The 101,545-nt window shown below is 41.3% G+C and overlaps 3 protein-coding genes across 4 annotated transcripts; 2 read left to right on the top strand and 1 right to left on the bottom strand.

The window, feature by feature from the left end:
- Window positions 1–21,629: 21,629 nt before the first annotated feature.
- On the top strand, window positions 21,630–59,603 carry LOC134619988 (striated muscle preferentially expressed protein kinase-like). 2 transcript variants are annotated; one of them, XM_063465834.1, is made up of 42 exons: window positions 21,630–21,651; window positions 22,412–22,579; window positions 23,427–23,525; window positions 28,364–28,514; window positions 29,655–30,500; window positions 30,711–31,147; window positions 32,238–32,384; window positions 32,636–32,818; window positions 35,246–35,397; window positions 36,622–36,710; window positions 36,876–37,051; window positions 37,162–37,339; window positions 37,447–37,520; window positions 38,673–38,831; window positions 38,936–39,125; window positions 39,328–39,557; window positions 39,640–39,759; window positions 39,864–39,968; window positions 40,983–41,189; window positions 41,314–41,437; window positions 41,987–42,159; window positions 42,650–42,762; window positions 42,863–43,031; window positions 43,382–43,481; window positions 45,098–45,298; window positions 45,671–45,728; window positions 45,819–45,896; window positions 45,989–46,161; window positions 46,318–46,344; window positions 46,443–46,595; window positions 46,709–46,751; window positions 46,866–46,931; window positions 47,934–50,565; window positions 50,649–50,816; window positions 52,939–53,061; window positions 53,905–54,069; window positions 54,844–55,543; window positions 55,778–56,017; window positions 56,443–56,666; window positions 56,782–56,857; window positions 57,013–57,162; window positions 57,245–59,603. In XM_063465834.1, exons 2-42 carry the CDS (start codon window positions 22,447–22,449, stop codon window positions 57,480–57,482), a joined length of 9,870 nt encoding a protein of 3,289 aa, XP_063321904.1. In that variant the 5' UTR covers window positions 21,630–21,651; window positions 22,412–22,446; the 3' UTR covers window positions 57,483–59,603. The 2 variants fall into 2 exon arrangements, with proteins under 2 accessions (XP_063321904.1, XP_063321903.1); XM_063465833.1 differs by lacking the exons at window positions 21,630–21,651; window positions 22,412–22,579; window positions 23,427–23,525; window positions 28,364–28,514 and having other exon boundaries at window positions 28,738–30,500; window positions 30,789–31,147.
- A 1,647-nt stretch (window positions 59,604–61,250) lies between these two features.
- On the top strand, window positions 61,251–83,181 carry LOC134620802 (carboxy-terminal domain RNA polymerase II polypeptide A small phosphatase 1-like). The gene is made up of 7 exons (XM_063467103.1): window positions 61,251–61,600; window positions 75,366–75,514; window positions 75,604–75,705; window positions 76,201–76,257; window positions 76,871–76,963; window positions 79,822–80,007; window positions 80,325–83,181. Exons 1-7 carry the CDS (start codon window positions 61,528–61,530, stop codon window positions 80,451–80,453), a joined length of 789 nt encoding a protein of 262 aa, XP_063323173.1. The 5' UTR covers window positions 61,251–61,527; the 3' UTR covers window positions 80,454–83,181.
- An 828-nt stretch (window positions 83,182–84,009) lies between these two features.
- On the bottom strand, window positions 84,010–99,121 carry obsl1a (obscurin like cytoskeletal adaptor 1a). Its single transcript, XM_063467625.1, has 23 exons — window positions 98,707–99,121; window positions 97,933–98,634; window positions 96,788–97,057; window positions 96,228–96,488; window positions 95,464–95,769; window positions 94,209–94,475; window positions 93,846–94,121; window positions 93,334–93,448; window positions 92,954–93,114; window positions 92,487–92,759; window positions 92,108–92,380; window positions 91,723–91,998; window positions 91,365–91,640; window positions 89,221–89,496; window positions 88,161–88,430; window positions 87,776–88,042; window positions 85,981–86,247; window positions 85,757–85,869; window positions 85,475–85,628; window positions 85,160–85,321; window positions 84,723–84,827; window positions 84,362–84,628; window positions 84,010–84,284 (listed from the first exon to the last, which is right to left on the bottom strand). The coding sequence occupies exons 1-23, from the start codon at window positions 99,119–99,121 to the stop codon at window positions 84,010–84,012; spliced, it is 6,027 nt and encodes a 2,008-aa protein (XP_063323695.1).
- Between the last annotated feature and the right edge of the window lie 2,424 nt (window positions 99,122–101,545).

The following is a 101,545-nucleotide window of genomic DNA, read 5'->3' as shown; positions in this document are numbered from 1 at the left end:
CGCCTTTGACCTCTGTCATCAATAAGGCAATTTCTCCCACAAAATTGCTGCTCAATGGTTATTTTCAGGCCATTCTCTGTGGTCTGAAACCCTAGAGATGGCTATAAAATACAACCATGCCACATTCAAAGTCACTTAATTGAACTTTCTTCTTCGTTCTGATGCTCAGATTGAGCTTGAGCAGGTCATCTTGACCACATCTACATGCCTAAATGTATTGAGTTGCTGCCATGTGATTGGCTGATTACATATTTGGGTTAAGAGGAGTTAAACAGACGTGCCTAAAGTGGTACTGAATATGGTGCCGTCTAGGGACGCACCTTGCTCACTGCCACACTAACTTAGCTATCCAGGCTGTCATTCAAATGTGTCTGTAAAAACTGGTCAAGCACTGCTTTGAATTTAAAGCCCAAATTCTTATTGAAATATTGATCAGTGAATGGAAGTTTACCAAAATAAAAGAGAGATGGAGCAAGAGAAAAACAAGCTACAACACTCAGAATTTTTATAAAAGCTCTACAAAACCTACATCTGCTCACTATGCTTCAGTAAAACAAACATAGTAAATATTCCTCCCAGTTAGATTGTATCGTTATATCACTGCCCTACAGTTCTATGAATCACTCCTGTCTTTATTCTTAGACTTTCTTTTTATAGCAATTCCAACGGTCACACACACACACACACACACACACACACACACACACACACACACACACACACACACACACACACACACACACTCAGAGACGCACACACTTTGCTTGATAACATTATCTAAAGGGCTTGGAGTGTGAGTGCTTTGCGCATGCATGAGTGTGTGTGTGTGTGAGAATAGGTTATACATGGCAGGCTAGGAAATGTGACCTATCTGTGGTGGTGCAGCTGTCGTTCCCGACCTGCAGGAGTTGGGGGTGAAGCAGTGACAAGGGAGAGAAGGAGACAGATAACACGAACCGACTTGAGAACATTAAAGCCTAAAAAGGTTAAGGGTGTAGATTTTAAAAAGCACTTACATTTTTTTTAATGGTAAAAACACAAGACCGGAAGGCCTGAGTCGTTTGACATTTAGGAAAAAAGGGATCTGTCTCTGTCTCACCCTTCACCAGGGTTCAAGCTGTTGAAAGGGACCATGGCCGTGGCTGCTAATGCTACATGATCTAGGGTGGCCTTACACCTACAGCCCGTGCTCGCTGAGGACACTGAGAGACACGGGCTTTAGCAAATGATTTGAGATGAAACATTTTGCTCCATGGATCTTGTTACCTTAACATGGACTTTGCGGGGATGTCCAAAGGGATTCCTGTCGGCTTTGATGGCAAGAGAGAGGTAAGGTGCATTACTTTCTATTATATAGCCTATTTTAGGCGACTCCTTGGATCAGCATATGAAACATCATACATTAACACATGAAAGAAATACGCCAGCTATTCTTTAATTTTGCTTCTCCACTTGCTGTCATCTTATGAATTTCTGCCCTTTAAATGGCAAAAAATGTCATTTTATTGTCATAATCGTATTTCAAATTGAATGAATTTTTCCCTCATTTGATTAGTATCATTGTCATTTAGAAAAAGATTGCCAACATTAACTGCAGGTAGGTGAAGGAAACCAAATCACGACCTTTGGTGTCACAGTCCTTTGACAACTTGTGCCACTCTTCAAGCTACAGGCTGTTGTTTAGTCTAAGACCCACTAGTGGCATCCAAAAAGGTTCTAAAATTGGTTGAGCACACTATCTCCCTCCCGGCTACCACAGCTTGACTTCTCTGTGGTTCATCAGTTTTGTGGCACGAAATTGTTTCAGAATTTGTAGATGCAGTTTTTTTTTGCAGATGGGTGAACCTCTGCCTGTCTTTACTTAACTTACTTACATTAAACTCAGTCATGTTACTGACATGTTACTATCGTAATGTTCCTCCAGCAGTTGCTTCTTAGTTCCACTTATTTTTCCAGGCTTTTGTGTTGCTGCTGTCAGCTTCAAAATAAGCTAATATTTTGTATGAAATACTAAAATGTCCCAGTTTAAACATTTCATATGTTTTCTGTTCTCCACCGTGAATAAAATATGGGTTTTTGAGATTTGCAAATCATTGCACTCTGTTTTTATTTACATTTTTCACATCATCCAAATTGTTTTTGGAATTGGGGTTATAAGGAAAGGTCACAGTTTGGGTTAAAACACACTAACAAGCTCAGTTTTCCCACTAAAGCCCATAGTAAACCTGGGTTTCTCACAATTTCATAGGCTCTGCTGTAAAAATATTCAGGTTTGCACTGGGGACCAGCATGCTTTTTTGTCACTTATAATGACTTTACTTTCACTTGGTATATAGAGACATTACAAAGGGTACAATCAGCCTCTTTTAAGCCATTTTAATAACCAGTTTCAAAATAATACATTTTATACATATTACGGAGTAAAAATATCTCTCTTTTATCTGTTTATTTGGGTTTTTTTGGCATGTTGGGATCGGTTGATAACTTTGATGTCAGTGTGATAAATATACTCTGGTCTTTTTCAGTTCCTGGTGCAACATCCCAGCTCAAACCCCCTCTGCACTCCCAGTGAGCCCAGAGACATCTAAACTGATGGAGTCTTTCAGAGGAGGCATTCAATAAATGCAGTTCATCTTGATAACCCAGTCAATTACCAGATAAGAAGTACAGTTAATTAAAAAGTCTTTAAGAAGTCAAGATGGCAGAAAGCCACGGTTCAAGTTCCAGTTCCAGTTCAAACATCCCTTCCAAGAGGGCCAAAATCAGCAGTGACCACGTTCCAGAAAATGGGGCTAATATCCGAGAACCAGCAGCACCGGTTTTTGTGCGTAAGCTCCGTAAAGCAGCAGTGGGAACAGGTTGTGATATCCGACTGAGGGTGTCAGTGCTGGGGCATCCGAAACCTTCGCTGGCCTGGTACTGCAACGATGAGCTCTTATCTCCATCGGAAGCCCAGGACTCGGGTGGTCTCTGGATACGAGACTGCCACACAAGTGATGCTGGCTTGTACACCTGCGTGGCAACCAATGAGCTGGGAGAGGCAAGGTGCAGTGCCGTCTTGGCCGTCATGGACCTCGGTGAAGGTAATCACAAAGAGCTTAAACACATCATTCCTGTCAAAAGAAGCCATCATGATGAGGGATTTTAAAGCTTTAATGATATACAACTGATTCAGTAAGACCAACCGGTGATTTGCACAAATACACTAATCCTGTACTTGTACTTGTGTAGTCTTTGATTTGTGGCAAACACTGTGGCTCCAGTATATTTTTGGATAAACTAACCGCCTCTCATTGTCGATATTTTGGCTCATCTTGTTAATCTTTATTGTCTTGAAACCTTATCCTACTTATTAAAAGCGCATTTAGACAAAACAACTGTCGACTCAAGTTCCAAGAGCCGAGATTAGGTTTTAAGTTTCAGATAGTCAGCCCATCATCTATGTCTGCAGAGCCTCACTGGGAAACACTTAAAATTAGCTTGTTGCATTCTCTCTGCTGCACAGCTGAATGTTAGAGAAGATATATGCTATACAGTTCTTAACAAGTTTATTAGGGCGCCTGGCATGAAAGCACGAAAACACAAATATTTTAGGAATCTGTCAAAAGCCTGTTGAAAACGAAATATTCTTATTTTTTAGGGACGTTGTATATTACTCTTGTATTTTGCACCTGTAACTAAAATCAGAAAACCTCCTGGTAGACGGGGGAACGTATCCTTCAAGACTTTAAGTAGACTGTCTACATGAACTGCCAGCCACTTATCGGTTGTATCACTAGTTTGACAACTTGCTATCATGGCATATACAACCTGTGCAATGATATAATAATAATACAACAAAATTCAAGTAGATGTCAGCTTTAAACTTTCAGTCTCTGGTAGCAGACAAGCTCTTGGTGTTATGCTGATTTTATAATGCTGTACAAATAAGCACAATGATATTAAGGTCACTGTGTGGATTGTTCTGCAGATAAATAAGTGTGTAACATGGTTTTTGCTTCAGTACTGTAAATGATCACTTTTAGTAGAAATGTCTTTTGACTGAAAATAAAGACCTCATAGCTTGTTTACAAGATTTTTAAAATGCTGGTTTCAGTCATTCTGTATGGATTTTTGAATCTGCAGAAATGCTTGGGAAGGTAAATATTTCCAAGCCAATGCTTAACAGCTGATTGAACAGAAGACCGAGGCCGTGTCGGTGCTGTAAAAAGTCATTTAGCTGTAAAGATACTGCTGCTTTTGCAGCTCTGTATCACTTCCAAAATTAGAACACTTGGCTGAGACAGTTTCGCTCAGGATGACTGGTCTTGTCAGCATAAATTCACACAGCAAGGCATGCGAGGCATAAGTTATGTATCTGGGGGAAAAAAAGAAAAAGAAAAGATCAGTCCCATCTGTCACATCTTCAACATCAGTTTTTCCAACTCCCACATGCTGACATCTTGTCAGTGCAGTGTAATGCAGCTACTTTAAGTGCAGGCTATGAAGTGAAGTAGTCAGAATGAAAAAGGTAGCATGTAGCAGATACTGCTGCATGAAAGCACATACGATTTAGTGTCTTTGTCAAAGACATTTCACAATCATGGACTGTCTAACAGTCTGCTTGTCTAAATTTTTTTGTTTCTTCACACCAGTGTTGGTCAAGTTACTTGAAAAAAGTAATTAGTTACCAATTACTGATTACTTCTCCAAAAAAGTCATCCCGTTATTTTACTGATTACTTATTTTCAAAAGTAATTAGTTACTTAGTTAATTAGTTACTTTTTAAAAACATTATACACAACCTAAATACGTAGCAATAGAAGAAATAGAGCTTTCAGCCCAGTTCTCTTTATGCATAATCCATCATATACAATTGAATCAAATGGAAAGCCTCTTTTTAAAAAATGTTTTATTAGTTTTAATCTTTTATGCACATTGCATTAAGCAAAAATTATATATGCAACTGTCTTTGAGATGAAGAAATTGTTTAACATTTAAACCTATTTTCTGCATATTCCAGCATATAAAATAAAATAATGATTTGTGTTTACACTCACTCTTTCAAATAGATGCAAGTAAAACACAACAAAAAATAAATAAAATCAAAGCTCCAGCGGCACTGAGTCCTGTCGCAGCGGTCATGTCAGCGGGGAGGATCTGGGGGTTTCTCTGTGAATTTCACATTCCTGTGGCGGCTTGCTGGGTGCTTGCTCGGATTTGAAACGCTGAGGAAAGAAGTTTTCTTCCCCCACAGAGTGAACAGCGGACGCTAATGTTTTTGTCACTTTTTACGGAAAGTCAAAGTAATGTCATTACTTCCAAGCTTTAAACGCTGCATGGTCGTACTCTCTCCCACACTCCATATTATCCATTGTTGATCTACACACGTCTGTTGCTGCGACGGACATCGCACGAGCTTACGTCAGCATCATGAGACACTATCACAAACAAAATCACGACGGTTTACTAACGCAGTAACGCAGTGTGCTTAGAGGAAAGTAACAGTTATCTAATTACTTTTTTTTGCAATAGTAATCCCTTACATTACTCGTTACCAGAGATGGGCAGTAACGCGTTACTGTAATCCGATTACTTTTTTCAGGTAATGAGTAAAGTAAGGGATTACTATTGCAAAAACGGTAATTAGATTACCGTTACTTTCCTGTAGAAACGCTGCGTTACTGCGTTACTAAAACCGTGATTTTTTTTGCGAGCATGACAGTGACGTAAGCGAGTGCAACGTTCGTGACAACAGCTGTGTGCAGATCAACAATGGATAATATATCGAGTGAAGGAGAGAGTATGAGCATGCAGCGTTTAACGTGTGGAAGTACTGACATTACTTTGAGTTTGATTCCATAAAAAGTGACAAAACCATTAGCGTCTGTTGTGCGTGGGAAGAAAACTTCTTTTTACAGCGAAAAAAACCCCTAAACTTCCAGGCAAGAACCGAGTGCGCTACGACGTAATGGGAAATTCACACAGAAACTCGCGGATTCTTCCACTGACCGCTGCGGCACACCTGCACCAGGGTAAACCTCCGCCTACCCCACTCCTGCTTTACAGGTGAAAATAGAGCAACAGGACCGCTGAGTCTTTGATTTTATTTATTTTCTGCTGTGTTTTACTTGCATCTATTTGAAAGAGTGAGTGTAAATACAAAAAAATATTTTATTTTATGTGCTGGAATGTGCAGAAAATAGGTTTAAATGTTAAACAAATTTCTTCCAGTCAGAGAATGTTACATATAATTAAATTTTTGCTTGATGCATAAAGTTAAAAGATTAAAACTAATAAAACAAGTTTTAAAAATAGACTTTTTCATTTGATTACATTTTGTATGATGGATTATGCAGAAAAAGTAGAATTGGGCTGAAAGATCTATTGCTTTATTACCTATTCAGGTTGTAAATCGTGTTTTTAAAAGGTAACTAAGTAATTAATTACTTTTGAAAATAAGTAATCAGTAAAGTAACGGGATTACTTTTTGGGGGAAGTAATCAGTAATTAGTTACTGATTACTTTTTTCAAGTAACTTGACCAACACTGCTTGTTACTTGAAAAAAGTAGTCAGAAATACAATAACGCTGCCCATCTCGGCTCCACGGTGCTGTTACCTACTGGAGAAGGAACATACTACCAGATTGTACTCTAATTTAGAGTAAAATACAACAAAAATATGTAAAATCAAAGGTTTATTTATTCAAATATTCAATCATTAAAGAAAACATGCTTGGTATAAACTGAATGCATATCATGAAATTTACCATTTTATATTGTACTTACATAAAAAAAAAATTACATGAAAATCTTACATATTATCAAATTACATTGTTTCCTGTGGGGTTACTAAAGTATTCTGATTCTGACCACTTAAAACCAACATTTTGGGCACAAATGTCACATTAAACTTCACATGAATCCAAGTCTTTCAGCGCCTTTAGTAGAAAGTCAGAGCACTGGACCTAATTTTCCAAGCTTATCTCTGTGATGTTTAGTAGGTTTGAACACTCACAGCCAGTTTGCATCATCACTTTGAGTGCTTTGTGTGGCTTGCAGTGCGATCATTGTATTGCTGGGAACATTTCGTCACAGTCTCGGTGCCCTGTCCTGTCTACAAATTTGACTGCTGAGCTCACATGTCAGCAACTCTCACACTATGAGCTGGCACGTACGGTCCAGCTGGTGTACTGTATCACTCAGCTCCTCTGCATTCTCTGTCTCACTCTTCTGGTTTTGATCTATCACGGCTACCTACCTCTTTATTTATTTCTCCTCTAATATCTTTATCTTATTCTCCCTCTGCTCATTTTGGACTGATTGAAAATGATCCTCAACATTAAGCCGTGCATAGTTTCTCAGTTTGTTTGCTTTAGTTTTTTCTCCTTATGCACAGAGCAATAAACTTGACACCTTAAATCAGACTTAAATCACTGAAATAAAGAACTAAGTTGGATGTGACTGTCGTGGGACACAACAGTCACGTGGACCTCTCTTGCTTTTTCCTATTTTCTGAAACATACTTCATATACACTGCTGGCATGTTTAGATTATTAAACATGGCCAAAAATTTATATAATAAACTCATGTGCAAATAATCGCTATGAGCCAAAAGCTCAGGCTGCTCTAAATATTCAGTTTCAGGCTTCTTTTTTTAAACTCTGGTGTAGTGGTTAAAACATTTGCTTGGCAAACGAAAGGCTGCTGGTTCAATTCCAGCCAGAGATGGGGTTACATCACGAAGGGGGTAAAACTCAACCTGCCAAATCGAACCTGTGTAGCTACATGTTGCGACCTCTTGTGGCAAGGGAATCGCTGAAGGTAGCTTTCTGTCTATGTGATAACAAAGACAGCATAAATTCGATTTAGAGGACATAATAATATACTTGCACACGTCATACAGGGGCCTAAATTGGACAAAAGAGGCTTTGTTTCTCTTTTTTTCTTGCTGCTTACGTGAAAACCAGCCATTCACTGTTGCCTCTCTATTTTTATCCATCCTGTAGGTTTTATTTTCTTATCTTCCTGACCACTGCCTCCCTCTTACATCTCCACTCTTCTCACTCTCCTTGTGGTTATTTATGGCCCGGTATGTGCCGTGCCGGCCAGAGGGCTCGTGCTCTAGTGATGTGTGGATGCCGTCGGCCCCCTTCTCTGATTGCACCAGCAGACATCACAGATAATTATAGCTTCGCCACGGTCAAGACGCAGCACTGTCACACTCAATCACGCTCAGCTTGATGAATAAAGAGAAAAGGAGGGTGCGCTGGGATTGGAGGGGCTTAGTGTATACTTGCCCATGTGGGTGCAGTCACTGGGTGTTCTGGCTGCTTTTGAGCATCACTCAGTGACTCAGTGAGTCAGACACTCAGGTCTGTCACTTTAAGATATCATCCTGAGTGATCAGACCAACCAGAAACCAGAGCGGTCCAGTGTCACGAGCCCACACTGCTTTTTTAACGTCACCTTCTGTCGTACGGCATTAATGTGCCGTCACACATCATAAGTCTGGATTGATGAAACAGCAGGAAATGGCAAATTGACCATCATTTGTTTTTTTTTTATTAAGCTATTTTTACAGTAAATTATTGTAAAAACTGTGATACAGTGGTGTGAGTGAACGTGTCAGACACGACTTGCAGTTACTGATAAGGTAACATTTGAAAAGTTCTTTAGAAAAAGGCACCCAAGCTTAGGTAAGGACATAAAGGACATCCAGAGACATCTAAGGGTTCATAACACAAAACACAGTTACAACTTTGCTGTAATCTTTGCTTTTTTCCTGCTCTGGCTGCAATACTATTCTCAGACGTTCAGTTTACATTTAAGGTGGAACTTGATAAATCCTGTTGACAATGACGTCCAAGTTTTATTTGCAAAGCTGCCAAATACAAGCCAAAGATTGGAAAAGCAGGCAGTCAAATAATTTCTGCATTGAGGGTAGTATTTGCTTTGTTTTTACACAGGTGATGTCTGTTTTATACATATTCTTACTCTCTCAAGAGCTTCACAATTTAATCTGTCTCATAGAGAGTTTAAAAAGTTGAGGTATTTGAAAGACGTAATCAATAAATTTATCCACAGAATATTACTGACATCCAGCGACGATGGACGAAAGACTTGCTAACAACACAAAGTGGGCAAATCCCGAGATAGCTTTTTCTCCACTTTGAGACGAACAGTTGAAGTCGTTATCAATGAGGGCTAATGCTACTGTTGGCTGACATATGACAAGCTAGGAATACATTACAAGGTTATCTAGGTAACTAAAACCTGGAATGTCCTCTAGCAGTGTACACTAACATAAAGAAAGAATGTGTACTATCAACATGGGCTAATAAGTAAATCAGAAGAGCCCAAGATGCCATAGATGATGACCGAACAACAAAGACATGTTGTCTATACAGCCAATCAGGTGAAAAATCATCGGCTCAGTCACACCCCGGTGATTTAAACAATTTCCTTCTGGATGCAGATGATCAGTTAAAATGTTTGAAAGATGTACAAAGTGGAGCTCCAACCAATATAAAAGCCAGTCATGGTGGTATGGAAGGTATAGTCATAGAAGGTTCAGTCCTGCTGTACAAGACTAACAATAACACCGTGATCAGGTTTGTTATTCTTATTCAGGAAACAGCAATGGCACTGAATTCCACAGTCACTCATATACTTGTGTTAATCTATCCATCCGGCCACAGAGTTCAGTTTAAACTTCGTCTTTAAGTGGGACAAGGCTACAGTGTTATAAAAACCTCTAGCATCAAGGTTCATGAGCACATAGCTGTCTGAAATAGGGCCGCCACTCTTCGGCAATCCTCCCCGTAACTGTCTCATTGTCCCATAATGTATGAGGTGTTATACCATATCATTAATGGTGCATTACAACATATCTGCCATGCACTAGAGTTTCAAAACTGCCCGTGGTCCAAACAGAGCGACCCACAGAGGACAGGAAAGGTCGTTCTGTGTTGCCGTGTGTTTAATCTCCTGCTATAACCAGGGGTGGGCGAGCGCTGTGAAAGGGGGTGCAGAGGGAAAGTACAACTGTAGGGGGTGAACTATGCAGGACTTGAAATAGACCACTGAAGTTGGCAGTCAACGTTAGGACTTTGGGGGGTACAGGGAGAGGGGTATGGGCTGAACATGACAAAGTTTGGAGGTTTAGCAGCTATCTTAAGGTGGTGCATCGTTGCAGGACCACTTCCCCATTTCATGCTAGAGAAGAAGCCATTTTGAGGCATCTTTATAAGAAAAAGACGATTCTGAGAAATGAAGGCCTTTTGGAAAAATTTAGGAAGTTCCTATATTCTCAGCAAGGTTTTAATAGAAAAGAGCTTGTGCTGGAAGAAATTATTTTGGGCAGGAGTAGCCATCTGGTTGGGTTTTTAAAGGATTTTACAAGAGAAAAACACGAGCCATGTCCAGGAAGGAGCTACTCGATGCACGAAAAGCTTTGAGGAGCTTTAGGGAAGGTGTGAGTGGGCCGAGAAGCAAGAAACAAAGAGGTGAGTGGGAGATGGCATCAACAGAAACGATGTACTACGACCAAAAAAATCTTATTTTTCTGGCACTGAAGTAAGAGAATGATCATATTATTGCAGGGAGTTGTACTGTGCATACTCAACTAAGTGGAACAGCTGTAATGGAAATGAAAACAAGGCAATACACTTGAGGCCGCTATTGTTCCTGCTTAATTGGATTCAGTGTGTCTCTGTTGTATCCTCGTGGATAATGGTTTGTACTGCAGGCTTTACTTCAAGGTACACCAATCCTGTTTTGTGAAATTATTAATATAGCAGTTGCCTATAAACTGATTTCCTTTGACTTTTAACTGGTTTAGATTAGACGTCAAAAAAGCACAAATTAAAATTGGGCTCACAGAATGATCACCAGCTAAATCTGAGCATTTCCTGTTGCTTTTAAAGGTTTCTGTGCATATACAGTCTTATACAGGATTAACATGAACATGGAAATACCTGAAATGTATGTTTTAAGTCAGCACTTTTATGGAAATCTTACCTATGTGCTTTTAGTTGTTGTTGATGTTAAGTTTGTGGGCAAACATTAAACCTAATGTCTCCTAACTCAATGCCTCGGTAGCCATATACAGCATGGCATTCGACCCGCACCTCTTGTATGGATTAAACTGCCATACTGGAGCAGAAATAATCTGTCGCTCCTTGATGATTTCACATTCTCTAAACATTTTGTTCAAGTGGATTAAGGATGTGGGACAATTAATTAGGTTCTCTGGTCTCACGAGGCAGCTGAGGCAATATGTGAGGGTAAAGCTTGCACTGTTTAGCCTCTGGTCTGGCGAATGCTGTGTTCCAGCCTGCTGGTACACAGTCGTTCACAGTAACCCTCAGGGATTTGGTCAGGATTAGGTGGTAGGATCGGGTTTCACTGTGACTGTCAACGCTGGCCACTGTCATTTGGGATTTCCAAAGTACCTCACAAACTGAACTGAATCATCATGCTATAGCTCCTGAAGGTTTTTTGTTTGTTCATCTGGCAGCATATAAAGATCTCTTGTGAGAATTCTTCATAATTTTGCAGGCTTCACACATTACTTTCAACTTTTACCGTGAGACTTTAAGTCTGGTCTGCTGGCAGTTTCATATATCAAATCTTAAAAAAAAACAACAACCAGCAAATGTCAACAATCTTGGGCTCGGTGAATAAGACGCCCTTTGGAGAATTTTGAAATGCAATAAGTCTCTTCTTCATATATCATCTGTCCATAGCAAGATTAACCCCCCCCCCAAAAAAAAAAACCAAACAGAACTCACATTTTTACTTTACACTCGTAAAAACCTCTAAATTAAACAATAAATACCTGCCTTGTAACACCAAGCCTGCAAACAGGGGTGTTACTGAACCTCTACCAATATAGATGCAACATAAATAAAGCATAACAAATTCTACAGCTATTTCCGCTACGGCGGTACCACGCAACTTCTTTGGTGCTATGCTTGGCAACCTTTAAAAAATGATGCAGATTGCATTTTGCAATAGTATCCAACATTGGAAACTCCAGGATAGAAAGGATGAGTATTAGCACTGTTTGTAACAAGTTTGAGTCAGCATATGGAATAGAAAAAGGACCTTGTTATTTGTTTTGTTTTTTACACATATTTAATGATTGAACAATGGTGTACACTCAAAATGTCATGAGCTTTTTTCTTTTTGCTGATATCAGAAGAGATCAGCAAGTGGTTCATTGTTCGAAAAGCTTGAGAAAAAAACCACTATTTTTGTTGTCTATTGTCCATTGTTTTTTTTTCAATCTTACAACATTTTTCAAAGTAAAGTAGATGAGCATCTTATGGGATTAGGATAGCTAGACAAAATTTAAAAGTGGGCCTGTTATGCTTAACCTTATTGTATCAAGTCCTATGAAAATTAACGTTTCTGCAAGACCCCACGATCCAGTGGCTTGTAGAACCACTTTTAATGGCAATAAGTTGAAGTAATTGTGTACTGTATGACTTTATCAGTCTCTTGCATTTTAATTTGCAGGCATTCATTTATCCATCACTGTTTTAAGGTCTCATCACAGCATTTCAATCAGGTTGAGGTCTGGACTTTGACTTGGCCATCGCAACACCTTGATTTTTCTTTTTTTTAGTAATTCTATTGCAGATTTGCTGCTGTGCTTGGGCTCATTGTCCTGCTTCACGATCCAGTTTCAGCCAAAATTAAGCTGTAGGACAGATGTCCTCACATTTGACTCTAGAATACTTTGTTATACAGAGGAGTGCGTGGTCGGCTCAGTGACTGCAAGGTGTTCAAGTCCTGTGGCTGCAAAACAAGCCCAAATCATCACCCCTCCACCACCATGCTTCATAGTTGGTATGAGGTGTTTGTGCTGATCTGCTGGGTTTGGTTTTGTGCATTATGACCATTATAACATCTCTACTTAGGTCTTGCCTGTCCAAAGGACATCGTTCCATAAGTCTGGTGGTTTGTTCAGATGCAACTTTGCAAATTGAGGCTGTGCTTAGATGTTATTTGAAGAGAGAAAAGGCTTTCTCCTGGTAAACCTTCCAAACACGCCATCCCTGTTTAGTGTTTTTCTAATTGTGCTGTCATGAACGTTAACATTTAACATGATAACTGAGGCCTGTACAGTCTGAGATTGTTGCTGTTGCATTTTTTTTCTGAGGATTACACTGTTTTACCTGAGGGTGAATTTGCTAGGACATCGAATGAGGTAAAGATTTTGGCATTAGGCCTAGCAAACTCCCAAAACCTCTCACTTCATACAGTTTGGTAATCAGCTAATCAAGTGCATTTGATTAAATTACCCTCTGAATTCCTATGGAGCAGTAAGCGTGTACTTAATTATTCACTGGATTGCGCAGAGCTCTGTGAAAACGTTTTTTTCCCCCACATTCCCATATACAGTTTAAATAGAGGATGCTCATACTGAACATGGATGAAGTTTTTAAAAATGAGGTCAGTTACCCTTGCTTTGTGAGGGCCAACCAATCAGGAGCAAGGCTTCTTAAAGGGAGGGGGAAGGCAAGATTCTAAGAAATAAGAAATCTTTTTCGACTGTGAATTTCAAAAAGATTAAGCTGGAAAAAGCAGAGATTGGTTTATCAATACAATAAATAATGAACAGATCTTTTGCTGTTGGGTCAGCTGAATTTGCTTAACAAACCTGGTTAAAAATGAAGATGCGGTCTGCTGAGAAAAACATAAATGGTGTGATCACAGTGTAGTCTAACAGCAGCAGAATCTGTTTTCAGTTGCGGGGAGATTATGCCAGCCTTGCTGCTGATAAAGCTGTATGCCTGGAAGGCATCCATCAAGTCTTCTTCACAGAATGCAGCCTCTGTCACAAAATCAATGGGTTTCCGTGAAGTCTGCTTTCTCTCTTGTTGCTTTAAGCTAATTAAACTGTACCATGCTCCAAATTACACCTGTCCGAAGTCTTTTTAATGCTCATTCACGGTTTGCTATCCCTCCGTGCGTGTTGACATTGCAAGAAAACAAATTTTGCACTGAGTTTATTCAGCTGGGACGTTTAAATCTGATTTTCAGGAGAAAATATGAGCCCATTTGGTTTGCACAGATGTGTCTGAAACATATCAGAGGTCACTAATAAGGATTCTGTCTATGTATGCTGAAGGTCTGAGCAGTGCATCGAACAGTGATGTTGCCTGAAGCTTCAAAGAAACCAGATTCAAAGTAAGATAGATAGCATGCACCAATCAAATCTAATTATCCTTTCTTAATGGCTGACAGTGTATGATATCCCAGCCAGAGATTGGTTGCAGCTGCCTCGTTGTGGCTTTTAGTGAGTATAAAAAAAACACCTCATGAGTTTCTTCCTAGCAGCTCTGCCACCGTATCTGGATTTTCATTGGATGATGGTCATGGAAACTTGTGTTTTGATGGGCTTATTGATCTGGGGGGCGTTTGAACTGTTACTTGGGGGTGTATCCCATATCACGCATAAAGCATTGGTATTGATTGCTTCGCTTTCTCTGTTGGACTGAATGCCTCTGGCCACTGGTGATGGATGGAGGAGGAAGCGAGGCGAGCGAGGGTGAATAGAGGGAGGTTTGTTAAAATAACAATGGGAAACTGCAATCCGTTGCATCTGGGCTTGCATTTTAGTGAAAACCTAGTTTGGGATGTTTTGAGGAGAAGAATATATCTTTCACAGCTGGATGACAGTCATCGGATAAATGCATCAAGAGGGAAAAAGCTAATAACTAGAATTAAAACCCACGTTCAGAGAGCGGCCCAGCTGGAGTCAATCTCACATATTGATTGTGTGTTTGCACGGCCACAAACAGTAACATGCCTAACTTAACAACGCTAAAAAACATGTTATTTGGCAAAGCACGTCAGCAGGGATAGAAAAGGTGTGCTGATATGTGGATGCTGACTATGGGTGGTTAGAGGAAAAAAAAAGATCTGTGTCTGCCTGTTATTATTTTTAGATCCATGTGATGGAGGAGGGAGTACAGAAATGTCTGAAAGAACAATTAATTAAATCAAGAGAAAGAGGTTTAATGGAGGAGGCGGTTGGACGGTTGGTGCAATAGTCTTGTGACCTTTTCTTAAAAAAAAAAAAAGACATCCTGGAGGGGAGTGTTTCATAATATTCTCTTTGTCTGATTTGCAGAAGCCTCTAAGTAGAAATAGCATTTCATCAATAGTCATTTAGAGCGGTAATAAGAAGAGAAATGTCGAAGAAAGAGTAAATCTTTCAGCTTTAATACATTTAACTGTTCCAAATTTTAAAAGACAATTTGTCACTAAGCAACAGAGTTGTGTGGTGGTTAGCATTGTCACCTCAAAGCAAAACAGGCCAGGGCCTTTCTGTGTGTTTGGTGATTGTAATTTGGCCATAGCAGTAGTAGAGGCCCTAGTTGGATAAGCGAATGGACTAGTACTTACATAACACTTTTGGGTGACTACTTGCCTCATTCATCCAATCACACACACTCACAAGGATACTTTGACACACAGACTGGAGTAGCTGGGGATTGAACCACTGACTTTACAGTGAGTAGAGCAGCCCCCTACCTCCTGAGCCACGGCTGCCGCGAAGGGGTTAAGAAAATAGAAGAATCAGTGACTGAAATCTGAAAGATGTCAGCTGTCTTAATGTGAAATGTAAAGTCCTTGGAGAAAATTACCAACAGTTCCACAGTGTTTTGTATATTTATATGTTTTACAGCTTGCAACTCTAATGTCTCATCTCACCACTCTCAACAACTTAATTTCCAGGTGCACAAAGTTGGCTTTTTAACAGAAAAATCTATAATGGACTGACATGATGGCAGACAGATAAAGTTTGTGACCCTAACTCTAGTGGAAAATGCAGAGCACTTAGGAATGAAGCAACAGAAACAGATAGACTTTATTTAGGAGGTGATAAAGACCAGTGAACCTAAAAGGAAACCAACAATGTTTTAAATCTCTCTACGACGATATCTGCAAACAGTATGCAAAATATTTGCATCTCTGTCACAAGGGAGCTCCAGCGTAGGATCAAACTCAAAACATATTAAGAAAAATATGCAAATGCACACAATAAACATGACTAGTGGCCTGCCAAGAAAAACATCCACATTCCTTATGTTAGCTGAACAATTGAACAATACATGTGAGTGCGGTCATATGCAAAGTGAAAATGTTGTTTTTCCCCAAACCCTCAATAGATCAAAAAGCAACCATTTGGGGGAGCATGGATGGTAACTGTAATGGTGAGTCAGAGACTCTGCACTTGTAGCAAAATGCTGAGATGTGTGGCAAACTAAATAAGTATGTGGCTAAACTGAGGAGATGACGCGCATGTAAAGTAGACCCCCGTAATTAAGGTAGACAAGCAGCTTCCACAAGTTTTTTTTCTTGGAGTTAAAAAGTAAAGAAAGATTTAGTCTCAATGTAAAAATCGGTCTTCACTTTAATGTTCCTAACATTAAAGAAAACCTTGCTACTACTTTCAATGGACTTACAAGTGAGTGTAAAAATCTCCTATTAAACCCTAAAAACTCTGTGGGTGAGCCATGGACAAGATTTGTGGATGACTGGTAGTTGTTTGGTTTCCATCTGTAGGCTGTTTATAAAGGAATGAAATTTTGTTTCCATGGAGGTAATAATCGCAGTAAAGAGTCAAAGAGGGAGTGGCACTTGCTATGCAGTAATTTTTTGTTTGATTTTTAAATTCAGTTTTTAAAAAGCACATGGAACATGTAAAGTCATGGTACAATAAGCCCACAATACTGAAAAAAAAAGAATAGGAATAAGAATAAGAACAAGAATGGGGACAAGAACAAAAATAGCAATAAAAATAAGAAAAAGAATAAGAATGGGAATTAGCATACGAATAAGAATAGGAATGAGAATAAGAATGAGAATGGGAACAAAATAATAACAGGAATAAAAAATCTGAACACGAATAATAATAATAGGAATACAAATAAGAACAAGAATCAGAATGCGAACTAGCATAAGAATAAGAATGGGAACAATAACAATAATAAGAGAACTAGAATAGGAATAAGAACAAGAATGGGAACAAAATTAAAAAATAGGAACAAATATAAGAATAAGAACAGGAATAAGAATAAATATATGTATCAGCAATTAACAATTTATTTTGTTGCACATTTTAATTAGAGTATATATCTCTGGATTTTGGACAACAACCACATCACTATGGGAACTTGCAATCAACGCTCTGCAGTGTTTTTTTTTTTAATTTTTCAATTTCGGTTGTTTATTTGACTAAATTATTTATTCAATAATGGGGACACTTTTATGTTTCCCTCAAACTATGGCCGCTGTTTGTTGTGTACTGACCTCTAATGCATTTAGGGTAGTGCATTTGCTCTTCTACTCCATATTACCCTCAGTTGCTTGAGGTCTAGACCCTATCACTGGTTAAAGGTAACCGACATGAAATAGAGATAAATATTTGATGGCTTGTGGGTTTTTCTGAGAGGCTGCGACCTTCCTTGCAGAGGATAACAAAAAGGAGAATAAACTGGGAGAGGCTGTAAGGATGGTGGTTAAGATTTGGTTTCCCTCATGAATCTTTTCCCCCATCTGTCCCTCATTCTTCCACCCCCACGCCCGGTTTTCTCTTTATCTTTTTCCCCTCTCGTTCATCTCTAACTGACTCATTTGCATCAGCCTTGCTCTTTCTCATCTCCAAGTCCTCCGACTCAGAGAAAAGTCAACACGCTTTACCAAAGCTTCTCATTTTTCCACCTCCTCCTCCTGTTATTCTCCACTCTCATCACTGCAATCAAGCCCAACGCACCCCTTATGCTCATATTTACAACCCCCACCTCCTCTTGTTCTGAGTGTGCTTTCTCTCTCTCTCGATTGAGGGGCAGAGAGTGGGGGGAGTTTAGACAAACCAGCTGAGAATTGCCCCCTCTAAAGGCAGCCTCTACGTCAGACAGGGACGCTGTTCACATCAGCGGATACACACTCAGACACAAAGACACCTGGCTCTGGCTTATTTGCATCCTCCAGCTTTCTCTCTCGCTGCCTTTCTCCCCGTCTTGTTGCCAGACTGGAGAGTAAACACGCCCACGCACAAAAAGGCAGCTGAATCCCGCTCTGAATCCTGATTTTTATGTTGTTGTTGATGCCACACCCTGGGCTTTTTCGGGTGGCCGGGATGTTTTCGTGAGCTCATGCCACAGGTAATCTTGAACACTTGAAGATGAAGAAAATCTGGTCCAAGAAGAGATTTCAGGTGAGTTTGCTTCTTTATGGAAGAATGTCCACAGTGGTGCTTTTATGAAGCACTAGTCATGATGCTTTTCTTTTAGATTTGTAGGTTTTTAAACATATTAGGATGACATGCCACACCCTTTACCTGATAAGGATGCACATTTGTTGATTTGCCAAAGGCAAACGACTTTAAAATACACATCAGGAATTAGGATTAAGACGTTTTTAAGTTAATACAATGAGATCAACTTCAATACTGTAGGGAAAATGCTACAGGAACTAAATTATTAAATGTAATGCTTGCTGTTTTCTGCATTTGTGTTTGATATCTGTTGAAAAATTAGGGATGAATCCCGACAATCGAACAGAGAAAGTCAATCTAAAAAGGCAACATCCATTTTCACACCCTCAAGTCCAAATGCACTCCCTCTGTTACAGTGTGCACATTGTTTGTCATGAAATATTAATGTTGCTCGGGCGATCGAGACAGATTTGTTATACAATAAGAAATTCGTATGACAGGTTTCACAAATTCGGGGCAGATGAAAAGTGTGTCAGTAGGCTACACTCCATGGAGACATGAGAATCAGGGCAGCTACTCACAATGGCTACGAAGTGAGCGACGCACAATACAAAGCTGATTTCTGACAGTCCCTTTGCCTCTTTTGAATCCTACATCCACATCAAAAACTCTTGAGACGTGTTCTTTCGCTTGCCACCAGCAGATTTGTTGGAATAATGCTGGAAGGATTTAGATTATACCCACAGAATATGTTTTTGAAGTCTTTGCCAAATCCAAATTTTCCAAAGGACGCCGTTTGTGGCTGGGTTTTGCTGATATGAACGCCTTGGGGGCATAACAATGGAGATCATGACAACGATGGAAGCTTCTAGGGCAATCTGTCAAACAGCGGTTACCACCAGGCAACTGTTAATCAATTTGCCTGACACAAAAACATCAACCAATAGGAAGTGAGCGGGGAATGTGGCGGGCAGGGGTGGGGGATAAGTGTGAAATGAGTCACTTCACTTTGCACTTTTCCTATTTCTGCTTTCAAGCCGCTGCAGAGCCGTGAGTCATTCTGAGGAGTGCTCCTCTGTGATGATTGACAGACTGTCCAGGAAGCAGGTTCACCAGCTGCTTTAACAGCACCGACACTCAAAATTTGTCACATATTCTCATTTTAAGAAGATCTCTTGATTTTACAGTTGTACCTGGATGATGATTATCAGTTTATTTATCAATTTAAAATTTTCACGTTTCCTTGTGATAGTGACCTGTTGCGGCCTTTAAGAAGTTGTAAAGCATGTAGCAAGTCAGATGTAAAGCTTACCTAGCCACTGAAGTGATGATGTAATGAAGAGAGGAAGAATAAAACAAATAAAATGAGCACAATAATCTACCAGGCCTAGTTTGCGTAGAAAATATTTCTTTTCAACCATATGCAGATTATCCCTTTTTTTTACTTTATTCTGTACCTCTATACAGAATTTCAACTTTGAGCTTCATTCCCTTTATTAATGGCTTTCAATCACCTCTCACCATCTTTATCAGCATATCTGGACAACTGAACTTCAAGAGAACAAGAGGCTAGCAAAACTGACTGACTTATGGCCCCATTCATTAAAAATGTCCTAAATCTATAGCTGAACGTAGTCTTTAAGAAATGTTTTGTTTATTAAGGACCTAAAAATACTATTTGTTATTCACCATTTGCTTGACTTAAGAGATCTCTATGTCTGCCTACTGTAGATCACAATATTCTCTTAGTCAGGAATTGCCATGTTGTTTACAAGTTGTTTAGCAACAGCTTCTCCTCAAACATGAGTGCAAGACTGGAGAGGGTTGACTATTATTTCAGCTACATAGAAGGCCCTGTGAAATCACTGTATCTAGGCAGGATTCTCACTTACAGGTTTTGAGTCATATTCTAGTAGATTGGGAGTGGGCCATTGTTTTTCCCAGTGGGCCATAAGAAACTGGGACTTTTGTGGAGGGCCGTGCCAATAAACTGAACTCAATTCTGCTCAATAACAATTTTATCTCCTTATAAGCTTTTGGTGCGGCCCTCCACAACAGTCCCAGTTTCTTATGTTTGCCCCCGGAAAGATTAATTGCCCACCCCTACTGCAGGTGACGTTCATGTCCTTTGAAACAATACACATCCCACACATCACTTAATTAATCTAGACTTTGCACAGAAATTATTTCAGTAGTGAAGAAACAACTTCACTGCTCAAGAAATGTACCTATAATTTATAATGACAGTTTCTTACAGTGCAGTTATCCCACTGTATCTTTTATAAAGTGTTTTTTTTCCATATTTACAGGCAATGTCATAATGAAGCAAGGGCAAAGAGATCATGTTAAGGAATGCCACAATATCAGATTTTCACCCCACAATTATCATGTCCAAAACATACAGGCACTACGTTTACTCTTCTTGGGTGCGAGAGGCTTCAAGTGTTTTTCTCCACCATAATGGTAGCCACAAAGTGTAGCAACTAGCTAGCTAGTTAGCTACTACCCTAGCTATTGCAGTAGTAGCTAGCTAGCATGATGTAATTTTCTTTTTTGCTTCCTTTTATAGCAATTAAAGTGCCATACGTGTATAATTCAGTGATATCACTACTTCATTTTTCAAACATCAAGGTTATCGTGAGTGCTGGTATATTGTGATATCGTCAGCTAGAATATTTTCCACAGCAGATATTTTGGCTCGCCACTGTAGGAAAAGAGTAATGAATAACCTTAGTTCCTGGAACCTGAAGTCCATTAATTTTCAATTAGTCCATGTCAGTCGAGAAGCATGAAAAACACCCGGAAGCCAAGGGGAGGCTCAGAAGGATGCGTGTAAATAAAAGGCAGATGTAATTACCGGTATTAGTTACACTTGTGCTTTTCCTCAGACGACGAGGCAAAAGGTCTGCTGTGGAAAACGCCTATTTATAGTACATGCCCCATTTTTGAATGTCTGTGATGAAATTACAATTGGAAAGCGCTAAATACAACTGTAAACATCCACCATGACTAAACTCACTTAATTTGACCACAAAGCTTTCAAAGTATTTTTGTGTCCAGATGATTCCCCAACAAGGACCTGAGAGGAAGATCAATATGCTAAACAAATTAAGTTTCCGTAGGGCTTTTTGACCTTTTAGCGAAGCGCAATAGCAGTGAAGTATGAATGCAAATTGGCTTGACAGTACCGGAGATGCACGATAGACACAGGTGAAAACTGTGATCCGATGCCTGAAGTGCATGGTTTTATTAAGGATGAGCGGTTTCATTAAGGACCAAAGTATTTTTTCCGTAAATGGGAATCTATGCAGTTTGTTTTTCTGTGTTAAATAGTGTTTGGCTGCCTTCACTGTTGAATAATGCATTTTACTCTTGTATCTTATTTCAGAGAACTGGGCATTCCACACGGACATTTGGCAGATTTACCCATGGTGTGTTGTCAGTATGAGCTTTACACCAGTTCTATTCTACCGTAGTCTCTTCCGTTATTATATTTAATTCATTTATTTATTATTTTGGTTTTAAAAAATGTAAATTTGAGCCATTTCTCTCTTTTTTTGCCTGATCCTATTTCTTTTGTCACCATTTTAGCTTTCAATGGCATGCGCTTCAGTTGGAACAACTCTTTTATACATAAAAGCTGTTTTTTACGTATGGTTTTAAAAACACCTGTATTGCTTCTGTGTATGTTCTACTGCTCGACTCCAACAAGAAAGTGGGGCTCATTCTTGTACATCCACCCCCACAAAGCATCGCTGCAGCATAAAAATCCTTGAAATATGTGTAAATTTGACAGCTTGAGGTATAATATTTGGCAATATTTGTGTAATGTAAGCTGATCTAGTCACATTACTATTCAGGCTATACACTTCAAAAATATATTTCCTTGTAATTACATCACTGAGTTGATTTAACTCGCCTGGCGTGCGAGCTATTTAACTTCATTTGATACAGCTGGGTGGATCTACATACCCCCACCTGTAAAAAAAAAAAACACACATACACACACTAGCAGTGCAATAGGTTAATTGTGCTTCTTCATGTTACACTGGCTTTCTTATTGTTAGGCAGAGCTTCTGGAATTATCTAATAAGGATGTGACTTGATGTGAGGCGCAATGAGGTGCAACCTATTTTGTGGTTGTCGTCCTCCTCCTTCGCAGGCTCTCTAACCAGTAAACATATCTGTCAGCCACCCAGCAGTTTGGCTGGTGATTTTAGACTCTAATGGGTACGAAGAGGATTGGTCGTGTGGGTGAGAGAGATGCTGGTTTCCATAGTAACGGTGCTCTCCCGTCTGCCCTCTCTTGCTGCCACTATGGAAGCGAAGTTTTCCGCTCCTGCCGAAAGCAAAGCTATGGTAAACCCGCCTGTCATCCTCTCTCCTTTGTTTTTATTTATTTGATTTGTTTCTGTCGCTGACCTCATCTGATGTAATGTGATCTCAGCAACGGAGATGTGGTGTCAGGCTCCTTACTTTGACCCTGAGTGTCTGTGTGTGTGTGTCTGTTTGCCTCTGTACTGCATCTTTTGTCCTCAACATCTAGGCCGAGCTTTGTCAATCAGCGATCTGCACTCTGCGATCCTCTGTTTGCATCGTGTTTATCATCGTCGCACCCTGTTGTTTTGTGTCCTTTCCGTTTTTGAATGTTCCCCATAAAACTGAGAACCAAGTCAGATGTTTAATTTTGTAAATTATGCACTCAGAGTTCAGCTTTCACTTTATTATTTTTTGCAAACCATATTTATTTACTGATTGTAGTTGTCCTCTTTTGTGAAAACAGTCAAAATGCATGAGTTCAAGTCAAATAACAGCGTTGAGTAAAATTTAAGATTTTGCTCTTCTTCCTTATATTTAGATTCCTCTTGAGCTTCAAGCTGACTCAAAGCTGAGTGAAGAGCATCTTTACATACCCCTCCCCTGCATGCATTTTTATAAGCCACAGCTGGCTTCATGTCACGCTCCAGTTTCAACCCATTTATTTCACTCTGGGGGGGCGAGGAAGGGGAGGGGGGGCTCTCCGCAGCTCTTTTCAGTGACCCATCAAAACGTCTGCTGCTAAGCAAATGTGAAAAGTCATTTTCTACCTGCGCTCTCTTGTTGTTTCCAGCCTCCTCTTCCCGTCCTCCACCTCAGCTCCTCTTTGCTGGATTTCCACCTTCTCCTCCCGTCTCATCTCATAGTGTTTTCCTCCTCTTTGTTTCAGACTCTGAGACCACAGAGGATGAGACCACAGAACCTCAGATGGAAACCAAAGAAGGGCCCGGGAGGCACCATGACAAGGCTGGCCGGAAAGGACCTTCAGGTATTTTATTTGAACTCCTTTTTTTCTTTTTTTAAAGCTTATGTAAGTTTGTGGTTTCGAGGCTTCGTTTTTCTTTTTTGAAGTCATATTTTCTAGCTGCAAGCTTGCACTACTTAAAGAAAATATTCTGCAGCTCTTTGTCCAAAATGATATTTAGCCCGATTTACAGCTCCACCACCAACATCTCTGCCAAAAACACACTTGTATAAAATTATGATAGATAGATTTAATGGAGGCTGTTATCATGCCGGCCCAAGACGTGCGCTGGATGAAATCCGATATGGCAGAAGGCATTAATCCCTCATGGTGTGATGCAACGGTGTGACACACTGCCCTAGTTTCAAGCAGGGAACCTGTCTCAGGTCTGGAGCTCTCTGTGTGGCTCCACAGGGGAACGTGCTGTCCAACAAAAATTATAATATTTCTGCTGGATAAATGAGGCTGAAACGAATGCATCGAGTACACATGCTGTGCCAATTAAAATGTAAATGTACATCGTTAAGTTTAAATAGAGGTGCGTTAATGAACAGAGATCAGGTGGAACGGTCCAGTGGGTCGGTGAATGTTATGGTATACTCACCTAAAAATGAGGTGCTGCATGAGATTTCTTTCTTTTACAGTTTACCGTGCTGGTGTAGAGCTTCAACAGCTCAAATAATCAGTGAATTTACTGGCTGGCTGATCATCTTCCAGCTTCTCCAGTGGGAGGATTTGCTTTGCTTTTCTCTCTAAATTGAGGATTTTTGCAGTTTGGACTACTGGTTGGACAGAAAAAGACACAGGAAGCCATCTCTTGGATAACACAGATTTGGGAAATCATAAATTATTGATAGTCTAAGACCTACTATTGTTTATATTTTTCAAATGAATGTATCATATCTGTTATAATGCCACCCACAGGTTTGTGGTTTGTGAGCTCTCCCTTCTAGCATTATGGCCATTACCGTTTTGGTCTTTTGGAGGAGAAATGAACACATTTGGACAAGAACCAAAAGCTGCACAAGTGCATCACACAGACACAGATACGTGGTATTTAGATTTCAGATAGTACACCAACACACTAAGACTACTGCACAGACTTCTTAGAGGAGCTGTTAGTGGACTTAACTTTACAGCAAGTCAAAGCATAACTTTAAACTTTGATTAAATTTAAATGGTGGAGTTATCTAAAGATGTGTGGCCGTCATAGAAGGGGAAATTAGTCATAGAGACTGAGCTGGGCATTTTAACATGGGCGACTGACCTGCAGGGGGAGCCAGCCTCAAGTGGCTTTTTGAGTAGCATTGCACTGTGCAAAAGATTTGAGGCAACCCACACTGGTGGTACTTTCCTGTGCTCATAATTCCATCAATTTTGACAAAACCTCCAACACCACTGGCTTAACAAAACCCCAAATAATGACAGAGCCTCCACCGTGCTTTACACATGGCTGCAGACACCTACGCATTCGACGATTTGGACCAAAAATTTCAAATTTTGATTTGTCACTCCTGTTGCCAATGTACACTCTGGTTCTTCCCTTGAGCTAGGTACCTTTTTGTGCTTTAATAATTCATGGGTCAAGTGTGCCAACAAACAAAAAGCATTAATCTGAAAATGGTCAGGTACAAGGCCTGGACTGAAAATGAGTGAAAAAGCAGATTAAAACTTTGAAAGACCTTCAGAAAGCCTGGAGAACTATTGCTCGAAACCGCTAAAAAAAGGCAAGAAAGTCCGGCTCCTAGGAAGCAAAATAAAGAAACGAGTTGTGGCTCAAGACTTTTGCACAGTAATCCATATTGGCTTCATTCTTCACCCACAGATGTGTCTTTTCATCATCTTTAATTCAAACTCTCAGGATCTCAATAATTCGACTTTAAAATAAGTTTGACTTTAACAGAGGTCTCCATTCCCAAGCTCTCTATGTCACGGTCATGGGTTTGGGATTCTTTTTAGATTTCAGAAGTATGTTGTTTAGTCTAAGAGCTTCTCAGTTTTGTTATTTATGCTTTCAATGCTTGTCTCCTGTGTAAAGTCAACCTTTTCTTAATGTTTGTTTACATTTTGTCTTTGTGTCAGATTTGAATGTTTGAGTCTTGGTGTGTCAGCGTTCACTAGTTCCTGTTTTATTTTGATAGTTTCTTATTTTGTGTGCTTTGTATTGAGTTTTACTTTCCCGCTCTCATTATTCCGGATTTGTTGGTATTTCCTTGTGTATTTTTTATCCGAGTCTCCTCTTATCCATGTCCTTTCTCAATGCTGTGTGCTCCCTTATTCTGTGTTTTCCCTTTGACTCAAGCCCTTCCTTGTTTTTGTTTTTTTAGAAAAGGCTTCAGCAATAAAGTTGCTCTTTAATTTTGAGTCCTGTCTCCCAAGTCCTACATTCTGGGTCAAATGTTAAACTCCTCAACCCCCCAGCATTTGATTTCCTCTTTTCTACAATAACAGCCCAAATTAAAGCTACTGTAAAGAAAATCCTTCTTCCATCCAAGATTTTACAGTTTAGAAATCACTCTTATTGAACTAAAGCAATGAACTGATATATATATTTCATCCCTGCTGAAGATTTTTTTTTGTTGCTAAAATAAAATTGCTTATTGACTAATGGGTACTGTGTGAGGCAGTTTACTTGATCTAAAGCAAATCCGATTAAGCCTAAAGAGCATTAAATTTGATACAGGAGGAAAAAGAAATGCAAATCCTCTGGATCTTAATGCAAATGTCTAAAATTTAAAGGGGGGTAAAAAGCATTTTGTATAGCGGCAAGGTTACGCTTGAACCTGTTAGTGTTGCATTGACGAGAACAATTCCTGAAAGAGTCTTTACTAATTTGCTAAAGTGGTGCTGGTGCATTGGAGTCATAGAACCTTTACGTCCTCGCCATCCACTCCTAACCAAGCAACATGATGTCTGAATATAGACCTGAAATATTGACACCCTTCTCCTCTACCACAAAGAAATGTTACAGTATATTCTTTCCTCGCTCATACTCGGTGTTTGCACTTTCTAAGCTTTTGTGTTGGTGGGCTGACTACGCCCTCATCACGTCCCTCCAGAGACAAGCCACAGAAAAATAGAAAGAGAATATCAAATGAGGGAGGGATGAGGTGATACATCATTTGTTTTCTTCATGGAACAGAGTGGTTGCCTCTGCTGAATACTAAATAATGACTACAATACCTTGTAATACACAAACAAGATACATTTTCTCCTCAGGCAATGTATTCCAGAAAATATTTCCGGCCCTAAAGCCAGACACGGATGAGATACGTTTCAAAGCACAGCGTGTTCAAATAAAAATGAAAGCTGCTGCCCGGCCTCGGAGAGAAGTGAAAACAGAATTTTGAAGCTGGATATATCAAGGCCTAAAAGTGTGGCTGCTCTGAGAAGATTTCTCATTTTGTTCCATCTGTTTTTTTGTTTTATGAGAAACTGATATTGCACAGCTTCTGATGGTGACGCTGAGTCAGTATCATTCAATCAGTCAAGCGCTAAGATGTCTTTTTTTATCCCCGACCGTATCGCTGCTTCAAGGTTTCCTTCGTTAACAGAAGATGCTGACCGTTCTTTTTTTATGCTGCTAAAGCATTCTTGACTCCGTTGCTCATCGCTGGGCGAAGGATCACTTTAAGTGGTACACGTTTCAAACGTGGCCCCTTCACTTTCCGTTTCATTTCCTGTTTTCAAGCAATCAATAGGCTGTTTATCCATCATGCTTAACAACGCTGTCTTCATTAGACGTCATTTTCCCCCCACCACGGGTTTTTTGCTTGCTTCTTACTGCATTAACTTCCAGTTAAGACATTAAAAATATTTTAGATATAGGAATGCTTTATTAGAGAGTAAAGCAAAATCAGAGTCTTGGTGATACATCATTTCTTATTAGATTTATGCTAAAATATTTTTAAGAGGAGCACGGTATTAGGAAATTACCATGCTTCCATTAAAATGGTTTAATTCACACAGCCCATCCATCAACTTTCTCTTCAATCTGATGAAGTTTGACTTGCAGGAACTTCTATAACTTCTATAACACCAAAACCTAAAAATAAGTATATACCTGTGTATATACCATACAATAAAAACAATCATGCAATATGATATGAAATGACATGATATGATGATCCAATGATGGATGGTATGATATGAAATGATAATACAATACAAAGTGGTAGAAACAATGTGAAATGATACAATACAATATGAAATAAAGGGATCCAGACAATACAATTTAGTACAATATGACATTTTATGTTATGATATGATACAATAGACACAATATAAAAAGATACGTGTCATACAATAGACACGGTACAATATAATATAATACAATGTGATATCCTCCTGAGACCCAGCCTATTTATTTATGTCCACTGTAATGAACATTTGTTTTTGCTCTCTATCATCATCATATCATATCTATATCAAGTCCTCATGTGCTCAACAGAGGACATCGTGGCCTTTCCAATGATATCTCATGTGTTTGGCCTCTTTTTGCTCTGAAGAGGAAGAAATATCAAATACTTTCTTCATCCCATATATGGGAAATGCCTTTAGCCTACTAACTACTTACTTACTGCAAACAAATGGCTGCTTATTTAGCCATGCCTGTATATAATATTCTGTTATGCAATAAAGCTATATTGTTATTGTTAAAAACAAGTAACCACACTCTCACCAATGAATTAGCAGGCTCCACAGCTCAAGATCATTTTCAACACAGACACAGTTTAGTCTCTCTATTGATCGCCCACAGCAACCAATATATTGTTTAAATGCTAAAAGTCAGATATAAAATTATACAATTTTAATTTTTAAATTCAAACAGTCTCTCTCCCTTTCTCTCTTTCTCTGCACAGGTGAGGGAGGAAGGGTGATGGACTACAATCCCGATGCTTCAGATCGCAGGGCCACCCTCCCTGGCACCTATGACCCTGTAGTGGAGCGAGAGCTCCGCACTCTGGGTTCCCGACCTCCAGGGCCCCATTTGGATCCCACAAACCCAGCAAGGCAAGGCATCGGTGGGGGTCCTTCCGAGGGGGCCCCCCCTGTCCGTCACCTGGGTGTGGAACCACTCATCCGAGCGTCTCACGCTAACCTTGCCCGGCCCATTCAGGGGTCAGAGGAAAGTGTTTCCGTAGGCAGCGACTACTATGGGAGCATGTTCAGCCTGTACAGAGGGAGAACATTTTCTATGCCGTTATAGCACATGGCTTTTTAATTCCCAGGATTTCCCCCAAAAAGCAAAAAGACTGTCCAGAAACCCCAAATTGCAATGAAAACTGACTCATATGGCAAGACATTATATCCTCCATAGACCCAACTCGCAAAAACTTTATTCCATTTGCTATACAATTTGTTATTCATTTTTTACTCTTCTTTATATATTTCCATTTTTCCATATAGTGTACTTTTTTTATTTTGATGTCACACTTTCCTTCGACTCTGCGTGCCATCAGTGTGGATTGATTTGAATCTAACAACGATTACAAGCCAACAAAATAACAATGTTAATATTAATATTTCATATAGCCATTAGACAGGATGCACTTGTACAATCTTCTAATATAATATATTATTCAGCACTTCTGAAAACTGTGATTTTTACCCACTGCATGTTTTTACAGCCGCCCCTCACTTTTGGATTAACACCATATGTTTATAGGTTTGCAGTGGCATGCATGGGTTGCTTTGATCCGAGCTGATATTAGCATGAGTGTTCTCACCGAGTAATTATCATGTGATTCACAGGTTATTTTTAGGCATGGTGTTATTGTGTTAGAAGTTTAAGCAGGGGTGCTTTTTTTGATTTTCGTAGGAGTTTATGTTCTTATTTTGTAATATTGTTGGTGCAACATGCCAACGACTGGCGGTTATTGCAGTTTTAGGGTTAAGGTCTTAAGAATCTCAATCTCAAAATTTCATTACATTTGTTTCTCTGCCATTTGATTTCACACTGTCTGATGTGTTGCTCATTACCTGATACAACACAGAAAGCACATGCGAAACACAAAGAACTCAAACATGATGAGACAAAATGACACAAACGGACATTTATCTGCATCTTATTACTCCTCCAAAGCCTTCGCCACTGCACCAGAGCTCTAACTTCACCCCTCCATTATTTCCCCTCAATCCTTACCCCTCTAGGCTTCAAACTGCTGATGAATCACAGGGCCTGTCCTCCTATGTCCCCCTGTCTTCCCCCCAGCCACCTCTCACCACGCACAAAAACAGCATCAGCACACAAAAACAAGACTCGGGCAAAGTCAAACCTTCAGATCCTCAAACTTCTAATACGGGCCAGTCATCTGGCACCAACAGTGCAGTTATGACGCCCAAACTGGCTCGTGCAGGACCCAAGATCTTTGACAAGGTCCTTGCCTTTGAGGAGCGAAGGGCGAGTGTGGATCTGCCACGAGGGGCAGCTTCCTTTGACTCAGATGAGAGTGGAAAGAAGACAGGAGGCCCGAGCAAAGAGGAGAGTCGAATACTGCAGGGCGCAGCCCAGAAGAGAGCGGTATTCAAGCAGAGGGCCTCTTCATTAGAGGAGAAGACAAACTACTCCCAGAGGATCCAGAATTACCAGAGCAAGTTCACAGAAGAGCTCCAGCGGATCAAGAAGCTTGTGGGGAAACCAAGCTTGAAGAAGGCATATTCCACTGAGCAGCTGTCACAGAAAGACAGGCTGCACACAGGGAAACTAGAACCCATTCCTGCCCAAGTGGTTAAAAAGTTAGAGGCGAGGGAGCGAGCCCTGGAGGAAGGAAAAGTTGGGGAGAGGGAGGGGGGCAGCATATGGAAGAATTCTCCGCAGGCCCAAGGCAAAGACCCGGGGAATCAGAGCAGCAGCCCCGAAAAGGAAAAGATGACACAGTCAGATTTGCATGGGAAACCAGTAGAAGGAAGGAAAATCTCTGTTACCACGGCAACGCCACCAGTTCACCAGTTACCAGGACAACCATTGCCAATAGCTACAAAGACGAGCCTAATCAGGTTTGAAGAAGATTATCTTTACTTATGAAATTTTCTCTTAAAAAAAGATTCAAATATGATCACATTTGTGTATTTTTCTTTGAGGGATTTGAAATTTCTTTTAAACAACAACAACAAAGCACTTAATGGAAATTAAGAGTTTTAGACATGTAATATTTTTTTCCCTCACTTGTTATATTACATAACAGCTTTCTCATCTTTTGCATGCAGGGAAACCCTACAAAGCTCTCTGGCAGCTGACAAAGACACACTTGTTAACACATCCCACAAATCTTCATCCTCCTCCAGAGTTGATTCAAAGAGAGACACCAACATGGACAACAAGGCGGACCACCGATCACCAGGCCCAACAGGGAAGAGAGCATCCCCAGTAACTGTAAGGGAACCAGGACCCCAGTACCCACCTAAGCCTCCTCGGCTCACCCCATCACCCACTCCTTCCATCAGCCCGCTCCTAAAACGAAGGAAGGCGGAGGTGGGGCGGACATCTCCGGCCATGAAAGTGAACATCCCCACCATCCTGGTGGAGGATGAACCCATGGAGACAGAAAGTGTTCCACACAGGAGCAACGAGGGGAGCAAGAGGGAGGGCAGAGTACACAAGAGCAAAAAAGGCCGTTCTGCTCAACGGAAGTCTGCAGACGAAGGTAGGTGATGCTTTACGAGTGTTCTAGATAAACGTGTTTGTAAAAAATCCAAGCAGCATCCATCACAGATGAGAGTCTGGAACTGGATGAACACTTTAATTATTTTGGGAGCCATTAGGTTCCTTCCTGTGGCTTGAGTGACCCAACTGTTGTCCAGTTCGTTTCTTTACACAAATAACAAAACAAATACAACCACCTTTTGTTGTCCCTTTAGAAGTCTTTGAGGCTTTATCCATGGATTTCTGCTCAACTACCAAGTCTACCAAGTTGCCAGGCTTACAGTACTATTTTCATAAATGTTCCCATTTGGCAGGTCAAATAAAATAAAATATCTAGACAAAGTGGTAGAAGGGAACATAATGACAACCATAACCCTAACAAAAGAGCACTAGGAAGATGGTGGATCTTAAGAGATTAAATAACTCCCTTAGCCCTAAGCTAAAAAGTTTTGCTATCATATCTGATTAAAGGTTTTTGTTCTTTTTCACCTTTGACCACCACTGAGTGAGATTATTTAAAAAAACAAAAAAACAATTTAAACTGTAAAAAGATCAGGACCTACCTGAGTTCACTGACTTTTGTTTTGTGGTACTTAAGCACAACACTACCCCTAAGAAAAGTGATAAGTTTAACTACCGGGGGTCAGAGAACTAGACTTTTTAGGGTTGTGACTTCACTCTTAAAGAACGTCAAGTAATACTGGGTGTTTGTTTGCTTCTCGTTTTAACAACTTTTTGTGGCTTTAAGATCTGAAACACAAAAAGATCTTATTGGAGATTTATTACCTTTGCTAGGCTGTAAGTCCCTGAATAAGAAAAACATGCACATAGAAATAAAAAATACAGATTACAAACTAACAAGGAATGATCAAAAAGGTTGAACTTTTATATATTATGTTGTCCACCATGGAAAATTAATCAAACCCAGAATTGCTGCCGGGCCCAGACTCACTAATGAAACTCACCATGGGGATCCATAAAAGGAAACTAGCCCAATGCCTTAATTTGGAGTCTGACCCATTTTTCTAAAGCAGGTAATAGAGCACCGGCAGCTGCACAGAAAACACTCTGACCGTCCCTGTAATTCACAGGCGGTTCTTCCGATGACTCTTACCTGTCTGCCGATGATGAGCCAGCTGAGGCCCCGAGGTTTGAGAAGCCTCTTGAGGACACCACCGCACCCAGCGCCTCTGAGGTCACACTGCAATGCATCATCACTGGCAGCCCAACCCCTACTGGTACAGCTGAAGACAAGTCACCATTTTAACATCCCCATTTTCTATAATTTAGAATTTAGTAAGGAGACTGTTTTCTGTTAAGTGCTGTATAAAGCGATTTCTTGCACACATAGTCTTATGAAATCTGGCCAATTTTAAGTGAAACTCTCATAAACCAAATCAATGAGCCTTATCATTTCACATCTTTGCAACCTGACTTCTTTCATATCAGTTTTTCAGTGTTTGTGTTTTCTCTCTCTCTGCCTTCTCAGTGACATGGAGGAAGAATAATGTGGAGATCCGGTGTGACGCGTTCCATGTGGTTAAAGCTGAGGGCGAGAAGCACAGTCTGGTGATAAAGGAGATGAGGCTGAGCAATGCGGGGTCATATTGCGTCACGGCTGTCAACGCGGCGGGCAGAGCGTCATGCAGCGCGACGCTCTACATCCAGTCAGGTGAGGCTGGGCCAGAGCCTGCTTTCAAGCCCTGTGCAGTACTTGAAATATTGGTATCAATTCGATTACCAAGTAAATATACAGCCTGTATTGCCAATACCGATAATTTTAACCTATAATGGCAGCTTATATGGGGGAGAGCAGTGTGTCATGATTTATGAGATGAGTCATCTTCCAAAAATATTAAATTTATTTAATACTTTTCAGTAGGCTACATACTGAACTTAGAAGGATAGAAACAAAGTATCCATCCTATCGCACTAGTATCTATCCAGTACCAATACCAGCGTTGGTATTGCCATTATCGATGTTTGCATGTATCCGCCCGCCTCTACTGCTTTCTTGTTTTGCAGTTAGACATGGTGACACATTTTACCAGCACAAATTTTAAATGAGGAGAGCGACACTGGGGGGAACATAAAAACGATGCTGTTCTCAAACATGTTGACTCACACTTTAATCCGCTGCCAGCCCTCCTCCGCCTGACATTCTGTCTTAATGACTACAAAGGCCCGCTGGAGCTCAGCATCCCGACCGGGGCTCCTCGCAGCGATAGTTGCCATGGCAACCCATTAATTCTTGAAGGCACCGAGCTCCCCCTCGGCATGAATTCAAAACGCAGACCTGCCCCCGTCACACAAAGGTCTCCTGAGCCTCAAAGGCAGCCGTGGCATTCAAAATCAGGCGAAAAAAGAAAAAAAGCGCCTGCAGTGGACGGGTGTTTATACTACGCTGTGCATGAGAGAAGCTCCCAGCAGTGCCGGTTCGGCCTCATGCAAATGCAACTTTCCCCTCTTCACAGTTTTGTCAACAAATGCGAGCGCTCACCCTGGTGCTTTTCCGACAGCAGCACGCGGGCCTCTGTTGCCATATTAGGCCAGCGGAGTCTAACTTTGCAGGAGTATTTTTAGAAGGCCTCTTGTTCTCTCGGGTAATTGCCATCTGCTTTATGTCCCCGCTCGAGATTACAGCTGTAATCGTGGAGTTTTTCATCACTTCAGATTTCACGCTACAGGGCTTGGGGATGGAGCTGCCAGAAAGTGGCGGGAGATTATGTGAGTCATTTTAGCCGAGAAGTGTGTAGATTGTTGCCACGACAAGCCAAAATAGTGGGCGAGATTGATTTACTGGCTTCAAAGAAATATGCGAGAGCATAACACAGGCCTATTGTCATTTTTGCATTAAAAAAATCAAAGAATTTGAAGAGCCACAGCTTTGTGACTCAGTGGAGTCTGAAAATGATCTAAGCTTTAATGAACTTTTAAAATATTCACCTTTTTCATCAGTCCAGGATGTCAGGAGTGTAAGAGAATAAAGGCGTAACAGTGATGGGAAGCAGGAGGACAGGGTGGAGGAAAGTTGGTCGGCTCACACTGTTCGGGAGTTGTGTAAGAGTTGGCAGGTTTACATAAATACTCTGGGGAGTTATCCCTGGTGCACAGACGCCGCTCAGAGATGTGACTCTAGGTAGGTTATTTTGTTGTTTTTATCCCCCCCCCCTTTTTTTAATGCTGTAAGCTCAACAGAATATCCACCTACGTCGCTTAATAATTTGGCATAAACAGTGTTTTTTTATCGTGTTTCATTGCTATTAGTCAGCTTTTCCATATATGGCTTTCGGTGCATTTCTTTCCATCTGTACATGCGACCAAGCCTGCCTTTCACTTGCAGATGATGACCCACTTTCCCTTTATTTTGCACAGTTGAATGTCATGCAAAATACCTATCAGTCCACTGTGCTGCCATCTGAAAGGGGGGGACATGTCTTTATTCTACTTGGGTAATTGATTTTATTCATTTTCACTCTCAACGTTATCTAGTCGTGCCAGATATGTGAGGTCTCAGGCTTTGCAGAGATTGTGAAACGCTGACACGAAAACGAAGGCAACAAAAGAAGAAGGAGAGACAGAAAGAGAGAGGCAGCTCTTTATATTTCTTCCCGCAGCTGTGAGTTGAGTCTGACTGTAGTCGAGACTGCCAAGGGTCCAGACACAGTGTCTGATCTAGAACTCGTGGGAATGAGTGAATGATTGGGTCAGGGATTAAGAGATTAATTCGTTATCTGTTCGCTTATGGTCACTTCAGATGGTCCCTGTGCTCAGTGTGTGGGGGTGCACGTGGCCCACTTGTGTCTAACCCACTGCTTTGTGTTGCCAAGTGCTCATTTTGGCAAAGATCAACACCAGCAAAGCAAAAAAAAAGACCGTAAACATCAGAGCTCTGACAGATTGTTCCCATCGAAAGGCTTAACGAGCTACGCCGGTGCCATGTTAACCATATTTCAAAAGGCTTTGCACTCAATTACTTAAATTAAGACGTGTGTAAATCAGAATTGACTTTTTTGTGAACTCAAATAAAATGAATAAGACACGGTGGTAGTATGCTTGTAATTCTATTATATTTGTGCCCGATATCTTGTTCTTCCAGAGCCAACCCACACGCAATGTGGGAAATCTGCTGTATCTCTGGAAATCAGCAGTCCAATCCAGTCAGATGAGGAGTACCTGAGTCCTCAGGAGGAGGTGATGGAGGTCGGAGGCTCACTTCCTCACCATTTAAAAGAGCCTCCCTCATTTCAGGTAAAAGTATAAAAGCTCCTCGTGATTTTTTCTTTAAATAACAAGCGCAGCGTCATAGTCGATGTCTCTGATATCCCCATTTTGGTGTCTTTCCCTGATCATCATAATTAATGTTGGTCCAGGTTCAACACTGCAAGTGACCAATCACAATGTTGTGATGTCAAACACTGTATTGCCAAAAGTATTCGCTTGCGTACGAATTTGAATGACATCCTGTTCTTAATCCTTAGGGTTTATTTTGATAATTTGATAAACTCTTTGCAGCTATAACAGCTTCAATTCTTCTGGGAAGGATTTCCACAAGCTTTAGGAGTGTTTATGGGAATTTGTTACCATTCTTCCAGAAGCACATTTGTGAGGTCAGATACTGATGTTGGACCAGAAGTCCTGGCTCGCAGTCTCCACTTTAATTAATCTCAAAGGTGTTCTATCAGGTTGATGTCAGGACTCTGTGAAGGCCAGTCAAGTTCTTCTACACCAAACTCGCTTATTGGTGTCTTTATGGACCTTGCTTTGTGCAGGAAGGAAGGATCCAGCTGCAAACTGTTCCCACAAAGTTAGGAGGATAAAATTGTCAAAAATGTCTCGTTATGTTGAATTATTAAGAGTTCCTTTCACAGGAACTAACCCTGCTGGCCCAACTCCTGAAAAACAATCCCGAACCCTAATCCCCCCTCCAACAAACTTTTCACTTGGCACAATGCCGTCAGACAAGTACTGTTCCTCTGGCAACCCCCAAATCCAGAGCCATCCAATGGATTTTACTGCATTTAACTTAAAAAAAAAGAAAAAGAAAAAACAATTGTCTGTTGTCATTAATGGCTACTCTCTTACGTGTGAGGTGTTGCTGCTGCACGCTCTGTCTTACGTTTTCCAGGTATGCAGGTATTGGGGCCACAGACAGGTCCCAAAACAATCACACATAAATATGAGTTACTGCACATGGAAATATGAATCTTCTTTTGATTGTTCTCCGATCTTAAGATCCCACTGTCCTGCAATATTCATTTTCCTAGTAGCAAAATGGCAATCTCCATGGACATATCCTTTTGCATTTCATACCATGACTCCACTTGCTTGATCGCAGCATTGTTACTTGATAGCTTCAGTCATTCTGGGCACGGTCGTAATGTGATTTTACTTCCAATCTGATAAAACTGGAGCAAAGCTTAGAGATTAACCTTAAAAGCCTTTATAGGTAATCATGTTTTCATTCTTTAATAGGTGGCACCATGTGACCAGGCGGTAACCGAGGGTCAAGATGTTGTCATGTCAGTGAAAGCCAGAGGCCAGCCCAAACCCATGGTTTACTGGTAAGACTTTTTTTTTCTTTTTTTCCCTCAAGGTTTTATTGCAGATAGACATCTCAGGAGAAACCTGAAGCTTTTATCACAATCAAGGTCACTGTCTCACACAAACACCCCTCCATTACGCGCCTGAGCATAAATGATTCTGACAGCTGCTTTATACTGACCCAGGCTGAAGGACAGAGTCTCGGTGAAGACAGCGGGGCGCTTCACTGTGCGAGAGATGGAAGATGGCACCAGTGAAATGAGGATCGGCTCGGCTCAGAGGTCAGATGCAGGGCTGTATGCTTGCAGGATCATCAACGAGTATGGAAGCAAACAGGCAGAGTGCAGACTGGAGGTCAGAGGTAGGTGGTGAGAAACTGAACCGAATGTTTAGTCTTGCCCTATCTTATAATTCTTCCTTATATATGCTCTATTTGTGTTGTTTTCTTTTTCTTTTAATCAACCGCTGCAGCACAAACAGCGTTGACGATCACCAGGGAGGTAAAAGACGCAGCAGTGAGGGCTGGAGAATCAGCCGTGTTTGAGTGTCACATCACGGGACCTCCAGACGTGGATGTGGACTGGCTGTCCAGGGGGAAGCTGATCCAGCCTGCACTGCTCAACTGTAAGATGCACTTTGACGGAAAGAGGTAGGTCCACCTCATGTTGCTGTCACTGCAGCACATTTTATTATCTGACAGATTTTTGGTGTCATTAAAAAGAAAAATTCATTCATTTATTTTTCTTTATGCTATAGGTGCCGTCTCATGCTAAATTCAGTACATGAAGACGACAGTGAGATATATACTTGCAAGCTGAGCACTGCCAAAGGTGAATCACAAGCACTGTTGTCCCTGTTGCTGAACAGAAGATGAGGTGTGATCATAAATTTTCAGTCTGACTAAAAACCTGTGCAAATTTCCCCTTCAAAGCCATCATCTGGTGCTGCTGCTCTGTTTAAATCACTTACTGGAATTTTTTACCTGTGCAAATCTGGGATTTTGATTGTTTTCCCCAGATATTTTTAGACAGGCACAGTACAGAGTTCTTCTGTCACACTGGCCTCGTTTCACAAATGTGGCTCCTTGTGCCTTCTTCCTCTTCCCTAAAACAATATAATTCAGGGGTGTCAAACATAATTGGGCCTGCAAAGACCCACGGGACGTCTTACATTTTAGCTTACATTTTGGGGTTTTAACTGTATTTTCATAAATTTTACTTTTTTTCTCCTGATAAAGACCTCCCCCAAGCCCACTCATAATACAGGAATAAAGTAATAGATAAATCATCACATAATAGATCATCACCCACTACAGAATTTTTTAACAATTTATGCACAGGGATTTTAAATAGGTGCACCTATGGTTTCAATTTGAAAATCCAAGATCCTGAATATTCTCGAGTTACTGCATTCACAAGATTTTCAGAAAACTCTCAAGTTCAAAGCTCAGAAAACTCTGAACCGCTGGTATGAATTTGAAAATTCGAGGTGACTTCCTTCCTGAGTTATCTCATTCGCAAACTTAGGTGTCCATGCAGTCCGTCTACTTATCCGCCTGGCCAACGGGGTGACGATAATATGTAAGCCATCAGCCTTGTGCGGTTGAGGGGTAAAGACTGAGACATACTGTTGACATTACAGTTATACTTCTTGTACTAAGATATTTCAGAGATTAAATGTGCAGTTAAATATCTTTACAGTGACAGAAAGGGAAGATGTGTGTGGCCCATAATCTGTGCCCTGATCTAACTGGTTGGCTCCTTTTCTTCCCAAGGAGTCTAACCTGAAGGTGAAAACATGGCAAATTTAAATCACATAAGGTTTTTTTTTTTATGATCACACCTTATATTTATGCTGGGTTTTCCATTTCGTGTTTTTGTCTCCACCAGAGAGGTTTTGGTTGGTTGTTCTTCAACTTCTTTAGATGTGATTGAACATATTTCAGTGATACACTTACTAACAGGGTGCATGTGCATCTACAGAGGAGCTGACCTCGAGTGCGAAACTGATCGTCACGCCGTCCAAGGAGCCTCTGTTCACACGAAAGTTGGACATCCTGGAGGTCATCGAAGGACGTACGGCACGGTTTGACTGTAAGGTGAGCGGATCGCCTGCTCCAAGAGTCACATGGATGCATTTTGGTAAGAATCTCAAAGCGGCGGTGCGGTGTTCCTAAATGTTGTTGTTTTTTTAGGCTTGTCCAAAGAAATGGCTTTTTAATTTGTCTTTTATAACGTTCTTTCAGAGTCACGAGTTGAGGAGAGTGATAACATTCGCATCCTTCAAGAGGGGGGTCGTCACTCGCTTGTCATCACCCACGTTGGCAGTGACACAGAAGGATTTTACACAGCAGTTGCTCAAAACATTCACGGAAAGTCTGAATGCACTGCTGAGCTGTACGTGCAAGAACCCCGAGCTGCCATCTCCTCTCACATGTAAGAGAAGCCGTTTGTTTCTATTTGCATCTCATCCCTAATTGTGGAATTGCTAATTCTTTGAAGACTTTGAGAAGAAAACAAACTATTTTAAAAAAAATCAAAGGTTCCATTTTTGCTTTCTAGGGCAAAGAAAAATAGCTCAGATGGAGCGAATGCGTGTGATAAAATCAAGTCGACCTGTTTTTTTTTCTTCCTCCAGGTCCAAGTTGGAGAAGATGCCGTCCATCCCAGAGGAACCTGAAGTGTTCGACAACGAGGTGGAGAAGAGGACCATGCCGGACTTTGTCCAGCCTCTGGCTGATGTGGAAGTGATTGAAGGGAAGGAGGCGGTGCTGAAATGCAAGGTGGCGGGCCTGCCATACCCAACTATTGCCTGGTATCACAACAGCAGGCGCATTGAGAACAGCGAGGAGCGCAAAATGACTCAGTGTAAGCAGATAAACACACAAAAATAAGTCATTCAAAGTGGGGGAAAGATGGCGAATAAGAAACCTGTGTGTCTGTTCTCCAGACAGGGATGTCCACAGTCTGATCATTCGGAGCGCTTGTCATGCTCACGGAGGTGTTTACAAGGCTGTCATCTCCAACAAAGTGGGCAAAGCAGCCTGCTATGCTCATCTGTATGTTACAGGTAATCATAGATACACACTGTTTAATGGCATACATTACGGGATACACAATTTTCCTAATATTATTGTGAAATATATAAATATATATGTATGTTTTTGGAAACAGATATTGTTCCTGATCCTCCTGATGGGCCGCCGGTGATTGAGGCCATTACAGGAAAAACTATAACCCTCAGCTGGAAGACACCAAAGAGACTCGACCCTTCACTTGGTAGGTTCATAGCACACCTGCAGGCTGGTGCAACACAGGTGGATGCTTGGGATGGGGTGAGATGAAGGCAGATTTTCTGAGGCACTTAACACAGATTTAACAAGAGCGCTCAGAGAGCACATCTCCCCCCAAAGGGCAAGGCCTATGCTAATGCTTTGATGCTTTATGCTGTTGTCAGCATTATTAATGTGGAAATCTAGTGTTGTATAATCATGTTTTTGTGAAGCCATATAATGTGTTGAAAAAATCACGTTTAAAGATCTCCAACAAAGAAAGTCCTTAGGTCTCCCACTGACTTATATAAAGCGTTAAAGTTTGGAGATGATCCAATTGGAGCTAAAATTTTGTCCTAATTCATGTAACTCTAACCTTTGACCTATGACCTTAAGGTACATTTCGAAATCCATATGATTGGAGCAGAACTGGTTCAAAGCCTTGGCTTCTAGAAGCTTTAAAAGATTTTAAAATATAGTCATGCAGTGTGTCATTTTGCACGATTTTATGGCATCACTGTGACGCTGTAGCGTGTCAAATTGGAAAAAATGAAAAGTGTGTTGTACAGCTCTCTCCATGCGTTTTCACGTGAAATAATACTTGATATGGTTTCCTGAAAAGGTCAGTTTTGACCTTGGGCGCTAACAATCAAGGTCTAGGTCAAATATGTAGCCAGCCTTGGTCCCCGTGTGACCCAAGGCCTAGTATATTATTGTGAAGTTTGAAGATGATGCATAAAAAACTGTGGGCAATAATCAGTTTTTACTGATTTTAACATTGACCTTAATCTTGACCCAATTTTCCCCAATATGAAATCAGCTTGAGCTGTTATTGATATCTCCCATCACACACAATTTAAAAACGATGTTTTGAAAACTGTGGATGATAGACTGCTAACAAACAAACGAAGTGAACTGATTACATACTCTCTCCCTTCGAGGAGAGAAAAAATACTGCATTTTTAGCACCGCTTAATTGTGTCTTTGCCACCAAGTAATTAAGGAGCATGTGTGTTTACAGATGCCAGCTCCTTGGTGTATGTGGTCCAGCAGCAGCCTCTGGGCTCCATCCAGTGGTCTGTTGTGGCGTCAAACCTGAGGGAGACAAACTACACCGTCACCTCGCTGTCAAAGGGAGTCCGCTATGCTTTCAGAGTCCTAGCATCCACTGGGAAGACACTTAGCAAGCCATCGCCTGCCACTGATCTAGTCCAGCTGCTGGACAGAGGTATCAAGTGTGTTTAAGAGGCTTATGCTACCACTAATCTGATAATCGACCTTAAAGGACATCATATCTACTTTTAGGACCAGTTTTGATTTGTTTTCTTGTAACATACCTTTGACTTCTCTAGGACCGTACTTGAGGAAAGCACCGGTAATTTTGGACAAACCAGAAGTTGTGTACGTGGTTGAGAACCAGCCTGCCAACATCACCATCACGCTGAACCATGTGCATGTAGCTGTCACCTGGAAAAAGTTAGTTTATTAAGCTTCCAGTAACAAGTTCAGCGCTTGTGATGTCATTAAAAAGTTTTCATCCGATTTCTTCATCACATTCATCAGGGTCTATTTCATAAACTGGATCATATTAACCCCAAGCTTCTTGGGGTTTATTTGGCAGCCCTTATACTAAAGACTAAAAACTTATACAAATATACAGTTCAAAAGCTTTCATGATGGCTTTAGGGGGCCATTAGTGTACCTAATGCTGATCGAGACATACAGCTTGTCAGAGTAAGCCTTTCTTAGTTAAGAAAGACTATATATGTCGACACACATTCTGCATGTTTTACAAGAGTCTGGGTGCTAAACTGGCCAGCCTGCAGTCCAGACTCATCACCCACTGCCAACATTTGGAGCACAGAAAATTAAATAATGCAAAGCCCACAACGCTGTGCAACCATCAAAACAAAAAAATTGGCTTTCAAAACTACAACAGTTGGTCTCCTCAACTAAGGAAGACTCAGTGCAGCACACTGGTAAACATGGCCTTCTCCCAACTTTTCTGAAACCCGCTTACCTCAGGAGGGGCGTGGCGCTGGTCAGCAAGCCGGGGATGTGCGAGATGAGCATGCCGGACGATGATCAACACACCCTGAAGCTGCAGAGGGTCAGGAGCGCAGATATCGGTCAGCTGGTGGTCACGGCCAGCAACCAGTTTGGCAGCGACCTGTGCACACTTCAGCTGGCCATGGCAGGTCAGTCCAGACAGACGCACCACGTGACAAATTTAGCATTTTAGTGAGAATCCAAACAACTTTCTACTTATGTCAACAAGACAAAGTGTGTCTTTATTATTTGATCTGTTGCATAAAAACATCAGCTTTTATATTCATTTAGCGCCCAAAGGAAGATTGAACAACACTGAGACCTGTCTGTCACGGTCTTAAGTTCCCCCCCAAAAAAACATACTCCAAAAAAAGGCCACGGGGGGCAACAGGTGGTTTGTTTCAGAAAGCACTTCCGACTTTTCCAAAAGTAAAATTAATTACAGATTTAAAAAGCAAAACTAGCTTAAGTATATTTTACTGTTTTAAAGAAAAAACAATAATGGGTACAAATTATGATTCATAAGAATTCAACAAAAATGGCCACAACACCTGTCACAAAATTTACTCTGTATGTGCGGTCCATAGTGCTTCTCCACCTTAGAGATGAGCTTCTTTTTTCCTCCTGATTTTCCTGCAGTGCCTCCCAAATTTGAGACCATAATGGAGGACGTAGATGTGCATGTCGGGGAAACATGTCATCTGGCTGTTGTGGTCGAAGGAAAGCCAGATCCGGATATCCTGTGGTTTAAGGTAGTACATCCAACATTAGACTAGAACTCAACTCAACTCAACTGAATACTCAGATGATATTTTTTTAGCTGAATGCTAATAGCTGATTGATCTGCTGCAGGATGATGCGCTCCTCTCGGAGAGCAGCCACTTCACATTTGTTTATGACGACCCAGAGTATTCCCTTGTCATCCTCAACGCTCAGCCCGATCACTCCGGCGTGTACACCTGCACTGCCAAGAACCTGGCCGGGTCCAACTCCTGCAAGGCCGAGCTCACAGTTCATACAGGTCTGCAGTCCAGCGATATTCTTACAGTAGTTGAAAAGATTAGGAATGTGTAAAGTTGAAAAGTTTCATATTCAAAAGTATTGTGCTAACAGATATTTACACCATTTGCTGATGATATTTACTGCTTAGAATTGCTAGTAAAGGCTAGCTGTTGTTGAAAATTGCTCCTCTGAATCCTCACCATATGGGCGGGACCGCAAGGTGTTTTGAAATTACAATGTGAAGCCATCTGTCTCTGAGCTGGCACATAAATACACCCACATATCAGTGCACCCACACACACACACACTCACACACACATCCATACACACAAAGCCAATAAAGATGCCTATGTTGATGCTTTTCTCCAGAGCGAAAAGAAGCAGAAGAGCCAATGGAGGATGAGGGAACCATTCTGAGGAAGATGAGGCGTTTGACAGATTACTATGACATCCACAAAGAGATAGGGAGGTGAGTGCGCACACTCTTCCTGCCTCATATCCCGACGAGGACGAGGACACTGACGTTAATAGCTACTTGAGCGCTCAGGGTCGGCCTGGTGGGCGGGAGGTAGGGGTAGGAGCTGGTGCTGAGGGGTTGTGTGTGTGATGGGAGGGTGGGGGTGGGGTTAGTTGCACCTGCTTAACAACAGCAGACAGAAACGACAGATGAGTCACCAGCCATGAGAGTGGAGTGAACGCATTAGCCGACGACAGATGATTTGTTTTGGTCTAGAGACAGGCATTTACTGTGAATTGCACAGCCACTGGGATGGCAAAACAGGCAGATGAAGAAATCTGTTTTCCACCCAGTGAACAGCACGAGTACCCCAGTAATGGAGTTCAGATTATGAGTCCTTCTCCCAAATATCACAGAAGAGTGCTTAAGGAGAATGAAAGTTAATTATACAATGACTGTTGCCCCTCCATTTGTCTTTCCATTGTTCTCACAAAGAAGAATTTATTAATAAAGTGGAGGGAAAGGAAGTTAGTCATTAAAGGGATTAAAGGGACCTATTATCAAGGTATATATATATATATATATATATATATATATATATATATATATATATATATATATATATATATATATATCTGTATATAGTACAATTACAAAAAGACTGACCAAACATGGGTTGCTGGAATGGCCTGCATGGGTGAAAAGGTTCTCTCTGAAAAGAACGTGGTAGCACAGCTCAGGTTTGCAAAGTTGCAACTGAACAAACCACCAGATTTCTGGAACAATGTGCTTTGTACAGATGGGACTAAAGTGGAAATATTTGGTCACAATGCACTGATGTTTGGAGAAAACCAAATGCAGCATAGCACCTCATACCAACTGTCAGCACATTGGTGGAGGGGTGATGATTTGGGCTTGTTTTGCAGCCACAGGACTTGGGCACCTTGCAGTCATTGAGCCGACCATGAACTCCTCTTTATGCCTAGAGTCTAGAGATGTGAGGACATCAGTCCAAACCTCAAGCTCAGCAGCAACTCTGCCAAACAGAAGGAAGAAGTCCAGCCCTCAGTCTTAAAACAACACCTCAATGAACTGAAGCAATACTGGCAGGCATACTCGCATCTATCTATAGATGTCGCTCCATGACCGAGACGTATCGGTAATGAGTGTGGTTACATGTGTAAACTGATAATGGTCTAAAACGAATTTCCACCATACTCAGCCCAACTTTACTAACGCATTGCGCCAGAACAAACTGGGTTTGTGTAAGAAATGTACAATTGGTATTTACAAAGAGAGCGCAATGACAGGATCGCATGGTAGAGGTGGCAACTGGGAAGTTTTGCAACTGACCCATATTTCACTAGGCACATAGTACAGTGAGGAGAATATTTAAGTGCACAAAGTGACCAAAGGATTGTGCTCAGTGCAATTTTGCCCTGCTTAGTCAATGTGGCCCTTAATTACTGTCATAATAATAATAATAATATTAACATTTATATTTATAACTTGTAATTTCTTACTTCTATCAAAGAGAAATCAGTCTTGAAAACAAATGGATAAAAAAACCCAACACGGCTGGCATGTACAAAACCAATAATGTCATCACTTTGTGTTTGTGGGTGCAGGGGGGCCTACTCCTATGTGAAGAGAGTAACTCGCAAGAACGGAAAGACCGAGTCTGCTGCCAAATTCATTTCTGCTCGCGGAAAGAGGAAAGCCTTGGCTCTCAGAGAGATGGAGCTTCTGTCTGAGCTGGATAACGAGAGGATTCTCTACTTCCATGACGCCTTTGAGAAGAAGAACGTGGTGGTGCTTATCACAGATTTGTATCCTTTCACTAGAACATACAGTGAAATTTGTAATCTACATTTTACAGAAAAATGTTTTTTCCTCCTGCATCTCCGATTCACATTTTATCTTCTGCATTGTCAAACAAAAGTGCACTTAAATGCATCTCAAGTACAAGATGCACAGCATTAATCCTAACGTCCCCCCGTACCCCCCGGAGGCATGAATGAAGCAGCCGAGCTTTTTCTCTCTGACTCATCGCTGCTGAGAGGAATTAGCAAGAGATAGAGTGTGGGGGAGTTTTGCTCATTTATAATTCATTTCTCATGCACCTACCAGTTGGACTATGCAATCAAGTAGCTGCAGCAGCAGCAGCTTTGTTTTTCTTTTTTCTTAACTCTTGTACAAAGATGTCACGAGGAGTTGCTGGAAAGAATGGCCAAGAAAACAACAGTCATGGAACTGCAGGTTTGTGTGTTTCTGCTGACTGCACTGCACTGCGCTTTCATTATGTAACGCGCCTTTTAGGATTCACTCCTGTTGTGTTTCATGCTACAGATCCGCAGCAGTGTTCAGCAGGTTTTGGAGGGTCTTCGCTATCTCAACCAAAAAAATATAGCTCACCTCGACATAAAGGTATCCATCTGTCCCACCACAAGCACTGTATCAGATTTGTTTGACCTTTTATGAGTTCCTAATGTTGTTGTTTTTGTACACATCCCCTCTAGCCAGAAAATATTTTGATGGCAAGTCCAGGGAGTGATCAGATCCGCATTTGCGACTTCGGGAATGCCATTAAATTGGAGACTTCAGAGGAGCACTACTGCAAATACGGCACGCCAGAATATGTCGCTCCAGAGATTGTTAACCAAACTCCAGTTTCCACAGCAACAGACATATGGTCAGCCACCTGTTCTCTGGCATGGAGAAGTGACTAGGCACAGCAGGCACTATATACACACACAGTTATCTGCAAGTCCATCAAATTTCTGTGTTATCTGTGCTTTTATGTTGCTCTTCAAATTCCAAGTCACGTATCTGTCCTGCTCTCCCACAGGCCTGTTGGTGTCATCACTTACCTCTGGTACGTTTTTTTTCTTCTTCACAGCATGTGTGTATTTAAACCCAATCAGTCAATCTGACATTTTGCTAAATAAAACACCTGTTCTTTTTTTACTTTAGCCTGACTGGCGTGTCACCTTTTGCGGGCGAGAACGACAAAGCCACTGCTTTAAACATCAGGAACTACAATGTGGCGTTTGAGGAGAGCATGTTTTCTGACCTCTGCAAAGAAGCAAAAGGATTTGTCATCAAGCTTTTGGTGGTGGACAGACTGTAAGCATTTTGATGCCTCTTAGTTTTGTACCATAAAAGTACTGTATATGAAGCAACTGTGCTACAGTTCACAGATTAAACATGTCTGAACTGTAACTGTGTTCCAAACCTAGGAGGCCAAATGCCATCGAGTGCCTTCGTCATCCTTGGTTCAAGGTGAGCTATCACTGGAACATCTACCATCCTGCCCACTGTGTCACTGATTCATGAGGTGTACTTATATCTCTGCTAATGTTAATGGTGCCCCCCACCTATTGTTTTGTCTTGCAGTCACCAACAAACAAAAGCATCAGCACAGCTATGCTAAAACAAGTTTTGGCTCGAAGGCGATGGCAGGTAACAGACGACAAAACGTTCATTTAGCATTTGGAAATCAGGGTGAAATGCATAAAGACACCACAGGCTGGTTCCTGCTGAGGGATTGAGGCTTGTCTTTGAATAAAACACCTTTTTAAAACTAGAGCAATTCATTTTATTATTATTATTATTATTGAAAGTAGTCCTTAATCTACCATGCTTTTTAAGTGCATTAAAAAAATCTAGATTTCCTTCTGGAAGATTAGGCTCAATTTAATTCATGAAAACGAACTATGATTACTTCACTATTATTACATTTGTTTTTGAAACCACTTATAGTGATGGTAAAAAGAAAGTACATCCTGTGACATTTCTAGAGTTTCACATAAAGCATGAAATGGATACGGTGGACTGGTGTGTCTTTTACATGTTTTGCTGTGATATCAGGTTACCCAGTTTGGTGCAATCATTAAATGTCATACAGATGTCCTCTCATCTGACTATAGATACTTTGGTATAAAGAGGAGTTCATAGTCGACTCACTGATAGCAAGGTGCTGAAATCCTGTGGCTGCAAAACAAGCCACAACAAGATCATTACCCTTGTTTTGGGGTCTTGTGCTTATGTGCTGTGTCTGGTTTTCTCCAAACATGATGCTGTGCTTTATGGACAAACATCTCCACTTTGGGCTTGTCTATCCAAATGACATTGTTCCTGAAGTCTTGGGGTTTGTTCAGATGCAGCTTTACAAACCTAAACCATGCTGTCATGTTCTTTTGAGAGAGAAGAGGTTTTCTCCTGGCAGCCCTTCCAAAAAAGCGATACTTGTTCACTTTTTTCTAATTGTACTCTCATTACTTTACCATTTAACATGCAACCTGAGGCTTTTAGAGTCTTTGATGTCACTCTTTGGTTTGCAGTTAAATAAGTGGTTAAATTATTTGCACTCTGTTTTTATTCACACTTTATACAGAGTTTTGGAAACGGGGGCGTACTTAGATCAGAGACTAATCCCACAAAATCCTCTGCTAACTATTTCAGCGTTCCCTCATCAGCTATAAATCCAAAATGGTGATGCGGTCCATCCCTGAGCTCCTAGATGACTCAAGCAGCCATGTCTCCATTGCTGTGGCCCGACATTTAAAAGAAGGCTCCCCGCCACCCTCCTCTTCGTCTGATTCAGATGCAGATGTGGATGAGCTTCCCTTTATTCCTATGCCACTGTCCATGGTTTTCTCAGGTTCCAGGGTCTCCCTCAATGAGATCCCGGGGGATGAAGATGTCACGGGACGGCATGGTTTCGTTGCAGATGGGACAAGGAAAAAGGAAAGCATAGGTGCAAATAATAGAGGAGGGGCTACTAAATGCATAAAAGATGAAGACATAACCCCAAATGAGGAGCAAACAGAAAATATAAAACGAGCTCCCTTGAAAAAAGGATCAAGTGTGGAGTCAGACGAATCCCAGACAAAAGCCAGGCGGTCTACAATGAGGAGGGGGAGTTCTGCCGATTCAGCGCTGCTTCTCCACATTGACCCAGAAGAAGAAAGTGCAGAAAAGGAATCAGAAGAAAGAAACAAGAGTTTGAAAAAGGCTGTTTCCATGGAACTACCCAATCGCAGTCCAAGCCCTGGGGCTACAAAGTTAAGCCAGGAAGATTACGCCCTAAAACTAGAACTGATGAGACAACGGCTGCTCAGGGGAGGAAATGTGGACAAAAATATGAGTGGCCTTCGAGGACCCCTTTTTGAAACACTCGGCATCGAAGATGAGAGGCAAACAGGATCCCTTGATCGGAATTTGAGGAGATCACGAACTGGGCCGTCAACACTCGTCAGAGCAGCTTCCTCTGAGAGTCCAGGAGAAGACACGCCAAAGACCAAAGTTTTTCGCAAAAGTACCTCTTTCACTCAGGGGGATTCTGAGCCCATGCCCCTGCACCGAAGGTTTGGAGCCCCCTTAGAGATACCATCTGTGGGTAGTTCTAGCATAGTAGGGAAGAAGCTCCAGGAGGCAACCTCGATGTCTGCACTAACAGAAGATACAAAAGCGGAGTCTGCCTCAACCACAGCACAGGGAAGACCAGACCAACAGGAAAAACATATGAGCGGACTTGGTGAGGAAGAAGGGATGAAAGCAAAAAGGACCAAGTCCCAAATAGAAGGGGCAGACAAAGCAGAATGTGATTATGCATCTCCTTCTGTTATTACTCCTATAATAATAATAGAGGAGGAGGATGATGAAGAGGAGAGGAAAGAAAACCAGGCATTACATATTAGCAAGCAGAAAGTGAAAGACAAGGAAATGTCACAGAGTAGTGAAGAAGCATCATCTGCAGGGCAGTCTCAAACATCTGACAAACCCCAATCCAAGGATCCTTCTACTATAGCCAAAACAAAGTCTGCAGATGCATCTTCATCACCGGAACATCCAGCAGTATTTGCCAAAGTAGCAACACCTGAGCGATCTCCAGGTTCTGACTCTTCTTCATCAAACCCAGACCTTCCTTCCATCCCTCGCCAGCTTATTCTCAGAACAGACATCAAAGACATTGACTCAGAGGAGCTCTTTGAAGCGAGGTTTAAAAAGCGAGAATCGTCTTTGACCCGCGGCCTCAAAAAACTCACCAGAAACAAATCGGAGGAGAAATCGCCTGTATTAAGTAGAAAAGCAAATGAGGGGGCTGAAGAGATTTATAGGCCTGCACCAAGAGGGGCGCCTCTAGAAATGGTATCGTCAGGACTAAAGGAGAAATCGAAATCTGTTCAAGATTTAAGAAGAGATGACCAAGAAACAGGCCTTGGTTTAATTGGAAGGTTTTCCTTGCGGGCCAAGAGGTCACCATCCACTGAGAAGAAGGTTCAGAAATCACAAGAAGATAAGCAATCCAATGTGCAGGAAACGGCTAAAAACAAGAGAGTGTCTTGGGCTGTTGGTCGCAGTAAGTCTTTGGATACAAAGGAACTGAATGGTGGAGGGACACAGAAGAATGTGGATGACAGGGAGCGAGGAAAAGCTGAGGAGTCGTCTGTATCTGCCATGAGGCGTAAGTTTGAGTCCAAAGTGGCAGGAATCTCTGCCAAACTAAGGACTCAGTCAGAGGAAAGGAACAATAAAGACACAGAGAAGGAGCTGGCTCAAAGGGATTTAAACAAGGTCACAGACTCTCCTGTCCTGGCAATGAAACAGAGGTTTGAGAACAAAGTGGCAGGAATATCCGCAAAAATACGCAGTCAGTCTGAAGAGAGAAAAGGAGATTCAGAGGGAAAGCGCACACCCCTGTTTACCCGCCACCGTCACTCTCAGTCTGAGGGCCGCGGACTCAAAGGAATGGGCATCCCTGAGAATCAGCTAGCAAAACAAACTGGCACCTCAGGGTCTAAGGAATCAGTTGAATCCACTTCTAGCATCCATTCTGAGAGCGAGAGAAGGTCACGGTGGGACAGGTGGGGTTTGACAAGGGGCAAGAAAGACAAAACGCCTTCCCAATCTGATTTGCCCTCAAGCATCCCCAAAGAAGAGGCAAAAAGCCAACAGTTTGTTCGCTCTGCTTCAGATTTTGCTCCAGTGTTTCACATCAAATTGAAAGACCACGTCCTGCTGGAGGGGGAACCTGTCACTCTTAGCTGCCTTCCAGCTGGTAGCCCACAACCACAAATTACATGGATGAAAGGTAGCTTTACTTCCAGCAGTGATAGAATTATCAAAGTAATGTAAATAGTGCAGATAATTCGTTAATGCTTTTGTGTATTCTAGATCGGAAACCACTGGAGGTGGATGACAGAGTCAACCTAATCTCCCACCCAGATGGAAGACAGCTTCTAATGATCAGAAAGTCCACCTATAAGGACGCCGGGGTTTACGAATGTGTAGCTTCCAACCCCATAGCCACTATTACTACCTCCTGTACTCTTTCCATAGCTTGTAAGTCACTTATCTATTCCATAACCTTCCATAACTATTTAGGTTTTAGCTTAATTTTTGTTTTATAGAATGGAAAAAATACAAATATTTCTCCACCCTCTCCCGCAATTGGCATGAGTGGGGACGTTAGCAATAAAGACTAAAAATGTGTTTTGTACCAGTCTGTTAAATATATTGATTAGGAGTTGCAGAAGTTGTAAAGGTGAACATTTTTAGACGGTAGTGTATGGGGATCTTACTTTTGGAGCAGTGCCTCAAGTGGTCATTTGAGGAACTGCAGTTTTCCAGTACACCATTTCCAGCCCCATACATTGCAGCAGCAGCAGAACATGAACTTAGCACTCTTCACAGAGGAAGAGCTGCTCATTTTCCTGTCAGACATGCAGTAATTTTCATAATGTGATGCATTTTACATTATTGAATTTTAATTGCACTGAGAATGGTATGAATAATAACACTAAAATGAACATTACTGCCAATGGATTCATTTTACAGTAGATTAACTTAATGGATTTTTGAGATTTTCTCATAATTATCACCTATTAAAAGTAAATGATACCGTATTCCCTGCAGTTTTGTACATGATGATCAAAACCAACTGGGGCAGGGCATACTCTAAACTTCAATCATGCCTTTGCACAAAGAGGCTATATTCAGAGCAGCAGTCTGCTTACAAATGCAACAGAAAAAATGAGACTTTTGGGGCTTCGGTGGAAAGTATATTTCTCAGATGTCAGGTGCAGTCGATTGCTTTTGAATGTTTTCCTACAGATTTGGCCGTGTAGTATTACTTGAGACAGCTTATCTCCCTTCCATTGTCTTGCTAGTGGGCCATCGTAATAGGAAATGTTTTGTGAAAATAGAGCACCAAATTATCCTGTCATGTTTGGTTTCATTTTATTGCAACTCAAACATTAAATTGAATTGTTTTATATTTTCATATAAGTCAGTGATCAGATCTGTAACATAAATCTAATATAAACTAAACAACAACCATGATGAAGATTAAACATGGCAGAGGAAATCTGCACTTTATAGAAAAAGAAAGTAACAATAATCGAACATGAAAACATTTTAGCATTGAATATCAAACACAAAAGGCAGTAAAGTGCAATAAAAAAACACCCACCCGTGAGCGATGATTAATAATCGAACAGCAATAACACCAAGGATTAGCACTGTTAGCACCAGGTAGCACCTTTTATCAAGGTTTGAACACAACTGAAAGTTGCTCACATATATTTATTCAGACAAATAAGACTAAGCTCACAAACTTGTAAAACCACAAACAACTAAAAGAGCCTATTGGGATCAGACCTGTGAAATCATGTGTCTTGCTATATGGAATTAAAATGATCACCAACAATGCCTTCCTAAGAGTGTAATTTTTAAGAGTAGCTGTGCTAGTTAAAAATATTTTTTCCCACGTGCAGCAAGTGATGCTAGTCCTATAGTCTGGCCACCAAAAAGGCTTCTGTAGAGACAATGTGACATACTCCAAAATCCAAGTCCACTGGAAGTCATGCAATATGCAATATGCCTTTAGCTGGCTAAAACCATCAACTTTTCAATATCACGTTAGGATTTTAGCACTCTATGTATATTTAGCTATTAAAAGCTAATGGTAGCTATTTATTTGCAAGCTACTATAGTTAGGGAACAAAACAATAACAGTTTAGGTAGTAAAATGATATATCTATAGAAATATGGTAGCTTAAAACTGATATTTGGTAAGTAAGTAAGAATATTTACTGTAAAGGCCCCAGAATATTATTCTTGCTTATGCCTCCCATGTAGTTTCAACATTGCCCACTTTGAGTGCTTGAAAGGCTCATTTCTTTAGTTAGTTCAGTTCATCTCAGTTCATTAGTCTGTTGGTGCTGCCTGCTGATATACGATTTGTAAGACTGATACCGATATTTGGTGATTTAAAAATCCAGTTTATTGGTCACTATTTTTTTTTCTTTTAAACACAAATAGATTTCCCTGCAATTTCTTATGTGTAGGTATTTGTGAATCCTTACTAAGATAATTGGCAGTCCTTACAGTGTATACTTACATTACTTGTTGTTTTTCTCTTTCCTTAAATTCCAACTCTTTTTTTTATCTTCATCCAATGAAGGTGTCCCCAAACGACCAGGGACCCCTGAAGTTCCTCAGACTTATAACAACACAGCCCTGGTGCTTTGGAAGCCATCTGAGACAAAATCTCCATGCAGCTACATTCTGGAAAGAAAAACAGAGGGTGAGTTATTATTCTATATTATTCTATAAATACTTCTGATTAGAGGAGATCATTGTTCACTTTGTTCACATTGTTTGTTTTAAAAAAAATTCCCTTTGTGTACTGTGTCATTATGGCCTTTCACATCAGGATAAAATAATTTAACTCTACGTTTTAAGTTCCTAAGAGGTAACTTTTGTAAGGTTTTTAACCCAGTGAGGAGAATTCTCCAGAGATGATAGTTTGCAAATCTACAGACACCATTTAGATGGAGAAAGTGACTCAGTCCACGAGGGAATAGTGAGTGTACCAGAGCTGCGTGTCAGAATTTTTTTTCATTATGGCCAATGAATCATCATTTGGCAGATGAAGACGGGAGTAGATTCTGAATTTTTAACTGATCATTGATCAAAAAAAGAAAGTAATCTTTGGCAGGCAGAATTAATGTACGTTCTCACAAAACACTGTGCCACTACCTAATTTACATTTTAATTCAGGTCTGATTCGCCGTGCTTGTACAGAAAATGAGATGTAATGACAGATTATTTTTCAGGAGGCAAACTGAACACAGGCTTCTTATTCACAAAATCACTACTTTATGTGTTGATCAATGCTGCCATCTGGTGTTATATTAATTAAACTACTTTTTTCTTTGGTTGTTTTTCCGTTCAAAGAGCGACAAAATAGAAAAATGTTGCATTAATGTATTCACCTTTGTTTTCTAATAATAAACCAAGCATTTTTATACCTAGAATCATTCGTACAATATGTAAAATTAAATAAATACCAATCAAAATTCAGTATTTAGTTTCATATCACCTTACAGCAACATCTTATACTCTTTATTTCCTTTCCATCCTGCAGGTGATTCGAACTGGTTAACTGTAGCCACTGGAATTGCCGACTGCTACTACAATGTCACAGACCTGCCACCAGGTGGCACCTTCAAGTTCCGCGTGGCCTGTGTGAACAAGGCCGGACAGGGGCCGTATAGCAACTGTTCTAGCCCAGTTAGCTTGGCGCCCACAGGTATAATACTGCCTGTTAAAGAGTGAACATACATGGACAAAAAGCTGCACAGAGCTAGAAAAACAAAACTGTTCTAAAAGCATCACACCAAAGCACAAGCTATGGATTAAATCCCATCGTGTGTCACAATATTAGTAAGGTCTTACAAGTGAACTGCATTCCCTCCAATAGCCAGCAGAGGGAAACCCCTTCTCTTTTTAATGACCATATTAATGACCATACTTGATGTATGACTCTTTGTTAATGGGTTAATGGACTTAATTGCCACGTAGCTGTCCCTGAGTCTGTTTGTGCTGGAGGTTTCTACCTGTTAAAAGGGAGTTTTTCCTTTCCACCATCACCAAGTACTTGCTCAAAGGTAGTTGTCTGATTTTTGGGGGTTCTTTGGGGGGTCTTTATCTTGATTTTAGACCTGACAAGATGCTACCCTAGGATCAATATCCGATGCTTTTTAGTCAGATCCAGTCTTTTCTATAATATCTGGTTTAAAACTAAGCAAGACTTTGAGAGTCAAAATGCTAACTTGTGGCAGCTCCTTCCATTTTTATATACAGTCTATAAAAAAATCATGAAAATCCTGCATTTTCATTAACTGGTAGTGCCACGACATAGTATGAAAAGCATCCAGACCATGTACATTGTCTCAAACCAAACACAAACAAATGTAAGAAAGCTACGCAACAAACAACATGTTTAAAAACTGTAGTTTGCTAAAAGCAGCTAATATACTGAGTAAATAATTGATGTATTTAATCTGTCACTCTATTTTCACAGTTGGAGGAGCTTCACCTACCGTTGCTGTTGTAAAGACAGCCCCAACCCCACCTACGCCTGTGATTACCTCCTCGGTGACATTCCCTTCGCACAAACCAGTCCAAAATAGCGTTCCCCGATCAACGGTCTCCACCTCCACTTCCTCTACTCCAAAACATGAAGCCCTCACTGATGCATCCTCTCTTGAACCTGCTTCTCCATCATCTAAAATTGTGGTGACGCCTACCCCTCTAACCTCCTTGCCTTCCGGCCCTTCAACAAACCTTTCGTTGCCATCTGCAGGTGCAACAGTGGATGACACACAAAAAATAAGCCCCACTCTCCCTTCATCAACCACCTCCAAAGCAACCTCTCCCTTTGTCCTCCCCAAACCTCAGAGTCCAGTAAATGTGGTGACTCCTATGACACAGACTGCAGCTGTATTACCCCCACCTTCTCTCGTAACCCCGCCTTCAACCCCCACAAAACCAGCCGTGGCCTCAGTACCCACATATGTCCCCACAATCACTGCTTCAGCTCGTGTGGCCCCGACTCCGGTGTCCTTTACCCCACAAGTACTACAGACCTCCAGCTTGAGTCCCATTGGTGATGGAGCCAGTACCCCCGTCAGAGGCACCCCATCGGGACGCGCTACACCCTCTACTGCTCTACGACAGGGAGTTCCACAGAAACCGTACACTTTCCTAGATGAGAAAGCGAGGTGAGATAGATATTGTCCTTTTGGGGGGAAAAGACATAAATCTTGCAAAAAAAACACATCAGAGTTAGAATAACAAGAAATTCAGAAGCTGGTGAACCAAAGAGATGTTGAGACTACTGTTAAATTTATATCTGTTTGACGTTACTCTGAAAGTTATAACTTGAAAAAAAAAATATCCACATGGTCAAGCTTTTATTTGCGTTGTGCAAAGTAATCAGGACTTATTATTGGCAGGGGTCGGTTTGGAGTCGTCCGAGAGTGCAGAGAGAATGCGACGGGTAAAATCTACATGGCAAAGATCATTCCCTACATTCAAGAGAACAAGCAGGAGATCCTGAAGGAGTACGAAATCCTGAAATCTCTTCACAATGAAAAAGTCATGGGTCTCCACGAAGCCTACATCACACCACGCTACCTGGTGCTGGTGGCAGAGTACTGCACTGGCAAAGAGCTGCTATACAGCCTAATAGACAGGTAGGATGGTGGATATGTTGACTCACACTGACACACAAACTCAGACAGACTTGCATAGCAGGAGTCTGAAAAGAAGATTCTTACTTGGAGTCATTAAGGTTGAAAAGGAGGTTGTTATTTGATTCTGCTTTAAGTTGTATTTCACACCATGGCTGTATTCGGGGGCAGCAGAGATAAGCTAGGAGTGGAGTGGGTTGCAAAGTGGCTTGAAGATATAAAATAAATATGCCCTAAATGAGATTGGTTGCATAAAAGCGTATCAGCTGAGCTCTCAGGTGATGTAGGCTGGCAGTGAATCAGTCTTTCATCAATCTCTCAACACTTTAAATTTAAATTAGCATTAATTTATTCAGGATATGCTGCTCGAACTCTCCCTGTCTGTGTCCTATAATCGCATGTGAACCTCCTCTTTCACTGACAAAAAGGTTTCGTTACTCTGAAGACGATGTGGTGGGATACCTGGTCCAGATTCTCCAGGGGGTCGAGTACCTCCACAACCGTCGCATCCTCCATCTGGACCTCAAGCCTGACAACATCATGGTGACCAACCTCAACGCCATCAAGATTGTGGACTTTGGGAGCGCGCAGACCTTCAACCCCCTCAGCCTCAAGCAGCAGGAATCAGGACCAGGAACGCTGGAGTACATGGGTAAGGATTAAGATATGCAGGATCATGCTTAATATTTTCGATGGAAGGATTTTCTATTAAAGCTGAAAATCTTTTGCTTTTCTAAACTTTCATCGACTGATCAATGTGATCCAAGCTCCTGAGATGGTGAAAGGCGAAGTGGTTGGTCCTCCTGCAGATATTTGGACTGTTGGCATTGTCACCTACATTATGTAAGTTTTGTTTTTACTAATGACCTTTACCCTTAACGCCAGAGTGAATAGGATGAATTGTATTTCAATTCAGTCAAACCAATACGATGTTTTGCATATTTACATTTTGGAATAAGCAACCTGACTGTTTATTTTTTCTGTGTCTCTTCAACCAGGCTTAGTGGTCACCTCCCCTTTGAAGATAAGGACCCTCAACATGTTGAATCCAAAATCCTGATGGCCAGGTTTGACCCAACGAAACTGTACCCAAATGTGTCTCAAAGTGCCTCTGCATTTCTCAAGAAGATGTTGAGCAGTTACCCATGGTGATTACCATTTTAAAAAAGTTGATTATAAGTTTTTTTTTAAACAAGAACAATATCAAATGCTACCTAATATGTTTTTTAGGGCCCGCCCGACTACAAAAGATTGCTTCACGCATGCCTGGCTGCAGGACTCCTACCTGATGAAGCTCAGGAGACAGACTCTCACCTTCGCCTCCAGCCGACTTAAAGAGTTCCTGGTGGAACAACAAAGCCGTCGCACAGAGGAAGCCACCAAGCACAAAGTGCTGTTGCGGACCTACCAGAGCTCCCCTCAGTCCCCGGCATCTGGGACTTCTCTGCATGTTCCCAGCCCAAAGTGAGGTGACAGTAAAGAAGCCACACTGAAATAAAAAATCGGAGCTTGTTGCATCTTAATACGTCCTCCGTGAACCACCGCTGTAACAGAGGCAGACAGCCTCGATTCAACAACAGCGGGATTCTTACGTCAAAGAAAATCCCAGTGAAGGAGAAGCCGACCGCTGTGATGTGAATCCACGACGTGCAAACTGCTAATTCACAGGAAGGACACGGGATTTCTTTTCTTTGATTGCACAGTTTCTCAGTCACATTGTGGTTTCCGAAATTGCACATTAATATTCAGTTTAGCCTCGGTCTCCACTCTGCACGATCAGCCTGGAACATGTGTACCATGAATACTTTTACCTTGTTTATGCCACTAAGTTTAGTAGTAGTAAACAACTCATGTGAATGTACCATGATTTAAGCTGCTATCTTATGTATTTTTTGCATTTAGCCACACATTTTAAAACCCAACCAAAAAGATGTTTTGGGTTTGGTTTTCTTTTTTTTCTTTTTTCTTTTTTTGTCATTTGGAAATTGTTTACTTTTTTCCATGTTAATTTATTTGCATGTGCGTATGTGTGAGTGTTCGCGCGCCTGTGTGAGCGTGTGCATGACCATTTTTGACTCACTTTTTTTGAAACTAGCATCATGGCGACAAAAAAAAGGAAAAAAGAAAAACTAAAAATAAGGGGTGTCTTTGTGGTTTGTGTCATACAGTAAACATGAATTGATTTAGGGTGAGTTAGGAATATCTAGTAAAATTTCTTGTTCTGTGGTTAAAACTTAACTTTTAACTGTAATACAGCGACGAAAAAAGGTCCTTAATGTAGATAACATTTTATTCTGAGAAGTCACACACTGGTAAATTACTGTGGTTTCAGTATTACCCAACGGCTGATCAGGTTACCTCATTCCTAATCAGCCTGTCACCAGTGCCTAAATCAGGTTGACATCCAAAATGTTTAACTTGTATATGTGTCTCCACTGGTTCTAATCCACATTTGATCAAAGTAATTATTTGATCACAATATCTGGACTTTATAGCCAAATGCACATGCATAGAGATTCTTTCATGCAGAGGTTTATACATGCATACATACACACAGTACATGCCGTCCTTGTAATAAAAGACCGTCTTGTGTATTGCTCTATCACAGTGTTCCTTTTTTGTATGAATTTGGATGGTTGAAGATTTGTAAATGTACCAATTTGCGGTGTTTATATGTGGAAAAAGTTGAAAATGTTTTTATGAGATGGTATGTAATAAACTATTGATACAATTGGGAATATTAACTTTTTTCTTGTATGTGTAGGATGCTGTTTTAGGTTCACACTTACACTTTGTTTGGTTTTTTTTGCTTTTTTTTTTTTTATTTAAAACTATGCAAACGATTCACTTCTTGTTGATGATCCCCTGGGGAGTGCAGTTGAGCACAACAAATATGACTGAAGCCATGAGTTCATACTTTTAAGTGTTCATTTCCTTAACTTGTTTTCCTGCAATTGAAAGAACAATGCCAGTTTTACATGGGTGGCAAGAAAAAAGAAAGTCTTAGTGGCTATTTTATTGTGCATCATTGGAAAAAAAGACAACATATGCATTCCTAAAATGATTTTTTTTTAATGCTAACAGAAAAGTATCACTCTGCAGAGCTACGTAGTTTTTATGTTATTTTTTAAATACAATATTAGGGATATTTCAGTGCAAGATTAAAAATGCACAAAATATGTATTGAAATACAAACATAACACTTTAAACTAATTTAAGTTTAAAGTGTTTATGTGGGTCTTGAAATACAATGGGTTTTGACATCCCTTGCCCAAGTATGTGTTTTAAAGGTAGAGTGTGTAAAATCTCACCACTAGATGTCAGTAGACTGCAGTTTGAAGTCAACTGAATTCTGTTATCTTTCCACTACCAATTCACATACATAATCCAAGCTGTGGTGGTCACTGTAGGACAAAAGTGTTTTAGTCAGCCGAGAGAGATCAGACAACGTTAAATCCAGACGGTACCCCAGAACAGCCATGGGTGGCTGGTGTGTTTCTACTGTTTGTGTAAAAAAAAATAAAATTCTGTACACACTATATTTTAACATATTTGAACGACATCAACATTTAGTAAAAAAGATAATAAAAAATATACGTCAATTAAATATTTTGCAGTATGTTATGTTTTATCTCCAAGTCACTTCAGGAACCCTAACTCAGGGGTGTCCAACTCCAGGCCTCAAGGGCCAGTTTCCTGCAGGCTTTAGATGTATCCTTGATCCATCACAGCTGATTTAAATGGCTAAATTACTTCCCCAACATGCCTTGACGTTCTCCCGAGGCCTGGTAATGAATTAATCATTTGATTCAGGTGTGTTGACCCCAGGTGGATGTCTAAAACCTGTAGAGCACTAGCCCTTGAGGCCTGGATTTGGACACCCCGCTCATCTAGCAAAGTGACTAATGCCAAAGTTACCCTGGAGTTTCTTGCTGTCAGCCGGCTGTTTAGCATAGCTATTAAGTGCAGCTGCACTACAATCAGTTGATTTCAGAGAGGAGGAAAATGCTTGAGTGGCCTATAACTTTTTAGGAGTGGAGCTATGAATATTACTTTTATTTTTACTGCACAAAAGGACAAGAGCAAAAGTGGCAAGTAATTATATAAGGTACATAAGGTAAGAAAATTAACAAGTAATATATCCTCCTGAGAGCCAGCCTATTCGTTTATGTCCTCTGTAATCGACATTTGTTTTTGGTCTCTATGTTTTGACTTATTTAAGCTACCACACTTAGTCCTGATGTACTAAATAGAGGACATCCTGGGCTTACCATTGATATCTCATGTGTTTAGGTGGCCTCTATTACCTTCAAAGAGGGAGGGAATCACAAAATACAGTTCAATGGGAAGATTCTTTTCCTCGGTTCTCGGGACGGTATAACATGTTACTTTGAGTAATGACCCCAACACTGTTTATGAGTACAATATTCTTTTATTTCTTTTTTTTTTTTTTCTTTTAGTCATATTTTGAGTTTGGTTGACTATTACTTTAAGTTTATTTCTACTGGTTTAAAAAAAATTCTCAAAATGGAAATTGGTCAAACATAATAGTTTTATTTTAATTTTGCAAGACCAAACTGTACATATGTAGTCAGACATACTTCTCTTCGCGGAATCGGAGAAAACGGAGACGACACTTGCGCGACACTCCCTGTCTATAGGCAGTTTCAAGGGGACCCAAACTGGGCGTTTCTTCTGTTGTTGCTGCTTCCAAAAAGTTAAAAAAAAAAAAAAAAAGGGGGGGGGGGGGGGGGTTTGCTCTTGATTGTGCAAGTTTTTTTTACAAACAGTGGTCATTACATGACGAAGGTACACCTACACAGCATACACGCAAATCTGCCGGCGGCTAGTGCGGCATTTAAGGTGTTACAAAGTATCTGAAGACACTTTGGTAAAAGTTTGAGTCACCTCTGCAGGTTTTAAATATTTAATGTGGGTTTTTTTTTTCTTTTAATGTTATAGCCGAATTATAAAGTGCTTTGTAGGCGACATGTTTAAGGTCGTTAGCCGTGCAAAGGGAGCAGGGGCACTGTCTAATAATAGTGTTTGTCTAAAGTAAGTCCGTAGTAGCTAGCTGCTAGCTTAGCTAACTTCTGAGTAACTTTGTTTCGGGCCACTCTAAGGGACCGTCGTCAAAGGGGCAGAGGCCGGCAGGGGGAGCGCTGCACAGAGCCGTGCGCTTACTGCACCACTTTAAGTGAAATGGGAAGCCTTGAAACCTCCATGTTTGTATCTTGAAATTGCAAGCGGAGTTGAGCACCATATTGAATCAAAGTTGCCAACTCCTAGACAAACCTCTTAAAACTTCCACACGTCAAACTTTAGCGCGTATCCCAGCGGACACACGGATCCGAAGAGTAATGGGCGCACTGTAGGTGACTTGTTGCGATGTTTCCCGGGGCGTTTCAGCGTTGTTTTCGCTCACGTTAAGTTGGGTTAATGCAGCACCGAGTCGGCGGACTATCTCTAACTTTAAAGTGTGAAGTTGGCACTCTGGACCAGACCTGGATGTGATGGACAATCCGTCCTCTGTAATCACCCAAGTGAGCCGGGATGAAGAGGGAAATAAAGCCGCGGGAGAGAGGGGTAAGTTGCTTTATTTATTTTATATATATATATTTATTTATTTTTTTAATACCCCCTGTGCAGTCATGTCAGGGGAAAAAAGGGAAAAAAAAAGTTTTGCAACTCCTGAACTCAGAGCCTACGCAGTAAGCTGCTTACGAGCAGCAGCACAGATAAAGCCAGTGTTAGGAAAGTGGACAGAAAACAAGTCAGAGCAATGAAGACCGCGCTGTTGTGTGTACATTATGGCTGCGGCCCTTTGGCCTCTGATGAAAAGTAAAGGAAATGACGTACAGCTGGTTGAGACATCTGTAATAGTAGTCAGATTAAAAGCCTTTCCAGGTCCACCTTAAATCCCTGTTTCCTTGGAGTGATATCATGTCAGATAAATAACTTTTCCTTTTTTTGTTTTGGCAACACCACAAATGGAGCTTTCTGCAGCTTTACCAGTTCGGTGTTCACTCACATGAAAGAGTGCCTCTGCCACCGTGCGCGCACACACAGACAGGTTACCGCTGTAAACTCAAGCTTAGTAAATAATCAGGTGACCTGTCAGTCATCAGCCAAACAATGCTGAGTGGAAGCTAAGACTTTATTCAAACAAGATGCGGACGGACAGACGCACACAGAGGCAGTAGTGCCTATTTTGGTTTTAAAAGTGGAAGATCACATCTTGTAGTCTGGTGTGTTACACAACCTTTTCCTTCCATACTTGGTGTTTACTCGATGTGAAGCACAGCTGCTATATGAAGACAGCGTGTTTGCTCGAATCTAATCGAATCTAGTTTGCAAAGCCCCATCAAATCATACTGAAACTTTTAGTTTCTCTTTCATTGTAAGATCAGGTTTATGCAGTCTTTGCACTTGTGTTTTCTTTTCTGGTGCTCGCTGAATTAAGGGACATCATTTCACTGATCTTAACACAGCAGCGACTGAAAATATGGGCTGAGTGATTGTAAAGATCCTCCATCAGCCTTCTGTCTTGCAGTAAGTCAGCGTTTCTCAACTTTGTGGAGTCAGGTCTGCCCCAGATGTTAATCAGTATGCTGACAGAGTAAATGGAGTTCAGTAAGACTCATATATGGAAGCATCTTTTTAAAACATTACATGCTAACCAGTGCATTGGGTATTTATGGCCAAAAAATAGGATCAGAAGTCAAGAGCTGGTGGTAATACGACTACTATTACTATAACCAGCACAATGTGATAGCCCCATGTTGGTGTTGTTCCTGCTTCATAATAGGAACTTCGGTCCAGGATCAACATTGCAACTGACTAGTGACATTCTCCAAGCAGTTCAGTTAGCATTAACCAGGATGTTGGCTAATGTTCTTTAAACCATGGGTGTCAAACCGGCCACAGCCCAGAATTGCTCCAACAAAGACTCCAGTCTGACCCACTGGACAGGGTTTAGAAAATTTGGAGGACATAAATTTTAGACTTAGCTTACTACTGATAAAGACCTTCACACCACACCAATATCAAATAATGGAAAACTCCTGTTTTGTTATTTTATTTTTTTCAAAAGCAAAATAAAATCTATTGTGGAAATTATTCATATATTTTTTTTAACACTGAGATGAAATTTTGAAATGACACCTCCCTGGTCTGACCCACGTAAGATCTAAGTATTTTGTACATGGGAACGTCAAACTCATTTTACTTCATGGGCTATTTTAAACTGTCTCCAGCAAACCGGGGGCTTTGACAGTTAAGCAGATGCACTAAATCCAAACAAGGTCTGACATTAGGGCCAGAAATGAAACAGGATAAACATACAATTAGAATTGGTGCTTTAAAAAAAAAAAGAAGAAAAAAAGGGAACCATAGCACACATGATTAAAATTCAATAGGTGATGATAGAAGTACAATTAAAGACTGCAGCTGGTGACGGTAGTCGTTGTTGTGCCAGTTCTCCTGCTGCGGCCTGTAGGCGTAGAGGCCCTCCAGCTCACCCTTAACCTGCAAGCAGAAGAGCTGCCTTCACCAGTTGTAGTTCAGGATGGTGGAACTGGGTCTGAAGTTTTTGACTGATCACATGTAACACGGTCCTCTCAGGCACCTAAAATAAAGAATGCTTGGAGTGTAGCTGCTCAGGTGTGGCAGTGGCCCACCTGAGTAAAGTATGGCAGAGAAATGGACCTCAGAGTGTTTAGAGAAACTAGTGTCACCATCTGAGTGACATACATGAAGTAGAAGAGAAATGATGGGTGCAGTTTTCTACTCCAGCAGTTCAATAATGACCTCTAATTATGACAGTATTGCTTCTATGAATAGTTCTCAGAAGGCACTCTTGCTGTTGTGTGTGTGTGTGTGTGTGTGTGTGTGTGTGTGGTTTTGTTTTTGTTTTGTCTCCCCCCCCCCCCCCCCCCCCCCCCTTCATTGTCAGTTAACTGGGAAGCCAAAACGACAACGATAAAGCAAACTGCAGGGTTTGGCTTCTTTCATCCGTCCTCTGGCTTTAATATTGTGTGTTTTTTAAACTTGAAGTTTACATTGTTTAGTCTGCCTTTGTGAACCCACAGAGCCGTTTTAATTTCTCTCTTTTTATTGGAGACTTTTATAGTCGCATCAAAGTGTGGCAGCTGTTTCAAAGGCTTTTGCACTTTCTTCTGCATTGAGACAAATCCCTGTAAATAGCTTGTTATCACTCAAGGCTAATTTGAGATGTATTGTCAGCTCAGTGAATTCCATTATCAAGCACACGGGTCAAGCCCTCGTGCCTTATCCAAACTGTAATGTTAAAGATATTTGGAGGAAGTAAGCCAATCAGGAAAGCCTGGTCATTCACTCCTCAATGTACGTTGTCTGACTAAAGTCCGTTTTTAGCTAAACGGTCAATAACGGGGGTGGAAGTGTCGGTTGCAGGAAATCTTTGAAACGCCAGGCCTAAAATAGATTCAGATAAAGAGCAGATAAGGTGGAGCATCTTATCGTGAGTCTGTGGGCTGGGGATTAATGCACAGAAAGTCATGTCATGATGGGAGCTATTTTATTTTTGGTAAGGTGTGGCACACGGTGTAACGTGTTCAGTGGCCTAATTCACAGAGTGCTAAGTGTAATCTTACTTTTTTCACAGTCTGATAAGCTGGAACTCAGTTTTGTTTTAGTTTTACTTACCTCAGCAGTGTGACAGCAAACGGATGAGCCATGATTACCTGATGTTTGGAGATGATAGGCTGGTAAAGCAATAATTAGTAAATTCTGCTTGTTGTGTTCCTCATAACTTGTTTGTTTATTAGATTGTTTTCTGCAATATTAAAGTGTTTATTTTAGAAGTAACTTTGAATGTGTTTAGCCCCAAGCTAATGTTTAATGCTGTTTTTTTGCAGTGCTGTACTCAGACTGTTCTTTTGTGTTTGAAGTTGCGTTGTTAACACTGTGCTCAAAACCACAATTTAAACACTGATGCCTTTAAAATGAAACTTCTGACAGTGTCGGCTGTTCAGTTAGAAGCGAGTTAATAAAACTGGTCTTAATCTTAGGTCAGCCCAATATCACACCGTTATGTTGTAATGGTAAGAGTCCGACTGGATACTAATATTTTACGATTTGAAACTCCGATATCGACCAACAATTTTTTAAATTTTTTTTTTCCCCTCTTTGAGGCATAAGGAACAGACAGATTTCCCTAATATTTATGTGTAACTATATGCCCTTATCAAGATACAACAGTGCATTTTAAAAATAAACTTGGTTTATTGTCACAACAATGAACAAATTGCTCATTTACGCGCTGCTTGTAGTTTGTGGCATTCGGAACACGTGTGTTCCCAACAGGGAAGTTGCAGAGCGGCCTCCGGTAGACGACTATGCAGCATCAACAATCATAACATGGCAACGGCGTCCCGTCTCTTCACTTTTTAAGATTCTCCTTTAGCTGTTATAAATGCGGATAGCAACATATTGGCAAATAGTAAATATCAGCCTGGCTGATATATTAGTTGGGCTCTAAATGGCATTTGATAAATACTGATAAATACTAAAATACTAATAAATGCACATTAAGTAAAAATGCAAATATCCAGTACAGACATGGTGAACAGTTTGCAAAGTGACAATTGGATAAAGTTGTAGATAATTATGTGTATTGAAGTACCATGAGGGAGGCATGTGATCCCAAAATTCATTCACACCCGAAGGATACACCAAGCAATAAAAGTTATCCTACGCAACAAGAACAGAGTCCCTCAGCAGATGGCATATCCCCTACTGAGCTCTTATTGCTGGATTACTAAGTAAGAATAATGATATGAAGAGAGGGAAAATACTTGCTACCAAGTGTGTTGAAAAATAATAATAAAGCTATTATACATGTTATAACTTTTAGTGCTTAAAGCTGTTGTCCTTATTGCAGGCATTCAGCTGCAGTATGTTCAGCTCCACACTGTAAATTGTCTCTGTTATAATGGGCTCATCTTCATAATGCTCTTCTTTATCAATTTAAACATCCAAGTGTTTTGTTTTTTGTTTTTTCCCCCGCTGAAGTTATTGATTAAAAATACAAATACTGAAGTGAGTCAAGACTCCAGGAAGCAAATAAGGACTTGATCCTTGATGCTAGGAATTACGAGGACCTGAGGGAGTAAATGAGGGAAGGACAAAGGAGGAGTGATGAGTATTCATTAAAGAATACCAGTGACAATAATAATTCAGATGAAATCAGCTCAGTGTACATAGACACTGGTATCAGCTTACCCAAGCTATGCTACAAACACGATGGCAAGCAGCTTCCTCCACTGATACCCGTCTGTTTCCTCTTCCTGTTTTGGCCTGAGCGCGGCAGAGGCCAGCGGAGGGTCAGACGGGGTTTGAATCCACAAATTGAGTTAGAGGGTATTGCAGAGGAGTAATAAAAGAGGCGTGAGAGATGGACAACAGAGGTTTGTGTTGGTAACACAGTCACGTCTGGACAGAGAGAGAAAGGGAGTTTGGTGCATAAAGGGACAGAAACCAAGCCTAATGTGAGACAGAAGAGTGAGGAGCAGAGCTAATCAGAGGTTTACAAGACTGGGAGAAACCCGCACTGGGAGTTTGGGCTTGACGAGCATTCATGAGAGCAGAAATAATTTCAGTAACTCGGATAAAGTTTTGTGGTTGGCGAGCAACTTTTCTTTTTTTTTTTTCTCCCTGTTGGAATGATGTTAAACTTGGTGTGCAGATCTTTTGTCTCCCCCTTTTGGCACAAAGACTGATCCCAAACACTGTTGTGGGTTTATGACATATGTTTTGCATATCAACGACCGGCTCACTAATTGGCTTCAGAAACTGCAGTTAAACCACTCTCCATAAATATAATGCCTCCAATAAAATAAATCAAACACCCCAGGAAACATTATTTCACATTTATTCACTCAGTCTGTCAGCAGGTAATGAAAGTAAAGCGAATGAATGAAAAAATAAGTGAAATGGATTTATTATTATTATTATTATTATTATTATTTGGGCATCTGGGTATTATTGAAAATATGAGGTCGGGTTGTAGTGTATGTGGGATTTTGTTTGTGTGTTGTGGTGTTTTGTTTTTGTGTGTGTGTGTGTGTGTGTGTGTGTGTGTGTGTGTGTGGTTTTTTTTTTTTTTTTTTTTTTTTTTTTTTTTGTTTGTTTGTTTGGCGCCCCACCCCGAGAAGCTGACTATGCTACATATACTGTAGAACTTTATACAGTTGTGTTGAATAAATAACATAAGTCATGTTACAGAAGACTGTCTGAAGACTATAATTTCTTTGGTAAAAAAGTTCTGCTGCACAAATGTATAGGAAAATTAAAAAAAACCATTCTGTATATATCCTGAAATAAAAGAACACAACCACAGCTGACACATTAACTTAGTTAAGGCCCATCTATGCTCCAAGGGAGGGATAAAGGCACACGAAGAGCAGTGAGTCTTCTCTGTGTCAGATGTGCGACTTCACCACAAATCCCATGTGGTAGTAAAGTATGACACAGCTGTTCAGCTGTCTCACAACACTTCGTGTGAAGCTGGCAAAGTGCTGTGTAAGACTGTGAGCTGCATGCTCTGATCTCAGATAATGAGGTCAGAGCGTAAACCTCATAATCACAAAAGTTTGTCACAAACTCCGCCCACCTCCTGTTTTAAACCTCTTGTTTGTTAGTTGCAGCCAATCAGAAGACAGTTTGCTTAAATTGGAAAGACCCTTTAGTATTTAGTAATTATCTGCTTTTTAAAGTGTTTTTTTTTATCATTTTTTTTAAATTACTTTTCAACTAAATGATGACAGCAGTGCTTTAGCTAGAAATTATTTTCATAATTGCAATTACCACAATTGGTGTTCTTTCAAAGTTTCTCATGAGTCTTCCACACATGCTATTTGGAAGGCTAAAACAAACTGCTTTACATGTGTTAGATGTTTGATATTTAAATGTAAAAATGTCATTTAAAAACCATAAGAAAACTTTTTCAGTATGATCAGAGGGGCACCTCAATGTCAACCACATTTAATTTGTGGAATATAGTGGGGCATTTATAATTGGAGCTATTTTGTAATGTGTTTGTTACTGTTCTTTCTGTCTTGGAGCAACTGTGACCACTTTTACTCTGGGATTAATGAGGATTGTGATTTACTTAGAATTTATTTGAAGCTGGTGTTGGTACCTGTAAATGAAATCTAAACAGCCGCACAGCAAACCCATTACAGGAATGAGTTTTGAATACCTGTTGAGCTTCCAGGTACAAAGTGTTCTTTTGCTACACGATGATTGACAATAAGGCTGCCAGCTTTGGTTAATAATCAGTTTCTTGGGAACATCTGGAGGGTTTGTTTTGTGAACAGAAAAACTCAAACACTGCTTAAAGTCCTCTTTGTGCTTATTTTTGCAAAGTAGTAGTTAGAAAAGTGATTTTTATGTAGCTTCCATTTGGGTTTAGAGTTTATAAGAATGCTGTACGTGATTAATGAACCTGAAGTTCAGGTCTTTCATTGCCTTAGCAGGCAGTTTGCATATTATACATACCAAGCAAACAAAGTTTTGAATTGCGTCATTTTGGTATTGAGTAAATGTTGTTTACAGATTGCCTGCGGTGGTTGCTTGTATCATTAATTGATCTAATCGTTGGTATTTTTATTTGGTCCAAGTTTCCACATGTAAGACCTTTTGCCTGCAAAGAGAGAAATACTGAACCACTTGTGTTTAAATTCTTCAGATCTTATTTTGTGTTATTATTTACTTAATAGTTACTGTATTATTTATGGATGTTTTATCTATTTGAAAGGAATAGAAGCTATACATTACACCTTTAAACTGACTAGAAATGTACCTCGAGCCAAAAAAAAGACAATTTAAAAAAACAAAAACCAAAATTCTTGAATTCTAACCACTTCAGGAAGTTGTATTCATTTGAGTCACATGACGTCTGCCTTGTTCTGTTTGGCGCACATCACTCAATAATTAACCTGATGTGCTTAAAAAACCTTTAAAAAAATGTCTCTTTGGCACCATCGCTTCATGTGGTGTTAAAGTGGTGAATTTTCATTGGTGGGGCTCGAGTCTGTTTTTCTGCTGACATCAGAGAAGCAGTTACGCAAGAGGTCCGGTCAGGCACGTGTGTCTCCAGGACGGCCTGTGCACATGACAGTATGAGGAAAGTTGCTGGATGTCCTTTGTACTGTTTTTATACAATCACTGACTAGATGGGGGTCATGAGTTAGGAAGTGCTGTATGCAAGTAGAGTATTTAAGGTATTTCAACACAGGAAGTGTCAAATTAAATTGCACTTTTTAAAAAGAGTGTTTTGGTCATTTACGAGGCAAAATTTTGGGGGGTAGCTACGAGTTGAAATGAACAAACACAGCTATTTTACTAAAAATAATATGGGACTGGGATCATTTACCAGCTTAGATGGTGTGGTAAAGTTTTCACCGTGTGTGTGTGTGTGTGTGTGTGTGTGTGTGATTATGGAAAACTGTGGTCTTGGAGATACTTAAGCCATTTCCACACACGCACTGCAGCCCTGAAGTTTTCCAGACATTACCCAATGGACGTGTATGCAAGTACACATGTCTGACACAGTTAGATATGAAACCTTTAACCTTCCAGACCGCTGGTGCAAAAACCATGTGATGTCAGATTGTGTTGATTTGCACCAATGTGAGAATAAAGCAGGTAATGGCAGGCTGAGTAAATTTATAGCCAGTCCTGGGCTTCGTGCATGCTTGATTGAGGCAGCACCCTCGACTAACTGTAGTGTGAACACGTTTGATGCAAATCATCTCCCGCTGTTTGCTAAATTTGAGAAAGGGCATTTTCATACGTGAAAACTGTGACACTTTTCCATGAAAGACCGCTGTGTACTTTGGCAAGGCTTTGCATATTTGTGGGCACATTTTGTCAACAGTAGTAATAGTGAAAGATGGTCTTGAAAACTTCACAAGTGTGTAGTGTAATTGAAGGTTTGAAGGCAGTTGTGGTCAGAATAATTACCAAATTATTACATGAGTATTACACTAACCATTGAGGTTGCAGCTGTTCCGAGTGTCGGAAAAGTTATGAAGGACAATTAGAATAAAATAAAATAAGAATAAATACAGTACACAACTGTACAGAATAGAATAAAAATAGAATACTATATACAGTAGAATAAAATAGAATAAAATATACAATAGGATAAAAATAGAATACAAATGCTATATACAACAGAGTGAAAAATACAACGGTGCCAGAAAGATTATTGCACATTTGTGTTATTGCACATTTGTGGATGTGTGTGTATGATCAGTTAAAGTCTTTGTTGTGGAGTCTGACAGCAGTGGGGAGGAAAGACCTGCGAAATCTTTCCGTCCCACACCGTGGGTGCCGCAGTCTCCCACTGAAGGAGCTGCTCAGTGCTGTCACAGTCTCATGCATGGGGTGGGAGATGTTGTCCAGCAGGGATGACAGCTTAGCCACCATTCTCCTGTCACTCACAACCTCCACTGGGTCCAGAGGGCATCCTAGAACAGAGCTGGCCCTTCGGATCAGCCTGTTCAGTCTCTTCCTGTCCCCAGCAGAGATGCTGCCACCCCAGTAGACCACGCCATAAAAGATGGCTGAGGCCACCACAGAGTCATAGAAGGTCTTTAGGAGTGGGCCCTCCACTCCAAACGACCTGAGTCTCCGCAGCAGGTACAGCCTGCTCTGCCCTTTCCTGTAGAGGGCGTCTGAGTTATGAGTCCAGTCCAGTTTGCTGTTCAGATGAACACCAAGGTACCTGTAGCTGTCCACAGTCTCAATGTCCATACCTTGGATGTTCAGTGGTTGCAGTGGAGGATGTTTGTGCCTGCGGAAGTCTACCACCAGCTCCTTGGTTTTACTGGCATTGATCTTGAGGTAGTTCAGCTGGCACCAGTCCACAAAGTCCTGAGTCAGTCCTCTGTACTCCTTGTCGTCCCCATCAGTGATGAGGCCGACTATAGCAGAGTCATCAGAACTTCTGCAGGAAGCACTGGGTGGAGTTGTGGGAGAAGTCTGCAGTGTAGATGGTGAAGAGGAACGGAGCCAGAACCGTTCCCTGTGGGGCCCCCGTACTGCAGACGACCCTGTCCGACACACAGCCCTGAGTCCTCACATACTGTGGTCGGTCGGTGAGGTAGTCCAAAATCCAGGTAGTGAGGTGATGGTCCACTCCAGAGTTCTCCAGCTTGTCCTTCAGAACCGAGGGAAGAATAGTGTTGAAGGCACTGGAGAAATCAAAGAACATGATTCTCACAGTGCTCCCAGCGGTCTCCAGGTGAGCGAGGGAGTGATGTAGGAGGTGAATGACGGCATCATCCGCTCCAATGCCAGGCTGGTAGGCAAACTGAAGTGGGTCCAGTGATGAGCTCACAAGGCGCCGAAGCTGAGCCAGGACCAGCCGCTCCAGGGTCTTCATCAGGTGGGATGTCAGAGCCACCGGCCTGTAGCTGTTGAGGTCCTTGGGGCGTGAAGTCTTTGGCACTGGTACAACACAAGAGGTTTTCCAGAGCTGTGGGACTCTTCCCAGCCTCAGGCTCAGGTTGAAGAGGTGCTCCATCACACCACACAGTTGGTCCGCACAGGACCTGACGACCCTCGAGCTGATGCCATCTGGACCCGCTGCCTTCTTGCCATTAATCCTCCTCAGTTCCCTCCTAACCTGGGTGGTTGAGAGAGACAGTCTGGAGCCTTGTGTTGATTGTGTATTGGATGCTGTTTTTGGGGGTGGGGAGGAGTGAGCAGGGTGAATAGAGGAGGTGTGAAGTGTCAGAGGTGGAACAGCAGCAGTGGGGGTGGTTGAATCTGCAGCCGATGTTGGAGACTGCCTCATGGCTGAATCAAATCTGTTGAAGAAATGATTCAGTTCATTTGCCCACCTCACATCCCTCCCAGGCAGAGAGTTCTGATGTTTGTGGCCCGAGATTGTTCTGAGGCCTCTCCAGACTTCACCAACGTTATTTTGCTGAAGCTGGTTCTCCATCTTCTGCCTGTAGCTATCCTTCCCATTCCTTATCAGTCCCCTCAACTCTCTCTGCACCCTTTTCAACTCCTCTTTGGATTTGAAGGCCGCCCTCTTCTGCTTGAGGACAGCTTTAATTTCCGGGGTAATCCAAGGTTTGTTGTTGGAGAAACACCGTACAGTCCTGGTAGGTACGGTGTTATCCACACAGAAATTAATATAGTCCGTAATGCACGTAGTAAGGCTGTCGATGTCCTCTCCGTGGTCGTCACAGATCACCTCCCACACAGTCGACTCAAAACAATCCTTAAGAGCCTCCTCGCTCTCCTGCGACCATCTCTGTACTGTGCGGGTGGCTGGTGGCTCCCTGCGCACTAAGGGCTCATACACAGGGACAAGGTGCACCAGGTTGTGATCAGATCTGCCCAGGGGAGGGAGAGGTGATGAACTGTATGCCTCTTCAGCATTGGCATACAGTAAGTCCAGTGTTTTATTGTCTCTGGTTGGGCAGGTCACATACTGGGTGAAGGTGGGCAGTGTGGAGTCCAGTGAGGCATGATTGAAGTCCCCTGATATTATGAGGAGGGCTCTCGGAGATTGTGTTTGCAGTCTGCTGACCACTGAGTGGAGAGTGTCACAGGCTGCATCCGCGTTGGCCGAGGGGGGGACATACGCTGTTATCGCGATAACATGCGAGAATTCCCGGGGCAGGTAGTACGGACGCATGCTAACGGCTAACAGCTCAATGTCTCTGCTGCAGAGTTGTTCTTTTACAGTGATGTGCCCAGGGTTACACCATCTGTCATTCACAAACACTGCCAGTCCCCCTCCTTTCCTCTTACCGCTGTCTCTTGTCCTGTCCGCTCGAAGCAGCTGGAATCCCGGTAGTGTCACACTCGTGTCCGGAGTTAGCGGTGTTAGCCACGACTCCGTTAGCATCATGATGCTACATTGCCGGTACTCCCTCTGTGACCAGGTTAGCGACGTGAGCTCATCCAATTTATTGTGCAAAGACCGTACATTTCCAATAATTACAGAAGGAAGAGATGGTCGATAACGTCTCCTTCTCGGGCGACGGCGCTCCTTCCCAGCACGACACCCCCGTCTTTTCCTCCTCAGCTCGCTGGGAATGTCGGGTCTGTACGCCGGCAGTACTGCTGTGGGACGCAGCGCTAACAGCTGATCCTTACTGTAAACAAAGGATCCCTGCTCTGGGTCCCCACACACGGGTGAAAAAAGTAGAAAAAAAACTAAGAAAAACGACCAGAACTAGCACAAAACGGTAGAACATGGTTGCAGAGTCTAATTACTAATACGTTAGTTATAGAAAAATTACGAGAAGAAAAGATAAGAAAGAAAGAAACTCGGAATGAGCAGAGCTGCTGTAACAGGCTGCCGCACACGGGGGGCGCCGGAAATGAAATAATTATACATTTTACTTCTGTTTTTGTTTTGGCATTCACATTTTTACCATGTCATGGAAGAAACAAGATGCTATATAGTTGATCTTTATATTTATGTATAGTGAAAATGTGCAAATGTCTTTAAATTGTGAGGTTTTACGCATCAGGCCATAATAAAAATAATCTGGTACTTGGCGTGTCTTTAAAATGAGGTAAACATAACAACTGTTATGCTGTGTCATTATTTTAGTTACCGAATGATGCTAAAATGCTGAAGCAGCATGTTTAAAAAACTAAGAACAGCCTTACTGCGTCCATAGGAAGATAACTAGCAGCCAGGTGCTGCTAATCAATGCACTTTAATAACTGATCATCAGTAGACGTGAGCATCTCTACAAAAAGACATTGCTGGTCTGGAGCATTCAGGTGTGCTAACTAAATGCCAAGTAGGAAAGACAACATAAGTGATCTTAGAGAAGTAGAGGTGCTCCCCATCAATGTGGGAAGGTTTATAAGTTTGAAGTCTATTATTCTACAGTGAGAAAGATTATTTCCAAGTGGAAAAAACATTCCAGATCCCTGCCAGTCTTCACAGGAGTGAACAACCCAGAAAATTCACCCTGTTTGTCAGACGATGCAATGCACAGAGATATTGCAAAAAACCAAGAGCTACATCTCAGACTCATTAGACCAGCGGTCCCCAACCTTTCTCGCGCCACGGACCGGTTCATGCCCGACAATATTTTCACGGACCGGCCTTTAAGGTGTCGCGGATAAATACAACAAAATAAAACTAGTACCGGTGCCGAAAAAAAGATTTATTCATAACACACGTGAAAAGACCCAGGAAAACCGAGTTAACGATAAAAACAATAACAAAATAACGCTAAAAACTGATAAAAATCCTGAAAACCATGCATTTCACACCTGAGCCTCAACTCTCGCGGCCCGGTACCAAACGACTCACGGACCGGTACCGGTCCGAGGCCCGGGGGTTGGGGACCGCTGCGTTAGACCTCAATTAGTATGTTAAAGTTCATGGCTTGTTTGAAAGCGCTGCAGGAGAGTGCTTATTCTGTTTTAGGAGACCGTGTTAGGTTTGCAAAGTTGTAACTGAGCAAACCACAAGACTCTTAGAACAGTGTGTTTTGGACAGACAAGACCAAAATCGAAATCTTTTGCTGTAATGCACAGCATCATGTTTGGAGAAAACCAAACACAGCATATCTGCACAAACACTCCAACTGTGAAGCACGGTGGTGGGGGTGTGATGATTTGTGCTTGCTTTGCAGCCACAGGACCTGAGCACCTCAGTCATTGGTAAACAGAGGAGTTCACGGTCGATTCAAAGTATTCTAGAGTCAGATGTGACACATCTGTCTGACAGCTAAAGCTTTGACCAACAGGCATGCAACAGGACAATGATCCAATCACATCAGAAAATCTGCAACAGAATGGCTGACTCAACCTGATGTAAGGCCTCACCACAGCAGGATTTCAGAGAGCCATGCATAAATAAATGCCCACAAATTTCAATGAATAGAAGCAACATTGTAAAGAAGAGTAGGCCAACATTCCTACACGACCACGCAAGACACAGCTAAAGTCATACAGAAACCCATTAGTGCTGAAAGTGGTTCTACAAACTACTGAATCATGGGGTGTGCTTAGTTTTTTTTTTTTTTTTTTTTTTTACACACTGCTTCTGCATTTTGGCTTAGTCTTTACTACGTGGTAAAACCTAAGTAGTTTTATGTCTTAGTGTATTACTTTGTTTGATCAGATGTGAAGACTTTAAGTAAATGTCTGTTTTGTGCCTGTGTGTTCAAAGCATACCGATAATGATAATAAAGAGATTCCCATGCACCTCTTAATATTAAGAGGCTTTCCTAAAAGACAAGCTGTTAAAGATTCTGTATGTTGTAATTACTGTAAGCTCGACAATTTCTTGATCTATCATCTTCTTCTGCAGGTTCTTCTCCCTCTCTGTCTTCCAAGAAACCCAGGAGTGGAGGCCTCTTCTCCAGCCTTTTCTGCTGCCTGTGCCGGGACCAGCCTGAGCCGCCACCAGTCAACAACAACGCCCCTCTCTTGGTAGAAGAGAATGGAACAGTGTCCAAGGTGTGTTTTCTCTGTTGCCCTGGCTCGATTTTTATTTGTTTGTGTACTTTTGCAGTCAGCTCATTATTTTGTGGTTTCTCTTTTTGAAGATCCAGGCGAAACCACTGCTGCCTCCAGTGAAGTCAAAAGACTCCGGAAAGATCTGTGTGGTTATAGATCTGGATGAGACCTTAGTTCACAGCTCTTTTAAGGTAACGCGGGGGAATGATAACACGCTGTAGACTGAGTTATACAAGCAATTATGTTCAACTTCAACATTTGCAAGCGTGTTCTTTAATTTCCTGCTTGCGGAACTAAAGGATGTGTGTGTTCAGAGAGGCTTTACAGCACTTAGCTGTCCCCTGCGATCACATTACATCATTATTTAGTTACGTTTAGAACACAACAGTCCAAGATCTGCACTTTTCCCTCCATCTGGTTGCTGTTGGCTCTGGCAGTGACATTTTTGTCGTGGCTGGCAAATGCCAAACCCAAATAAACACAGTCGCTCCCGCATCTGCACACATACTGGCGACTGTCTCAACCCATGTCTGTCTAGCAACAACACTAAGTCGGTTCATGTTTTAGCATGTAAAAGGCAAAGTCCAGTGTCTGTATTTGTTTAAAAAAGAAAAGTATTTTTTTGTTTAATAAGTATCTCACCCCTCTTTGTTTTTTTTGTTTTTTTTTTGTTTTGTTTTGGTTAGCCTGTGAACAATGCAGATTTCATCATTCCTGTGGAAATCGATGGAACAATACACCAGGTAATGCTAGCATCATCAGAAATATTCATATTGTCATCCGCTGTGCTCATGCCTCATTGTCATTTTGTCATTTCGGTTGTGTGACGGCACTTCTCTTGAGCGCAATTTGCTGAGTATAGAAGGTGATGTCAGCGTTTAAGGGATTTGAGGATGGCTGCTTGGAGTCCGATGACACACGATGGGTCTGGGCCTGATTCAAGTAATCCAGGATAGGTTTGTTCAGACAAGCACAGCCTATTCCGGATGACTTGGTTCAGGAACGCTGCCCTGAGCTGCCAACACAGCAGCAAGGAGGGGAAAAAAAAAAAAAAGATGGAGGAACAGCCCAGTGCTTGTCTTTCTGTGAGCTACAACTGCATCTTTCTCATTTAGCTTCAGTTTAGCTTGAATGTCTGCTACTAACTTTGTGGAAGTAAATAAAATGTTCTGCAAAAATGTAACATCTGTCCATTAGAAGTAGTCTCCAGTCATGAGCTGCATGTTGGGTTTCCCTTTTTTTAAATAACATTCACTTGAAACGTCCTCGGGCAGTTGGAATTTGTAGAAACATGTTACATTTTGAGTGTATGGCATGTGTGCGTGATACTGATTTAAAGATTCCTGCATCTTCCAGGTGTATGTCCTGAAGCGGCCCCATGTTGACGAGTTTCTGAAGAGGATGGGGGAGCTGTTCGAATGTGTCCTCTTCACTGCCAGTTTAGCTAAGGTGAGAAACCACCTCATCGCAGCAAGCTGTGCTGATTATTAATGTATGGTTGGCTGATTCCCTGCAGTTGACAGCAATAAACTCGGAGGGAGCAGAGAAAAGCTGAATGTATTCAGGGAAGTTGGCTGTAAACAGTTTAATATTTTGAATCCTTTAAAATAGACTTGGGGCGTTATGAGAGAGTGAAATGAGAACAGGTCCTTCGAGCTGCTTCCTTATTTCCCGAGGGGTTGCCACAGCAGAGGGAACCGCGTGTTTGATTTGGCACAGATTTCATACCGGATGCTGCCTTCCCATTTTTCTGTGCTCTGGGACTTGCACTAGGAGCACACTACCTTGTGACCCCCTGAGGCTGGGTTTGTCTCGCTAGTCTCAACCAGGATCTTCATGTGTGAGACCTGTCAGTGACCCCACCCCCCCACGTTGGCAGACCTCTGGTCACTAGGGGGGAAAATTACGGATTTCCTAAATGACTAAATGATAGTTGACTGGCTGAAGTTTGCTAGCTGTTGTTTGGTGAACTCGGTCACAGAGAGGGTGTTGCACTAAAAACCTTATTCTGATTGCGTTGGTTGCTAGGAGATTGACGCAATTGTCCACAGTTTGCATGGAAGATGGCAACTTGGCTGCGAACACTCTTGTTAACCATCAAGGTAGTATAACTTGGAAGTGCAGCCCAAACTGAAAAGATTTGCCTTCAAAGTAAAACCTATAATTTCAAGATCTCTGTTTATAGTTGCTATACAAACTATGGGCGGCGACTGGCAATCTGCTAATAACCCAAGCAATTATAAGGTTTTCAGTGCAGGACTCTGATTTCACAGTAACCATTTTATATTTTAAATTTTTTCCCCTAGTGACCAGTGGCAGTCAGGCAGTCTCAAACCCGTCTCTAGGTCTGTGTGAATGTGTTAACCACGTGAATCCCCATTTCAGGGTGATGGTGACAGTAAAAACTAATACTATAAACCAGGGGTCGGCAACCCTGGGCACGCGTGCCACAGTTGGCACGCGAAGGGTTAACTGAAGGCACAACCATAGCTGGACTGGCCATCGGGCATTTGCCCGGTGGGCCGATGGTGTGTTTTTTTTTTTTTTTGTTTTTTTTTTTGTGTGTTTTGTTTTTTGTTTTTTTTCCGTAACTGTATAAACAATGAGAGGTGGTGGATTGGCCAGATGCTGGCCGATGTATAAAAATAACCCAGTTGTTTGGTGGTGGCTATGGCGGAGCTGCCACAAGAGGCCAGGTGGGTGAGGGAAAGGGGAGGCTGGAGGAGGAGAGACCCGAGGCGGCCGCCGGTCCGAGTGTCAGGTGAAGTTAACTTCAGGTAAGAAGTTATGACCTGCAGTCTATCTGGGTCAGATATAAACCAAGTTTAGGTGGAGTTTATTTCCGTTATGCTGACTTTTTACAGTCAGTTACAATAACTCGTACTGCGTACTAGCTAGCATGACAGAGTTTATATACAGCTGGGTGGGTCCTATGATGTTACTGATACTGAACTTTATTTTATTCTTAAGGTTAGTAGAGTTGCCAACAGTCCCGTAAAAATGAAATCGTCCCGCATTCAGAGAAAATATTACGCGTTTCGTATTGAGGTGAAAAGGAACACAGTTTGTCCCAGACTTCAGCTAGGATGAAAAAAGACACAAAGCTGGAATTATTCTGCGTCTTTGCTGCACATCTGCCTCTTTTTCTCTCATTCAATCATGAAACTGATCAATGATCAGCTGATTGGTATTTCTGATGCAAGTCCCGTCTCTCGTTTGTTTATCGCCCACTTTGCGCCAGAAAGAGGAAACCAGCGGATGTCGCGCTAAACGACAGCAGCGCGTTTAAGCTTGGTCAGCTGTTAGAATTTATTTAATATTACTTTCTCGTATCAGCTGATGTTTGCTGGAGCCACAGCTGTAAAAGCTGCTGGTCATGATATCGGTTTGGATATGTGGTGAGAGGGAAACATGGAGATGAAACCAGGAGATGTCCTTACTGAATCATCAGAGCTGAACAGGTGATGGAGAAACAGGTTTACCTTTTAGGTGACATGAATGAGTTGAAGGGAAGTTATGAACTGTTTCTGAGAGACAAATAACACCAGGATCCTTTTCTACGTAGCTGACAGCTGGTAACTGTGCAGGGGCGGGTCTAGCAAAGTTTTGCCAGGGGGCAGGTAGGGCATTAACAGGGAAATGGGGGCAAAGTTTTATCTGATGTGCAACGTATAGAAATCATACATATACCAACAAGACAGTGCTCATCACTGTCACAACAGCGTTTGTTTTCATTCAAAGGCTTTATGGCTTTTCCTATAATACCTGGTGGGCCGGTCTCTAGTCAAAATGCCTGGGCCTTTTTTTTTTGTCCCAGTCCAGACCTGGGCACGACACGCAGTGAATTAATCTGAGAGAGTGCATTAAAAAATAAATGGCCGGGCCAGCGGTGCACATAGCAAATTAGCTCGCATAGACACATTAGTTGTGCCGCTTCTTAATGACGGTATCTTAGCTAACAACCCCAACTACCAGATTCAACTTGTAATTGGCTAAAAATCACTTAGCCTACTGGTGAGAGGGACATTGCTAGCTGGCAGTTTTTTTCAAGCGATGTTGAAATTTCCACATTCTCACACTTTAAATGCTTCAGGAGATCTCTGCTCAGCCCAGCAACTGTTAATATACAGCGTTATTAAATTTATTGCTAATGCAATTATATGGCACATTGACTTCTGAGGATATTTTAGATGGCACTCGTCATCAAAAAGGTTGCCTACCCCTGCTATAAACTGATACTAAAAATGGAAATATCAGTTGTATCTACATAAAGATTTTGCTTTAAATCGAGCATGCTTCTCAATCAGTATGCAGACCCAGTCTCCGATCTCCTGGACAAGTGGGGTGCTTTCCGCTGCCGCCTTTTCCGGGAGTCTTGCGTCTTTCACCGAGGGAATTATGTCAAGGATCTGAGTCGCCTGGGTCGTGACCTCAACAAAGTGATTATTGTGGACAACTCCCCTGCCTCCTACATCTTCCATCCCGACAATGCAGTAAGTCTTCTGGACAGCACGTAGGATTGTTCACCTGCTTAAGTTGCTTAAGCAAATTCATAGTGTTACCCTCAAAGTTGTGGTTTTTGTTTGGGGGGGGGGTACAGTTTCCCAATTTTGTAACTCTATTAAAACAAGTATTGCACTTTTATTGAAAGATGTAGTTTAGGGGACACTAAGCCCAATTTTAGCGTCCCACTTTTACTTTATTTATTGTTCAAATAAAAAAGGCATCAAGTAAATAAGATAAGAAATTTGATTTATATCTATATTTGTTTAATCTCCACAACGACATTGATGCTTATGTTTTTGTTCAGGTGCCTGTGGCCTCTTGGTTCGATGACATGTCCGACACAGAGCTGCTGGACCTCATCCCGTTCTTCGAGAGGCTGAGCAAAGTGGATAACGTCTACACAGTCCTCAAGCAACAAGGGACCTCAAGCTAACGCCGTTTGACTTTTTCATCTCAGCTCTGAACAAACCGGCGTACTTAAAAGCAAAAAAAAAAAATCAAAAAAAAAAATCCCCCAGGAACGCCACACCAGCCAGGCACCAGCTCCAGCTATCACTGCCCACCAGAACAGACTGCTTCACAGCCACCAGAGCCATCAAAGCAACCGTCCCACACACCAAACCAAGCTCACCATGGGGGAGCCTTTGGTGACGTTTTGATGGGGTCGACACTGCCACCTCCTGGTCAGACAGCAAACTGTCTGCAAGTTGCCTTCCAAGAACCAGCTGACGCCAGTGAATGGACGAGAGGATGAATGAATGTTTAATGGCCTTTCTGCAGCCCCACTGGACTTTCAGTAGAGTAAACAAAGCAGAGGTCTGTAGCCACGATTCCTCTGGACCCGGGTACTGGACTTAGACTTCTCATGGATGTGATTTGGCAGCCTGATTGCACAAGACTTGCAGGAAGTTTCAGAAAGGTTTACGTTTCTTGATCTGTTGGATTGTTGAAAGGGCAGGTGGGAGGTATATGTACTGTAGATGTCTTTTAAGCATTTTGGTCTAGCGTTAGGTTCTTCACAGCCTAATTTTATCACACTATCTGTCTCCAGTCAAAAGCATGTGATCCTCAGTTGTCATATTTTTAGAGCTTTTAGAGTGACGTGGTCAGGTTTTTAATAGTCATGAGTTATCAGTGTTATGAATGAATCTGATTTTTAAAAGGTTTGTCTTTTTTAAATTCAGCTGGCATTGCAAGCTCAGACACTATTACAAGTTGTTAAATGAGCGAATAAAAGGTGATCGGACCACTTTAAAAGTAATATAATCCCTTTCACCGCAGAGTAAATTTATATGCTAAGCCCATATTAAAAGATGAACACGTGGGCACGATTTTAAGTATTTTTACTGTCTGTGCAGCGGGAAAAGGAAGTCTGATTCAGAGCACTGACTCGGGTCGTGACTGCATTATTTTATCAGAAACCTCACACTAATCTTTGAGTATCCATCCATCTGCATTTGAAAGTGACAGAGCAGCTGTTAATGGATCTGGTAGATGTTAGCCTCCTGCTTTAAAGCCACACACAAACCTGAATTTGTCTTCTGTGTATTTACAGACTGTAATTGGATGGTTAAAAGAAAGTTTTGTGATGTTAAAAAGAAAAGACACTGGTGGGTTTGTCATGATCTTCAAAGTACTTTATCTTTTTTTTTTCTTCTTTTAAATTGTCTTTTAAGCGGTACACAGAGGCTGGAAACTATTTCTAAATTTGGGTCATGAAATAGGTTTTGAGGAGGGGGGGGGCTGCCGTGAGTATCCCAGTATATGGGAGGGCACATCTTTGAAAACAAAGTGTTGTTTAATATAGCACAGGTTTTAAAGGAGCTATCCACCCCAAAACAACTTAAACACTACAATAAACTGCTGTTAGTGATGCCTCATACTGGATGTTTCCTTATGTTTTAAACCTGGCAGAGATCTGATAGTGTGCAGATAGTTTGATGTTTTTGGAAATGTTGAAAAGCCAGTGCAGCTACAGCAGATCTAAAGCTAAGTCTTTAAATGTCCATTTTATTTTATTTTTTTCCCCCCTGTTTTCTTTTACACAAAACTGCAGAAATTTGTATTTCTGCCCGCAGGTAAAAACTTAGCAGGGTGCAACAGCTTGATGCTAGTCTGCTCATCAAAGTTATTAAATGCATGCTGGGAATTGCAGGAGTCACTGATTTTTGCAGTTTACCAGCAGTAACAAAGAGTGGAAAGTGTGAGATGATTTTGGGGTGGAGTCTTCCTTTTTTCTTGTGCACGTCTGTGTTGTGTATCTGTATTGTATTCTGCCCGCTCAGTTTTAAGGAGCAACGCGGTTGCTAACGGGCCTTGCAGATCAGTGCGATCGCCCTCGTTTGCGTTGACAATGTGTTGACACTGATGAATGAATGTGGTGGATTTGACTTAGCAGCCTCGATGGCAGGCTTGTGACGTGACTTCGCCTAGATGAGGAAGGGGTGATTAAATCCACCACCTTAAGAGCTATTATTACTTTTTTAAAAAAAAATGTTTAACAAATTATTGTCAATCAAGATTAGCCTGTTTCATTTCTAAATAATTAACTGATTTTTACTGCCGCCTTTTATTATTTTTATTTTTTTTCCCAAGAGTCATCCTCTTATAGAATATTTACAGTATGTTTTCCAAAACGGGAAGACATTGCTCTTGCTGTTTTCTTGCAGGACCTGGTCGGTTACCTTGCGTACGAGGAGGGAGAGATATGGATCAGAAACACCAGCAAATAACTAAAGAGTATCTTACCGTTGTAGGCACATAACAGGGTAACAGGTTTAAAACGGTGTTTCATGAAAGCCATCATCAAATTACTGATGCCGCGTGTGTGGAATTCATTGGCAAAGACGAGTATTTATAGGAACGCTGAGTCATCTTGTTAATGGATTACATGTAAAACAGGTTGTGTCACTATGGGGGCCCATTCACTGATACTGTACTTCTTACACATTCAGTAGATATGTATATGTTGTTTTTGCACAGTAATAAAGCAAATGAATTTCATTAATATATGGAATATTCATGTTACTGTACTCATGATTCAATAGCTGTAACATTTTTTTTTTTTGTTTTGTTTTTTTTGACCTTTGTTGTTTTATCATACCAAATTCTGTATGGACTGTATGTAATAATGCCCCCCATAAATGCTTAAGGAAACATGGTCTAAGGTGCTGTTCTGTTTTTTGGGGGGGGGGGAACATTTTCATTTTCAAGTCTGAGGAAGTGGGTTTGTTACATTTAGTGGTGTGGTTTTGTGTTTGGTTTTTTTTGTTTTTAAAAAAAAAAAAAAAAAAAAAAAAAAGCTTGACAGCCACCCTTCCACTGAGATTTCTGATGAGGATTCAGGGAACAGTAGATGATCAGCTGAAGGTTCAGATGCATCCCTCAGGTCCTGTGTCAGGGCTTTGTTGCCCCCGCCCCCCTCCCTCTTAACATCTGGCTTTTTTAAAAAGGAAGGAAAACTCAGAAAAGGCTGTGCAGGGCTGCAACTGACCTTGATAAACAAAGAGATGGTTCAACATTTATTTAAAAAAACATCCACATAGCCAGCGGTTGCCATCTTTGTTTAAAATTAGAACTGTTCTGACCAAGTAAAACATTTTTTCCCTTAATAGCATTTTCATTCTGGTGGTTCCAAGAGTTTTTCAAATACACAAGTATTATTATTTTTTTTTTTTTTTTACTCTATACTCACATTATTTAGCTTCTCTGAAGTTATGAGAAGGCTTTAAAATCCAACAAATGTTTCCATGGAGAAGTTTTTAAATGGGTTTTATTTGGGAGCTTTTTATTGAAATAAAAGAAGTTACTGTGAAGTAAATGGCAAATAAATATAATCTACAATGTTAAAAAAAAAAAAGGTTTAGTCTAATTTAAGAGAGTTTTAGTGGTAATTTCCACAGGGTTTTTTTGTTTTGTTTTTTTCCACTTTTTTCACTTCATTTTCTCAGGAGTTACTTTGGTTCCACAATCATACTTCTACATTTCAATCATCCTGTTACGCTGAGCGTGGCGCTGCTCTTTGCCTTTCCCATGGTAAACTTCACCGTGCCGCTCATGTCCACGCTGGTGCTCTTCAGGATGAGTTTGTGGACTGTCCCGTGGTTTTCCAGGCGGACAGAGGGCCCTGGCTTAAGGTTCTCTCCATTCAAAGTCCAAACCGGAGGCTTATTTATGGCGACTGATAACTCACACTGGAAAGTCGCCGGCTCTCCCTCCATCACTTCCACGTCCTCTAGCTCTTTCACCATCACAAGAGCCTGGGCTGGAGCAGCACAGAACAAATCAGTTTGACGAAAATTCATTTACGGTGTTCCGCTTTAGCTTTCCGCCCCAACTTACCTTCCACCATCAGTTTGGCTTTGGAGGTGTGCTCCCCGACCTCAATGCTATAGGTGCCCTCATCCTCCACAGACACCTGCTGAATCACCAGTTTGTGGGAGCAGCCATCAGCCAGGATTTCCAGTCGGTCTGAGGAAACCAGTTCCTCCCTGCCTTTGTACCAGGTAGCGCTGCAGTGAGGCGAGGAAACGGTGCATTCAAGGATCACACGATGTTTCTCCAGAGCTGTTCTGTCTCGCAGGGGCTTTACAATAGAAACTGGAAGTTCTGATATGAGAGGAATTTCAACATATGGATGATTTTAAGTCACTGATATGACCAAGAAATAGTAAAGTATTCTGAAGGTAAGAAATTAGCTTACCCTCTACCTCAAGGTAGGCAGTAGATTCAACATCCCTGGCTACGAAGCGGATTTCTCCAGCATCTTCAGCTTTAACGTTACACATCAGCAGGAAGTGTTTGGTCCCTGGAAGAGAGCAACAATTCTCAGACTTGCCAACAGTGTACAAGTGGTCTTTTGCTCTTTCCAGGGCCGTGCCACCACCAGAGGTACCTCTAAAACTACAAATAGAGAAATTTAAATCCTTCTCCTCTCCAAACAAGAGGTTTGAGGGATTTTCCAGATTGTGATGCCATTTTCTGGAGAACTGATTGGTCAGTAGGCAGTAATTTCATACCTATTGATCTCTAATCTGAAACTTAACCTGCTTTGGAGCAGGTTAAGGTATTTTACTCACTTATTATTTATGATTTTACGATTGGTTTCTAAGTCTCATAAAAATGTCTGCCTTCTCTTACCTTCAGTGCGGATCTTGATGGAGCTGGTTGGTCGGATCCTGTGGTCGTCTTTGTACCACTCCCCCGTCACGTCCTCCAGAGAAACCTCACACATGAAGACGGCATTCTGGTCCTCCTGGATGTAAAGATCCTCCAAATCCTGCACTATCTCCAGCTCATGCTCTGCAAGTTAGTTAAAGATGGCAAAAGAAGAAAGAAGTTCTTTTCCTTAAAACCACTAGATGGAGGTATTGTATAAGCTTTACTCCAGCTACTCACTGGCTCCACTTGGTTCAAAATGAGTTGTGTTAAGCCAGTATCTGATCAGAGGCTTACCATAAACCTCCAGCGAACAGGATGTTTTGATTTCCCCTGTGTCGCATGTGTAGGTGCCAGAATCTGCCCGGGAGCACTGCAGGATTTGATAGAACCTCTTACGACCCATTGAGTAGATCCGACAGTTTTTCCCCGGCTTTAGCTCCAACCCGTCCTGAGTCACAGAAAAAAAAGGCAAAGGCATTCTTTATTCATTATATCGCTCTTAAAACTGTCACCTTACTGGTATAATAAGACAAAATAAGGGCAAGATTACTGAGAGTATTTACTGGTTGGTTTTACCTTAAACCATCGGACTTCAACATTTTGTCGGGAGAATTCACACTCCAGGGTGACAGGAAATTCCTCCTCCACACGGGCATCAGCCAGTGGTTTCAAGATGGACACTGGTGTTTCTGTCAGTTTAGTCAGTCCAGTCAATCAGTCAGTGAACTACTTGATGAGCTATGATTTAGAATAACAAGTGTAAAAAGTGAAACCAGTGAGCTTCACGGGCTTGTATTTACCTTTGACTGTGAGCCTCGCTGTGGTGCGCACTCCTTCAGCTGAGAAGACGATGGTGCCTGTGTCCTCCAGAGTAAGGTTGGACAAGGTGAGGCCGTGGACTTGTCCATTGGTGCTCACCCTACACTGGTTGTTTGGCTTGACCCGAATGCCGTCCTTTTGCCAGCTGCCCTCCACATCTGTGTGCGACAGCTCCACCACAAAGGAGGCAGTCTCTCGTTCAAAGGTTTCTTGGTCAGTCAGACCTTTGCGGATGGCGATTTTACGGGCTGCACAAGAGTAGATTAGTGAAAGCGGTGAGAGGTGAGAGGACTGTCATTATACCAACTATAATTATCAAATTATAAATCGAATAAATATCTATTAAATCATTGAAAAAATTATTTTAAAAAACTGAGAGAATTCTTTTTTTTGCAAACTGTATTTTGCTGATATGCATTTGAAAGCCAAGATTGTGTTTCAAGGACAACTGAAGGTTGTGCAAATATAGACAGAGCTCAGTTTATCATGTTACAAAAACACTAGCAGGAGCAGTCCACTGTCACTGTGTCACTCTTGTACACAGCTGAATAACAGTATGGCTGTGTTTCAAAAGCCTTTTCACACTTACAGGTCTAGCTCGGCTATTCTTAGTACTTCTTTGCACTCTGACATGCTGTGAAAAACACCTTCAGTGTGTACTGTTCTTTAGGCCCGAGCTCATCTGTGTCAGAAGAGATACCAATCACAAAGTCACATGGTACACTGGCTTCTGAATATCTTTTGGTTCTGAAATGTCTTGTTTTATAGTCTTCAGAGCCGAATAAGTACTGGAAGTATCTGGCTAGTGTTCTTTCTGCCTCCTTTTATCTTATTTATTCACACAGCGGTTAGGTTTGAACAGTTAAATCCAGACACAAGAAGCAGAAAAGTTCATTTCTTCACTCGCTATTTGTAGAATAAACAAAAAGGCTTGTTGCATTTCAGATCAACATGAGCTTTCTCCAAAATGCTTTTTATCGTCTTAAGTTGTTTGGACATATATTATATGATTGCTGCATATTTTTGGCTTTATGTACTTTTCCATATGTGCTTTTCTGAAAAGTGGTAAGGTGTTTTTTTCTTTTTGCATGTTCTAAAATCCTGAAAACTTCACTGGTGTCATCCCATAAAAATGAATTAGGATCTGTAATTTGAGACAGATACAAGATAAGAGTGTCATCCCGTTAAAATATGAAAAAAACCCCAACAAATTAAATCAATGAAGCAAGCCTGTAAAGTCACATATTTGAACACACACTAATAAAAAAAACACTTTGCAGAAAAAACAATAGTTTCTGGATGGTATATAGTTATAGCATTAAAAAAAATACAAATTAAACATGTCGAATATTTTTTAACACGAAAATTTGATCACAAAAATTAAGAAAATGCTTTTTTCATTCAATATTTTTACTTGTGCTTTGAGCAAATATGATGAGTTCAACTAAAAAAATCACAATATCAGAAAATGGTGCAGAAAAATCTGAAGTTTCTAAATCTAATCTAAACATTTTGAAGCCCAGTCTAGCTATGATTTTGAGACCTAATGCCCTGGATAAGTCTGATAAAATATATCTGAGATTAAAGTATACTAAGAGGGATTGAAACCTGAGATCAATAGTTCGGTAGAAACCCTAATGCCACAACTGCATTATCGGCAAGCAGGGAACTTTGGACTATAAAATTAGCCATTAGTTTCCACCCTGTTTATTTTTGACCATGCTTTTTTCATGTCTGGATAAAAGTGTTATCCATACCCTGCTGCAGTTCACTTACGTTCTACATTGAGTTTGACCTGCGTCCGGTCATGCAGAGTCTCGCACCGGTAAGTCCCCCTGTCCGACAGAGTCAGGTTGTGGATGGTGAGACTGCGTTTGCAGCCGTTCTGGGCCAGCGTGTGTCGGGGACCAGACTGGATAACCACCCCCTGCCTCATCCACTGGACCTCACCGACCTCCAGGCTAATCTCTGTCTCCAAGGTGGCATCACCAAACTCCTCTGCCATAACAGCTTCCATTTTCTTAGTAAACATGACCTGAGCCTCTTAACATTACAAGAGGCAGAAAAAATGATCAACTGCTGGTACTTTTAGAACACATTAAGAGTAGAAGATAGATGGATGGATTTTAATGTCTCTTTTAACCTTGACGATTGGTCTTACCCTGAACTTTGAGACTGGCTTTGCTCATTTGTCCTTCAGCTTCTGCTGTAATTTTTGAGCAGTCCAGCATCTGGCACTTTTTAATCACCAAGGTGTGGCACAGGCCATTGTGGGTTGTCTGGAAATGATCACCCAGAGTGATAGGCTCATTGTCCATGAGCCAGACCAGCTGGACATCCTCTGGGGAAACCACACACTTAAAGGTGGCATCTTCTCCTTCCAGCACAGTAGTGTTGTGGAGTTCAGTGAGGAACTCAATGACTCGGGGCACTGAAAAGACAAAAGTTATGAAGCTGCTACCTCATTGAAAAGAGGAGAGGAACTCTATTTCAGTGCATACTTACTTTCTACCCTCAGTTTTGCAACAGTCCGGTCATCTCTGGACTCACAGGTGTACTCGCCAGCATCCTCTCGAGATAGACGATGAATGGTCAAGCTTCTTTCGACTCCATCTGCCCTAATGGAGAATCTCCTGTTTGGTACCACTTCTACTCCATTCCTTAACCACTGGACGTCCGCTTTTGGCTTGCACACCTCACACCGAAGGGTCACCATACCATCAGCGTGGGCCACAGTGTCTCTAAGCGGCTTTGTGAACTTAATTCTCATTTCTGTAATACAGAAAATCAAAGTTGATATGAGAATATACGCCAGACTGAGGCTTTCTACACAGATGTTCAAAATGCAAAACAAAATTTTAACCTTTCACCAGCAGGCTGAAGTGCATCTGGTCTGTGTTGATGTCACAGGTGTACTCGCCGGCATCAGAGCGCCTCAAAGGCTCGATGGTAAGAGTGCGTTTATGGCCCTCCATGAGTGCTCGGTAACGATCACCTTCAACGGGCGTCCAGTCTTTCATCCAGCGCACTAGAGCGCTTTCCTTGGAAACATAGCTTGTCAAGGTCACGCTCTCTGCTTCGTAACCCGTCACAACAATGTCATCCTCCTTGTTCACAAATGTAACTGGAGTCTCTTTGATAGAAAAGAAAATTTAAAAGAAAGTTATATGACCTTTTTTCTCTTCTTTAAAGCTGTGAAGGCTTACTTTGTGGATTTGTACCTTGAATGCGTATAACGCTGACCATCTTGTCATCCACAGCGTCACACACATACTTTCCAGAATCGGAAGGCTGAACACAGGAAATGATGATTTTCCTCAGTGTCCCATAGCTTTCAATATAGGTCCGGTCATCACTGGTGAGAAGCCTGTCATTACAATACCACTGGACAGGGGCATTAGCACGAGATACCTCACAGGCCAGGATCAGGTCATCGCCTGCCATCATTTCCTGGTATTCAAGGTCATTTGAGTTTCCAACAATGGTCACTGGAGGCTCTGAGGGAAGAAGACGGATTTATTCATGCAAAGTTTTGCCAGAAATATCCTTTTGAAAAAAAAGTACATACAGAGATAGCTCTTTTGTGATAATATCATGCCAGTGGAAGGCCCGCAAAATTATAACTACTTGATCCTGCCAGATACTAGCTGCCATTTTGAAATGTTTTCAAAAATGTTTTCAAAAAGTCCAAGGCAAGAGGCTTAGCCTTATCCCTTTCAAAATAATAAGTTTAGCCTTTTATTTAAATAAATATTTAAAAACTACTTGTAAAACAGCTAACTGCTTATCTTCATTGGAATGGTATGTATAAAACTTAACAGTTCAGAATTCCTCACAGTACAAAAACAGCATTGACATGAAGGTTATGAATAACCTTGTCATGGCCTCTGACAGAATGGAGTCTCTCGGAGACATTCTGTTCATGTAGATCGGAGTTCCAGCTGTGCTAGGACGAATTCTATTTACATTATAAATGCTCCTCTTAAGCAGTAACATTAGAAACCATAGCATACAATGGCATCGCTATGCAGATGATACCCAGCTCTATGTGTCAATAAAGCTAGATGAAACACCTATTAGTTAAACTGCAGGCATAAAGATATAAAGGCCCGTATAACCTCTAATTTCATGCCTCTAAGTTCAAATAAAAGTGAGACTATTTTACTTTGCTTAAAAATCTTAGTAACATGGTGTCTAACCAGATACAGTCCCAATCAAAAGTTTAAGACCACTTGAAAAATATTTTCAAGCCTCTGATTCTAAATAAGGCAGAGCTTCAACATGCTTCAACATGCAACAAGAAGAAATTGGAGTGAGATAAAACAATTGTTTTGAGCATGCAATTTATTGAAAACAGTGCTTAAACTGAAACAGGCTTACAGCTGATCAATAGTTTAGGACCACATGCCTTTAAAAGGCCAAATCTGTGCAAAAATGTGGTTTCATTGTCATTTTCTGTCAGGTAGTCACACTGTCATGACGTTCTGATGGCAAAGTCAAAAAAACGTTCCCTTTTTGAACATGGTCGGGTTGTTGAACTGCATAAGCAGGGTCTCTCGCAGCGTGCCATCGCTGCTGAGGTGGGACGCAGTAAGACAGTCATTTGTAATTTCTTAAATGATCCTGAGGGTTATGAACAAAAAAGTCAAGTGGAAGACCCAAAAACATTTCCCCAGGACTGAGCCGGAGGATCCAATTGTCTGTCCGTCAAGACACTAGACGATCCTTGACCCAAATTAAGGCTGTTACTGGTGCTGACTGCAGCCCCATAACCATGAGACGGCATCTGAGACTGAAGGGCTTCAGAAACAAAAAACATCTTCAAAGGCCTCGTCTCCTTGAACGCCACAGAACTGACTGTTTGGACTGTTTGGACATGAGACACTGAAAGGTGGAAGAAAGTTTTATTTTCTGATGAGAAAAAATCCTGATGGTTTCCAGTGTTACTAGCATGACAAGCAGACCCCACCTGTGATGTTTTTTATGCACCATAGTAGGTGCTTTTTCCTGTAAAACAGCCTGTTTCAGTTTAAGTGTTGTTTTCAATAAATTGCATGCTCAAAAAAATGTTTTGTCTCACTCCCATTTCTTCTTGTTGCATGTTGAAGCTGTACTTGGAACCTTGTTAAGATCCAACCATGCACAATATGATTTTTTGCCATTTCCAAGTGGTCTCAAACTTTTGACTGGGACTGTATTTACCATGGATGGCATCGTTTTCGCCTGCAGTAACCATGTGAGGAAACTTGGAGTCCTTTTTGACCAGGATATGTATTTCAAAGTGCATATTAAACAAATATGCACGACTGCTTTCTAAGAAAAAATTTAAAAAGAAGAAAAATACATTCAGCCAGATTAACCTTACCTTCTACTGTAACTTGGAAGCTGATACTGTCATCTCCGACATCCAAAAAGTATTCTCCTGAATCTTCGAGTTCAGCATTAAGGATGACGAGCGAGCGGAAAGCACCTTCTTCCTCTTCACAGAACCTTTCATCACCCTGAACACGACAGCCATCCTTGTACCATTTGGCGACAGCATTGGCTCTGGAGAGCTCACACTCCAGCACAATGTCATCAGAAATCAAGAACTTTAGGTTGTTCTTGATCTCTGACTTTCTTAAAATCTTCACTGGTGGCTCTGAGGACACAGAATTGAACAGTTATCTTTAAATTTCACAATTGGTCAGAAAACTCATACCGAGGCAATTGTTGCATCTTACCTGAAACTTTAACCTGGAAATCAATTTTATCATCCATAGCATCACAAGTGTATTTGCCAGAATCCTCAGGAGTGGGAGAGTGAATTGTCAAGCGACGAATGAGCCCATCTTCTGTGATGGTGACATTGCTGCTTTGCTGAATTTCTTCACCATTTATCAGCCACTTGACTTCTGCATTTGGTCGGGACACCTCGATCTCTAGAATGACTGGTTTGCCAGCAAGACTCTCCAGTTTGTCAGCTGTGTCTTTGGGGCAAGTTAGCGTTACTGGTGGCTCTAAGTGAAGCAAAGAGAAATAAAGTATGTAAAATGTAATGTGATGATTCGTTTACTGAGTGACCATGTACAGACCATAAATAATTAGCCTGAATGTATGCCTGTTTACCTGTAATAGTTACTAGGAAAGCCAAAGAGTCATCTTCTGTGTCACATACATACTCCCCCGTGTCGTGCACAGTGGTTATGGGTATAATGAGCCTCCGTTGGGCCCCGTCCACCTCCAGGATCAAGTGCTCTGCCTCTACTTCTAGACCGTCTTTGAACCAGCGCACGGGAGCATCCGCCTTTGAGATCTCACAGCTGAGCTCCAGCCTCTCTGATGCCAAGTGAGTCAGTTCCAGCTCTGATTCACTGGGATAAATGATTCTTACTGGTGGATCTAGTACAAGTGAAAGATATTAAAAAATAAGCATTTAAACTTATTTTACAGATTCTCTATGTTTCAATTTGATATCTGTTAGAAGAGGTGAGCACTAAAGTTTTACCTTTAACACCAAGTTGGAAGAAGATGGAGTCTCCATCTGTTTCACAGACATACTCTCCAGCATCCTCCTCTGAGCTGCAGAGAATTGTCAGCCTCCTGTAAGGGCCTTCTGATATCAGCTGGATGTTTTCACTCTCTGCCACCTGCAGGCCATCCTTGAACCATCGCACCTTTCCCCTGGAGCGAGACAGCTCGCACTGCAGGTGGATCTCCTCTGAGATGTAGCTCTCCATCACCACATCGTCTTTAGGTTCCACTATCATCACTGGAGGCTCTGTGTTTTTTGTGTAGTAATAAGAGCGAGGTCAAATGATGCTCATCATGAATTAATAATCTATTTGTTCCACAATGCCACCTTTAATCTTTTTATTGTCATTTTAAAACTTCAGGGCCAAAACACAGCCAAAATATGTTGTTAAATGCCTTTTGTTTTTACCAACAGGAGTTGGAGGAGAAAGGTCAGTGTACCTCGGACATTGACTGTGAACTCCATGCTGCTGTTTCCTGCCTGGCAAGTATAACTTCCAGCATCTGAGGTTTCTGCAGAGCGGATAATTAACCTCCTCATGGTTCCTTCTGCCTGCAGAGTTATGTTGTCACTGGGCTTGATCTCACAGCCGTCTTTATACCTGGGACACAGACACAGATAACCGTAAAGAGTCTCAAAGAGTTTGTTTTAGTTACATTAAAAAAACCTGTGTCCTACTAAGAGGTTGATTGTGCAGTAAACAAAACGATGCAGGTAGTATTTGAACAGTTAGACACTGGAAACACAGAAGACTACAGACTTCACAGATCTACAGATCTGTCTTTATTTGCAAACAGGAATTCTTCAGACATTCTCTTACCACACAACTTCAGCATCATCTCTGGAGACATGGCAGACCAACACCACAGGGTCCAACTCCATGCTGCTCTTATGAAGTTCATCCTCAGCAACCGGACTGAACTCCACCAGAGGATCTTAAAACAGGGTAGAAGGAAGACTGATGGTCAAGGGCTGGAGCTCAAGGTATTACATGAACTAGCCCTCAAAAAATTGGAACAGTTGTTGGTATGGTTTAATAATAAGCCCAGATGTGGTCCAAATGTGTTAGCAGAGGTTTTAAACAAGGTTTTGGTTTCTTACAAGACGTAAAAATCAGTCAGAGACACAGTTGTTTATGTTCAGTGTCACTTAATAATCCAAGAAACATCAGTATTTTCATGATATGAAATCCAGAGAGTATATTAAGTATGAAATTTTCTGTATAAGAAAATTAACGTGATTCTTTAAGTAAATATAACAAAATGGTCAATTAATATCCATGTTAATGTTAAAGAAGCTGATCAGCCTGTCATCTGTTCATAAACCAATTACCTGCAACATCCACATTGAATGTAATGATATCCCCTGAAGTTTCACATGTGTAAACTCCAGAGTGAGATTCCTCAGCTGACTGGATCACGATCCTCCTCATATTCCCATCCGCCTGGATGTTTAGACCATCTGAGACCTGAAGCTCCTTGCCATCTTTGAACCAGGATACTTTTGCAAACGGGTGGGAGACTTCACAGTAGAGTACAATGGCATCCCCTATGTCCACCTTTTTGTTGCTGTCTAACTCTGACAGAGGACTGAATTTCATCACGGCAGCTGTTGAAAAAAAAAATTGAACACACAAATAAGCAAACTTAAAAAAAATGCATCAACCACAGGTTTTTCAGAGGTTTTTATACCTACGTTTAACGTTGAGCACAGCGGAATCCCTGACTCCGTTAGCTATGAAGGTGACCTCTGCTTCATCTTCTGTCATGTGACTTTCATGGATCACCACTGAGTGCTTTGTTTGATTGTGTTGTATTGAATATCGTCCGCCGTGCTGCAGTTGAGCACTACTGAGAAACCAGGTTCCAACCATTGGGGCAGACAATTCAATGGAGAAGTGAGCATCTTGTCCTTCTACAACCTCACAGCTTTGGAGGCGGCTGAGGATCTTGGGCCCAGGAACTAGGAAGTACAGAAGAAGTACAGTACAGGTGTTAGTCAGTTAAGCCTGACAGATATGTTGGCCCTAATGATATTAGCTATTTGCTCAGATATTGGCATCAGAATTCACAGCAGAATTAAAAAGTAAAGAAGAGACAGGAAAAATGTCTTTCCACCATGTTATGAGTGTTGATTTTGCATAGCTTGCAAAGTCCTCCACCAGAGGGCGCTCTGCAACTTCCCTGTTGGCAACAGTTTCTGAACTGCCACAAAACATCAACCAGCTGATCCAAGCAGACCTGGCAGTGCATAAATGAGCAATACACGACTTGTTGTGAGATTAACGCAAGATTATTTTTAAACTCATTGTCATTTTATCATTGGTGTCTGAAAGAAAAAAATATTGGTCCATATTTTTAAATTGCTCAATTTAGTCCTATAAACATATCCTATGTGGTACTCTATTAGTCAACAAATAATGCGTAGTTTACACTCTAGAAAATTACAGGAAAGTGCTGGAAGTTAAATTTACCAGAAGGAAATTGTCATTTTACAGTACTGTCAGCTGTTTGGTTGTCATTATAGTTTCATATTAGTTCTCTTACTCCAGTCTACATAATATCTATGTTTATCGCTGATAAATATAACTACATTGTCCTTGTTCGCTTAAACCTTAACACTTTTCTTTGCCACACTGGAGACCACATCAAACACCCACAACAAATTTAAGCACAATGTAACTGAAATAACCATTACAACATTAAAAAGAAAAGAAATTATTGACATTATTATGCCCATTGTTACTCAGCAAGTTAAAAAAAAAAACCGCTCTACCTAAAAATGTATACAATTTTGTGTTTCATATTTTTTTTACCCTTAAAGTCAGCTGTAGTGTTTTTGAATAAAATTATATTCAACTCAAAGATGAGTTTCAAGTAAAACTTTAAAAAATGATCAAAACATTTAATATATCTGTATGTAAAATCTGTCGCCGTAGTGTGCTCCTCACCCAGATGGACAACTTTGGGAAACTCCACATGGCCGCTTCGTCCATATTTGTTAATGCAGCAAACTCTGAAACGGTAGTTGCCCTCGCATGGTACACTGTCACCGGTGACCTCAGCTGAGGTGGCGGTCTCTGAGGTGAAACACTTCTGCCATTCCTGAGAACCCACTTCTTGCATCTCCAGCACAAACACAGAGCGGGTGGAGGTCTGACTACTGGGGGCGGGATCCCAGGTAAGTAGCGCACTGTTGGGTCTGTCTACATCCATTTTGACTCCCACCGGACAGATAGGTGGGCAGTGTCGTGTGGCTGAAAGACAAAGAAGAATAAAGAATGTAATAAGGGTGGATTGATAGGCTGACTGTCAGAAGGCATCATTAAATTCACTGAAACTAGTTAGTTAATTAGTATATAACCAGAAGCAATAATTGTAATTTATTATTAGAAAAATGTAAAAATAATAAAATAAAATACATTTTAATGTCTTCAAATTAATACATTTAGACACGTGAGCCTACATTTTTGCATATGACTCCTTATAAAAATAAACTTGCAGTCAGAGTTCCCACTCTCACCCCCAGCAAAAACACTCTACTGAATGTAAGAAAAGACTCTTAAAAACTCTTAAATCACAAATGATCCTGCAACAAATAAACCTGAAATAAATGTTTATTTAAATCTCAAACACAACCTTTAAACCTTCTTCAAGTCAAGGCAAAAAAAAAAACCCCTTAACAAACATTTACACAAAGTGTTTCCTAAATTACCTTTGACCTTGAGGCGTGATGAAGTCTTGGATCGTCCTGCGACAAATGTCACAACTCCCGAGTCGTGATAGGCAACGTTGACAAAGACCAGAATGTGAGTTTTGCCAAAAGACTTGAGGATTGTTTGGTGTGTTTCATGTAGCTTCAACCCGTCTTTGAACCAGTGGACCTCCATGTCGTCGTTCTCCACCTCCACGCAGAAGGCTGCGTTCTCACCCTCCAGGACCTCCAGCTTTCGGGGAAGCTTACGAACAATAGTACCTGTAAGGATAAAAATTAATGCGTACTTAAATTTCTTAAGCAAATTGTTTTTTGAAATAAGCTTAAAAGCTGCATCAGGTAGTTTCTCCTTTTGACCACACACTGTGCTAGCAGGTGTTTATACAGAGATCATTTAGCTTGAAATGATGAAGTGAATGGATATCATTAAGTTAATGCAATAAAGCAAGTGTGCATTGAAATTTTGTCTTCTTGAAATACTAGTCCTAGAAATACTATCCCTTTTTTGCAGTTATTTTACAATAATTTGACGCACCATAGCCTATTTTTTCACAGTGTACCTTTAACTGAGAGCTCAGCAATGCTCTTTGCTCCATCAGGCATCTCACAGAGGTAGACTCCATCATCGTCTGTTCCCACATCGTGAATAGTGAGTCTTCGTTTGGTTCCTTTCTGCTCCATCCCATATTTACTGCTGGGCATCAGCCTCTGGTCTTCCAGGTACCAGGCAGCTGGGAGTGACTCATCAGGTACCTCACACTCAAGCACAGCAACGTCCCGCTCTTTCACCTCCACGTCTTTTAACGGGCGCCTGAACCGCACGGCAGGGCCTGAAGAATAAGGACAACGTTATCTCTGGTCCGAAGTGGATGAATCGTGCATATATATGGGTACATGTGTGTAAGGATTGATGGAGATGCCAAACAAGAAGCTGTTTCGCAGTGCTAGCATAGATTTGGGAGACAGCTCAAATTCACTGCATTGGCAGCAGGCCTGGAAAAACTCAAACTCAAAATAATAACTAAAATGTAATGTGTGGAAATGAAACATTTTTGTGCAAACACTTTATTTTTGATTCTCTTTTGCTACCATATAATGTTTTTCAAGCAGTGATAAGCAGTGGTAATGTTTCTTCATGTTATCTGTATGTTAACGACTGGCATATTGAGCCCATTAACTAAACTGACTCTTATGGTAGAGGCAGCTCACAGATGCAGAATGAATCACATATGAATGGGATACTATTTTAACTATGCACAGCCCTCACAATTGCAGCTAATGGTATAATGTTTTATTAGTATGGTTTAAGATATGCCCCCATTTATTGTAACTGGACATATACTTATTCATTTCAATTGTCCATTTTCAGCGACTAATGTCTTGAAAAGAAAGCCGTTTCTTTTGTGTTATTCAAAAGGTTCCAACAGCATGATATCTGAAATGACAATTTAATCCACTTTAAGGGATAATAATTGGTACAATGAAGTGTTATCTAGGTGGTTATTTTCAGAGGTTTTATAATAATGTTCCAATGTTAATCACCTTCTGTGGTTTTCTGTTAATCTTTTAATCACTTTTTCCATTTACTTGTAGCATTCAATGAACACAGAAGACTAACATTATTTGGGTTAAATATTGTTCAAGAAGAATATCACATGTCATGTTCTTCCATGAAGATTGCAGAAAAAAGAACAGGTTGCCATACCTTTGACGGACAGGTGAACGGCACTTAGGGTGTTTCCCAGCGCATTTGATGCTGCACACACATACAACCCTGTGTCCTGCACTTTACAGTACAGCACCTTCAGGGTGTAGTAGCCCTCTCTGTCCTCAAATATCAGATGACGTCTGTCGGGCTCTAGGGGAACTCCGTCTTTCTTCCAGATGATCTCAGGTTTCGGCTTCCCTGTTACAAAGCAGCGAAACTTGGCGTGTTTCCCCTCCGCTACTGCAAATTTCTTCACTTTTGACGCATCGACAGGTGGCTCTGCTGTGATCCTTGACAAACTGGGCCTCCCACCCCTGTGCTTTGGTGACCACTGGCTGTTAGTGTGACCGGTCGAGGATGTTTTGCTGTCTCCTCGCTCTGGTACGGGTTCGACAAGAAGGACGGCCCCAGCTAGGGCCTCACCATGGCAGTTGACGGCCTTGCAGGTGTAGACGCCTTTGTCTGGCATACGCGTCCGATATATCTTGAGTTGGAACCAGCCACCATCTTCATTCCTCATGCTGAAGTGAGAACTCTCAAAGATGTCATTGAGTTTCTTCCCATCCTTTTCCCAAATCACCTCTGGCAGAGGGGTCCCCCAGATTTTACAGGAGAAGGCGGCGTCTTCGCCCCGATCCACACGCAAAGACAGGGGCTTGATGAGGAATCGCGGTCTGTCATCAGATGTTAGATCAACCTCTGCTTGGTTTTTGCTTAGCCTGCTGTTCCATCCTCCATTCAGTTCCCCTCCATTTGCCTTGCAGTGTTCACCATTTTGCACTGCATTGTAGCCATTTAGGTGTCCCACAAATTCTCCATTTTCTTGCATAGGTTGCGCCCCACCATTGACCACTAACTGTCTTGCGTCCTCATCTTGTTGCTGGGCCTCTCCTTCAACTTTAAGTGAGGCTGCTGCATAGGTTTCTCCTATGCTATTTCTAGCCTTGCAGATGTACTGGCCAGCATCCTGCTGGGTCACTCTGGTAATGGTCAGCAAGTAAACCTTTCCCTCCTCCGAGATCTTGTAGCGTCCTTCAGACAGGATCTGGACATTTTTGCGTTCCCAGATCACATCTGGGCGTGGGTCTCCACCAATTTGGCACTTCAGTGTTGCATCTGTTCCACACTGGGCCACTACAGGACGTGGATAGCCTAAAACACGAGGTGCGCCACCAAAAATATCCATGGTGATGTCACCTTTTGTTTGGGTCGAATGAAGAAGTTTCTTCTCAAAATGATCTTCTTCTGTTTTGTGAAGAGCTGAAAGAGAAAGAAGATTATTAGCTTAGTAGATTGATTAAAATCTGCCATGAGTGCAGCTTTTGAGTTCAAACCCCAAACCACCATCTAAACAGTAACTGTGCGGTTATTGTGCCCCAGAAGGGTTAATCACTAATCTGACTCAAACTGAAAGCAGAATGAAGAGTGAACAGTTTTATAAAATACAATAATATTATTAATCTCCATTTATTCCACGGTGTATCTTTGTCCTGCCTTCCTCCTCCCATCACCAACCTTTCGCGGCAGATGACTGCCCCTCCCTGAATCTGGTTCTGCTGGAGGTTCCTTCCTGTCAAAAGGGAGTTTTTCCTTTCCGCTGTCGCCAAGTGCTTGTTTCAAGGGGGGGAGGCTTCTGATTGTTGGGGTTTCTCTCTATTATGGTAGGGTTTTTACCTTACAATATAAAGTGACTTGAAGTGACAGTTGTTGTTATTTGGCACTATTTAAAAAAAAACTGAATTAAATCAAATTTAAAACAATTTTCAGAATACTCAATATAGTTCCCAAAGCTGAAGTAAAAACGTTTAGTGGTTTTGCGAGGTGGGTATTGAGCAGACACTCTTGGTTGTCTCACAGCTGGTGCTGTAGCTCAGTGAAGAGTGTATTTATAAAGCAGTCTGTCCAAAAAAAGATGCTGGAGCCTCTGTGTCACATAGCACACAAACACACCTGCAGTCACTAACTAGGACCAACTAATCCCTTATATACATTCATGTGTACAGAATGTTGTTTGCAGTCTTACTGTTGGCTTCTCTTTGTCAGCTCATTGTAACATTTTAGCAACAACTTAAACAATTCAGTATCTAAAGCAAGGGTGTCAAACATAAAGTCTGGGGGCCAGAATTGGCCCGGCAAGGACTCCAATCGAGCCCACTTGACGGCTTTTGAAAATGCGAAGAAGGTAATAGATTTTGACTTATAATTGTATTTTCAAAGGGTTTACAGCTTTTATGGCTGATAAAAACCTGCCCCATTACCATTCACGCTAAGCCAAAGTTATTTAGTAATAGATAAACACAATGTCAAATGAGTTTGACATCCCTGATCTAAGCTAAAGCTTCCATTTGTAATGCAGCTGCCACTTGTCTCTTTTCATGGCTCATTTGTTTCCTCTGTGTTGTCACCACCTTTCTTTTTGCATTAGGAACGGCAGCCATTTGTTCTCTGTGACACATCACGCTTGGAAATCATCTAAAGAGCATAAAGTCATACAATTTTATGACAAGTAGAGGCACATCCCAAGCTCAGTCAGTCTTAGAATTTTTTGTTGGCACATGTAAAGAAAAGATCCCCCTCAGGCATTTTCAGGAGAGAGTTACACAGTGACACAAAAAAAGAGCTCAACAGTTTCTAATTGTGTCGTTAAAGTTCAGAGGATAGACTTACCGCTTTAAGAGATGCTGTCTTTAAAGCATTTGTCTCTCTTGTGATGCCTTAAAATGTTATTCTTAAAAATACAAGCTGGCATCAGTTCACTTGGATGATCTTTGGTGCTTTCTTTATTCTGTGAGCATTCAAGAAGCACGTTTAAAGTCTTCAGCTCATGTTCCTTGTTTTCCTGGTTTGTCTTGTATGGAGCGCCTGCTGGTCACTGAACACCAAACCAGCTGAGAAAAATGGTATCTTCCATTCACATTTGGTGGTCCAGAGTCATAGTAATATCTTAGTTGTGTCCCCTCAGTCTGGTGTTGGGTTGCAGGTGGCAAGGAGTAAAATGACCACAGCCTTTCAGCTGAGTGCCTGGTTTATGCGTCAGCTCTGATACTGTCATTGTCCAATAGCTAAAGAGTGTGGTGTGAGAGAGAGTGAGCTGGAATTGGTGGTGGGGGGCAGTAAATGCTTTTGCAGCTGCTACCACTGCAAGCCACCCCCTAAAAATACCAGCAGCTTCAATGACACTGGGCCAGATAAAGTTAGGCTCTCCATTGACAGGCTATGGTTCGCTGAAGATAGAAGGGGGCCGAGCTCTGCGATGGATCACTCAGCTTAAAAGATATCCTGAGTTAAACCTTTAGAACAGAAAGGACGCCCTGCCTGCTGGAGCTCCTTGCCTCATGAGTCATGCCGACCCATAAATAGGGTCAAATTAGTGTCACACATTAGAAAATGGTTTATACTGAGGGATGATCAACAGATGGAAGTGAAACAAAGAGTTTGGTGTCATGATAATGCAATTCACGCTAAAAAGATAAAAGACTATGGTGGGTTAGGCATTCAGATACATGGCCATATATATATATTACCTTAGTACTGCATCATCAGTTAATGTTACACAATTGTAACATAGTAACTACCATCATTTTTTGTAACCAAGCATTGTTAACAACTC

Source organism: Pelmatolapia mariae, linkage group LG23 (assembly GCF_036321145.2).
Source record: "Pelmatolapia mariae isolate MD_Pm_ZW linkage group LG23, Pm_UMD_F_2, whole genome shotgun sequence".
Lineage (NCBI taxonomy): Eukaryota > Metazoa > Chordata > Actinopteri > Cichliformes > Cichlidae > Pelmatolapia > Pelmatolapia mariae.
Note: the sequence above shows the minus strand (reverse complement) of the source record. Positions and strands in the feature narration are given on the sequence as shown.

Excerpts from the sequence above, each read along its gene's own strand:
- LOC134619988 (XM_063465834.1), top strand. The coding sequence starts at position 22,447 with ATGGGTACGAAGAGGATTGGTCGTGTGGGTGAGAGAGATGCTGGTTTC. Across the intron at positions 39,558-39,639 it reads GGAGCGCAAAATGACTCAGT|ACAGGGATGTCCACAGTCTG; the intron begins GTAAGCAGATAA and ends TCTGTTCTCCAG. Across the intron at positions 56,018-56,442 it reads CTATACAGCCTAATAGACAG|GTTTCGTTACTCTGAAGACG; the intron begins GTAGGATGGTGG and ends ACTGACAAAAAG.
- LOC134620802 (XM_063467103.1), top strand. The coding sequence starts at position 61,528 with ATGGACAATCCGTCCTCTGTAATCACCCAAGTGAGCCGGGATGAAGAG. Across the intron at positions 75,515-75,603 it reads AGAATGGAACAGTGTCCAAG|ATCCAGGCGAAACCACTGCT; the intron begins GTGTGTTTTCTC and ends CTCTTTTTGAAG. Across the intron at positions 76,964-79,821 it reads TCACTGCCAGTTTAGCTAAG|TATGCAGACCCAGTCTCCGA; the intron begins GTGAGAAACCAC and ends CTTCTCAATCAG.
- obsl1a (XM_063467625.1), bottom strand. The coding sequence starts at position 99,121 with ATGGATATTTTTGGTGGCGCACCTCGTGTTTTAGGCTATCCACGTCCT. Across the intron at positions 95,770-96,227 it reads ATCACGCCTCAAGGTCAAAG|CCACACGACACTGCCCACCT; the intron begins GTAATTTAGGAA and ends TTTGTCTTTCAG. Across the intron at positions 91,641-91,722 it reads TTTCCAGGTTAAAGTTTCAG|AGCCACCAGTGAAGATTTTA; the intron begins GTAAGATGCAAC and ends CTGTGTCCTCAG.